At 41.9% G+C, this 144,179-nt stretch overlaps 3 protein-coding genes and 2 long non-coding RNA genes across 5 annotated transcripts; 3 read left to right on the top strand and 2 right to left on the bottom strand.

Moving 5' to 3' along the window:
- Positions 1–8,883: 8,883 nt before the first annotated feature.
- LOC109878861 (lutropin-choriogonadotropic hormone receptor-like) lies at positions 8,884–46,043 on the top strand. The gene is made up of 13 exons (XM_020471060.2): positions 8,884–9,330; positions 10,334–10,405; positions 21,400–21,474; positions 21,907–21,981; positions 22,167–22,247; positions 28,389–28,466; positions 28,836–28,904; positions 31,344–31,418; positions 37,466–37,654; positions 40,871–41,095; positions 41,391–41,502; positions 43,256–43,513; positions 45,449–46,043. Exons 1-13 carry the CDS (start codon positions 9,125–9,127, stop codon positions 46,010–46,012), a joined length of 2,079 nt encoding a protein of 692 aa, XP_020326649.1. The 5' UTR covers positions 8,884–9,124; the 3' UTR covers positions 46,013–46,043.
- Positions 46,044–84,414: 38,371 nt separating this feature from the next.
- On the top strand, positions 84,415–90,503 carry LOC116357469 (uncharacterized). Its single transcript, XR_004205460.1, has 3 exons — positions 84,415–84,704; positions 89,667–90,187; positions 90,389–90,503. It is a non-coding gene; the product is annotated as an uncharacterized LOC116357469 (long non-coding RNA).
- Positions 86,719–105,092, bottom strand: ston1 (stonin 1). Its single transcript, XM_020471059.2, has 7 exons — positions 104,850–105,092; positions 92,241–93,546; positions 91,888–92,085; positions 90,375–90,515; positions 89,652–90,171; positions 89,070–89,272; positions 86,719–88,763 (listed from the first exon to the last, which is right to left on the bottom strand). Exons 2-7 carry the CDS (start codon positions 93,444–93,446, stop codon positions 88,698–88,700), a joined length of 2,334 nt encoding a protein of 777 aa, XP_020326648.1. The 5' UTR covers positions 93,447–93,546; positions 104,850–105,092; the 3' UTR covers positions 86,719–88,697.
- A 2,153-nt stretch (positions 105,093–107,245) lies between these two features.
- LOC109878857 (protein phosphatase 1 regulatory subunit 21) lies at positions 107,246–133,681 on the bottom strand. Its single transcript, XM_020471057.2, has 21 exons — positions 133,371–133,681; positions 131,736–131,804; positions 131,413–131,559; positions 130,935–131,039; positions 125,818–125,982; positions 125,528–125,586; positions 124,052–124,146; positions 123,425–123,477; positions 121,577–121,726; positions 120,705–120,895; positions 120,247–120,383; positions 116,820–116,912; positions 116,436–116,563; positions 114,495–114,647; positions 114,138–114,230; positions 113,640–113,906; positions 112,399–112,434; positions 112,177–112,293; positions 110,791–110,889; positions 110,232–110,360; positions 107,246–109,414 (listed from the first exon to the last, which is right to left on the bottom strand). The coding sequence occupies exons 1-21, from the start codon at positions 133,422–133,424 to the stop codon at positions 109,382–109,384; spliced, it is 2,373 nt and encodes a 790-aa protein (XP_020326646.1). The 5' UTR covers positions 133,425–133,681; the 3' UTR covers positions 107,246–109,381.
- Positions 133,682–140,254: 6,573 nt separating this feature from the next.
- LOC116357470 (uncharacterized) lies at positions 140,255–142,167 on the top strand. Its single transcript, XR_004205466.1, has 2 exons — positions 140,255–140,381; positions 140,579–142,167. It is a non-coding gene; the product is annotated as an uncharacterized LOC116357470 (long non-coding RNA).
- Positions 142,168–144,179: the final 2,012 nt, after the last annotated feature.

Genomic DNA, 144,179 nt, shown 5'->3' with positions numbered 1-144,179 from the left:
CGGCTAGTAACAGTGACTAAGGTTAAGAGCAGGGTACTGGGCCGGTTAGTAACAGTGACTAAGGTTAAGAGCAGGGTACTGGGCCAGTTAGTAACAGTGACTAAGGTTCAGGGCAGGGTACTGGGCCGGCTAGTAACAGTGACTAAGGTTAAGAACAGGGTACTGGGCCGGTTAGTAACAGTGACTAAGGTTCAGGGCAGGGTACTGGGCTGGCTAGTGGTGACTATTTAACAGTCTGATGGCCTGGAGATAGATGTTTTTCAGTCTCTCGGTCCCAGCTTGATGCACCTGTACTGTCTCCACCTTGTAGATGGTAATAGGGTGAACAGACCATTGCTCGGGTGGCTGAGGTCCTTGATGATCTTTTTTGGCCTTCCTGTGACACCGGGTGCTGTAGATGTGACTGCACCACCCTCTGGAGAGCCCTGCTGTTGCGGACGGTGCAATTGCCGTACCAGGCGGTGATACAGTCCAACAGGATGCTCTCAATGGTACATCTGTAGAAGTTCGTAAGGGTCTTAGGGGCCAAGCCTAATTTCTTCAGCCTCCTGAGGTTTCTGTTGCACCTTCTTCACCACACTGTCTGTGTGGGTGGACTATTTTAGGTTGTCAGTGATGTGCACGCCGAGGAACTTGAAACTTTTCACCCTCTCCACTGCGGTCCGTTGATGTGGATGGGGGGCGTGCTCTCTCTGCTGTCTCCTGAAGTCCATGATCAGCTCCTTCACTTTGTTGACATTAAGGGATAAGTTATTTTCCTGGCACCACCTCCTCCCTGGGGGTTGTCTCATCGATATTGGTAATCAGGACTAACACTCTTGTGTTGTAAGCTAACTTGATGATTTAGTTGGAGACATGTGTGGCCATGCAGTCATGGGTGAACAGGGTGTACAGGAAGGGGCTGAGCACGCACCCTTGTGGAGCCCCCGTGTTGAGGAAGATTTCGAATAGTATTTGAACCCAGGTCTTTATGTGAGAGAGCCCCAGTCAGAGACCCAGCCTGTGGAACATAATGAAGACGGCTGCTAACGATCTCGGTCTGCTTGGGGATGTCATGACGTCTACTGAGGCATTGCAACAACAGAATCACAATCACACACTGAATGACACTAACAAGAGAGAGAGAGAGCAGCTGGGTAAGCAGGAGAGGAGGGAGGAAATGCACAATCAACAATCTAGACAGGACAGGCAGAACAGCAGCAGGAGAGCTCCTCCTAAAGTCATGTTCTCTCTAGCTCTCTTTGTATGAGATACAGATTCAATCTACAGTGCAAAATGAACATGATCTTAAAAAGTACTGGCAAGCTGATTTAGCACAGATTCAAAATGTACAGTTGAAGTTTGAAGTATACATACACCTTAGCCAAATACATTTAAACTCAGTTTTTCACAATTCCTGACATTTAATCCGAGTAAAAATTCCCTGTATCAGGTTAGTTAGGATCACCACTATTTTAAGAATGTGAAATGTCAGAATGAGTAGAAAAAAATATTTATTTCAGCTTTTATTTCTTTCATCACATTCCCAGTGGGTCAGAAGTTTACATATACTCAAATAGTATTTGGTAGCATTGCCTTTAAATAGTTTAACTTGGGTCAAACATTTCGGGTAGCCTTCCACAAGCTTCCCAAAATAAGTTTGGTGAATTGTCCCATTCCTCCTGACAGAGATTGTGTAACTGAAACAGGTTTGTAGGCCTCCTTGCTCGCACACACTTTTTCAGTTCTGCCAACAAATTTTCAATAGGATTGAGGTCAGGTCTTTGTGATATCCATTCCAATACCTTGACTTTGTTGTTCTTTAGCCATTTTGCCACAACTTCAGAAGTATGCTTGGGGTCATTGTCCATTTGGAAGACCCATTTGCGACCAAGCTTTAACTTCCTGACTGATGTCTTGAGATGTTGCTTCAATATATCCACATAATTTTCTTGCCTCATGATGCCATCTATTTTGTGAAGTGCATCACTCCCTCCTGCAGCAAAGCACCCCCTTTTTCCTCCAAACATAAGGTTGGTCATTATGGCCAAACAGTTCTATTCTTTTTTCATCAGACCAGAGGACATTTCTCCAAAAACTAAGATCTTTGTCCCCATGTGCAGTTGCAAACTGTAGTCTGACTTTTTTATGGCGGTTTTGGAGCAGTGGCTTCTTCCTTGCTGAGCAGCCTTTCAGGTTATGTCGATATAAGACTCGTTTTACTGTGGATATGGATACTTTTGTACCTGTTTCCTCCAGCATCTTCACAAGGGCCTTTGCTGTTGTTCTGGGATTGACTTGCACTTTTCACACCAAAGTATGTTCATCTCTAGGAGACAGAACGCGTTTCCTTCCTGAGCGGTATGACGGCTGCGTTGTCCCATGGTGTTTATCCCATGGCGTACTATTGTTTGTACAGATGAACGTGGTACCTCCAGGCATTTGGAAATTGGGGTTAGAAACATGTTTATTTTGACTTTAGAAAGAAAGCCTTTTATAAACAACGGCAACACTGCCATGTTGATCCCAGCCTTGCTGTTGGAAAACCACTTCTGTCCTACTTCTGGATGCACCTACCTCTACTTTACTCCTTGACTTTCATCTACAGTCAGTTGCATTAGCCTTACCACTCAAATGTGACCAATATCTGCAGTGATGCTCGTGGCAACGTCATCTCGCTGTGTAACGCTTGTCAGTGGTGGAAGAAGAGGAGGACCAATGTGCAGCGTGGTAAGTGTCCATATTGATAATTTATTATCATGAACACAAAAACAAGAACGAACGAAACGAAACAGTCCTGTACGGTGAATACACAAAACAGAAAACAATCACCCACACCACACAGGTGGGAAAAAGCTACCTAAGTATGATTTTCAATCAGAGACAACGACACCTGCCTCTGATTGAGAACCATACCAGGCCAAACACAAAAACACCACATAGAAAAAGGAACATAGACAACCCACCCAACTCACGCCCTGACCATACTAAAACAAAGACATAACAAAATAACTAAGGTCAGAACGTGACACGCTGAGCCTACCTTTAAATTATGAAGTAAATCTCAATTTGTTTTAGAGTGAAAAATAATAGTTTCAGTATAGTTTTAGTTTTTCAAATAGTTTGATTAGTTATTTGATTTAAGTTCACTAAATTGTTTTCTTATGATTAGTTTTAGTTTACAATAACAACCTTGGTGTGTAGCGACTCAAGGCACTATAACTGCATAATGAGAACTGGCATGCATTATTGGTCAGTAATTTTAGATGAACCTCTCAGAAGAACTAGGTGAACCTGCTCAGGTGAAGGCTGCAACTCCCTCTCTCTCTGTCATTCCATCACTTTCTCTCTCCATCTCTCTCTCTCATCCACTCCACCTCTCAGATCCTCTCTCTCTCTCTCTCTCTCTCTCTTTCTCCATCCGTCTCTCTTTCTCTGTCCCTCTCTCTCCCCCTTCTTCTCTGTTTCTCTCTTTCCCTGCACCTCTCTCCTCCCTCCCCTCCCTCTCCACCTCCATCCCTCTCACTCTCTCCCTTCTTCTCTGTCTCTCTCCATTCCTCTCTCTTTCCCTCCACCCCTCTCCTCCCTCCCTTCCCTCTCCACTCCCTCTCTTAAATGTATTTGTATTTTTATTTCATCTAATGGACATACACAAAATAGTCCAAATTAGTGAAGTGAAATGAAAAAAAATATATTGTTTCATAAAATTCAAAACAATAAAAAACAGGAAAGTGGTGCGTGCATATGTATTCACAGCCTTTGCTGTTAAGCCCCTAAATAAGATCTGGTGCAACCAATTACCTTCAGAAGTCACATAATTAGTTAAATAAAGTCCACCTGTTTGCAATCTAAGTGTCACATGATCTGTCACATGATCTCAGTAGAAATACACCTGTTCTGAAAGGCCCCAGAGTCTGCAACACCACTAAGCAAGGGGCACCACCAAGCAAGCAGCACCATGAAGACCAAGGAGCTCTCCTTACAGGTCAGGGACAAAGTTGTGGAGGAGTACAGATCAAATCAAATCTAAGTTTATTTGTCACATGCGCTTACTTACAGGCTCTAACCAATAGTGCAAAAAATGGTATTAGGTGAACAATAAAAATAACAGTAAAAATACTAAAAAACAGTAGGGAGGCTATAAAAGTAGTGAGGCTACATACAGACACCGGTTAGTCAGGCTGATTGAGGTAGTATGTACATGTAGATATGGTTAAAGTGACTATGCATATATGATGAACAGAGAGTAGCACTAGCGTAAAGAGGGGTTGGCGGATGGTGGGTGGCGGGACACAATGCAGATAGCATGTATGTATAGTTAAAGTGACTGTGCATATATGATAAACAGAGAGTAGCAGCAACGTAAAAGAGGGGTTGGGGGAGGCACACAATGCTAATCGTCTGGGTAGCCATTTGATTACCTGTTCAGGACTCTTATGGCTTGGGGGTAAAAACTGTTGAGAAGCGTTTTTGTCCTAGACTTGGCACTCAGCTACCGCTTGCCATGCGGTAGTAGAGAGAATAGTCTATGACAGGGGTGGCTGGGATCTTTGAAAATTTTTAGGGCCTTCCTCTGACACCGCCTGGTGTAGAGGTCCTGGATGGCAGGCAGCTTAGCCCCAGTGATGTACTGGGCCGTACGCACTACCCTCTGTAGTGCCTTGCTGTCGGAGGCCGAGCAATTGCCGTACCAGGCAGTGATGCAACCAGTTAGGATGCTCTCGATGTTGCAGCTGTAGAACCTTTGAGGATCTTTTAGTTTCCTGAGGAGGATTAGACTTTGTCGTGCCCTCTTCACAACTATCTTGGTGTGTTTGGACCATTCTAGTTTGTTGTTGATGTGGACACCAAGGAACTTTAAGCTCTCAACCTGCTCCACCGAAGCCCTGTCAATGAGGATGGGGGCGTACTCTGTCCTCCTTTTCCTGTAGTCCACAATAATATCCTTAGTCTTGGTTACATTGAGGGATAGGTTGTTATTCTGGCACCACCCGCCCAGGTCTCTGACCTCCTCCCTATAGGCTGTCTCGTTGATGTCGGTGATCAGACCTACCACTGTTGTATCATCTGCAAACTTAATGATGGTGTTGGAGTCGTGCCTGGCCATGCAGTTGTGGGTGAACAGGGAGTACAAGAGGGGACTGAGCACGCACCCCTTGGGGGCTCCAGTGTTGTGGATCAGCGTGGCAGATGTGTTGCTACCTACCCTTACCACCTGGGGACGCCCGTCAGGTAGTCCAGGATCCAGTTGAAGAGGGAGGTGTTTAGTCCCAGGAACCTTAGCTTAGTGATGAGCTTTAAGGGCACTATGGTGTTGAATGCTGAGCTGTAGTCAATGAATAGCGTTCTCACATAAGTGTTCCTTTTGTCCAGGTGGGAAAGGGCGGTGTGGAGTGCAATAGAGATTGCATCATCTGCGGATCTGTTAGGGGTGGTATGCAAATTGGAGTGGGTCTAGGGTTTCTGGGATAATGGTGTGGGTTGTGAGCCATTACCAGCCTTTCAAAGCACTTCATGGCTACGGATGTGACTGCTACAGGTCTGTAGTCATTTAGGCAGGTTGCCTTTGTGTTCTTGTGCACAGGGACTATGGTGGTCTGCTTGAAACATGTTGGTATTACAGACTCAATCAGGGACATGTTGAAAATGTCAGTGAAGACACCTGCCAGTTGGTCAGCACATGCCCGAAGCACACGTCCTGGTAATCCGTCTGGCCCCTCAGCCTTGTGTATGTTGACCTGTTTAAAGGTCTTACTCACCTCGGCTACGGAGAGCGTGATCACACAGTCGTCCGGAACAGCTGATGCTCTCACGCATGCCTCAGTGTTGCTTGCCTCAAAGCGAGCATAGACGTGATTTAGCTCGTCTGGTAGACTCGTGTCACTGGGCAGCTCGTGGCTGTCCCTTTGTAGTCTGTAATAGTTTAGAAGCCCTGCCACATAAGATGAGCGTCAGAGCAGGTGTAGTATGATTCAGCCTTAGCCCCGTATTGATGCTTTGCCTGTTTGATGGTTCGTCGCAGGGCATAGCAGTATTTCTTGTAAGCTTCTGGGTTATAAAAAAAATATTTTAAACTTTTATCATGCCACAGAGCACAATTAAATTCATTATAAAAAAAAAATGGAATGGCACCACAACAAACCTGCCAAGAGAGGGCCGCCCACCAAAACTCACGGACCAGGCAAGGAGGGCATTAATCAGAGAGGCAACAAAGAGAACAAAGATAACCCCGAAGGAGCTGCAAAGCTCCATAGCGGAGATTGGAGTATCTGTCCATAGGACCACTTTAAGCCGTACACTCCACAGAGCTGGGCTTTATGGAAGAGTGGCCAGAAAAAAAGCCATTGCTTAAAGAAAAAAATAAGCAAACACGTTTGGTGTTCGCTAAAAGGCATGTGGGAGACTCCCCAAACATATGGAAGAAGGTACAAATTTGAGCTTTTTGGCCATCAAGGAAAACGCTATGTCTGGCACAAACCCAACACCTCTCATCACCCTGAGAACACCATCCTCACAGTGAAGCATGGTGGTGGCAGCATCATGCTGTGGGGATGTTTTTCATCAGCAGGAACTGGGAAACTGTTCAAAATAGAAGGAATTATGGATGGTGCTAAATACTGGGAAATTCTTGAGGGAAACCTGTTTCAGTCTTCCAGAGATTTGAGACTGGGATGGAGGTTCACATTCCAGCAGGACAATGACCCTAAGCATACTGCTTAGGCTCAAAGCAAAACTTGAGTGGTTTAAGGGGAAACATTTAAATGTCTTGGAATGGCCTAGTCAAAGCCCAGACCTCAATCCAATTAAGAATCTGTGGTATGACTTAAATATTGCTGTACACCAGCGGAACCCATCCAACTTGAAGGAGCTGGAGCAGTTTTGCCTTGAAGACTGGGCAAAAATCCCAGTGGCTAGATGTGCCAAGCTTATAGAGACATACCCCAAGAGACTTGCAGCTGTAATTGCTGCAAAGGGTGGCTCTACAGTATTGACTTTAGGGGTGTGTTGACTTTGGAGATGTGAATAGTTATGCACGCACAGTTTTTTGTCCTATTTCTTGTTTATTTCACAAAACATATATATATATATATATATATATATATTGCATCTTCAAAGTGGTAGGCATGTTCTGTAAATCTGTAAATCAAAGGATACAATCCCCCAAAAAATCAATTTTAATTCCAGGTTGTACGGCAAAATAGGAAAAATGCCAAAGGACTTTCACAAGCCACTAAAGATGCTCACGATGGCACCATCCCTCTTTCCTGCAGCTCATTCTGTTTATTCTCTCATTTCTATTTCTCATTACTTCCTTATTTTTCCTTCTGTAAAAAAAGTGATTGTTTAAGTTAATATGGTAATGTGTGTGAAGATAAATAAGATAATATACATGTTATTTATATATACTATTATTTATATAACAAGTGCCCTTAAGCTTGGTTTAACCTGTGAATGTTTGCCTTATTAAATCTTTGTTTTGTCATTTATATATCTGGCTTACACATTTGTTCCAAACCAGTAAACTGTTGTATTGCACAATAAAACTGCTCTCTTAATTATCAGTGTAAATTAAGAATAATATTTTTTTTACTAAATGTATGATCGCATGTGTCTCTTCCCGCCACTCCATATCAAGTCAAGTGTATTTGCCATATGCACAGGATACACATGGTGTACACAGTACAATGAAATGCTTAAAACATGCTAGGACTGGATAGTCAATGCTCAACAATCCACTCACTATTGCAGAGAAGCAGAGGAGGTGACCAGAGATGACCAATTAAGGAAGAAGTCCACTGCTTGACAGGACTGAAGGCTAAATCCATTCACCAGTGAGGGTTATATAGCCGCACAGCTGCCTCTCCAAGGTTTCCTGCACCCCTCGTAAAATGACATTCATGTTCACATTCTTTTATTTATTGTAGGCCAGTGCCATGTATTGGGATTGGGGGGATACACCATGTCGAATAGGCTTACAATGCATACTTTTGAAGAATAAATTAACTAACTTAATGTGTATTACAAAGTAGTAGCTAAGGAAACAACTCAAAACTGCACAAAGCAGTGGCCTATAGGAACCACTAAATGGCATTTAACCAGGCTATTACAACATAAACTGAGTGATGTGCAGCCTAACCGACATTGCTGCCTACACAAAAGAAATACTGCTTTTAAAACAACCCAGTGCGGTAAATAGTGGACATAACACACGTTTGGTTATTTTTGACCGAGCCAGTTGGGTCCTTACTTGGGTTATTGAGCCATGATCCACTGGGTCAGATCAGAAGACTGGAGGCGTGGCTCAGTAGGGGCCTGACTTTCAGCTCTTTTTTGGCCACCCATGAGAGTAAATGTCACTCATGTTCATCATTTTAAGTGTGTACTCTGCAAATTTCAATTTTCATTCAATATTTTTGAAATGACATATTTTAATATAAAATGTATATTTAAATATTATTTAAAAAATAGTAACTATCCCTACATTGGGATGTGCATAGGCTCTTAAGGAACTCATACTATTGTGAAGCCCTATTTAAACTACAAAAGTGTCAGTGCTCAACCATAACATGCATTGACAATGCAACAGAACAGATTAACCGGAATTACATTTACTCTCAAAAGTGACCCGAAAAAATATTATCTAAAAGCCACGCCCCTACTAAGCCACGCCTCCAGTCTTCTGCTCTGACCCAGTGGATCATAGCTCAATAACCCAGCATCAACAACCCAATTTAAGGAAAACAATATGTTTGTGAACTAGCTGGGTCAAAATAACCCAAATAACCAAACATTTACCCAAATTGAGTTGTTTTTAACCCAGCATTTTTGTCTTGTATAATTTGTCTTTTTAATGTGGAGAGAGTAGAGCGGTTATGTTGTGATCCTGTCAGGGCTGGGCTCTAGCTGTAACCTTGTTGAATGCTTACTTACTGAGTGACGCACCCCAGGAAAATACAGGACTTTGCATTAGCGCAGGGCAGGTGGAAATGATAATGGTTCTCTCTTCTCCTCCGCTTCAATTTACTTTGTTATGTTGGCTACCTAGGTTCGTCTATCTGAGGTCGGTTTTATTTGAGTTCTCTTTAGAAAGTGACGATTGGGGAGAAAGGGGAAGCGGTTGATCAATGCCCAGGTAGCCTACAGGATGGCACCAGCAAGGCGGACGGTGTGGGTTCTTCTCGCGCTGTCGGGTGTTCTGAATTTGCGCTCCTGCTGGACTTTCACTTGTCCGTCGATTTGCAAATGTTCATTGAAGAGCGATACATGTTACAAAGACACGGGAGATAAACTCAGTTGCACGAGGGAAACGCAACTGAGGTCCCAAGCCGCTCCATCGTTTATTCGAAACTTGTAAGTACCCTAAAATGTCATTCCGTTTTGGTGGAGGGATTGTGCATATATTACATTATAGCGTCAATATCTACCCATGTTTTTATTTTATTTGCCGGACACTTTTGTCGTTGATTATTTAGTATTTGATGATTTATTATTTGATTGTTTATTTAACCTTTGAATTCAACCAGTCAATTAGGAAACACAATCCAATTTACAGTAGATACAATGATGGCCTTTTATCAGGACAGTACTGTCTGTAGTACAGTGCCTAGCTACTGATTGTGCTTTACCCTCTTCACTTCAGTTGATTAAAATTCAGGCCACCATAGTAGCCTAATACTCAGCCTGGTCTCATAGACTAGACATAACATAGTAAATGTAAATCCAATCGAATTGGTATGATATGTTATCTTTGGTATGGTTACATAGTACAGATGCTTACATAAGGCAAAAATGTATGTCTAACACGAACATCTAGCAACCCATAGGTTGCGAGTTTAAATCTCATTACGGACAACTTTTGTATTTTAGCTTATTATCTACTTTTGAACTACTTACACATTTTTAATTGCTTTTCAACTACTTAGCATGTTAGCTAAACTTTCCTCCGAACCCTAACCTTAACCCTTTTAGGTAACCCTTCCCCTAACCCTAACTATAACCTTAAACTTTTAACGTAACTCCTAAACTTAACCCTAACCCTTAGTCTAGCTCATTTTAGCCAGCTAGCTAATGTTAGCCACCTAGCCACCTAGAATTCATAACATATCACGTCTTACAAATTTGTAACATATTGCCCGCTTTGCAAATTAATTTTCCGCTTTGTAATGTAAAACATATCATACAAAATGGGTGATGGATATATACAAATCAATACATACCATACGAAACATAACATATCATACTAAATGGACTGTCACAGATTTACATCCAGAATAATAAGAAATGCTCTGTGATCTGGTTGCCAGCAGCCAGCATTACCTTAGACTACATGTTTTTCCTTGTGTGTAATCTTTAGAAGACTAACTCATCTGCCGTTGAATGAAGTTCCAAGCAATGCCTTCAGAGGACTGATCAACGTGTCCAGAATGTAAGTTTCAATTAAATGTATTTATTACGCCCTTTTCACCTGTGACATATAGCATTGTCAATATTCCTTTAGCCCTATTACACATTTTCAGTTTAACTCTGGGTTTACCTTTTCAATGTCATAGATCTGCAAAGCTTCATGAGGATGTTTAAAACTGGACTAGTGCCCAGTTATAAACGCATTTTTTTTTTTGTGGAAGACATAAAAAAGCTGGTAGCTTTTATGAAAGGTGTGATAATCTAACATTATATTGTATGAAACATTTATCTAAATGGATGTTAAAGTGGCAGTACAGTCGTCATTTTTATAATATTTCCACATTATGAGGTCAAAGTAACACTCAGATAATGGCCTTTTAGTGTAAGAGGTGGTGTTTTGTGTGAGGAGGCGCCCTGGAATTTCAGCCTGTTCAGGAGGGATGGTGTTTTTGGCCCAAAGCATGACATCGCAATCAGACCTAATTAGTCTGACCAATGACTTTTGGAAGCGAGTAGGCTCTAGAGTCTAGAGATGATTTTATCCACCAGGGCTGTGTATTTAAATATTTCCATTTTTATCAACACACCCACACTGTCAGACTGAGCATTTCAATGGCAAAAGGAGGCTCAGGGAAATATAAAAAATATGTTTGCAGTTATTTCAATTAAATAAACACGCACTGTGATTCAATAGACATGCTCCAGTTCATTTCCTTGTATTCAGAGTCTTTCTTATTATATAAATAAGTAATAAGAGCTAAGACACTACAGATGAGTTGCCTACATACACACATCCTTTTAGAGGAAGTAGTTTGACCTACATTTATTTATGATATATTACCTTTCACCCACTATTTAGGAGATCAAAAGCATGTCAATTCATATGAACAAATTGTTGGTTACTATTTGTGAAACAATGATAAGCGTGGTTGATGAACCAACTCACTGGCCTTATGGTTAGAGTGTCCACTGTGTTGTGTCTGTGACTACCATTAAATGTGAAGACTTATTTTATCAAATCAATTCTCTATGTACAATTATTATTACATGATTAAACTAATCATGTTAACTTTAATTAACTAGGAAGTCGGGGCACCACGGGAAAAAGTTTATATAGTCTCTATTTCCCTAATCACCTCTTCAGATATTTTAATATATCAAAACAGTCGCTTATTAATGAATTGTACCTCATCAGTTCTCATTACTGAACATCGCAAACCCTTGGATATCTGCATGAACCCTAGCATAAATTATGAATCAGTGATGTACAAATTGGCTTATTTATTTACTAGCTACATAATCAAATCACAGAAATACATGAAAACACACACGATTAGTTCATACATGATACAAAGAAAGTCCCTAGAGGACGAAACCGTTATGATGGCTTGGTAGACAAAGGAAATGGGGTAGGGACCGCTCAATAGCGGGAAACTCATAGCTGATAACTACACTCATAGAAAGTGCTAATACTTTACATGAACGACCGCTTATTTGAAAAGAAATGGCAATTGACATATTTACGAGTGTATGTCTTGCGGTCTCTCTCTGTGGTCGCCGGTCCATCTGCTGGAGAGAGTCGACAGAAAAGTCTCTGGTTGCGTTCCCCGGAAGTCACAGTCTGTCGTAGTTGTTATAATGGACACTTCAGAGAACCATTCGGAAATCTTATTAGAATAGGATGCGTTTACCAGACTAAAGTATTTAAACAGCTGCAGTCTGAATAATTATTCTTACTTTTCTAGATTTCTTCACCATTTCAACATGGGGATGATCTCCACGTCCTCTGGTCTTGTCCTTTGGTAGAGTTGTAGTTTAAACTGCTTCACACACCAGCATCCAGCATCACCCAGCACATTTTGGTCTTGTAAATCCAACCATTTGCGACCTTAGCTTACACCGTGGTTTGCGTGGTCTATAGCGTTGTAGTTCTTAACCATTTCAACATTTAGCGTTGTTCCATATTTTCTGGTCTAATGTACATTTCATAGGAACTAGGTTCTATACTCTGTGGAAGAAGGGTTGGTTCTATGACACCTAATGTGATGTCTGGGCTCACGGGGGTGTGGCCACTGACTAGTTACAACTTTATGAAAATCCATATTCTCATTTAGAAGGTTAACATCACATTACATCTTTTCACAAATAGTTTAATGTTTAATCACATACGTTTCACAATATTTAGATGTAAACCTGACAGAGATACAGTTATGTATGTTTCCTGTCCTTCATGAGATCACCAAATGAAACACACTCGACATGACTGTCCTTTAAGTGTCCATGGATCATTCTCATTCAAAATAGAAACATTGTTTAATTGTTCAAACGTTTGATGTCCAAGGGTGTCTCTGTGTTCCACAGTTTACATTCCAATCTCGAACACTACAGAGCATAGGGGCATTTTATGACCGACCATAAAACAGTCTACTTCCCGCTCTCCCCCTCTGAGAGAGGGCACGCTGCAGAGCGGACCCCCCTGTAACCTGATCCTTCAGATCGTTACAGGAGAGTTATGACAGCCGGATGGTTGGGAGTTTGTTCCCCGGCCGAGTCATAACAAAGACTGAAAATGGGACCCGATGCGTCTCTGCTTGACACTCAGCATTTAGGAGATGGAGTGGGGGTAAGGCCCTGTGATAGACTAGGAACCTGTTCTGAGGGATTACTTGTACATCAAGCTGCCTCATGCTACAGAAACAGGAAATAGTCTCCTGCTCCTATGAGTATTCTTATCTTGTATTATTTCTTATTGTTGGTGTATTGTCGATAAGGAACCTGCAAGTAAGCATTTCATTGGGCGGTGTATACCATGTCTATCCCCACATACGACTAATAAAACTTGAAACTATGAGCCAAGGCTCGTGCAAGGCTATACTTAGGTCTACTCATGGCTGATGTTCTTCCACGGTCTATTTCTGAAGACAAAAAAACTGTAGATAGTGGGGGTTGCTGTTTAAAATAATCTGATACTGCATACATTTTCAAAGATAAGGCACCACACTATCTCACGATGGCAACACCCATCCGTAGCACGCGCTCCAGCAGGTGTATCTCACTCATCATCCCTAAAGCCAACACCTCATTTGGCCGCCTTTCGTTCCAGTTCTCTGCTGCCTGTGACTGGAACGAATTGCAAAAATCGCTGAAGTTGGAGACTTTTATCTCCCTCACCAACTTCAAACATCTGCTATCTGAGCAGCTAACTGATTGCTGCAGCTGTACATAGTCTATCGGTAAGCCCACCCATTTTTACCTACCTCATCCCCATACTGTTTTTATTTATTTACTTTTCTGCTCTTTTGCACACCAATATCTCTACCTGTACATGGCCATCTGATCATTTATCACTCCAGTGTTAATCTGCAAAATTGTAATCATTCGCCTACCTCCTCATGCCTTTTGCACACAATGTATATAGACTCCCCTTTTTTTCTCTACTGTGTTATTGACTTGTTAATTGTTTACTCCATGTGTAACTCTGTGTTGTCTGTTCACACTGCTATGCTTTATCTTGGTCAGGTCGCAGTTGCAAATGAGAACTTGTTCTCAACTAGCCTACCTGGTTAAATAAAATAAAAATCTCCATATAAAATGTGTCTGTTTTATCTATACTGAACAAAAATATAAGCGCAACGTAAAGTGTTGGTCCCATGTTTCATGACAGGTGTGGCATATCAAGAAGCTGATTAAACAACATGATCATTACACAGCTGTACCTTGAGCTGGGGACTATAAAAGGCCACTCAAATGTTTTGTCACACAACACAATTAAACAGATGTTTCAAGTTTTGAGGGAGTGTGCAGTTGGTATGCTGACTGCAGGAATGTCCACCATAGCTGTTGCCAGAATATTGAATGTTAATTTCTCTACCATAAGCCACCTCCAACATTGTTTTAGAGAATTTGGCAGTACGTCCAACCGGCCTCACAACCTCAGATCACGTGTAACCACGCCAGCCCAGGACCATCACATCCGGCTTCTTTACCTCCGTAATGTGCAGGAATAAGCTACGGATAATGAACACAAATGTGTTTTATAGAAGGCCATTTGAATGCACAGAGATACCGTGATGACATCCTGAGGCCTATTGTCATGCCATTCATTCGCCGCCATCACCTCATGTTTCCGCATGATAATACACGGCCTCATGTCGCAAGGATCTGTACACAATTCCAGGAAGCTGAAACTTTCCCAGTTCTTCCATGGCCTGCATACTCACCAGACATGTCACCCATTGAGTATGTTTGGGATGCTCTGGATCGACGTGTACAACAGCTTGTTCCAGTTCCCGCAACTTCGCACAGCCATTGAAGTGGAGTGGGACAACATTTCACAGGCCACAATCAACAGCCTGATCAACTCTATGCGAAGAAGATGTGTCGCGCCACATAAGGCAAATGGTGGTCACACCAGATACTGACTGGTTTTCTGATTCAAGCCCCTACCTTTAAGGTATCTGTGACCAACAGATGCATATCTGTATTCCCAGTCATGTGAAATCCATAGGTTAGGGCCTAATTCCTTTATTTCAATTGACTGATTTCCTTATATGAACTGAATCTCAGTAAAATCTTTGAAATTGTTGCATGTTGCATTTATATTTATGTTCAGTGTAGTTAGATAACGTAGACTTCGCTGATCATAGTTAGGGAATAGAGCGCCACTTGGGACGCACACAATGCAGCCCAAAGATACTGTTTGTGCATACAAACACACACAGTGAACAGCATAGAGGGTCTTGGTCTGAATATAAGTGTCACGATCGTCTGAAGAAGTGGACCAAAGCGCAGCGTGGTGAGCGTACATTTGCTTTTATTTATATAAATGTCGCCAACAAAACAAGAAACAAAGAAACGACCGTGATGCTTACAAGGGCTATAGTGCCACTAACAAAGATAACTTCCCACAATAACAAAAGGGAAAAAGGCTGCCTAAGTATGATTCCCAATCAGAGACAACGATAGGCAGCTGTCCCTGATTGAGAACCATACCCGGCCAAAAAATAGAAAAACAAAACATAGAAATCTGAACATAGAATGCCCACTCAAATCACACCCTGACCAAACCAAATAGAGACATAAAAAGGCTCTCTACGGTCAGGGCGTGACAATTAGGCATTGTGTGGATAGAAATAGCATCACAGTTTTCATTTTGAATTTCATTAATCACTTTTGTTTTTCAGTCTCATAGACACATAATAAAGTCTCAATGTGACTGATTGGGTATCAAACCCTGGTTTCTTGTGAGACACAAGACTGTGTTAGCACACTGAACAAAAGCCGAAAACATGTTTTACTAAGCCATCTTTCTTACACAAGGTGGGTGGAACCAGATGGGAAAAGTGGGTGCATATTGTTTAGTTGGGAGTTGATGGTGTAGCAGGGAGCTGATGGTTTAGTAGGGAGTCGATGGTTTAGTAGGGAGTCGATGGTTTAGTAGGGAGTCGATGGTTTAGTAGGGAGTCGATGGTTTAGTAGGGAGTCGATGGTTTAGTAGGGAGTCGATGGTTTAGTAGGGAGTCGATGGTTTAGTAGGGAGTCGATGGTGTAATAGGGAGTCGATGGTGTAATAGGGAGTCGATGGTGTAATAGGGAGTCGATGGTGTAATAGGGAGTCGATGGTGTAATAGGGAGTCGATGGTGTAATAGGGAGTTGATGGTGTAATAGGGAGTTGATGGTTTAGTAGGGAGTTGATGGTTTAGTAGGGAGTTGATGGTTTAATAGTGTAATAGGTAGTTGATGGTGTAATAGGGAGCTGATGGTTTAATAGGGAGCTGATGGTTTAGTAGGGAGCTGATGGTTTAGTAGGGAGTTGATGGTGTAATAGGGAGTTGATCATGTAGTAAGGAGTTGATGGTTTAGTAGGGAGTTGATGGTTTAGTAGGGAGTTGATGGTTTAGTAGGGAAATAATCTGACCTTGATTACTGTAAATTTAGATAGCTGGATGCTACACTAATTTACCAATCTAAAACATTTTAGCTGATGTGGGATAATTGAGTGACTATTAGTGACTGACATAACAAGAGAAACTGTTGGTGCACAACCACATGTCGATATTGCACCTTGTGTATTCGACAATTCTACCTTGCAAAAGTTGAGACCCAGACTGAGTTCCCAAAAAAAACTATGTATTTAAAGTGCTGCCTGCTATCCAAATGTAGAATTTGAAAAATCATTCTATTTCTACCATTCCAACAGTTCACCAAATAATTAGGCCTAGATTGTTGGTTCATATCATGCAGCCCTACGTGACAAAGTGCAGAAATTGTAACATGAGTGCAGGAAATGCAGGATATTTTTGAAATTGCTGAAACATTTTTGGGGTTGAAGTTGGATTTGAACAGTATAAAACAATCAGAATGTAGAATGCCCCATTGAAATCACTTATAATTTATGTGTTGCCACTCTAGGGTCATGAACTACTCATAAAGCATATTTAGAACTTTAATTATTCCAAAACATCAAATACCATCAAAAACTTGAAAAATATTGTGATATGATATTCTGGCCATATCGCCCAGCCTAGTTCATGCTTATTTTATTTTAATTTATGGTCAGCTTGCTGCAAGTAGTTATTGTAAAATACACAGTAACTTACTTTGGCTCATCTCTGTCACTCTTACTGACCTGATGGTGTGGCAGGAAGGTCAGTTTGCTGTCAACCAAGAGGTTGAGGCCAGGTGAGGTTGAATCCCAAGTATCCTCACCACAAAGAACACTTAGTACTTGTCAACTCATGTTAAGCTGCAGTTGAAGTCGGAAGTCTACATCTTAGCCAAATACATTTAAACTTTTCACAATTCCTGACATTTAATCAGAGTAAAAATCCCCTGTTTTAGGCCAGTTAGGATCACCACATTATTTTAACAATGTGAAATGTCAGAAGAATAGTAGAGAGAATGGTTTATTTCAGCTTTTATTTCTTTCATCACATTCCCAGTGGGTCAGAAGTTTACATACACTAAATTAGTATTTGGTAGCATTGTCTTTAAATAGTTTAACTTGGGTCAAACGTTTCGGGTAGCCTTCCACAAGCTTCCCACAAAAAGTTGGGTGAATTTTGGCCCATCCCTCCTGACAGAGATGGTGTAACTGAGTCAGGTTTGTAGGCCTCCTTGCTCGCACATGCTTTTTCAGTTCTGCCCACAAATTTTCTATAGGATTGAGGACAGGGCTTTGTGATGGCCACTCCATTACCTTGACTTTGCTGTCCATAAGCCATTTTGCCACAACTTTGGAAGTATGCTTGGTGTCAAGCTTTAACTTCCTGACTGATGTCTTGAGATGTTGCTTCAATATATCCACATCATTTCCTCCCTCATGATGCCATCTATTTTGTGAAATGCACCAGTCCCACCTGCAGCAAAGCACCCCCACAACACAGTTGGGATGGTGTTCTTCGGCTTGCAAGCCTCCCCCTTTTTCCTCCAAACATATCAATGGTCATTATGGCCAAACAGTTCTATTTTTGTTTCATCAGACCAGAGGACATTTCTCCAAAAAGTACGATCTTTGTCCTCATGTGCAGTTGCAAACTGTAGTCTGGCTTTTTTATGGCGGTTTTGGAGCAGTGGCTTATTCCTTTCTGAGCAGCCTTTCAGGTTATGTCGATATAGGACTTGTTTTACTGTGGATATAGATACTTTTGTACCTGCTTCCTCCAGCATCTTCACAAGGGCCTTTGCTATTGTTCTGGGATTGATTTACACTTTTCACACCAAAGTAGGTTCATCTCTAGGAGACAGAACGCGTTTCCTTCCTGAGCGGTATGACGGCTGCGAGGTCCCATGGTGGTTATACTTGCGTACTATTGTTTGTACAGATGAACGCGGTACCTTCAGGCATTTGGAAATTGCTCCCAAGGATGAACCAGAATTGTGGAGGTCTACAATTTGTTGGTGGTGAAAAACAATGTATTTTCCAGCATGATAGAGCACCTTGCCATAAGGCAAAGGTGATAACTAAGTGGCTCGGGGAACAAAACAACGATATTTTGGGTCCATGGCCAGGAAACTCCCCAGACCTTAATCCCATTGAGAATTTGTGGTCAATCCTCGAGGCGGGTGGACAAACGAAAACCCACAAATTCTGACAAACTCCAAGCATTGATTATGCAATGGACTGCCATCAGTCAGGATGTGGCCCAGAAGTTAATTGACAGCATGCCAGGGCAGATTGCAGAGGTCTTGAAAAAGAAGGGTCAACACTACAAATATTGAATCTTTGCATCAACTTCATGTAATTGTCAATAAAAGCCTTTGACACTTGAAATGCTTGTAATTATACTTCAGTATTCCATATTAACATCTGACAAAAATTCCTAAAGACACTGAAGCAGCAAACTTTGTGGAAATTAATATTTGTGTAATTCTCAAACTTTTGGCCACAACTGTACATCCAGATCCCATCTAACTAATGCATTGCAAGAATAGCTGGGTGAATCCCTCATCTGGGCTGACAGCTTTACCCCAGCTTGGCCTTTGAGTCAAGGACCCCTCACCACTCACCACTCAATTGGCAAGACCCATGTTATGGTATTCCATCAGGGGGAATGGCTTACTGTAGCCTGGTTCCAGATCTGTTTGTGCTGACTTGCCAACTCCTATGGCCAGGGGAACAAGCTTCCCCTGATCTGATCAGGATGCAGCTGTCTTCTTACTGATAACTCAATTAGTGTCCGATTGAGATTTTGGTTGAGGTTTATTGCAGCCCCCTTAGCTATCATTATCTCTTTATATGAGTTTAAGGACCAGCAATTGAAATGGGTTTAGAATATTTATTGCAGAAATGGAATGGATGTAAGAATAAGGATTCAGGAGGGGAATGAGAATAGACCAGATGAAGCCATGGACTGCAGATGAAGGATTCTTAGGGATTTACTCTGTAGGTTTTGGCCAGGAGTTTCAGGTAGACATCACCGTCAGGCTGTGGTAGTTGGGCTTCTGTAAGCATGGCAATCCCCTAAGGAGATCCTTGAAGGAATGTAAGTCATATGAGATAGAGGTGGCAATGATTTGGAGGCTGGTAACTCAGTGTCTTGAAATGCAGCAGAGAGCATGCAACACAAAACGAAGAGGAGGAATGACTGTTTGGTCAGGTTTAAACAGGGTGGTATCGGTGATTAAGAAGAGTGAGAACAGGTGGAGACTGGTTATCAGTTAGTAGCAGCTAGAGCTTGTTTGAGGTGCTACGTTCAAGGCACCTTGTTAAGTGTTGCCAAAAGTAGTGGAGGCTGATTGTCAATGGTTAGCAGCTGGTGCTTGTTAAATTGGCAACTAGCTAAGTGTTACATTCAAGTGTGGTCCTCTCTCCTGAATGTTTGTTAATTCTTAACACCATTAATCAGTTAAGCATTGAACCAAATATTGTGTGTTATAGCTAGCTAACAGTATCATAATACACTGATCCAAGAGAGGTTCACCCCATAATTATGAGGTCAGAAAGTTAAGGACAGTCCAGACACCACATGTATCCACCACATCTGCAAGGTTACCCTTTACTATGTAGCCCAGTTACCAGTTGGAATTGCGGTCCAGAAGTGGGCCAGGTCTGGTTCTCATCATGTTATGATCATTTTTTAAATCCAAGCAGTAGTGCATCGATGGAGGCTTTGTTTTTTGTTTCCATTATGATGTGACGTCTCTGTCACTTCAATCTCCTCCTAACAAATAGCATACATGACCCCTGTGTAACTCATGTCTTCAAGTTTGTGGTGACCCCATTCATGTTTCAGTGTTTATGCACATTGTTCCACATTTACACTTGAGTGGGACAATGTTATCTGATGCAGTGTTAAATCAACTCCTGAATCAAGACTTTGCAACTCTAGAAATGTTACACTGAAAAATCAACACTAGGACATAGATTCAAACAGATCGAGTGTTAATCAGTGTTAACCAGCTTTGGCCAACACCTCAGATGTTGTGACGGTGTTCGAGGTGTTACCATGGTTAAAACTGATATATCGGTAAGCTGCTGCTCTTCTGTCACAAACCACTCACTTTCTTATTATCCCTACTGTGTTAGAAGTTCAAAACGATGCTCGAAAGTGTAGGCTGCATCTATGTGAGAAATAATGACTCTCAAATGTCAAACCATTGATGTTAGGCCATTGCATGTTTTCATGTTAATTTGGATGTGGGATTTATAGCCTACCAGTCTAATTTGAGTGTTTGAACTTGTAACACAGCTGCATGAATTTGTAACACAGCTGCATGGGATTTGTCGGATCATAGTAGGTTGCAACGAGCCGCTTGTGGATATGACAGCTCGAACGCAGTTCCACCTCCGACACCACCAAAACAACCAATATGCTGATGTCAATCTGATTTAATCCAGTCCTAGGTCACACTGGCTAATTTGCTGTGGTGGAGTTCAGATGATATTGTCTTGTCACGGATGACTCACATTGGCTGGAAATCATGGCCCAGCCTCTCCTCCATGTGTGAGGATGCTCTGAAATGAAATGGCTTTTTAATCGTTTCACAAAAGTAACAGTAATTAAGATGTTATGCAACAACTTAAGAAGAGAGGTACACACACACACAAACACATACACTCACACGGGGCTGAGGGAAAATATAAGCAGAGTGGGTCGCTAGGTTTAATTATCTGGTTTAAGATGGAATCTAAAAGGCTATCTAAAGAAAAGTGTTGGTTAATTACATATCAGTGGGTGGTACGGTGGACTGGAAGGGTAAAACATATTGAGGTCTATAAAAAAAGTATAATTAACAATAGAAGAAAGGGGTTGAGAGGGTGTGGAAGGTTGGTTTGGGATGGGGGATGGGTTGGAGGGTAGCAAGGGCATCATCAGGAAGACAGGAAACTGTCAAGGGCATGTCACTAGAGCCTCTCTGATCCTATCCCCTTTGGCCTTATCAGAATACTTCTCATTTCACTTTGCGATCCATTTGCAGTTTACTCTCTGCATATTCTGTCTCTATTTTATTATTAAGGAGAATATTCCTTTAGAATGTGAATTTACATTATGCTGTCTTTTTTTCTGCTACAGTGAGATATCTCAGAGTGACTGCACCAGGTACATAAGAAACCATGCATTCCTCTCTCTCCACAGCCTGACTGAGATGTAAGTGTCACACACACACCATATTACAGAATTTTCCTCTCCCAGTTCTGAAGGTTTTAATTGGTGAGATAACGTTTTGTTCCATTGAAGGTTTTGTATTTGACTGTGTTTACATTTTCTTAGTTTGTGTCTTCTACCCTATTAAGTTACTGTAATAGACTGTGGTTTATTTGAGGATTTTGTTGTGGGTCTTTGAACTTTTTTCTAAATACATTTGTCTGGATTGAACACAACAATTCATGCAGAATATTACTTATTTACTTAATCCTCTTCATTCCTGGACAGAATATTACTGTAACAAAAAAATGTACACGTATGATTCACAAGTGCACTTATCATGAGTAAAAATATGTTACTTGATTGGGATGTTGGAAATCAGTGTTAAAGTTTTCTAAATAAATGTTTATTGTGATGCTTTCTTTTATTCCTTAGACAGATACAGAACATCAGAAATCTGATCAGTATAGAGAAGGGGGCCTTCACTGATCTGCCCAAGCTGAGATACCTGTAAGCTTTTATGGCAATATTATTGTTAGTTACCATACTACTCTAAATCCAGCTACAACAACTCAGTTTGTCAATATTCCATTTTGGCATTTTGTTTACTTGATGAAATGCTGCCACAGTTTTGTAACACACACATTTCATCCACTTTTTTTTAAACCTCTTTCCCCCTCTTCTCTCTCTTCCAGGAGTATCTGTAACACAGGAATAATACACTTTCCAGACTTCTCAACCATCTCCTCCCTGGTCATACTGGAGTACTTCTTCCTGTACGTATCCAGAACCTAAAACTCAATGACATAATATTATAAACGGTGTGGTTCAAATCAAATCAAATTTTATTTGTCAAATGCCCCGAATACAATTACAGTGAAATACTTACTTACCAACAACGCAGTTGTAAGAAAAACAAGAAAAAGAAGTTGTATGAAAAACAAATCACTAAAGAGCAGTAGTAAATTACAATAGCGGGTGCTAATATACAGGGGGTACCGGTACAGAGTTAATGTGTCAATGTGCGGGGGCGCCTGTGTCGAGGTAGTTGAGGTAATTATGTAAATGCAGGTAGGGTTATTAAAGTGGCTATCCATAGATGATAACAGAGAGTAGCAGCAGTGTATCGGGGGTGCAAATAGTCTGGTTTAGCCATTTGATTAGCTGTTCAGGAGTCTTATGGCTTGTTTAAAAGCCTCTTGGGCCTAGACTTGACGCTCCAGTATTGCTTGCCGTGCGGTAGCAGAGAGAACAGTCTATGACTAGAGAGAACAGTCTATGACTAGGGTGGCTGGAGTCTTTGACCATTTTTAGGGCCTTCATTTGACACCGCCTGGTATAGAGGTCCTGGATGGCAGGGAGCTTGGCCCCGGTGATGTACTGGGCCGTAAGCACTACCCTTTTTTTTTTTTACACCTTTATTTTACTAGGCAAGTCAGTTAAGAACAAAGTCTTATTTTCAATGACGGCCTAGGAACAGTGGGTTAACTGCCTGTTCAGGGGCAGAACGACAGATTTGTACCTTGTCAGCTCGGGGATTCGAACTTGCAACCTTTCGGTTACTAGTCCAACGCTCTAACCACCCTCTATAGAGCCTTGCGGTCGGAGGCCGAGCAGTTGCCATACCAGGCAGTGATGCAACCCGTCAGGATGCTGTCGATGGTGCAGCTGTAAGGATCTGAGGACACATGTCAAATCTTTTCAGTCTCCTGAAGGGGAATAGGTTTTGTCGTGCGCTCTTGACAACCAACTGTCTTGGTGTGCTTAGACTATGTTAGTTTGTTCATGATGTGGATGCCAAGGAACTTGAAGCTCAACCTGCTCCACTACTGTCCCGTCGATGAGAATGGGGGCGTGCTCGGTCCTCCTTTTCCTGTGGTCCACAATCATATCCTTTGTCTTGATCACTTTGAGGGAGAGGTTGTTGTCCTTGCATCACACGGCCAGGTCTCTGATGTCCTCCCTATAGGCTGTCTCATCGTTGTCAGTGATCAGGCCTACCACTGTTGTGTCATCAGCAAATTTAATGATGGTGTTTGAGTTGTGGCTGGCCGTGCAGTCATGAGTGAACAGGGAGTACAGGAGGGAACTGAGCAGGCAACCTTGAGGGGCCCCCGTGTTGAGGACCAGCATGGCAGATGTGTTGTTACCTACCCTTACCACCTGGGTGCGGCCTGTCAGGAAGTCCAGGATCCAGTTGCAGAGGGAGGTGTTTAGTCCCAGGGTCCTTAGCTTAGTGATGAGCTTTGAGGGAAATATGGTGTTGAACGCTGAGCTGTAGTCAATGAATAGCATTCTCACACAGGTGTTCCTTTTGTCCAGGTGGGAAAAGGCACGTCTGTGCTAGATTAACAGTCCTGTAGTTTAGCATCTGCTTCATCTGACCACTTTTTTTATAGACCGAGTCACTGGTGCTTCCTGCTTTAATTTTTGCTTGTAATCAGGAGGATAGCATTATGGTCAGATTTGCCAAATGGAGGGCGAGGGAGAGCTTTGTACGCGTCTCAGTGTGTGGAGTAAAAGTGTCTAGATTTTTTCCCCTCAGGTTGCACATTTAACATGCTGATGGTAATTCGGTAACACTGATTTAAATTTCCCTGCATTGAAGTCACCGGCCACTAGGAGTGCCGCCTCTGGATGAGCGTTTTCCTGTTTGCTTATGGCGGAATACAGAGCATTGAGTGTGAGAAAAACTTTGAGACTTACTTAGATATCGTGCACCAGCTGTTGTTTACATAAATGCATAGGCCCCCGCCCCATGTCTTACCAGAGGCTGCTGTTCTGTCTTACTGATAGTGTATAACCCGCCAGCTGTATGTTCTTAATGTTCGAGCCCTGAATGCTGATTGGCTGACAGCCATGGTATATCAGGCCATATACCACGCCATATACCACACCTCCTCGGGCCTTATTGCTTAAATATACAATGATAATATAGCTATACCCATTTTAAGATCATATACACTCAACCCCAGTTGTATGTGACTCTACTATTCTAATTATTTTCACTGAAAAGGAACTGACCCTGGTCTTTGTGATGACATCCTGTGACCAGGGAATGATATTTAGTATCTCTTCTCTTCTCTTTGCTTCTTTCCGCTCTTCTTGTCACTCTTCTCTCTTCTCCTCTCCTTTCCTCTTCTCTTCTCTCCTATCCCTGCTCTCCTATCCTTTTTCTCTTCTCTTTATGACATGTCTCCTTATAATGCTGTTCACCACTGTAGAACCTCAAGAGTGGGAGGAGTGTCCATTTTTGTTCATGAACATTTTCATTTATTTGTACTGTTGACCTCGCACTTGCATCTGATGACATTGATGTTGAATCTCTTTTCATAGAAATTCCCTTCTGTTCATTTTTTGGTTGATAAAAATGTGGTATTGGATGCATCTATCGACCACACGATTCTGACATTGGTAGTTTCATTAATATCTTTGGATCAACCTTAGATTTGATTATTCATGGAGATACAAATGTGTTTTCTATTGGGTGATTACAACATAAATGTATTTAAAAGTGAGAACCACTCACTAACATTTGACGTTTTAAATACTTTATACTCCAGCTATCTGACCAGATCATCTGCCACCCTTATTGATAATATTTTAACAAATTCTTTAAATAATGTGGCTAATGCAGGTATGCTTTAAACTGACATTTCTGACCACTTTTAAAATGTCCACTTCTCATTGGTAGCTGGAAATTAACAGATGTGAATGATTAGTAGCATTTAATGTGGAATATGTTTGAGGATGCCAGGCAGCCCTGTATCACGCACTCCTATCATTACACACACCAACCTTCCCTCGTCACGCGCATCAGCGATATTGGACTCACCTGGACTCACTAATCACCTGTTCATTACCTCCCCTATATTTGTCAGCTCTGTTCCCCTGCTCTGTTCCCCTGCTCTGTTCCCCAGCTCTGTTCCCCTGCTCTGTTCCCCTGCTCTGTTCCCCTGCTCTGATCCCCTGCTCTGTTCCCTGCTCCGTTCCCTGCTCCGTTCCCCGCTGCTGCATGGATTGTCTTTTGTTTGTGTTATTAGTTTGCTGACGCTGTTCCTGTCTCGGTCCATGTCCGTCATTTATTAAATGTGATAGTCCACGTACCTGCTTCTTCTCTCCAGTGTCAACTCATGTGACAGAATGCAGCAGCCAACACACAAAGCATCGGGGAGTGCTGGCATTCCATTTGGTATCGGCTCTGGGTCGCCACCGATGGAACCGGGGGTGCCTAGCCAGCTCGTTGGGCTTCCATGCCCTAGCTGGCTCGAGATGTTTCCTTGCCCCAGTTGTCTCGGATGGTGCCCATCCCACGTCGGGCCTCAGCCGGATCGTCAGTTCTTGTTCGCCCAACCGTCCAGGAGTTTTGTTGTTTGTTTTTTGTTTTGTTGGTGATGTCGGGGCGGATTCTGCCGCCGATGAAACTGGGGGTGCCTAAGCCAGCCCATCGGGCTTTCACTCCCTGCCTGGCTTGAGAGGTGTCCTTGCCTCGGTTGGCTCGGTGGCTTCCCATCCCACGTCACACTCCACCGGATCTTTGGGCTCCCTCTGCAGCGGGATCGACAGGCGTCTTGCCTCAGCCGGATCGACAGGTGTCTTGCCTCAGCCGGCTCGCATGGCTCTCACACTCCTGCCGGGTTCGTTGGGCTCCCACACCCCAAACGGCTTGCCCAGCGCCCATGTCTCGGCAGGTCCCCCCCCCCCCCGGCGCTTGAGGATGCCAGGCTGCCCTGCATCACGCACTCCTATCATCCATTATGCACACCAACCTTCCCTCGTCACGCGCATCAGCAATATTGAACTCACCTGGACTCACTAATCACCTGTTTATTACCTCCCCTCTATTTGTCAGTTCCCCAGCTCTATTCCCCGCTTCTGCATTAATTGTCTTTTGTTTGTGTTATTAGTGTGTTATTAGTTTGCTGATGCTGTTCCTGTCTCTTAAGGGACATTTCCCTTCTCTGCTTCAGTTTGATCCTCCTGATGTAATGGAGGTAATTGGTAACTTAAAGATATCAGCAGCAGGTCATGATGAGACATGGTGCCTCTTTGGTGAAATCAGTGTCTTCACTAAGCCTCTAACGTATATCTTCACCAAATCTATGCAAGCTGGTATTGTTTCTAAAGATAAAACAATTGCCAAAGTTATCTCCCACTATAAATCTGGGGATCCAAGATCATTTACAAATTATCGCCCGATATCTGTACTATGTTTTTCTGAAATCCTGGAAAAATGGGTGTATAATTTAAATCAGCACTGTATTCTATATGAACACCAATATTGTTTTCGTAAAAACTACTCCACAGATATGGCTTTTTGCAACTGGTAGATAAAATATTTACAGCCCTTAAAAACAATGAATACACTCTTGGCATCTTTTTAGATTTATCCAGAGCGTTTGACACGGTTGACCATGAAATATTACTTTCTAAACTGCATTAATACAGTTTTCATGATTATACATATAATTGGTTATATAGTTCATGATAGAGAACGATTTGCTTTGCATCTACAAGGGCCAAGAGATCCTGTGGCGTTTCGCAGGGTTTGATAATTGGACCTTTGTTATTCCTAATCTACAGTATATCAATGACCTTGTCGCTGTGTCTTCTACCCATTCTCTTTGCTGATGATAGCAATTAGATTTTATCACACAAGCATTTTGATTCACCAATTAATGAAGCCAACTCAGGCATGGACACATTTTCTGAGCGGTTCCAGATAAACAAATTTATATTTAAATGTTAAAAAGTCCAACTTTATTGTATTCACTGGTAAGAATATGAAATATTGTGACCTCCCAGGTGGCGCAGTGGTTAAGGGCGCTGTACTGCAGCGCCAGCTGTGCCACCAGAGACTCTGGGTTCGCGCCGTGGGGCGACACACAATTGGCCTAGCGTCGTCTGGGTTAGGGAGGGTTTGGCCGGTAGGGATATCCTTGTCTCATCGCGCACCAGCGACTCCTGTGGCGGGCCGGGCGCAGTGCGCGCTAGCCAAGGTTGAAAAAAATGCACAGTGTTTCCTCTGACACATTGGTGCGGCTGGCTTCCGGGTTGGATGCGCGCTGTGTTAAGAAGCAGTGGGAGGAGGCAGTGGTTGGGTTGTCTATCGGAGGACGCCTGACTTTCAACCTTCGTCTCTCCCGAGCCCGTACGGGAGTTGTAGCGATGAGACAAGATAGTAGCTACTAACAATTGGATACCACAAAATCGGGGAGAAAAAGGGGTAAAAAATTAAATATAGAAAAAAATTTAAAAATAAATAGGAGCCTGAATCTCGTTTGGTGGGAATGAAATGGAACAAGTCTGCAAAGTGATGAAATCTGCTGGTATCATCAAAGATTAGTTGTTTGGTTCATCAGGCTTGCTTCCTAACTCTTTATTTTAGCTTTATTTACCAATTTACCAATAGCTCATTCACTGTAATTTTTTTGTGATTGCCGATTGGTTCTGTTTTAACAAAGCTTAATTTTTTTACTTATGTATTGTGTATTGTTTTTTTGTGGTGTGGTTTTTATGTAGTCCCTTGGGCTTCCAACCTGCACATTGTTTATCTTTATTTATTTGTTTTCATCTGTATTGTTGTTTATCACTTATTTTCTTTGGTGCAAATAAATTAAACCTTAAACCTAAACCTTCTCTTCTTTTCTCTCCTATCCACTTCTCTTATTTTCTCTCCCCTTCTCTTCTCCCCTATCCTCTTCTCTTATTTTCTCTCCCCTTCTCTTCTCTTCTCTCCTCTTCTGATTTTCTCTCCCCTCCTCTTTTCTCCTATCCTCTTCTCTCCTTTCCTCTCTTCTGTCCTATCCTCTTCTGTCCTATCCTCTTCTCTCCTATCCTCTGCTCTCTTCTATACTATCCTCTGTTCTCCTCTTCTCCCCTATCCTCTGCTCTCCTCTTCTCTCTTCTGTGTGCAGTGAGCTGGGAGACAACATGCAGCTCCACAGTATACCTGCCAATGCCTTTCAAGGGATCACAGAGGAGAGTGTGTACATGTGAGTATGAGTCCAATACTATTACTTATTTGGAGCCATACTCCAAACAGCCATACTGTAGGATATCCAATTTTCGTGAGAAAATGAATACATTTCTTAGATTTCATTTTGTCTCACCACGTGTTCAGATCAGTGATGAGAAAAAGATCTCATCTGCTTGTTTAATGTAAGAATTGTTTCACTGCTTGATTTAATTAAATCTCATCTAATTGATTGCGGTAACCATGATAATTTTCATCAAATCCAGGGTTTAGGACAGCACTTGTGAATTATGTTTTTCAATCCATTACTGCTGTATGTAAGCAATAGTAAATTGGTCAAGCTGATAACAACCAATTGAAATTAAATGTGTGAAAATGTTTCTTTCAGGAAAATTATAAAAAATGGATTCAAGGAAATCAAGTCGCACGCTTTCAACGGAACAAAGCTGGATAAATTGTACGAAATTCCTCTCAAACAATTAACCTTTTCTTCCGCTTCCTGCTTAGTTTCAGTTTTTACAATGAAGTGCCTGAACACACAAACACGTGCAAGCACTCACATAACATCTAAACAGGAGCTGCTCTTGTGATTTTTGCTAAGCCTTGGTTGCTGTTACTTCAGAGATGTGTCAAAGGCTTGGTTAATCAAAGAAACCCGATGTACCAGTAAAATAACATCTTGGAAGACACAACATTGAGTGGGTGCCATGTTGTTTACTTTACCATGTGCCACGCTGTGGCGGCGGGATGCAACATCTTGATCTCGCCAGAATCGCTTTCAATGAGTCTAAACATTCATATACTGAAGACACATAGAAACGCAACATGGAACAATTTAGAAGATTTTACTGAGTTACAGTTCATATAAGGAAAACGGTCAATTGAAATAAATTCATTAGGCCCTAATCTATGGATTTCGGTCATCAGCCCACCCACTGGGAGACAGGGATTGTCTCTAAATTACATTCTCTGAAAATTTGTCATAAACCAAACCCTACCCATGCATCGTGGAAGAAAGACCTCTCTGTGTGTAGTACTGTGACTAATTGGAAAATGGTTTTGTCCAACATATATTTTTCCTCAAGAAACCCCAACCACCAAATGATACATTACAATTTTGCCCATAGAACTTGCACAACATGCAAACTATGAAAGCCAGACAATCCCCAAATTGCTCACTGTACCCTCAGGGGACTCCTGGCAATTTTTTCATATGGTCTGTGAGTTGCCCAGGGGTTTTACGTTTCTGGAGTTGTGTTTCATCTGGTCTCATTGACATAATGGTGAGGACATGACTCTCTCTGTCAAACAGCAACGTATTTGGCTGGCTGGATTAACAACAGCCAAAAAGATGATAGCTTCACGTTGGCAGGCTCCTCATTCTTTAAGCAGACAGCAGTGGCTGTTATCATTCATGGACATTATAAACATGGAAATATCTGTAGGACGCATGCATGGGGTGAGTGAAAGAAACATATTTTCTCTTTCATCAACTTATGACTCTGTAAAAACACTGCTGTTGTAAACCACTACCGTAATTGCTGGACTATTAAGCGTACCTGAATATAAACCGCACCCACTGAATTATAAAAAAATATGTATTTTGTACATAAATAAGCCGCACATGTCTATAAGCTGCAGGTGCCTACCGGTACATTGAAACAAATTAACTTTACACAGCCTTTAAACGAAACACGGCTTGTAGCAAAAATTAAAACAGTAGCCTACCAAGAAAGTCATTGGTCACTATCTTCCTCCTCCTGTGCACTGAAACCACTTTAGTCATCTCCTTCGGTGTCGGAGTTGAATAGCCTCAGAATTGCTTCATCCGATGTTGGATCGCTTTCATTGTCGCTCTCGTCACTTTCATCCGGTTGCAAATTCCCCGCTGAGCTCATGCTGCCCCTTCAACACGCAGCAGTCCAGCCTTTCGAAACCCGTTGATGATAGTGGATTTTTTGACAATGCTCCACGCTGTCAGGACCCACTGGCAGACTTGACCATAAGATGCTCTTCGCCTGCGGCCCGTTTTAGTGAAGGATTTCTCCCCACTTGTCATCCAAGACTCCCACTGAACAAGGAGCGCCACCTTAAATGCACGATTTACACTGATGTTGAGTGGCTGCAAATACTTTGGGCCATCTGCTTTTCTTCCCTCTGAAAGCTTTTGTTGTCTTTCTGCACTGAGTCAGTTCCTCACGCTGCTGTTTCCAACGTCTTATAATCGACTCATTAAGGCCAAGCTCCTGTGCAGCAGCTCTATTTCCTTTTCCAACAGCCAGATTTATCGCCTTCAACTTGAAAGCTGCATCATAATCATTTCTCCGTGTCTTTGCCATGATGAGGGTGACAAAATTACTACCGAAATCAGAATGATGGGAAGTTTGAGCGCGCTCGATTTACGTCACATTATGTGACGGTGCTCAGTTTTGTGGCTGCATGAATCTTGTGAAAGCGGGAAAAATCCATAAATTAGCGCGTCATTGTATAAACCGCAAGGTTCAAAGTGTGGGAATAAAGTAGCGGCTTATAGTCCGGAAATTACGGTAATCTAACTTTGGGTTGAGGAAATCCTGTGGGGTGGGATGGGAACTGTTTGTCTTGTTCGGTCTTGTCATTTGTTTCCTTGTCCAATCTGTCTTGTGTACCTAATTGAAAATAATAAAAACGTGATCACAAAAACAAACAAAGCTTAGTTAGTAGAGCTGAGGATCTGTCGGGCATCCCTAGAAAAACTACTAGGTTTTAGAGAAAAGAAATCAAAAGGGTCAAACATCAGAATACAAAAGTAAAACACCCATATTCCGCTCATTTATTGCAAGTATATAACTTCCATTGTGATAAAGACAAACATGATTTAATACGATGTGTATCATGTGATGGTTTTCTCGTGTAGGATTCTGAAAGACAACAGGTATCTGAGGAACATTCATGAAGATGCCTTTGAGGGAGCATCAGGGCCAACTGTGCTGTAAGTGAATACTTCCTTAGAGAACTCTTAGGTAACATTCACCTTCAATACAGTCCATTCCTATAATATAATCATCCCACTGTGCACAGATGTCAATTCAACGTCTATTCCCACGTTGGTTCCACATCATTTCATTGAAATGACGTGGAAACAACGTGATTCAACCAGGAGCTGATCATGGACTACAGGAAACGGAGGGCCGAGCACGGCCCCATTCACATCAACGGGGCTGTAGTGGAGCGGGTCAAGAGCTTCAAATACCTCAATGTCCACATCACTAAGGATCTATCATGGTCCACACACACCAACACAGTCATGAAGAGGGCATGACACTGCCTCTTCCCCCTAAAGATGCTGAAAAGATTTGTCATGTGTCATCAGATCCACGAAAAGTTTTGAAGCTGCACCGTTGAGAGCATCTTGACTGGCTGTATCACCGCTTGGTATGGCAACTACTTGGCATCAAACTGCAAGGCGCTAGAGGGTAGTGTGTACATTGTAGTACATCACTGGGGCCGAGCTCCCTGCAATTCAGGACCTCGATACCAGGAGGTGTCAGAGGAAGGCCCTAAAAATTGTCAGACTCCAGCCACCCAAGTCATAGACTGTTCTCTCTGCTACCGCACAGCAAGCGGTACCGATGCACCTAGTCTGGAACCAACAGGACCCTGAACAGCTTCTACCCCCAAGCCATAAGACTGCTAAATAGTTAGTTAAATAGTTCAAACCAAATAACCTACCTGGACTTTCTGCATTGACCCTTTTTGAGCAAACCTTTTTTGACTCACTGGTACCCTTTGTACTGGTACCCTTTGCATATAGCCAAGTTATCGTATAGCCAACTCATTGTGTATCTACAGTATTATTACTTTTATTATTATTATGTGTTATTTTTTCTATCTTCTTTCACTCTGCATTGTTGGGAAGGGCACGTAAGTAAGCATTTCACTGTTAGTCCACACCTGTTGTTTACGAAGCATGTGACAAATAAACATGTATTTTATTTGTGTGCCCGGTGGGATTCTTCCTGCCACACTGACCTCTATGGAGTCCCAGTATTTCCTATTTCCCTATCTATAACTGGAAATGTCAAAGATGCATATTAGTTATACAGTACATGTAAAGATTACATGGACACTAAATGTGACTACTGAGACCTGTTATCATAGAGACCTTGTGGTTTATGCTGTGTTATACAACGGGTGGGTTTAATCCTGATTGGAGAGGTTTCTTCATTATTATTCATTAAAAAGTTAAATAAAACAAGTTTGATGCTTGTTGACAAAGGCATGCTGTAATCTATACTTGAACAAAAATATAAACGCAACATGTAAAATGTTGTTCCCATGTTTCATGAAATAAAAGATCCCAGAAAAGGCCAATCTGCAGTTCGCAAAATTACACCGGAAGAAATGTCAGCAGTTTTACGGGTGCCCAACCAATTGTGCTATTAGGTGTTTTTTCACACGTTATTTGTAACTTATTTTGTACATAATATTTCTGCAACCGTATCTTACGGCAAAAAAAGAGCTTCTGATATCAGGACAGCGATCACTCACCTCGGATTAGACAAAGATTTTTTTCTTCAACAAGCAAGACGCACAGTACACTCTCCAAACACCCGACAGGGCCAACATCCCCGTTATTTGCAAGAGGAAGCGACACAGGTACAGAGGACAAAGAGCCGGATGCCTGGTCAGGACCCGGGAAAGGCGAGTGGGAAAGCCTCCGTTACTGTTGATACTACTCGCTAACGTGCAATCATTGGACAATAAACAAGACTGGGTACGATCACGAATGTCCTACCAACGGGACATCAAAAACTGTAATATCCTATGTTTCACGGAGTCGTGGCTGAATGACGACATGGATATTCAGCTAGCGGGATACATGCTGCACCGGCAGGATAGAACAGCACACTCCGGTAAGACGTCTGTGCATATTTGTAAACAACAGCTGGTGCACGAAATCTAAGGAACTCTCTAGATTTTGCTCCCCTGAAGTAGAGTATATTGTGATTGCAGGCCAAACTACTTACCTAGAGAGTTTTCATTTATACTTTTCGTGGCAGTTTATTTACCACCATAGACAGACGTTGGCATTAAGCCCGCACTCAGTCAGCTGTATAAGGAAATAAGCAAACAGGAAACCACTCACCCAGAGGCGGTGCTCCTAGTGGCTGGAGACTTTAATGCAGGGAAACGTAAATCAGTTCTACCAAATTTCTATCAACATGTGCAACCAGAGGGAAAAAATCTCCTGTACTCCACACACTGGCTTTATCAATAAGTGCATCGATAAGTGCATCGAGGACATCGTCCCCACAGTGACTGCACGTACATACCCCAACCAGAAACCATGAATTGCAGGAAACATTCGCACTGAGCTAAAGGGTAGAGCTGCCTCTTTCAAGGTGTGGGACTCTAACCCGGAAGCTTACAAGAAATCCTGCTATGCCCTGCGACGAACCATCAAACAGGGAAAGGATCAATACAGGGCTAAGATTGAATCATACCACACCAGCTCCGACACTCGTCTTACGTGGCAGGGCTTGCAAACTATTACAGACTACAAAGGGTAGCACAGCCGCAAGCTGCCCAGTGACACGAGCCTACCAGACGAGCTAAATCACTTCTATGCTCGCTTCGAGGCAAGCAACACTGAGGCTTGCATGAGAGCATCAGCTGTTCTGGATGACTGTGTGATCACGTTCTCCGTAGCCGACGAGTAAGACCTTTAAACAGGTCAACATACACAAGGCTGTGGGGCCAGACGGATTACCAGGACGTGTGCTCCGGGCATGTGCTGACCAACTGGCAGGTGTCGTCACTGACATTTTCAATGTGTCCCTGATTGAGTCTGTAATACCAACATGTTTCAAGCAGACCCCCATAGTCCCTGTGCCCAAGAGCAGAAAGGCAACCTGCCTAAATGACTACAGACCCGTAGCACTCCTGTCCGTAGCCATGAAGTGCTTTGAAAGTGCTTTGGTAATGGCTCACATCAACACTATTATCCCAGAAACCCTATACCCACTCCAATTTGCATACCGCCCAAACAGATCCACAGATGATGCAATTTCTATTGCACTCCACACTACTCTTTCCCACCTGGACAAAAGGAACACTTATGTGAGAATGCTATTCATTGTATACAGCTCAGCGTTCAACACCATAGTACCCTCAAAGCTCATCACTAAGCTAAGGATGGGACTAAACACCTCCCTCTGCAACTGGATCCTGGACTTCCTGACGGGTCACCCCCAGGTGGTGAGGGTAGGTAGCAACACATCTGCCACGCTGATCCTCAAACTGGAGCCCCCCAGGGGTGCGTGCTCAGTCCCCTATTGTACTTGCTGTTCACCCACGACTGCATGGCCAGGCACGACTCCAACACCATCATTTAAGTTTGCAGACGACACAGCAGTGGTAGGCCTGATCACCGACAACAACGAGACAGCCTATAGGGAGGAGGTCAGAGACCTGGCCGGGTGATGCCAGAATAACAACCTATCCCTCAACGTAACCAAGACTAAGGAGATGATTGTGGACTACAGGACAAGGAGGACTGAGCACACCCCCATTCTCATCGATGGGGCTGTAATGGAGCAGGTTGAGGGCTTCAAGTTCCTTGGTGTCCACATCAACAACAAACTAGAATGGTCCAAACACACCAAGACAGTCGTGAAAAGGGCACGACAAAGCCTATTCCCCCTCAGGAAACTAAAAATATTTGGCATGGGTCCTAAGATCCTCAAAAGGTTCTACAGCTGGAACATCAAGAGCATCCTGGTTGCATCACTGCCTGGTACGGCAATTGCTCGGCCTCTGACCGCAAGGCACTACAGAGGGTAGTGCGTACGGCCCAGTACATCACTGGGGCTAAGCTGCTTGCCGTCCAGGACCTCTACACCAGGCGGTGTCAGAGGAATGCCCTACAAATTGTCAAAGACCCCAGCCACAGACTGTTCTCTCTACTACCGCATGGCAAGCCGTACCGGAGTGCCAAGTCTAGGACAAAAAGGCTTCTCAACAGTTTTACCCCCAAGCCATAAGATGCCTGAACAGGTAATCAAATGGCTACCTGGACTATTTGCATTGTGTGCCCCACCCAACCCCTCTTTATACGTTGCGCTACTCTCTGTTTATCATATATGCATAGTCACTTTAACTATACATTCATGTACATACTACCTCAATTGGGCCGACCAACTAGTGCTCCCGCACATTGGCTAACCGGGCTGTCTGCATTGTGTCCCACCCACCACCCGCCAACCCCTCTTTTACGCTACTGCTACTTTCTGTTCATCATATTTGCATAGTCACTTTAACCATATCTACATGTACATACTACCTCAATCAGCCTGACTGACCGCTGTCTGTATGTAGCCTCGCTACTTTTATAGCCTCGCTACTGTATATAGCCTGTCTTTTTACTGTTGTTTTATTTTTTTACCTACCTATTGTTCACCTAATACCTTTTTTTGCACTATTGGTTAGAGCCTGTAAGTAAGCATTTCACTGTAAGGTCTACACCGATTGTATTCGGCGCACGTGACAAATAAACTTTGATTTGATTTGAATGAAAACAAAGGGAACACAGCTGAGGGATGGCCCTGGGGTAATGTAACCACTCAAACTCCTGAACAGATCAGCTTTAATATTGAAGATATACTGAACACAAATATAAATGCAACATGTAAAGTGTTGGTCCCATGTTTCATGAGCTGAAATAAATGACCCCTGAATATTTTCCATATGCACAAAAAACTTTGACACAAATTTGTTTACATCCCTGCTAGTGAGCATTTCTTCTTTGACAAGATAATCCATCTACCTGACAGGTGTGGCATATCAAGAAGCTGATTCAACAGCATGATCAATACACAGGTGCACTTTGTGATGGGGTCACTAAAAGGCCACTAAAATGTGCAGTTTTGGCACACAACACAATGCCACAGATGTCTCAAGTTGAGGGAGTGTGCAATTGGCATACTGACTGCAGGAATGTCCGCCAGAGCTGTTGCCAGAGAATTGAATGTTCATTTCTCTACCATAAGCCGCCTCTAACATCATTTGGCAGTACGTCCAACCGGCCTCACAACTGCAGACCAAGTGTAACCACGCCAGCCCAGGACCTCCACATCCTGCTTCTTCTCCTGTGGGGATCGTCTGAGACCAGCCATCCGGACAGCTGATGAAACTGTGGTTTGCAGAACCAAAGAATGTCTGCACAAACAATCAGAAACCATCTCAGGGATGCTCATCATCCTCACCGGGATCTTGACCTGACTGCAGTTCTGCGTCGTAACCGAATTCAGTGGGCAAATGCTCACTGTGACCAACAGATGCATATCTGTATTCCCAGTGTATTCCCAGTGTGAAATTCATAGGTTTGGGCCTAATGAATTTATTTCAATTGACAGATTTTCTTATATGAACTGTAACTCTTTGAAATTGTTGCATGTTGCGTTTATATTTTTGTTCAGTGTATATACACAATTTGGCAGCCAGGTCTCCTTCTGTATTTGTTAGATTGTAATGGTATGTTGTCTTGTCTTGTTGAATTGTTTGTTTGCACCCTGCTTGACATTGTTAAAAACAAAAGAGTGTAAAAATTTGTTACGGTGAAAGTTTAGGGTTAGGTCTTGGGGTAGGTAGCCCGAGTGGCTAAGGAGTTGGGCCTGTAGCCGAAAGGTCGCCTTCTGGATTCCCGGGCTAGGCGCTTGGAAAAAAAGGGAGAAATTGATCTGGAGAGCTGCTGGGTTCATATCCTAATAATAATCCCCGACCATTGGGCTCTTGAGCAAGGCCTTTAACCACACAACATGCTCTCCATCCAGGGGTGCTGCACTGCAGCTTTACCCTGTGCTACTCTCAACTGTGTGTCTGTGTGCTGTGTGGGAGGGGTTGAGAAATGAAGAGGGCAGAAGATAGTTTTTCATTGTTCGCTGTAACTATGGACAATAAAGTTGTATTGTAATGGGTAGGAAAAAATGTGTCAACATTTGACTTGGGTGTTTCCTGTATCTTGTGTGTGTTGCCCAGTGACGTCTCCTCCACAGCTCTCGACACATTCCCCCGTCGAGGCTTGGAACATTTAAAGGTCCTGATTGCCCGTTCTACCCCCTACCTGAAGACTCTACCTCCTCTAGAAAGCCTCCTAGAGCTGGAGGTGGCAGAGATTACTTACCCCAGCCACTGCTGTGCCTTTCACACCTGGCGACGCAAAGACAAGTAGGTACACATCCATAAATATTTCTAAAAGCATTGTATTTGGGACAAATCATTCACTAAACCTCAACTAAATATTGTAATAAATAATGTGAAGATTTAGCAAGTTGGGGTGACCAAACTGCTTGGAGTGTAAACTGTCATGGTCAAAACATGTTGATACACCAGTAGCTAAGATGGGGAGAAGTCTGTCCATAATAAAGCCTTTTTAACAACACCATCAACAAGGCAGGTCCTACAGGCCCTAGTTTTTTCGCACCTGCACTACTCTTCAGTCGTGTGGTCAGGTGCCACAAAGAGAGACCTCGAAAAAATTACAATTGGTTCAGAACTGGGCAGCACGGCTTGCCATTAAATGTACACGGAGAGCTAGCATGAATAATAAACATGTAAATATCTCATGGCTCAAAGTGGAGGATGGATTGAGTTTATCACTACCAGTTGTAGCGATCACACCGATGATTGAGTTAAATACTTTATAAACTACACACGCTGTAAACAAAACTTCTGCAGCACAGCACACACAATCAAACTGTCGCGCCAAAGAGCTGAACGAGCTGCCTTTATTTCCTCCTTCCTTACTGCTGATGCGCTCTTAAAGTGGCAACGCACGGTGAAGGCTCCGTGCAGGATTTCGCCACACAGTTATTGTAAGAAGTGTTGACATGCTGAATGCACCGAGGTGTCTGTCTAAACTACTAGCACACAGCTCAGACACCCATGCATACCCCACAAGACATGCCACCAAAGGCCTCTACACAATCCCCAAGTCAAGAACAGACTATGGGAGGTGCATAGTACTACATAGAGCCATGGTTACATGGAACTCTGTTCCACATCAGATTTTTTTTTAAACATCTTATGGAACAGCAGGGACTGAAGAGACACACACAGGCTCAGACACACATACACATGATAAGACACGCACGTACACATGATAAGACACGCACGTACACATGGATGTTGTAATGTATTTACAGGGAAGTCGGAAGTTTACGTACACCTTAGCCAAATATATTTAAACTCAGTTTTTCACTATGTCTTAGGTCAGTTAGGATCACCACTTTATTTTCCACTTTATTTTAAGAATGTGAAATGTCAGAATAATAGTAGAAAGAATGATTTATTTCAGCTTTTATTTATTTTGTCACATTCCCAGTGGGTCAGAAGTTTACATACACTCAATTAGTATTTGGTAGCATTGCCTTTAAATAGTTTAACTTGGATAAAACGTTTTGGGTAGCCTTCCACAAGCTTCCCAAAATAAGTTGGGTGAATTTTGGCCCATTCTTCCTGGCAGAGCTGGTGTAACAGTCAGGTTTGTAGGCCTCCTCGCTCGCACACGCTTTTTCAGTTGTGCCAACAAATTTTCTATAGGATTGAGGTCAGGGCTTTGTAATGGCCACTCCAATACCTTCACGTTGTTGTCACAACTTTGGAAGTATGCATGGGGTCATTGTCCATTTGGAAGACCCATTTGCGACCAAGCTTTTGCGACCAAGCTTTAACTTCCTGACTGATGTCTTGAGATGTTGCTTCAATATATCCACATAATTTTCTTGCCTCGTGATGCCATCTATTTGGTGAAGTGCACCAGTCCCTCCTGCAGCAAAGCACCCCCACAACATGATGCTGCCACCCCTGTGCTTCACGGTTGGGATCGTGTTCTTCGGCTTGCAAGCCTCCCCCTTTTTCCTCCAAACAACGATGGTCATTATGGCCAAACAGTTCTATTTTTGTTTCATCAGACCAGCGGTCATTTCTCCAAAAAATACGATCTTTGTCCCCATGTGCAGTTGCAAACCGTAGTCTGGCTTTTTTTGGGGCAGTTTTGGAGCAGTGGCTTCTTCCTTTCTGAGCAGCCTTTCAGCTTATGTCGATATAGGACTCGTTTTACTGTGGATATAGATACTTTTGTACCAGTTTCCTCCAGTATCTTCACATGGTCCTTTGCTGTTGTTGTAGGATTTGATTTGCACTTTTCGCACCAAAGTATGTTAATCTCTAGGAGACAACGCATCTCCTACCTGAGCGGTATGACGGCTGCGTGGTCCCATGGTGTTTATACTTGCGTACTATTGTTTGTACAGATTAATGTGGTACCTTCAGGCATTTGGAAATTGCTCCCAAGGATGAACCAGACTTGTGGAGGTCTACAATTTTTTTTCTGGGGTCTTGGCTGATTTCTTTAGATTTTCCCATGATGTCAAGCAAAGAGGCACTGAGTTTGAAGGTAGGCCTTGAAATACCTCCACAGGTACACCTTCAATTGACTCAAATGATGTCAATTAGCCTGTCAGAAGCTTCTAAAGCCATGTCATCATTTTCTGGAATTTCCCAAGCTGTTTAAAGCCACAGTTAACTTAGTGTATGTAAACTTCTGACCCACTGAAATTGTGATACAGTGAATGATAAGTGAAATAATCTGTCTGTTAACAATTGTTGGAAAAAGTACCTGTGTCATGCACAAAGTAGATGTCCTAACCGACTTGCCAAAACTATAGTTTGTTAACAAGAAATGTGTGAAGTGGTTGAAAAATGAGTTTTAATGACTCCAACCTAAGTGTATGTAAACTTCCGATTTCAACTGTATGTGATAGTTGTCGTGGCAATTTCCTGTATTACCAAATGAGGAGAGTTACAAACCACACACCAGTCAGAGTTATACTTAAACTTCATCTTTAATAATATGAGCTTTACAATAGCCCTTTGACTTTCAACAACTCACTATCTATAATGAATTGTTGAGAGTCCCAACATAATGGCAACTGAGATCTTTTATAGCAAAGATACACCCCTCTCAATTTACAGTGAGGGAAAAAAGTATTTGATCACCTGCTGACTTTGTACATTTGCCCACTGTCAAAGAAATGCTCAGTCTATAATTTTAATGGTAGGTTTATTTGAACAATAAATACAAATACACATAGGTGCTCATCACAGGTACACAAAAAGGTAGACACTCAAGGGTCTACTCTAACCTTTTCTCTTTATCCATCCAAAGGGAAAAAGTTGTCCTTGCACTCTCTCCGAACCTCAGAAGGCTGTGCGATGACGATGATGAAATCATGTAAGACAATATTTCCACCATGTATCAGGGGAAAGTTTCAGGCTTTCGAAATGTTTTTCCCTTGATTGCCATTTTCTTTTTTGGGGGGCGGTCTCTACCTCCTACACCTAACGTTGAGCAAATCCATGTTGTCTTCCCCTTTTCTACAGGGACCACTCGGCAGACAATGTGACAGACCTGTACGACATCAACCTCCAATACCCAGACCTGCAGCTGAGCCTGTGTCCTGGACCCTTCCAGTGCACCCCGGAGTCCGACGCCTTCAACCCCTGTGAGGATCTGCTGGGATACTCCTTCCTCCGTTCAGTCACCTGGCTCATCACTGTATTCGCTGTGGCCGGGAACATGGCCGTGCTGGTCGTACTGATCATCAGGTAAAGGGAGAGAAAAGAGATTTAGGATTAACTAGAGTGGTCAATGTCATAGACCTGCATGTCTCTGGACAAGTGTGCTGATAATGCCAACCATCTTTGTCAGGGATAGATTCCAAACCAATTGAATTGGAATGAATGTGCTCAACTCTTATCCTCTTGCGTAAACTGACCATGTGTGGTCTACTAAGAAATGTTGCTTGAATAAGAAAAATATAATCAAAACAATGCTTTAATTGCAACTTATATTCAAGTAATTGATTATATTTTTTACATTTTCTATCATTCTACTCACCAGCCACCAGAAGCTCAATGTCTCTCGGTTCCTGATGTGTAACCTGGCCTTCGCAGACCTCTGCATGGGGGTCTACCTCCTCCTCATTGCAGCCATGGACTACCACTCACGCAAGGTACATAGCCCAAAGGCTTAGAGAGGTATATCAGAAGGTCACTGGTTCAAGTCTCAAGTTGGGCTATAAAAAGGTGGGGACTGAACTGGCTTCTGTAGGGCTGCTCTTTTCAGTTCAGTACATTACTACCAACCACCTACCATTGAACCCTTGAGCAAGGCAGAACTTAACTCCTAAACTTCTCCAGGGGGGCTGCACTGCGGCTGACCCTGTAATGCTTGCTTTCCAATGTTTATATTTCTGTAATGACTCTTTCCTATTTGGACGCTAAAGTTGTATTGTATTTTATTGTAGGAGTTCTCGTCTACATCCAATAATAAAGTTGCATTTTATTGTAGGAGTTCTAGTCCACATCCAATAATAAAGTTGCATTTTATTGTAGGAGTTCTAGTCTACATCCAATAATAAAGTTGTGAAGTTGGAGTTCTCGTCTACATCCAATAATAAAGTTGTATTTTATTGTAGGAGTTCTAGTCTACATCCAATAATAAAGTTGTGAAGTTGGAGTTCTAGTCTATATCCAATAATAAAGTTGTATTTTATTGTAGGAGTTCTAGTCTACATCCAATAATAAAGTTGTGAAGTTGGAGTTCTAGTCTATATCCAATAATAAAGTTGTGAAGTTGGAGTTCTAGTCTACATCCAATAATAAAGTTGTGAAGTTGGAGTTCTAGTCTACATCCAGTAATAAAGTTGTGAAGTTGGAGTTCTAGTCTACATCCAATAATAAAGTTGTGAAGTTGGAGTTCTAGTCTACATCCAATAATAAAGTTGTATTGTAGGAGTTCTAGTCCATATCCAATAATAAAGTTGTATTGTAGGAGTTCTAGTCTACATCCAATAATAAAGTTGTATTGTAGGAGTTCTAGTCTACATCCAATAATAAAGTTGTATTGTAGGAGTTCTAGTCTATATCCAATAATAAAGTTGCATTTTATTGTAGGAGTTCTAGTCTACATCCAATAATAAAGTTGTATTGTAGGAGTTCTAGTCTATATCCAATAATAAAGTTGTATTGTAGGAGTTCTAGTCTACATCCAATAATAAAGTTGTGAAGTTGGAGTTCTAGTCTATATCCAATAATAAAGTTGTATTGTAGGAGTTCTAGTCTACATCCAATAATAAAGTTGTGAAGTTGGAGTTCTAGTCTATATCCAATAATAAAGTTGCATTTTATTGTAGGAGTTCTAGTCTATATCCAATAATAAAGTTGTATTGTAGGAGTTCTAGTCTATATCCAATAATAAAGTTGTGAAGTTGGAGTTCTAGTCTATATCCAATAATAAAGTTGCATTTTATTGTAGGAGTTCTAGTCTACATCCAATAATAAAGTTGTATTGTAGGAGTTCTAGTCTATATCCAATAATAAAGTTGTATTTTATTGTAGGAGTTCTAGTCTATATCCAATAATAAAGTTGTATTGTAGGAGTTCTAGTCCATATCCAATAATAAAGTTGTATTGTAGGAGTTCTAGTCTATATCCAATAATAAAGTTGCATTTTATTGTAGGAGTTCTAGTCTATATCCAATAATAAAGTTGTGAAGTTGGAGTTCTAGTCTACATCCAATAATAAAGTTGCATTTTATTGTAGGAGTTCTAGTCTACATCCAATAATAAAGTTGTATTGTAGCAGTTCTAGTCCATATCCAATAATAAAGTTGTATTGTAGCAGTTCTAGTCCATATCCAATAATAAAGTTGTGTTGTAGGAGTTCTAGTCCATATCCAATAATAAAGTTGTTTTTTATTGTAGGAATACTACAACCACGCCACATTCTGGCAGACGGGTGCGGGCTGTGGTGTGGCGGGGTTCCTGACGGTGTTCGCCAGTGAGCTGTCGGTCTACACGCTGACCATTATAACGTTAGAGCGGTGGCACACCATCACCAACGCCATGCACAAGAACAAAAGGCTGCGGCTGAGGCATGTGGTAGCCATGATGGCTGGAGGGTGGGGCTTCTCCCTATTAGCCGCTCTGCTTCCTGTCCTCGGAGTCAGCAGCTACACTAAGGTCAGCAGAATTTGAAAATACAGTGGGGCAAAAAAGTATTTAGTCAGCCATCAATTGTGCAAGTTCTCCCACTTAAAAATATGAGAGGCCTGTAATTTTCATCATAGGTACACTTCAACTAAGACAGACAAAATGAGAAAAAAAAACCAGAAAATCACATTGTAGGATTTTTTATGAATTTATTCGCAAATTATGGTGGAAAATAAGTATTTGGTCACCTACAAACAAGCAAGATTTCTGTCTCTCACAGACCTGTAACTTCTTCTTTAAGAGGCTCCTCTGTCCTCCACTCGTTACCTGTATTAATGGCACCTGTTTGAACTTGTTATAAGTATAAAAGACACCTGTCCACAACCTCAAAAAGTCACACTCCAAACTCCACTATGGCCAAGACCAAAGAGCTGTCAAAGGACACCAGAAACAAAATTGTAGACCTGCACCAGGCTGGGAAGACTGAATCTGCAATAGATAAGCAGCTTGGTTTGAAGAAATCAACTGTGGGAGCAATTATTAGGAAATGGAAGACATACAAGACCACTGATAATCTCCCTCGGTCTGGGGCTCCACGCAAGATCTCACCCCGTGGGGTCAAAATGATTACAAGAACGGTGAGCAAAAATCCCAGAACCACACGGGGGGACCTAGTGAATGACCTGCAGAGAGCTGGGATCAAAGTAACAAAGCCTACCATCAGTAACACACTACGCCGCCAGGGACTCAAATCCTGCAGTGCCAGACGTGTCCCCCTGCTTAAGCCAGTACATGTCCAGGCCCGTCTGAAGTTTGCTAGAGAGCATTTGGATGATCCAGAATGGGAGAATGTCATATGGTCAGATGAAACAAAAATAGAACTTTTTGGTAAAAACTCAACTCGTCGTGTTTGGAGGACAAGGAATGCTGAGTTGCATCCAAATAACACCATACCTACTGTGAAGCATGGGGGTGGAAACATCATGCTTTGGGGCTGTTTTTCTGCAAAGGGACCAGGACGACTGATCCGTGTAAAGGAAAGAATGAATGGGCCATGTATCGTGAGATTGAGTGAAAACCTCCTATCAGCAAGGGCATTGAAGATGAAACGTGTCTGGGTCTTTCAGCATGACAATGATCCCAAACACACCGCCCGGGCAACGAAGGAGTGGCTTCGTAAGATGCATTTCAAGGTCCTGGAGTGGCCTAGCCAGTCTCCAGATCTCAACCCCATAGAAAATCTTTGGAGGGAGTTGAAAGTCCGTGTTGCCCAACAACAGCCCCAAAACATCACTGCTCTAGAGGAGATCTGCATGGAGGAATGGGCCAAAATACCAGCAACAGTGTGTGAAAACTTACAGAAAACGTTTGACCTCTGTCATTGCCAACAAAGGGTATATAACAAAGTATTGAGATAAACTTTTGTTATTGACCAAATACTTATTTTCCACCATAATTTCCAAATAAATTCATTAAAAATCCTACAATGTGATTTTCTGGATTTTTATTTCTCATTTTGTCTGTCATAGTTGAAGTGTACCTATGATGACAATTACAGGCCTCTCATCTTTTTAAGTGGGAGAACATGCACAATTGGTGGCTGACTAAATACTTTTTTCCCCCACTGTATATATATGTATTTTTTATTTATTTTTAAGTTTAGGGCATGTATTAACAAAGGGCCGGTTTACCAGAAACAGATTAAGCCTAGTCCTAGACTATAAAGCACTTTCAATCTCCATTGAACTTGCTTTTTAGACCAGGACTAGGCTTAATCTGTGATGCTTTCTGTAAACCTGGGCCCGTATTCAAACATTCACTTTACACAGAACATATACTATGGTAGGTGAACATTCACAGCCTTTTTATTTCTGCTGTAAAATAACTTCATGACAATTGTTGATGTAAAACGGGCTTTACACATTTACCTGATTGATTGGCTTTCTTTGATATTTTATCCTCCAGGTGTCAATCTGCCTGCCCATGGACATCGAGTCCCTAGCCTCCCAGGTGTATGTTGTAGCCCTCCTCCTCCTCAACGTCACTGCCTTTTTCATCATCTGCTGCTGCTACGTACGCATCTACCTGTCCATCCACAACCCCGACCTAGCAATCCGCCACGGTGACTCCAAGATCGCCAAGCGCATGGCCGTTCTAATCTTCACCGACTTCATCTGCATGGCACCCATCTCCTTCTTCGGCATCTCGGCGGCTCTCCGCATGCCCCTCATCACAGTCTCCCACTCCAAGATCCTGCTCGTCCTCTTCTACCCAATCAACTCCCTCTGTAACCCCTTCCTCTATACCATCTTTACTCGATCGTTTCAGAAGGATATACGTTTGTTGTTGAGTCGCTGTAGTTTTTGCCATGCCAGAGCTGAGTTCTACAGGGCACAGAACCTGGAAGCACACACTATACCGCCTAAGGATAGTACTACGTCGCCCAGAAAACATCACTCTTTCAGGTTCTACACCTACCACATCAAGATGCAAGGATGCTTTCTCTGCGAGGGAGGTGGAGTAACATGACTAGTCTCAGTAAATCAGAACTGTGGGTAAAATCACATTTTAAGCCAATGGTTGAATGACAACGAAAAAAATTGTAAAAAAATATATATCCAGAACCAGTCAAAAGTTTGGACAAACCTACTCATTCAAGGGTTTTTCTTTATTTTTTTATATTTTCCACATTGTAGAATAATAGTGAAGACATCAAAACAATGAAATAACACTTGGTAACCTAATTTGTTTTTCTTCTTCAAAGTAGCCGCCCTTTGCCTTGATGACAGCTTTGCACACTCTTGGCATTCTCTTAACCAGCTTCATGAGGTAGTAACCTGGAATGCTTTTCCAACAGTCTTGAAGGAGTTCCCATATATGCTGAGCACTTGTTGGCTACTTTTCCTTTTGCGGTCCAACTTATCCCCAACCATCTCAATTGGTTGGGGATAAAATAGCCCTTACACAGCCTGGAGGTGTGTTTTGGATCATTGTCCTGTTGAAAACAAATGATAGTCCCACTAAGCGCAAACCAGATGGGATGGCGTATCGCTGCAGAATGCTGTGGTAACTATGCTGGTTAAGTGTGCCTTGAATTCTAAATAAATCACTGACAGTGTCAGCAGCAAAGCACCTCCACACCATCACACCCCCTCCGCACTGCTTCACGGTGGGAACCACACATGCAGAGATAATCCTTTCACCTACCCTGCGTCTCACAAAGACACGGTGGTTGGAACTAAAAATCTCAAATTTGGACTGATCAGATCAAAGGACAGATTTCCACTGGTCTAATGTCTATTGCTCATGTTTCTTGGCCCAAGCAAGTCTCTTCTTCTTATTGGTGTCCTTTAGTAGTGGTTTCTTTTCAGCAATTCGACCATGAAGGCCTGGTTCACACAGTCTCCTCTGAACAGTTGATGTATGTTGTAGCCCTCCTCCTCATATGTCTGTTACTTGAACTCTGAAGCATTTAATTGGGCTGTAATTTCTGAGGCTGGTAACTCTAATGAACTTATCCTCTGCAGCAGAGATAACTCTGGGTCTTCCTTTCCTATAGCAGTCCTCATGAGAACAAATTTCATCATAGCGCTTGATGGTTTTTGCGACTGCACTTGAAGAAACTTTCAAAGTTCTTGAAATGTTCTGTATTGACTGACCTTCATGTCTTAAAGTAATGATGGACTGTCATTTCTTTGCTTATTTGAGCTGTTCTTGCCATAATATAGACTCTAGTCTTACCAAATAGGGTTATATTCTGTGTACCAACCTTACATTGTCACAACACAACTGATTGGCTCAAACGCAATTAAGGAAAGAAATTCTACAAATGAACTTTTAACAAGGCACACCTGTTAATTGAAATGCATTCCAAGTGATACCTCATGAAGCTGGTTGAGAGAATGCCAAGCGTGTGCAAAGCTGTCATCAAGGCAAAGGGTGGCTACTATGAAGAATCTAAAATATATTTTGATTTGTTTAACACTTTTTTGGTCACTACATGATTCCATATGTGTTATTTCATAGTTGAGGTATTCACTATTATTCTACAATGTAGAAAATAGTAAAAAATAAAGAAAACCCCTACTTTTGACTGGTACTGGAAAGTATTCAGACCCCTTGACCTTTTCCAAATTTTGTCAGGTTATAGCCTTATTGCGAAATAGATTAAATTAAATACAAATCCGCAATCTATACACAATACCCCATAATGACAAAGTGAAAACATGTTAAGACATTTTTGCAAATTTGTAAAACAGAAACAGAAATACCTTATTTCCATAAGAATTCAGACCCTTTGCTATGAGACTCGAAATTGAGCTCAGGTGCATCCTGTTTCCATTGATCATCCTTGAGATGTTTCTACAAGTTGATTGGAGTCTACCTGTGGTAAATTCTATTGATTGGATATGTTTTGGAAAGGGACACGACTGTCCTTTAAAGGTCCCACAGTTGACAGTGAATGTCACAGCAAAAACCAAGCCATGAGGACGAAGGAATTGTCCTTAGATCTCCAAGACAGGATTGTGTTGAGGCACAGATCTGAGGAAGGGTACCAAAAAATGTCTGCAGCATTGAAGGTCCCCTAAGAACACAGTGGCCTCCATCATTCTTAAATGGAATAAGTTTGGAACCACCAAGTCTCTTCCTAGAGCTGGCCGCCTGGCCAAGCTGAGCAATCGAGGGAGAAGGAACTTGGTCGGGGAGGTGACCAAGGACCCCATGGTCACTCTGACAGAGCTCCTCTGTGGAGATGGGAGAACATTCCAGAAGGACAACCATTGCTGCAGCACTCCACCAAATCAGGCCTTTATGGTGGCCAGTTGGAAGCCACTCCTCAGTAAAAGGCACATGACAGCCTGCTTGGAGTTTGCCAAAAGGCACCTAGTGAGTCTCAGACCATGAGAAACAAGATTCTCTGGTCTGATAAAACCAAGATTGCACTCTTTGGCCTGAATGCCAAGTGTCACGTCTGGAGGAAACCTGGCACCATCACTTTGGTGAAGCATGGTGGTGGCAGCATCATGCTGTGGGGATGTTTTTCAGCGGCAAGGACTAGGAGACTAGTCAGGATCGAGGCAAAGATGACCGGAGCAAAGTACTGAGAGATCCTTGATGAAAACCTGCTCCAGAGCGCTCAGGACCTCAGACTGAGGGGAAGGTTCACCTTCCAACAGGACAACGATGCTAACCACACAGACAAGACAACACGGGAGTGGCTCTGAGCCGTCTGAATGTTCTTGAGTGGCCCAGCCAGAGCCCGGACTTGAACATTTCTGGAGAGACATGAAAATAGCTGTGCAGCAACACTCCCCATCCAACCTGACATAGCTTGAGAGGATCTGCAGAGAAGAATGGGAGAATCTCCAAATACAGGTGTGCCAAGCTTGTAGTGTCATACCCCCAAGAGGTAAACTTGTACATCAAGCTGCCTCATGCTACAGAACCAGGAGATCGGAGCAGGAGCCTATGAGCTGTTCCGGCTCACACAAGCCATGGCTCGTGCAAGGCTACTGACTAAAGGCACCCGCATACTAGGATCTAGGGATTTGCATCTCTCTCAAAAATATAGAATAACCATCTTTAAATGAATGACTCGGGATTAGTTGTAAGATAAAAGCTTGTTTTTAGTAATAACTCTTGTTCACTTTACATTTTACCACTTTAGATTATACAAAACAATAAAAGAATGATGCTAGCGAAAGCCAAGATAATCACTTGTACAGTTGAAGTCGGAAGATTACATACACCACATTTAAACTCAGTTTTTCACAATTCCTGACATTTAATCCTCGTAAAAATTCCCTGTCTTAGGTAGGTTAGGATCACCACTTTATTTTAAGAATGTGAAATGTCAGAATAATAGTAAAGAGTGATTAATTTCAGCTTTTATTTCATCACATTCCCAGTGGGTCAGAAGTTTACATACTGTACACCCAATTAGTATTTGGTAGCATTGCCTTTAAATTGTTTAACTTGGGTCAAACGGTTCGGGTAGCCTTCCACAAGCTTCCCACAATAAGTTGGGTGAATTTTGGCCCATTCCTCCTGACAGAGCTGGTGTAACTGAGTCAGGTTTGTAGGCCTCCTTGCTCACACACGCTTTTTCAGTTCTGCCCACACATTTTCTATAGGGTTGAGGTCAGGCCTTTGTGATGGCCACTCCAATACCTTGACTTTGTTTTCCTTAAGCCCTTTTGCCACAACTTTGGAAGTATGCTTGGGGTCATTGTCCATTTGGAAAACCCATTTGCGACCAAGCTTTAACTTCCTGATTGATGTCTTGAGATGTTGCTTCAATATATCCACATCATTTTCTTACCTCAGGATGCCATCTATTTTGTGAAGTGCACCAGTCCCTCCTGCAGCAAAGAACCCCCACAACATGATGCTGTCATCCTCGTGCTTCACGGTTGGGATGGTGTTCTTCGGCCTGCAAGCCCCTCCCTTTTTCCTCCAAACATAATGATGGTCATTATGGCCAAACAGTTCCATTGTTGTTTCATCAAACTAGAGTACATTTCTCCATTTATCTTTCTTTGTCCCCATGTGCAGTTGAAAACCGTAGTCTGTATTTTCTATGGCGGATTTGGAGCAGTGGCTTCTTCCTTGCTGAGCGGCCTTTCAGGTTATGTCGATATAGGACTCGTTTTACTGTGGATATAGATACTTTTGTACCCGTTTCCTCGAGCATCTTCACAAGGTCCTTTGCTGTTGTTCTGGGATTGATTTGCACTTTTCGCGCCAAAGTAGGTTCATCTCTAGGAGACAGAACGTGTCTCTTTCCTGAGCCGTATGATGGCTGCGTCCCATGGTGTTTATACTTGCATACAATTGTTTGTACAGATGAACGTGGTATCTTCAGGGGTTTGGAAATTGCTCCCAAGGATGAACCAGACTACATTTTTTTCTGAGGTCTTGTTCCAGATTTATTTTTGATTTTCCCATGATGTCAAGCAAAGAGGCACTGAGTTTGAAGGTAGTCCTTGAAAAACCTCCACAAGTACACCTCCGATTGGCACAGTCAACTTAGTGTATGTAAATGTCTGACTCACTGGGAATTGTGAAACAGTGAATTATAATTTCAATAATCTGTCTTAAAACAATTGTCGGAAAAATTACTTGTGCAAATTTACATTACATTACTTGTGCAAATTTACATTTGCACGAAGTAGATGTCCTAACCAACTTGCCAAAATACATTGCCTTGCGAAAGTATTCGGCGCCCTTGAACTTTGCGACCTTTTGCCACATTTCAGGCTTCAAACATAAAGATATAAAACTGTATTTTTTTGTGAAGAATCAACAACAAGTGGGACACAATCATGAAGTGGAACGACATTTATTGGATATTTCAAACTTTTTTAACAAATCAAAAACTGAAAAATTGGGCATGCAAAATTATTCAGCCCCCTTAAGTTAAGACTTTGTAGTGCCACCTTTTGCTGCGATTACAGCTGTAAGTCGCTTGGGGTATGTCTCTATCAGTTTTGCACATCGAGAGACTGAAATGTTTTCCCATTCCTCCTTGCAAAACAGCTCGAGCTCAGTGAGTTTGGATGGAGAGCATTTGTGAACAGCAGTTTTCAGTTCTTTCCACAGATTCTCGATTGGATTCAGGTCTGGACTTTGACTTGGCCATTCTAACACCTGGATATGTTTATTTTTGAACCATTCCATTGTAGATTTTTCTTTATGTTTTGGATCATTGTCTTGTTGGAAGACAAATCTCCGTCCCAGTCTCAGGTCTTTTGCAGACTCCATCAGGTTTTCTTCCAGAATGGTCCTGTATTTGGCTCCATCCATCTTCCCATCAATTTTAACCATCTTCCCTGTCCCTGCTGAAGAAAAGCAGGCCCAAACCATGATGCTGCCACCACCATGTTTGACAGTGGGGATGTGGGTTCAGGGTGATGAGCTGTGTTGCTTTTACGCCAAACATAACGTTTTGCATTGTTGCCAAAAAGTTCAATTTTGGTTTCATCTGACCAGAGCACCTTCTTCCACATGTTTGGTGTGTCTCCCAGGTGGCTTGTGGCAATCTTTAAACAACACTTTTTATGGATATCTTTAAGAAATGGCTTTCTTCTTGCCACTCTTCCATAAAGGCCAGATTTGTGCAATATACGACTGATTGTTGTCCTATGGACAGAGTCTCCCACCTCAGCTGTAGATCTCTGCAGTTCATCCAGAGTGATCATGGGCCTCTTGGCTGCATCTCTGATCAGTCTTCTCCTTGTATGAGCTGAAAGTTTAGAGGGACGGCCAGGTCTTGGTAGATTTGCAGTGGTCTGATACTCCTTCCATTTCAATATTATCGCTTGCACAGTGCTCCTTGGGATGTTTAAAGCTTGGGAAATCTTTTTGTATCCAAATCTGGCTTTAAACTTCTTCACAACAGTATCTCGGACCTGCCTGGTGTGTTCCTTGTTCTTCATGATGCTCTCTGCGCTTTTAACGGACCTCTGAGACTATCACAGTGCAGGTGCATTTATACGGAGACTTGATTACACACAGGTGGATTGTATTTATCATCATTAGTCATTTAGGTCAACATTGGATCATTCAGAGATCCTCACTGAACTTCTGGAGAGAGTTTGCTGCACTGAAAGTAAAGGGGCTGAATAATTTTGCACGCCCAATTTTTCAGCCCCTTTACTTTCAGTGCAGCAAACTCTCCAATTTTTCATATCCAATAAATGTCGTTCCACTTCATGATTGTGTCCCACTTGTTGTTGATTCTTCACAAAAAAATACAGTTTTATATCTTTATGTTTGAAGCCTGAAATGTGGCAAAAGGTCGCAAAGTTCAAGGGGGCCGAATACTTTCGCAAGGCACTGTATATATTTTGTTAACAAGAAATTTGTGGAGTGGTTGAAAAACGAGTTTTAATGACTCCAACATAAATGTATGTAAACTTCCGACTTCAACTGTACATAACTGGAATGTTCTCGTTTGTTTTTTCTTACGTCCTGTCGCAAGGCATGCTGGTACTTGCAGTCAATAGTGTAATCCAATACAACAGAAATATGTACATTGTAGAGAACTATCTCCATTACATGAATTATAATACAATTACTCCTGTACATATGTAAATAACTGTAAAATAAATCTTTAGATACAGCTCAATTAATTAACTGTAAACATTAACTCTGTAAACATTAACTCCGAGGAATGAAATGGGCGGCTTTGGAAAACTGATCCACTACTATCAGGAACTAGACAATAATTTGTGCCAGGTGTGATATCCCTCCTAAATAGCTCGGGCTAATGTTCCTATCGATTCAGTAAGGCCAGCAGGCTAGTCTTTTTATTGGTATGCAACCGTTATGAAAGTTGTATTGTAATTTTGTTTACTATTTAAAACGCCACTTTAAACGTGTATATGACACTGCAACAAAATTTCCCCATGGGGACAATAAAGTCAGTAAGTAAGTGTTGCCATCAGACGGAGGAAGCCCAGTGACAAAATCCAGGGAAATATGTGACCAGGGGCGATGAGGAACAGGCTGTGGCTGAAGGAGGCCCGGCGGAGCTTGCCACGCAGTCTTATTCTGGGCACATACCGCGCATGTGGTGATGAAGGCAGAGGCATCAGGAACCATAGTGGGCCACCAGAAGCATTGTCAGAGGAAGGCCAGGGTTCGACGGGAACGAGGATGACAGGTAAGCCTGGAGGAATGAGCCCATTCCAGGACCTCGGACCGGGCTGAATATCTGGTTAGCTGGGAACCCTCCAGGGTCCGTTGTGCCTTATGGACCAGGGTCTCAATACCCCAGACAACTGAAGCCGCAAGGCATGAGATAGGTAAGATGGTTTCAGAGTCAGAGGGTAAGGCGGTGGAACTGTACAGGCAAGCTAGAGCATCTGGCTTCACATTCTTAGACCCTGGACGGTAGTAGATGGTGAAGTTGAACCTGGTGAATAACAGAGCCCAACGGGACTGCCTGGAGTTGAGGTGCTTGTCTGTGCGGAGATATTCCAAATTCTTATGGTCGGTCCGAACCAAAAATGGATGTTATGCTCCTTCCAGCGAGTGTCTCCACTCGTCCAGCATCATCTTGACCGCCAGAAGTTCCCGGTTACCTACGTCGTAGTTTCTCTCAGCGGAATTGAGACAATGAGACATGAAGGCACAAGGATGGAGCTTTTGGTCCTGGAAAGATCGCGCTCTAACGTCAGAAGCATTGACCTCAACCAAAAACTGACGGCGACGGGTCGGGATAGACGCAGTAGTGAATCGAAGATCTACAAAAGCCCTGTCAACAGCTGGGGACCATGTGAATGGTACCTTGGAAGTGAGTGCAGAGAGGGGAGCCACCAGGGTTCTGTAGCCCAAGATGAAGCGGCGGTAGAAGTTGGCAAACTGCAGGAAATGTTGCAATTGCACTCTGGACGTCGGTTGGGGCCAATCCACCACCGCTCTCACTTTTTCAGGATCCATCTGGACATTGCTTTCAGAGATGATGTATCCCAGAAGGAAGATTGTAGAGTGGTCAAACACGCACTTCTCAACTTTCACAAACTGGTTCCCCAGAAAGTGGGGATGTTGAAGGCGTAGAACTCCACAAGTCTGGTTCATCCTTGGGAGCAATTTCCAAATGCCTGGATGTACCAAGTTCATCTGTACAAACAATAGTATGCAAGTATAAACACCATGGGACCACGCAGCCGTCATACCTCTCAGGAAGGAGACACGTTCTGTCTCCTAGAGATGAACATACTTTTGTGCAAAAAGTGCAAATCAATTCCAGAACAACAGTAAAGGACCTTGTGAAGATGCTGGAGGAAATGGGTACAAAAGTATCTATAACCACAGTAAAACAAGTCCTATATCGACATAACCTGAAAGCCCGCTCGGCAAAGAAGAAGCCACTGATCCAAAACCACCGAACAACAGATTTGTACTTTGTCAGCTTGTACCTTCCGGTTACTAGTCCAACACTCTAACCACTAGGCTATCCTGCCACCCCAATGACAATAACCCCAAGCATACTTCCAAAGTTGTAGCAAAATGGCTTAATGACAACAAAGTATTGGAGTGGCCATCACAAAGCCCTGACCTCAATCCCATAAATATGTGGGCAGAACTGAAAACGAGTGTGCGAACAAGGAGGCCTACAAACCAGACTCAGGTACACCAGCTCTGTCATGAGGAATGGGCCAAAATTCACCCAACTTATTGTGGGAAGCTTGTGGAAGCCTACCTGAAACGTTTGACCCAAGTTAAACAATTTAAAGGCAATGCTACCAAATACTAATTGAGTGTATGTAAACTTCTGACCCACTGGGAATGTGATGAAATAAATAATAGCTGAAATAAATCTACTATTATTCTGACATTTCACATTCTTAAAATAAAGTGGTGATCCTAACTGACCTAAAACAGGGAATTTCTACTAGGATTAAATGTCAGGAATTGTGAAGAACTGAGTTTAAATGCATTTGGCTAAGGTGTATGTAAACTTCTGACTTCAACTGTATATAGCCATTGGGCAGACTGAGCATCTAACGTTATCAGATTAGGGGGGGGATTTTAATTTTTTGTCCCCAATGTTGTCACTTGTCATATAGCAGACGGGAAAAAAATTGAGCTAGTAATATGTCAATATGTATCTTTAGAAATGAGCTATGACATACATAGCCAATTAATATAAGATACTGTGGATTGAACTTTACTGAGGAGAGCTGATCTTCTCCTGTTCAGACCAGTGCGGCTCATAAAACTTGTCCTTGTTATGAAATTACAGATTTACACTATTTATTTAAAAATGACTGACTGCACTGACCTTTTAAAGCAGAACTATCAAGAATAGTTGAACCAGGGAACCCTATCGGTGAATCGAAACATCCCTACTAGGTTCGGTTTTCTCCTAGCAGAACTCAGCTAGGCAAAGTGAATGTCTATGCTTCACATATCTGCTCCCTTAAAAGACTTGAAACATTTGAAAAAAAGCCGCAATATTACGGTTTGTCCCTCTTGGGACGCCGTAGCAACAGCCATTATACACTTCCCCAAAATAGTCTGAATTAAGATAAATCAAGAAATCTAATATATTTTAAAGGTTTTTTTGCTTAGGACTTAGTTGTGCAACTTTATTTCTAAATAAGATGTTTGGTGTAGTATTTCTCAAGTGAAAGTGGTTAGGGTGTTGGGCCAGTAACTGAAAGATTGCTGGATCAAATCCCTGAGCTGACAAGGTAAAAAATAATAATATGTTGTTCTGCCTCTGACCAAGGCGGTTAATCCACTGTTCCCCAGTAGGCGGTCATTGTAAATAATAATTTGTTCCTAACTGACTTGCCTAGTTAAATACAAGAGAAGCACATGGAGTTATCTTGGCATACAAACCAGATCAAGGTGAGGTAGCTGCTGCCACACTGGTTTTTGCCAAAGTGTTTTAAAGTATTGTTGTTGAGTGTATTGGTGAGTTGATTAAAGTGCATTGTTTGTATTGTATTTTTGCTTGTGTACATTTTAAAAGGGGAACGCCATTTTGTATTTGCCTTTAGCCTGATTCATTGGTAGCTAATAGCTTGTGTGGCTCAAGTGTGCTGTGCTTCACCATCACCTAACCTGAGTGCTGTGATTTATACCTCTAATTTGAACATTTGGTGTGATATTCTATTTAGAAAACATTGTGATAAGTTAACTGTTACATTAACCAATAAAACCTTTGTTATCCCCTTTGTTTCATTGAAACTAGTAATAAACTATATATTTGTAATTGTGTGATGTTTCCTTGACTTTGTACCCAGTTGAAGTCTCCATCTCCAGTATCCCAAGAGTCTGTTACATACAGTATTTAACCAGAATTAACTCAATTCCAATTATTTACTTTATTGGGAGTCATACAATACTGTACATAATGGAAATTGACTTCCTGCCATTAGCTACATTTTCTGACTGTTTGAGCACACAATCAAGCTAATGCATTTTTGAGCACATGAACCTGTTTGCGAAGAGCACATGGCAACCATTTAAGGCTCTGGTAATAGTGCACTATATAGTGCCATTTGGGAGACAACCATGGTCGTATACACCAGGGTTTCCCAACCCTCTCCTTGCTAACCGGATTTAATTAGTTAAAGGCTTGATTAGTCGACTAATTTAATCTGGTGTGCCAGTTTAGGGTTAAAACTAAAATGTGAAATGTCTGGGGGGGCCTGAGGAGAGGGTTGGGAAACCCTGCTGTAAAGCATCCATTTGCCCTGACTACATAACATGTCCTTATCCATTTAGATTTTGTGTTCTGTATGTACATTCTTAATTTATGACAAAATAACAGCAGGGTTCATATTAATGCTTATATTTTATTGGCAGTGAAAACAGAAGAGGTATTTGAATTCACATTTCAGTCACTACCAAGAACTCAAAAGCCCACCATGGCAGAAAAAAACTAACATTTTGTGGCATACTGTATACATTGTTTTGTAACATTGCTCAGAACAGAAAACCAAATGATGTATCTCTTAACATGAATGAATTTGATACATAAACAAACAGAGCATCATTAAAAATTATTAAGCTCTGTTTGGGCCTACTTTGCAAATGTGCTCATTAATGGCATTACATAACATAAATAAGAGAAATATTTTAAATAGTTAAATGAAGGATGAAATCAACAATTCAGAAAGACCTTACTGCACTGTGGTGGTTGAATTAGATATTGTGAGCATCCCAAATGGAACCCTATGCACCATATAGTGCACTACTTTTTGGGACATACACATTACTTCTCATCCAGACATTTCCTTCACAGAGGTCTGTATAGATTCCAAATGTTTTTTTTCTAGCTCACTGAACAACTACACTGCTCAAAAAAATAAAGGGAACACTAAAATAACACATCCTAGATCTGAATAAATGAAATATTCTTATTAAATACTTTTTTCTTTACCTAGTTGAATGTGCTGACAACAAAAATCACGCAAAAATTATCAATGAAAATCAAATTTATCAACCCATGGAGGTCTGGATTTGGAGTCACACTCAAAATTAAAGTGGGAAACCACACTACAGGCTGATCCAACTTTGATGTAATGTCCTTAAAACAAGTCAAAATGAGGCTCAGTAGTGTGTGTGGCCTCCACGTGCCTGTATGACCTCCCTACAACGCCTGGGCATGCTCCTAATGAGGTGGAGGATGGTCTCCTGAGGGATCTCCTCCCAGACCTGGACTAAAGCATCCGCCAACTCCTGGACAGTCTGTGGTGCAACGTGGCTTTGGTGGATGGAGCGAGACATGATGTCCCAGATGTGCTCAATTGGATTCAGGTCTGGAGAACGGGCGGGCCAGTCCATAGCATCAATGCCTTCCTCTTGCAGGATCTGCCTGACACACTCCAGCCACATGAGGTCTAGCATTGTCTTGCATTAGGAGGAACCCAGGGCCAACCAGCATATGGTCTCACAAGGGGTCTGAGGATCTCATCTCGGTACCTAATGGCAGTCAGGCTACCTCTGGCGAGCACATGGAGGGCTGTGCGGCCCCCCAAAGAAATGACACCCCACACCATGACGGACCCACCGCCAAACCGGTCATGCTGGAGGATGGTGCAGGCAGCAGAACGTTCTCCACAGCGTCTCCAGACTGTCACGTCTGTCACATGTGCTCAGTATGAACCTGCTTTCATCTGTGAAGGGCACAGGGTGCCAGTGGCGAATTTGCCAATCTTGGTGTTCTCTGGCAAATGCCAAACGTCCTGCACGGTGTCGGGCTGTAAGCACAACCCCCACCTGTGGACGTTGGGCCCTCATACCACCCTCATGGAGTCTGTTTCTGACCGTTTGAGCAGACACATGCACATTTGTGGCCTGCTGCAGGGCTCTGGCAGTGCTCCTCCTGCTCCTCCTTGGACAAAGGCGGAGGTAGCGCTCCTGCTGCTGGGTTGTTGCCCTCCTACGGCCTCCTCCACGTCTCCTGATGTACTGGCCTGTCTCCTGATGTACTGGCCTGTCTCCTGGTAGCGCCTCCATGCTCTGGACACTATGCTGACAGACACAGCAAACCTTCTTGCCACAGCTCGCATTGATGTGCCATGCTGGATGAGCTGCACTACCTGAGCCACTTGTGTGGGTTGTAGTCTCCATCTCATGCTACCACTAGAGTGAAAGCACAGCCAGCATTCAAAAGTAACCAAAACATCAGCCAGGAAGTATAGGAACTGAGAAGTGGTCTGTGGTCACCATCTGCAGAACCACTCCTTTATTGGGGGTGTCTTGCTAATTGCCTATCATTTCCACCTGTTTTCTCTTCCATTTGCACAACAGCATGTGAAATTTATTGTCAATCTGTGTTGCTTCCTAAGTGAACAGTTTGATTTCACAGAAGTGTGATTGACTTGGAGTTACATTGTATTGTTTAAGTGTTCCCTTTATTTTTTTTGAGCAGTGTAGTTTTCCCCAATAACTTCAAAATGATAATATTGTTTTAGACACTTGTATTATACACCTCGTTGGACACATTTAAGACGAAGTCAAGGCTGTAGCCACATGAGTGAAATACAGACCAAGGTTCTGTTCTGATATTCACACTGGTATGCTACTTAGGATCTGTATTGGCATTGCAGTGGAACATAACATGAATCCAGTCACCACTCTGCCTCCTCAACAGCTTTCGAGAAAACAGTCCTCCCCTCCGTAACACATCACCCCATCCTTCAGATAGAACTTCCACTGGTTCTTAATGTGGTGAATCTGAAGTAATATGTTTGGAACATCAAATCACAATAAAAATCACAGTATTGAATCGCAATACATATTGTATTGGCACCGAACACCATACCCAAACCGGACGAGTGCGTGCGCCATCGTGTGCAAATAGATTTTGTCCTCCCACACCAAACAGGTTGAAATATCAAAACAAACTCTAAACCAATTATATTAATTTTGGGACAGGTCAAAAAGCATTAAACATGTATGTCCTCTAAATGGTCAACCGAATCGTTTCTAGTCATCTCTTCTCCTTCCAGGCTTTTTCTTCTTTGAACTTTATATGGCAATTGGCTTTTTTTAACACCTTTATTTAATCTTTATTTAACTAGGAAAGTCAGTTAAGAACACTTATTTTCAATGATGGCCTAGGAACGGTGGGTTAACTGCCTTGTTCAAGGGCAGAATGACAGATTTTCACCTTGTCAGCTCAGGGGATTCAATCTTGCAAAATTACAGTTAACTTGTCCAACGCTCTAACAACCTGCCTCTCATTGCACTCCACGCTGGAGCCTGCCTGTTATGCGAATGCAGTAGAAGCCAAGGTAAGTTGCTAGCTAGCATTAAACTTATCTTATAAAAAACAATCAATCATAATCACTAGTTAGAACTACACATGGTTGATGATATTACTAGTTTATCTAGCGTCCTGCATTGCATATAATCGATGCAACGCTGGGGGATGATTTAACAAAAGCGCATTTGCGAAAAAAGCACAATCGTTGGACGACTGTACCTACCCATAAACACCAATGCCTTTCTTAAAATCAATACACAGAAGTATATATTTTTAAACCTGCATATTTAGCTAAATGAAATTCAGGTTAGCAGGCAATATTAACCAGGTGAAATTGTGTCGCGCTCATTGTCCGCAGAGTCAGGGCTACAACAGTTTGGGCTGCCTGGCTCGTTGCGAACTAATTTGCCAGAATTTTACGTAATAATGACATATCATTGAAGGTTGTGCAATGTAACAAGAATATTTAGACTTAGGGATGCCACCCGTTAGATAAAATACCGAACGGTTCCATATTTCACTGAAATTATAGTTTCCGGATTCGACCATATTAATGACCAAAGGCTCGTATTTCTGTGTGTTATGTTATAATTAAGTCTATGATTTGATTGAGCAGTCTGAGCGATGGTAGGCAGCAGCAGGCTCGTAAGCATTCATTCAAACAGCACTTTCGTGCGTTTTGCCAGCAGCTCTTCGCAAGCACAGCGCTGTTGATGACTTCAAGCCTATCAGCCTAATGGCTGGTGTGACCGATGTGAAATGGCTAGCTAGTTAGCGGGATGCGCGCCGACAGAGATGGCCGCCTCGCTTCGCGTTCCTAGGAAACTATGCAGTTTTTTGTTTTTTTACGTGTTATTTCTTACACTAGTACCCCAGGTCATCTTAGGTTTCATCACATACAGCCGAGAAGAACTACTGAATATAAGATCAGCGTCAACTCACCACCAGTACGACCAAGAATATGTTTTTCGCGATGCGGATCCTGTGTTCTGCCTTACAACCAGCGCCACGGGATGGTTCCCATGCAGCGACCCAAAAAAACGACTCAGAAAAAGAGGGAAACGAAGCGGTCTTCTGGTCAGACTCCGGAGACGGGCACATCGTGCACCACTCCCTAGCATTCTTCTTGCCAATGTCCAGTCTCTTGACAACAAGGTTGATGAAATCCGAGCAAGGGTAGCATTCCAGAGGGACATCAGAGACTGTAACGTTCTCTGTTTCACGGAAACGTGGCTCACTGGAGAGACGCAATCCGAAGCGGTGCAGCCAGCGGGTTTCTCCACGCATCGCGCGGACAGAAACGAACATCTTTCTGGTAAGAAGAGGGGCGGGGGCGTATGCCTTATGGCCAACGTGACATGGTGTGATGAAAGAAACATACAGGAACTCAAATCCTTCTGTTCACCTGATTTAGAATTCCTCACAATCAAATGTAGACCGCATTATCTACCAAGAGAATTCTCTTCGATTATAATCACAGCCGTATATATCCCCCCCCCAAGCAGACACATCGATGGCTCTGAACGAACTTTATTTAACTCTCTGCAAACTGGAAACGATTTATCCGGAGGCTGCATTCATTGTAGCTGGGGATTTTAACAAGGCTAATCTGAAAACAAGACTCCCTAAATTTTATCAGCATATCGATTGCGCAACCAGGGGTGGAAAGACCCTGGATCATTGTTACTCTAACTTCCGCGACACATATAAGGCCCTGCCCCGCCCCCCTTTCGGAAAAGCTGACCACGACTCCATTTTGTTGATCCCTGCCTACAGACAGAAACTAAAACAAGAAGCTCCCACGCTGAGGTCTGTCCAACGCTGGTCCGACCAAGCTGACTCCACACTCCAAGACTGCTTCCATCACGTGGACTGGGAGATGTTTCGTATTGCGTCAGCCAACAACATTGACGAATACGCTGATTCGGTGTGCGAGTTCATTAGAACGTGCGTTGAAGATGTCGTTCCCATAGCAACGATTAAAACATTCCCCAACCAGAAACCGTGGATTGATGGCAGCATTCGTGTGGAACTGAAGGCGCGAACCACTGCTTTTAATCAGGGCAAGGTGTCTGGTAACATGACTGAATACAAACAGTTACCAACAACGACGAGATGGCCTACAGGGAGGAGGTGAGGGCCCTCGGAGTGTGGTGTCAGGAAAATAACCTCACACTCAACGTCAACAAAACTAAGGAGATGATTGTGGACTTCAGGAAACAGCAGAGGGAACACCCCCCCATCCACATCGATGGAACAGTAGTGGAGAGGGTAGCAAGTTAAGTTCCTCGGCATACACATCACAGACAAACTGAATTGGTCCACTCACACAGACAGCATCGTGAAGAAGGCGCAGCAGCGCCTCTTCAACCTCAGGAGGCTGAAGAAATTCGGCTTGTCACCAAAAGCACTCACAAACTTCTACAGATGCACAATCGAGAGCATCCTGGCGGGCTGTATCACCGCCTGGTATGGCAACTGCACCGCCCTCAACCGTAAGGCTCTCCAGAGGGTAGTGAGGTCTGCACAACGCATCACCGGGGGCAAACTACCTGCCCTCCAGGACACCTACACCACCCGATGCTACAGGAAGGCCATAAAGATCATCAAGGACATCAACCACCCGAGCCACTGCCTGTTCACCCCGCTGTCATCCAGAAGGCGAGGTCAGTACAGGTGCATCAAAGCTGGGACCGAGACACTGAAAAACAGCTTCTATCTCAAGGCCATCAGACTGTTAAACAGCCACCACTAACATTGAGTGGCTACTGCCAACACACTGTCAATGCCACTGACTCTACTCCAGCCACTTTAATCATGGGAATTGACGGGAAATGATGTAAATATATCGCTAGCCACTTTAAACAATGCTACCTTATATAATGTTACTTACCCTACATTATTCATCTCATATGCATACGTAGATACTGTACTCTATATCATCGACTGCATCCTTATGTAATACATGTATCACTAGCCACTTTAACTATGCCACTTGGTTTACATACTCATCTCATATGTATATACTGTACTCGATATCATCTACTGTATCTTGCCTATGCTGCTCTGTACCATCACTCATTCATATATCCTTATGTACATATTCTTTATCCCCTTACACTCTGTATAAGACAGTAGTTTTTTTTTGGAATTGTTAGTTAGATTACTTGTTCGTTATTACTGCATTGTCGGAACTAGAAGCACAAGCATTTCGCTACACTCGCAATAACATCTGCTAACCATGTGTATGTGACAAATAAATTTGATTTGATTTGATTTTTTAAATAGCGTTTCAAACGTCACTCGCTCTAAGACTTGGAGTAGTTATTCCCTTTGCTCTGCAAGGGCCGCGGCTTTTGTGGAGCGATGGGTAACGCTGCTTCGAGTGTGGCTGTTGTCGATGTGTTCCTGGTTCGAGCCCAGGTAGGAGCGAGGAGAGGGACGGAAGCTATACTGTTACACTGGCAATACTAAAGTGCCTATAAAAACATCCAATAGACAAAGGTATATGAAATACAAATGGTAGAGAAAAATAGTCCTATAAATACTATAATAACTACACCCTATAACCTCTTACCTTGGAATATTGAAGTCTCATGTTAAAAGGAACCACCAACTTTCATATGTTCTCATGTTCTGAGCAAAGAACTTAAACGTTAGCTTTTTTTACATTGCACATATTGCACTTTTACTTGCACTTTTTGCATTATTTAAACCAAATTGAACATGTTTCATTATTTATTTGAGGCTAAATGGATTTTTATTGATGTATTATATTAAGTTAAAATAAGTGTTCATTCAGTATTGTTGTAATTGTCATTATTACAACAACAAAACAAAAAAAATAACAAAAAAACAGCCGATTAATCGGTATCTGCTTTTTTTGGTCCTCCAATAAAGCGGTATCGGTATCAGCGTTGAAAAATCATGATCGGTCGACCTCTACCGTTTAAAAGTTTCTTACCCAAACGGGCAGTAAGGTATATAGTTACAGTGAGCGTTGTTTCCAAATGTACAATAAATGTCCCTTTCTCACTCTCTTTTCCCCACCTCCGGTAACAAGCCGTCATGGGGCGGCAGGGTAGCCTAGTGGTTAGCGTGTTGGACTAGTAACCGGAAGGTTGCAAGTTCAAACCCTCATGCTGACAAGGTACAAATCTGTTGTTCTGCCCCTGAACAGGCAGTTAACCCACTGTTCCTAGGCCGTCATTGAAAATAAGAATTTGTTCTTAACTGACTCGCCAAGTTAGATAAAAGGTTTAAAAAAAAATACATATATGTCCACTAGGGACTTATGTCTCTCGTGTGTGTATTCTGTGTTATTATTTAGTTGGTTAGTAAATACATGTGTGTAGTACTGAATAATCAGAAAAGGCTGGGGTTCTTGCACATTCAAGAAGTCTACAAAGTTCAGAATGAGACTGATGAGGTAATGATTAATAAGTGACTTACCGATATAACACACACAGTGGCAAGAAAAAGTATGGGAACCCTTGAAAATACTTGGATTTCTACATAAATTGGTCATACAATTTGATCTTCATCTAAGTCACAACAATAGACAAGCAGTCCGCTTAAACCTATAACTCAAACAATTATACGTTTTCATGTCTTTATTGCACACACCGTGTAAACATTCACAGTGCAGGGTGGGAAAAGTATGTGAACACTTGGATTTAATAACAGGTTGACCCTCCTTTGGCAGCAATAACCTCAACCAAACGTTTTCTGTAGTCAAGGATCAGACCTGCACAATGGTCAGGAGGAATTTTGGACCATTCTTCTTTACAAAACAGTTTCAGTTCAGCAATATTCTTATGATGTCTGGGTGAACTGCTCTCGAGGTCATGCCACAGCATCTCAATCGGGTTGAGGTCAGGACTATGACTGGGCCACTCCAGAAGCGTATTTTCTTCTGTTGAAGCCATTCTATTGTTGATTTACTTCGGTGTTTTGGGTCGTTGTCCTGTTGCATCACCCAACTTCTGTTGAGCTTCAATTGGCGGACAGATAGCCTAACATTCTCCTGCAAAATGTCTTGATAAACTTGGGAAAAAATGTTTCTCTCCAAATCGATGATAGCAAGCCGTCCAGGCCCTGGGGCAGAAAAGTAGCCCCAAACCATGATGCGTTACAGTTGGGATGAGGTTTTGATGTTGGTGTGCTGTAAATTTTTTATCCACACATAGTATTGTGTGTTCCTTCCAAACAACTCAACTGTAGTTTAAACTGACCACAGACTATTTTGCCAGTAGCGCTGTGGAACATCCAGGTGCACTTTGGCAAACTTCATACTTGCAGCAATGTTTTTTTTGGACAGCAGTGGCTACTTCCGTGGTGTCATCTCATGAACACCATTCTAGTTTAGTGTTTTACATATCGTAGACTGACACTCTAGGACTCTTCTTAACCTCATTGAGCATTCTGCGCTGTGCTCTTGCAGTCATCTTTGCAGGATGGCCACTCCTAGGGAGAGTAGCAACAATGCGGAACTTTCTCAATTTATAGACAATTTGTCTTACCGTGGACTGATGAACATCAAGGCTTTCAGAGATACTTTTGTAACCCTTTCCAGTTTTATGCAAGTCAACAATTCTTAGGTCTTCGGAGATCTCTTTTGTTCGAGGCATGGTTCACATCAGGCAATGCTTCTTGTGAATAGCAAACTCAAATTTTGTAAGTGTTTTTATAGGGCAAGGCAGCTCTAACCAACATCTCTAATCTCATCTCATTGATTGGATTTAGCTGACTCCTGACTCCAATTAGCTTTTGGAAAAGTCATTAGCCTAGGGGTTCACAAACTTTTTCCAACCTACACTGTGAATGTTTAAATGATGTATTCAACATAAATACAATCATTTGTGTTAGGGTTAAACGCTCTGGTTTTGCGTTAAATGCTCTGGTTTTGTTCATGCCAATAAGGCATACTAGGACCCAAATACTGTTAGGTGATTACTGTCAAACAATGAAATAGCAATATCTACTGATTTTTGTACAGTTTCATCAGCATGGGGACTTGTCAAGGAGATTCCCCATCGTTTGTCCCAGACTAGGCTTGATCTGTGTCCGGCAAACCAGACCCAAATATTTATTTTGAAAGACAAAGAGGACAGGACGCCCTTCTTTTCCTCAATGGAAATGAGTTTCTTACCTCTTCCACTGGGATTTCATCCATCCAGACACCATCACCACTGGAGCTGGAGTTGCCATCATCACTGCTGCCCTCTGCCTCCTGTAGGGCCTGCAGAGCCTCCGCAGTGATCATACCTACAAACTCATTCTCTCCCATTGCACCTGTGAACACAGACGGAAGAGGAAGCGAGACATCCCACACCCTCATCTTTTCTGGTTCATATACAGTTGATGAACTAAGCAGACCAGACCCAGCTACTAATGCATTGTTGCCTAAGTGAGCGCCACCCTGTTCAGACCAGAATTGACCATTTTCAATGGTAAATGGCCTGAGTGGGACATCTTCATTTATCCACCATCTTTGCTGTAACCACACTCGTTAGCTTGTGCATGCATCAGCAAGCTCCTCTATGAGAATGACGCAGCGACCGTTAGCTATCAAGGCAAACACTTCCTTTGGCTAGCATAACTATTGTTGACACAATGCTACACACCTCCATCCATCTCCTCCTCCAACTCCTCCACATCAGAACTGCTGTTCAGGTGGATGATGTCTGCTAGAGCATCGTTGAAGTTGTAGTCTTTCAACAGGGTCATCTCCAGCTGGAGAAGGAGGAACAGGAAGTGTTATGAACTACAAATTGAGACCAGATGCCCGATATGTTTGTGGAGATCTGAGAGAATTTGACTGGTGTTCTTGTAATTCTGTGAGTTAGGTCTTCATCTTGTAGAAGCTGACAATGCGCCATCAGTGCCAGACTGCACTTTAATGATGAGACAGAATGCATAACTTATCAGGGGATAATATAAATAAATAATAAGGGGAGGGGGAATGGGACCCCTCCACTGAGTAGGCTACATTATAGCCACTCTGCCTGATCCCCACCCAGCAGCCCCTTGCTAAAGTACAGAAGCCAATTAGAGTACAGGTGGATGTTATCAGAATAAAATTCCTTCAACACATATGGCACATCTTATTCCCTTCCCACATTAGCAATATGACAAAAGCTCCACCTTGCCCTCTGAAAGGTTAAGTGGAAGTTTCACCATATTGCTTAAACTGTACCTACAGTATGAAATCCTTTCAGATCTCCAAAGTGCATAGGGTCTAGGGGTAGATTTGGGATTGCTATCTCCTGTCTTACCTTGGTACCTTGGTAGCATACACAGGTAGACCCTCCAGGTGTGTTGTCATATCCTGCTCAGGTGTGTTGTCCTTCTGTTCACCATCTCCTCCACCCCCACCTCACTGGCCCCCAAATCCACCCCCAACCATGACCCTTCAGAAATGCTCATCTTCATCTTGACCTGGGTAAAATAGACATGATTATGTAAGCTGTATGTTGAACCTTGGCTCGGGTCTCTTGTTGTCCAATGGCACCCTATTCTCAATAAAAGTGCACTACTTTTGACTAGAGCCCTATGGTCCCTGGTCAGGATGTGTACACTATAGGGAATAGGGTGTCATTTGGGAGGAAGCCTCTGTCTTATTAATTATAGCAGTACCCTGCCTTGCCATTGTAATTCAATTACATGAGATTGTTGACTATTTGATGAAGATATGGCTGAGTTGTCGTTGAAAAAAAACATATAATACTTTACCTAAAGGCTTGACATCTGGGCGGAGCCAGAGGAAAGGGATGAGGACAGGCTCATGTCTAGCTGCTGTGGACTGTCGAAGTCAATCCCATCCAGATTGAAATCACCACTGTCGAAAGGGCTCTCTGGGGGGTGAGATGGCGGTTGGGACGAAAATAAAAGGACACTGGAGTCTGCACAGAAAAGCGTGCCTGAGCTAAAGGAACCTTTGGCTGCTGAAGGAGATGGTTCTCCTGAACTGGGGGCTGGACCACGGGTTTGTGTAGCACAGGCTTCTCATCAGGTGGCTGGGGAATAATAATAATACATTTTATTTGTAAAACATATTTCAAAAACATTTCAAAGTGCTACAAAAACATCAAGATGGTGGTTCACCTGGACCGGAGGCATCACCTGGACTGGACGTATCAGGGTCTGCTCTGGTGTCTGAGGTACAGCTGTGGGAGGGGCCACAGGTCGTGGGGAGAACAGATCTGTCTTCGGAGTGGTCATGGTCTTGAGGACAGTAGAAGGGACCACTATAGCTGACTGCTGGGAAGATGAGCTGGGATCTTTCCACTCCACTACAGGTACCCCCTTCTGGAGCTGGGAGAGGGCTGTGGCCGGCTGGAACCTGGGACACCATCACTATAAAGTTGACCATGTAAAGCTGGCCTTATGGAGGTAAAAGAGTGGAGAAATAGATACAAAAGTCCCATTGTAAATGTTGGAGAAAAAAATCTAAATAGTCTGAAGAAGCTATTTCTTTTTTCTATATCGTGACATTTCATGTATCATAAACATGCATCATAGAGATTTTGGTAAATGTTTCTATGAAATAGCATTGGACCATTCAATTAAGTTAATCAAGGGCTAATGCATGTTTTTCCCCTTCTTACCAGAGGATGTCTGCGTTGTGAACCCTGCAGGGATCTGGACTGGGTAGGTCATCCGTGGAGGAAGAGAGAAGGTGGCCAGAGTCCCGCTGTTGTTCTGCAACACAATTAGACAGTTTACACATATTTGCTCCACTCAATGAAAGAACGTTCAACTGTATTTGTTGTATAGACAGGGAAATTGCTTGTGCAACAAGAGCACACATAAAATAAAATGCAACAGTTAGTAGGCTTACAAGTCTTCTTGACCTCTGCTCTCACACAAATAACGGGGTCGCTGAGTTGACTTGTCAGTTACACTTACCACTGTTTTCCAGTGAGTCCTGGGTTCAGGCTCAAGTCCTGGGAAATTAGAGGCTGTCTAACAAGCATAAGAAAACATTCTACATTTTAACCTCATCAGTTGCACAGAGATATAGATATGCCATTCTAAAAACTCACTAACAATTAGACTACATCACTGTCTGTAATTTCATAAAAGGAGTTACTGTAGTAGGTCATCATACAGTTAGTGTAGAAAAAAGATGATCCTGTTCAGCTTGACATGACTCATACAGTATAGGAGGAGTGATCATTGACATCATGACTCATGCCACTACAGTATAACCAAACACATAAGACTGTTTTAAGGTACTGAGACGTGCTAAAGGTAGCTACTTAAAGGCCCAATGCAGCCATTTTTATATAAATATCAAATCACTTCTGGATAAAAATTAAGTACATTACTGTAATAGATTTCCATGAAAAAGTGCCAAAGATTGCTGTTATTGGCAGAGGGGTTTAGAACTATCTGTGTTACTGATCAATTAACCAATTTACCACATGGTGATGTCACAATGGAAAGCAGAAACTCCCGTCCATGCAAACCTGCTCATTAAAAGCTCCTGTGTAGATTGAATTTTAAACCAGCAACTATCAGGAAATAACACTGATCACACTGTTACAGTGTTCGTTTCATCGTCTACTGTACAATGCACTGGGCCTTTAACATCAAATTGAGAGAGAGGGGAGAGAAGAAAAACCCTAGCTGCCCACAAACAGGATGCTCTAAAGACTGATTTCCTTTTTACCTTTCTTTGCTCTGCACACATCTAGGCCTAAATTAAAATGTGCCCCACCATCCCCATCCTTTGTATGGTTAATATAGTGTCATCTTGACCTGTCCTCCTGTTACCAGACACAACATAAGGCCCTTTCCCAGACAAATTTGTTACCAACCCTGGTGTGTACAGAATCACATAAGAACGTGGGGTTTAATAGGCTGCTGCTGCTTTTCCCCAGTCACTCTCAGGGTGTGTCCCAATAATCTTTCCTTCTTCCCAAAGTGTGCATTCACTTTTAAAAGCATTGGATTGATGTAGGCATGTACTAGAGCAGTGTTTCCCCAACTCCAGTACCCCCAACAGCACACATTTTTGTTGTAGCCCCAGACAAACTCACCTGATTCTTCTCATCCAGGGTTTGATGATTAGTTAACAAGTTGAATCAATAGTTTGTTCGGGGCTACAACAGAAATGTGTACTGTTGGGGGTACTGGAGGACCGGAGTTGGGAAACACTGTGCTAGAGGAAGTTTCCATACATCAGTGATTTCCTTTCAGATCCATGAAGGGAAATGAACAAGTGCATACTTTGTGAGAAAGGAGAGATTATTGGAACGCAATCCCAGTGAGATGTAAAAGGTTGCCCCAAAACAACAAGGTGGTGAGGTCTCTCTGTTACCTTTTTCACACCATCGTGCTGACCCTAACCTTACAGTGCTGCTAGCCTGGCTCTGATATTTGGTGCTGCCCTGGCTCTGATCAAGCAGCTGAACACCTTATTGACAACTTGGCATGTCAATCAGGGTGTGGCTCCAAAATTAAACATATTGACGGAAGTTTTACTTACTATGACATGTGGTTGTCGTACCTTGAGTTGAATGAACTAACTATAAGTCGCTCTGGATAAAAGTCTCTGCTAAATGACTAAAATGTCATGTAAATCTACACCTGTCAACCAAATTATTTAATCAACGTTCGACAGGTTAGCAGTAAGCTCTTTTCCCAAACAGCGGTTTGCAGACATGCACTGCACAACAACAAAAAGTTATCATTCAAATGTATGACGGTTTCGTGTAATTTGACCTTCGCTGTGAAACTCTGGACATGTTGGCCTGTACGGATCACAACAGAAGCTGGGGATGGAAGAAGGAAGAGGAATGATTAGGCTATTCAATTAAATAAGTAAATGTAGCGATCTGTATTCACTTGACCTGATTAACTCGCACTGTAGAATATGCAACCATTGGGCATCCCTATATGGTGGATCAACTCAATGATTTGTGACATAGATAGTAATGGGTGCGGTGTAGAGCCTTTGGGTGCGTCCCAATAATATCTCCTTTCTCCTGAAGTTTACACTTGTTCACTACTTTCCACAATTCTAAAAGCATTAGATCGGTGGAGTCATTGTGAGGGAGTTCCACCATATTTCCTTTACCAGTCATTTCCCTTCAAATCAGTGAAGGGAAGTGAACAAGTGCACACTTTTGGAGGAAAGAGAGAATAGAGAAGTACCCTTGGACTGTAAAACCTCTACATACTTACTTACATGTATGTTTTGTAAACGTCTGTCCATAGTTTGGAGGGAGCTGCAGCACAAAGTCTGATGAGTTGGTGTTCTTCATGAGGGCCAAGCCATCCACTGCTTTGGACTGCAGAATCTTTGACTCCCAGAGCTACAGATGAAGGAAAACTCATTTGGTTTGCTAGTTAGTTAGTTGATTTGACATAACATAAGCTGTGTTTAATATGATTGCAGTTCTAGTTCCATATGGCCTCTGCTCTTTTCTTGATTTCAACATGTAGCTTCAAAACACCACACTTCAATGTGATATATTCTGAAATACTTATTAACTCCCTTTATGACATAAAATAAGTAGTCAAGTCCACTGTGCGTTACAAAGCGAAGTCAATAGTCCATTGGTCAGGGAGGACTAACATTAGCTAGAAGATCGTGCTCACTGGTGAGGTATCGCCTTATTCCAATGGATCGAGTTAAGAGCACTTATTTCAGTGTGCTCTGTAAGCCACGCCCCAGTGGGCAGAGCTAGCTAGGCAAGTTGGATTGAGACACGTTTTAATACAATAAAAAGCCTCTAATTTGACATTGATTCCACCATTGTAAAAGACCAGTGTATTGCAGATCATTTCATATTTGACTTAATAAGTAAAATATCTTTGATTAGTAAACACGGAAAACAACTCGCAAGAGAGTCCCAAACAACTCGCAATAGAACATGCCAAAAGCTGACCAGAGGGGGGCATCATTTACTCAGCTACCTAAATTATTGGGATCATCTGGTTACCACCAGTGTTGTGAATACATTGAGTTCATTGAAAAAACAAACCATTGGACGTCTTTTCACACTGAGATGTGTGTGTCAAAGGTCCGCGTTGGGTCTGTGTAAACTATGCGATTATATTGGAGACAGGTTTATAGCAGTGAATATCATGTTTACTCAGCTAGAGATTGAAATAAGTGGTGTTTCTTTGAAAAGATGGGCCTGGCTGACATGAAAAATACATTAAGAGGAAAATATCCACAGACTCTAGAGGCTGATTATCTTTCTGCACACCTGTGTATTTACAATGCTGGCTGCCATGGTTAATACAAAACGCAGGACATTGAACGGTATTTTATTAGGATCCCCATTAGCTGTTGCAAAAGCAACTGCTACTCTTCCTGGGGTCCCAACAAAACATAATACGGAATATCAATAGACAAGAACAGCATAAAAAAAATGTAAGGTACACGTAACCTACATATCAATGCATTCACAAACTATCTAGGTCAAATAGGGGAGAGGCGTCGTGCCATGAGGTGTTGCTGTATCTGTTTTTTTAACCAAGTTTACTGTTTATTTGAGTAATAGGAGATGGAATGAAGTTCCATGCAATAAGGGCTCTATATAATACTACGCTTTCTTGAATTTGTTCTGGATTTGGGGACTGTGAAAAGACCCCTAGTGGCATAAGTGTGTGTAAATTGACGATGCAAACCAAGAAGCGATGCAGTCAGTCTCTCCTCAACTCTTAGCCAAGAGAGACTGGCATACATATAAATACTATCAGCCCTCTGATTACAATGAAGAGCAAAACATGCCACTATGTTCTGGGCCAGCTGCACCTTAAATACCTTAGGTATTTCCATGCAGCACTGAACCACACGACTGGACAATAATCAAGATTAGACAAAACTAAAGCCTGCAGAACTTGCTTTTTGGAATGGGGTGTCCAAAAAAAATCTGTACATCTCTTTATTACAGCCAGACCTCTCCCCATCTTTACAACCATTGAATCTATATGTCTAGACCGTGACAGTTTACAATCTAAGGTAACGCCAAGTAATTTAGTCTCAACTTGTTCAACAGCCACACCTTTCATTACCAGATTACGCTAAGGACTAGAACGTACGGAATGATTTGTACCAAATACAATACTCTTAGTTTTAGAGATGTCCAGGACAAGTTTATTACTGGCCACCCATTCCAAAACAGACTGCAACTCTAAGTGTTTCAGTAACTTCAATAACTGTGGTTGCTTATGCGTATATGGATGAATCATCAGCATACATGGACACACATGCTTTGTTTAACGCCAGTGCAGGTCATTGGTGTAAAAAAAAAAAGGGCCTAGAGAGCTGCCCTGCGGGAAACTACATTTCACATGTTTGACATTAGAGAGGATTATTTTAAAGAAAACCCTTTTGAGTTCTATTAGATAGATACAGTTGAAGTCGGGAGTTTACATACACCTTAGCCAAATACATTTTAACTCAGTTTTTCACAATTCCTGACATTTAATCCTAATAAAAATTCCCTGTCTTAGGTCAGTTAGGATCACAACTTCCAGTGAAATGTCAGAATAATAGTAGAGAGAATGATTTATTTCAGCTTTTATTTCTTTCATCACATTCCCAGTGGGTCAGAAGTTTACATACACTCAATTAGTATTTGGTAGCATGCCTTTAAATTGTTTAACTTGGGTCAAACGTTTCAGGTAGCCTTCCACGAGCTTTGAAGGCCTCCTTGCTTGCGCACACTTTTTCAGTTCTGCCAACAAATGTTCTATAGGGTTGAGGTCAGGGCTTTGTGATGGCCACTCCAATACCTTGACTTTGTTCTCCTTAAGCCATTTTGCAATAACTTTGGAAGTATGCTTGGGGTCATTGTACATTTGGAAGACCCATTTGCGACCAAGCTTTAACTTGAACTTTTAGCTTTAACTGATGTCTTGAGATGTTGCTTCAATATATCCATAATTTTCCTCCCTCGTGATGCCATCTATTTTGTGAAGTGCACCAGTCCCTCCTGCAGCAAAGCACCCTCACAACATGATGCTACCACCCCCGTGCTTCACGGTTGGGATGGGGGTCTTCGGCTTGCAAGCATCTCCCTTTATCCTCCAAACATAACGATGGTCATTATGGCCAAACAGTTGTATTTTTGTTTCATCTGACATTTCTCCAAAAAGTACAATCTTTGTCCCCATGTGCAGTTGCAAACCGTAGACTGGGTTTTTTATGGCGGTTTTGGAGCAGTGGCATCTTCTTTACTGAGCAGCCTTTCAGGTTATGTCGATATAGGACTCGTTTTACTGTGGATATAGATACATTTGTACCTGTTTCCTCCAGCATCTTCAAAAAGGGCCTTTGCTGTTGTTCTAGGATTGATTTGCACTTTTCGCATCAAAGTACATTCATCTCTAGGAGACAGAGCGCATCTTCTTCCTGAGCGGTATGACAGCTGCGTGGTCCCATGGTGTTTATACTTGCGTATTATTGTTTGTACAGATGAATGTGGTACCTTCAGGCGTTTGGAAATTGCTCCCAAGGATGAACCAGACTTGTGGAGGTGCTGGCTGATTTCTTGTGATTTTCCCATGATGTCAAGCAAAGAGGCACCGAGTTTGACAGTAGACCTTGAAATACATCCACAGGTACACCTCCAATGAACTCAAATGATGTCAATTAGCCTATCAGAAGCTTCTAAAGCCATGGCATAATTTTCTGGAATTTCCCAAGCTGTTTAAAAGGCACTGCCAACTTAGTGTATGTAAACTTCTGACCCACTGGAATTGTGATACAATTAATTATAAGTGAAATAATCTGTCTGTAAACAATTGTTTGAAAAAGTACCTGTGTCATACACAAAGTAGATGTCCTAACCAACTTCCCAAAACTAAAGTTTGTGGAGTGGTTGAAAAACGATTTCTAATGACTCCAACCTAAGTGTATGTAAACTTCCAACTTCAACTGCTCTGAATCCACGATATAGGAGGTTGAAAAGCCATAACTAGGGTTGCAAAGAGTCAGAAACTGTCAGGTAAATTTCTGGAAATTTTCCATGGGAATTTGGGGAATTTTGCTAAATTCATCAAAAAAAGTTAGCTTATAAACAGTCAACTTTTTTTGTGGGATACACAACGCAATTCTAGGTCTTGCGGCATATTTTGGTTTAACTTTCCCCAATTCAATGGAATTGCAACCCTCTGCATTAGAGGTTGACCGATTATGATTTTTCAACGCCGATACCGATTATTGGAGGACCAAAAAAGCCGATACCGCTTAATCGGCCACATTTTTTATTAATTAATTAATTTGTAATAATGACAATTACAACAATACTGAATAAACACTTATTTTAACTGAATATAATACATCAATAAAATCAATTTAGTCTCAAATAAATAATGAAACATGTTCAATTTGGTTTAAATAATGCAAAAACAAAGTGTTGGAGAAGAAAGTAAAAGTGCAATATGTGCCATGTAAGAAAGCTAACGTTTAAGTTCCTTGCTCAGAACACGAGAACATATGAAAGCGGGTGGTTCCTTTTAACATGAGTCTTCAATATTCCCAGGTAAGAGGTTATACAGTGCCTTGCGAAAGTATTCGGCTCCCTTGAACTTTGCGACCTTTTGCCACATTTCAGGCTTCAAACATAAAGATATAAAACTGTATTTTTTTGTTAAGAATCAACAACAAGTGGGACACAATCATGAAGTGGAACGACATTTATTGGATATTTCAAACTTTTTTAACAAATCAAAAACTGAAAAATTGGGCGTGCAAAATTATTCAGCCTGTTTACTTTCAGTGCAGCAAACTCTCTCCAGAAGTTCAGTGAGGATCTCTGAATGATCCAATGTTGACCTAAATGACTAATGATGATAAATACAATCCACCTGTGTGTAATCAAGTCTCTGTATAAATACACCTGCACTGTGATAGTCTCAGAGGTCCGTTAAAAGCGCAGAGAGCATCATGAAGAACAAGGAACACACCAGGCAGGTCCGAGATACTGTTGTGAAGAAGTTTAAAGCCGGATTTGGATACAAAAAGATTTCCCAAGCTTTAAACATCCCAAGGAGCACTGTGCAAGCGATAATATTGAAATGGAAGGAGTATCAGACCACTGCAAATCTACCAAGACCTGGCCGTCCCTCTAAACTTTCAGCTCATACAAGGAGAAGACTGATCAGAGATGCAGCCAAGAGGCCCATGATCACTCTGGATGAACTGCAGAGATCTACAGCTGAGGTGGGAGACTCTGTCCATAGGACAACAATCAGTCGTATATTGCACAAATCTGGCCTTTATGGAAGAGTGGCAAGAAGAAAGCCATTTCTTAAAGATATCCATAAAAGGTGTTGTTTAAAGTTTGCCACAAGCCACCTGGGAGACACACCAAACATGTGGAAGAAGGTGCTCTGGTCAGATGAAACCAAAATTGAACTTTTTGGCAACAATGCAAAATGTTATGTTTGGCGTAAAAGCAACACAGCTCATCACCCTGAACACACCATCCCCACTGTCAAACATGGTGGTGGCAGCATCATGGTTTGGGACTGCTTTTCTTCAGCAGGGACAGGGAAGATGGTTAAAATTGATGGGAAGATGGATGGAGCCAAATACAGGACCTTTCTGGAAGAAAACCAAATGGAGTCTGCAAAAGACCTGAGACTGGGACGGAGATTTGCCTTCCAACAAGACAATGATCCAAAACATAAAGCAAAATCTACAATGGAATGGTTCAAAAATAAACATATCCAGGTGTTAGAATGGCCAAGTCAAAGTCCAGACCTGAATCCAATCGAGAATCTGTGGAAAGAACTGAAAACTGCTGTTCACAAATGCTCTCCATCCAACCTCACTGAGCTCGAGCTGTTTTGCAATGAGGAATGGGAAAAAATTTCAGTCTCTCGATGTGCAAAATTGATAGAGACATACCCCAAGCGACTTACAGCTGTAATCGCAGCAAAAGGTGGCGCTACAAAGTATTAACTTAAGGGGGCTGAATAATTTTGCACGCCCAATTTTTCAGTTTTTGATTTGTTAAAAAAGTTTGAAATATCCAATAAATGTCGTTCCACTTCATGATTGTGCCCCACTTGTTGTTGATTCTTAACAAAAAAATACAGTTTTATATCTTTATGTTTGAGGCACTGTAGGTTGTAGTTATTATAGGAATTATATAGGACTATTTCCCTCTACACCATTTGTATTTCATTAACCTTTGACTATTGGATGTTCTTATAGGAACTTTAGTATTGCCAGTGTAACAGTACAGCTTCCGTCCCTCTCCTCGCTGCTACCTGGGCTCGAACCAGGAACCCAACAGTCACCCTCGAAGTAGCATTACCCATGCAGAGCAAGGGAAACAACCACAGGCTCAGAGCGAGTGAAGTTTGAAACGCTATTAGCGCGCGCTAACTAGCTAGCCATTTCACTTCAGTTACACCCGCCTCATCTTGGGAGTTGATAGGCTTGAAGTCATAAACAGCGCAATGCTTGACGCACAACTAAGAGCTGCTGGCAAAATGCACGTAAGTGCTGTTTGAATGAATGCTTACAGCCTGCTTCTGCCTACCACCGCTCAGTCAGATACTTGTATGTTCAGTCAGATTATATGCAACGCAGGACACGCTTGATAATATCTAGTAATATCACCAACCATGTGTAGTTAACTAGTGATTATGATTGATTGTTTTTTACAAGATAAGTTTAACTAGCTAGCAACTTACCTTGGCTTACTGCATTCGCAGTAACAGGTTGAGAGTAACAGGCTCCTTGTGGAGTGCAACGGTCGTTATTGCGTTGGACTAGTTAACTGTAAGGTTGCAAGAATGGATCCCCTGAGCTGACAAGGTGAAAATCTATCGTTCTGCCCCTGAACGAGGCAGTTAACCCACCGTTCCTAGGCCGCCATTGAAAATAAGGATGTGTTCTTACCTGACTTGCCTAGTTAAATAAAGATTAAATAAACGTGTAGTAAAATAAAAATCTGCAAAATTGGTGTCCAAAAATACCGATTTCCGATTGTTATGAAAACTTGAAAATCGGCCCTAATTAATCGGCCATTCCAATTAATCAAGTGTCTTCCATCACTTGTACAGCTGATTCTCAAGATCTTGCACACTAATGAGATGCTATGGAGCCCAAACTACTACACTGTCTGAGCAAAGGACTACATGCTTTCTGGTAAGTTTGATTACGATACTGGGTGGGGTGAATATATTTTGACATACATCATTGTTTTTGTTAACTAGTAAATAGTAGCCTACAGCAAAGTGTGTTTAAATCATTTCTAACTTGTTAACAATTTCTGCTAGTTAGTGTTTGCTAACATGTGGGTTTTAGCTTGCTTGAGCCTGCTAACTGAGGAGCGTTTATTCAGCTGTTTCCATACATTTTTCATTTTAAAACATTAATCTTACAAAAGGAGTTGTTTAATCTAACTGCTTAACTTTTTATCATTGAATTGTATTTTTCTTATTCATTTTTTCCCTAATCTTCACAGGAAAATTCCACGGGCAATATCTGATGTGTGGAGACATTTCTCTGCAGCTAATGTAGAAGGAAAAGCTGTGTACATTTGCAAATACTGTGCCAAATCATATGTGAAGACTGCAACAAAGATGCAGAATCATCTGGCCAAGTGCATAAAGTTCCCTCAGTGCTCACAACAAGCAACCTCTGACAAAACTCCCTCTACTTCTATTCGACGTGAATATAATGAATCAGACATCTTATCGACAGCAACAGCTCATGGTCCTCCTCGAATCAGAAGGTTTTTTGACTCAATGGAGGAATGTGGTCACAGAAATGCTGATGAATGTCTTGCTCGAGCTGTGTATGCAACTGGTTCACCTCTGATGCTCACAGGCACTGTGTATTGAAGAGATTTCTGAATGTTCTACACCTAGCATACACCCCTCCTACTCAATTGCTGGATGCAGAGTTCAACAGAGTTCAAATGAAGGTCAAGCAAATCATTGAGAAAGCAGACTGTATTGCAATCATCTCTGACGGTTGGTCGAATGTTCGTGGGCAAGGAATAATTAACTACATCATCTCCACCTCTCAACCAGTATTCTACAAGAGCATAGACACAAGGGACAACAGACACACCGGTCTCTACATTGCAGATGAGCTGAAGGCAGTCATCAATGAACTTGGACCACAGAAGGTATTTGCTGTGGTGTTGTCATCATGTTTGATAGACTCCTGGAGGGGAAGGGTCTCTCCAAGAAACAACCATATCACAGTCTGCCGATATGGACAGCCCCAGCAAGAGAATCCTCCTGGATGATGTATTTTGGGAGAGAGTGGTAAGCAGCCTGACTCCTGAAACCTATAGCAGTAGCCATTGCACAGATTGAGGGAGACAATGCCATCCAGTCTGATGTTCAGACTCTGCTTGCAGAAGTATGAGAAGAAATCCGTACTGCCCTGCCTACTTCACTGCAGCTCTGAAATTCATCAAAAAGCGAAGACTTCTGCCTGAAGCCCATACACACCGCAGCATACATGTTGGACACCAAATATGCTGGCAAGAGCATTCTGTCTGGTGTAGAGATCAACAAGGCCTACGGTGTCATCACTACCGTGTCTCGCCACCTTGGCCGGGATGAGGGCAATGTTCGTGGCAGTCTGGTGAAGTACACTTCCAAGCAAGGGCTTTGGGATGGAAATGCAATATGGCAGTCGTGCCAACATATCTCATCAGCCACCTGGTGGAAGGGACTTCGTGGATCGGAGGCTCTTTCCGCTGTTGCCTCCATCATCCTCTAAATCCCACCAACATCAGCCACCTCAGAGCAAAACTTGTCCTTGTTTGGGAACACAAACACCAAAGCACGCAACAGGCTGACCAATAAAAGGGTTGAAAGATTGGTGGCCATCAGGGCAAATTTGAGGCTTTTTGAGCCTGACAACAAGCCATCCTCAACAAGGTTGGAAAGTGAAGGTGAAGATGAGGCCTCAGAGTCTGATGTTCAAGAGATGGACATTGAGGTCCAGGGAGAAGACATGGAAGCCTGAGAGGAAGACAACCAAAGCTTGAGTTTCTAGACTGTCATTTTACAGATGTCAAATATTTTTGTTAGATGCGATGGATCATTGGGGATCATTCAATATTCCCTTTCTTTTGTTGTTCAATGAAATCATCCCATGTGAAGAGTCAACTCAATTAATTAAAGTTGAATTTTTAACTAAATAGTTTATTTTGTTTCTATTGGAAGAATTAAGGTAAAAGGTTTATGTTTCTGTCTCCATATGATAAATATATCCAACGCAAAAAACATATACATTTAAATGGTATTAATATTCATTTGCATATAATTTCCATTAATTCCCATATATTCCCGTTAATTACATGGAAAGTTTCCACCTCTGAATATTTCCCAAAATGTGCAACCCAAGTTTTTTCACAAACAGGTTACGGTCAATAATATGAAAAGGCTGCACTGAAATCCAACAGTACAGAGCCCACAATCTTCTTATTATCAATTTCTTTCAACCAGTCAGTCATTTGTGTCAGTGCAGTACATGTGGAGTGCCCTTCTCTATAAGCATGCTGAAAATCTGTTAATTTGTTTACAGAGAAATTGTATTTGGTCAAACACTATTTTCTTCCCAACAGTTTGCTAAGAGCTGGCAGCAAGCTTATAGGTCTGCTGTTAGAACCAGCGAAGGCCACTTTACCACTCTTGGGTAGCGGAATGACTTTGGCTTCCCTCCAGGCCTGAGGACAAAGACTTTCCTCTAGGCTCAGATTAAAAATATGACAGATAATATGGTAGCTGACTCTGTAGCCACTCCTCAGTAGCTTTCCATCTAAATTGTCAATGCCAGGTTTGTCATTATTTATCGATTTTTCCACCTCTCCCACACCAACTTTACACAATTCAAATATGCAATGCTTTTCTTTCATTCTTATTTTTTTTATGCATGAATACAATTGCTCACTGTTCGTTGTTGGCATTTCATGCCTAAGTTTGCCCACTTTGCCAATTAAATAATCGTTAGAATAATTGGCAACATCAAATGGTTTTGTGATGAATAATCTGATTCCATGAAAGATGGAGTTGAATGTCTTTCTGCCCATAATTTCATTTAAAGTACACCAAAGTGTTTTCCCCTAATTCTTTATATAATTGATCTTGGCTTCATAATACAGTTTATTCATCTTTTTGTTGAGTTTAGTCACATACTTACTGAAAATTGAGAAATTAATCCAGTCAGATGTGCAGCCAGACTTATTAGCCACTCCTTTTGCCCCATCTCTTTCAACCATACAGTTTTTAAATTCCTCATCAATCCATGGAGCCTTAACAGTGCTGTCAGTTTCTTAACAGGTGCACGTTTATCAATAAATTGGAAGAAGCAATTTCATAAATTCAAGTGCAGCGTCTGGATGCTCCTCATTAAATCACATCAGACCAACAAATATGTTTAACATCATCCACATAAGCGTCACAGCAAAATATTTTGTATGATCTCTTATACACTATTTTAGGCCCAGCTGTTGGAACTTTGGCTTTCCTGAATATAGCCGGATACAGCTTTAGAATAAAGTTCTACAGTATTAGTAAAAATGTGATCGATACATGTGGTCTTGTTCCTGTAGTGTTCGTAAACACCCTGGTAGGTTGATTAATAACCTGAACCAGGTTACAGGCACTGGTTACAGTAATAAGCTTCCTCTTGAACGGACAGCTTGATGAAAACCTGTCAATATTCAGGTCCCCAAGAAAGTATACCTCTGTTTACATCACATACACTATCAAGCATTTCACACATATTATTTAGATAGACTGTTAGCACTTAGTGGCCTATAGCAACACGCCAAAAGAAAAGGCGTTAGATGTGCCAAGTGAACCTGCAATCACAACACTTCAATAACACTTGACATAAGATCTTCTCTAAGCATTACATGCATATGGCTCTGAATATACACAGCAACACCTCCCCAGAGGCATTTATGTCTCTTCTAAAGAGGTTATATCCTTGTATTGCTACTGCTGGATCATCAAATGAATTATCTAAGCGAGTCTCAGAAATTGAACCTATTTGAATGTTATTGGATGATAGCAAGTTATTGATTTCATGAACCTTACAAGGCTACATATATTCATATGGGCTATTTTCAGCCCTTTCCTGGGAGGCTTATCAGAGAGACATAATACTGAAAAGAGCAAACAACGCAAGAGAAAAAAAATACAAATCAGCAGTCCATTAATCAATTGGTGTGTTTGTGCAGCGGGGTTGAAGCACAGAACCCATAGGCTCGGCTCTCTCATCCCTTCGTGGATTCTGGGAGGGAGGGTGGACAATGAGCCTGTCATAGCGGATGTAAGCAATGTCCCCACACACTCTGGCAGCTTTCATGGCTGGGATCAGTTCTTTCCTCTTCTGGCGCACAGCTTCAAGATAGTCCTTGTTGAGGAAGATATACGTTCCTCTCAAGTTCTTGGCTCTTTCCAGAAGAGCTACCTTGTTCTTGAACCTCAGGAACTTGACCACCATCGTCCTGGGCCGGTGGTGGGTTTTCCAGTCCTCCGGGTACGCTCCACCACAATCTTCCTGTGGTCCATCTTCAATTTCTTAGAGAAAATGTCCCTGTTTCAACTAATCGAGCTGACCCTGGGAGAACTGCAAACTGTTCTTCAGGTCCTGGACCTCTCTGGTCAGGTCGTCCATTCTTTTATTAGTAGAATCTAAGAGTATTTGGACAAAACACTTGAAGCCATTTCCTTGTTGTAACAAGGTCTCTTTTTGTTAATTAAAAAATATCCTTCATGTGTGATAGAGAGACACCACTGTCCTCAACGGTACTCCCGCTGGCTTTGGTCTTTGTCATGGTAGCTAGCAACGTAGTTTACGCTGTCACTCTTCGCAGTTCCAGACAGGGCAGGTCACAGGGAAGACTGAACACAACAAACAGCCGGGATCTAGACAGCCACAAACCCGGGACTATCCGCGGTCCCAGCCACAATGGCTAACTGCGTCGTGGGCTGCGTTCATGAAGACCCTGCTAGCTTAGGACAATATGCTGCTAGCTAACTGATGCCAACTGAGTGGCGGGATCCAAACTAAGAAGCTAGCTATTTGCCATGAACTTTCCAATACACTTTCAAACAACAAACTTAAAAATAAAATACAAATACAGAGTTCTTCCATGGTGTCTTTATGACATCTGACCATAATATATGGTCTGTATCTCTGTCTTACAGAAAGTCAAATAAATATTTGTGCAAACTGGAAGTGTGACTTCTTTCCCCAATGATTTCCTAAGGCTGAGGTATTTTGTCAGTTATTCCATGACAAGATGAGGCTGAATGCCAAGACCACAAACAAACATACACACAAAATACAACTAAATCTCATTGGTACATGACTGTTCAGTCTGTTGAATATTCCATCAATGAAAATATGGATTTATTGTCTGGACAAAGGTTTTATTTAAAAGGGACACACACAATAAAGGAAGTTTAGAAAATAAAGTTATTAACAGAGCATTGGGCCAGTCACCAAAAGGTTACTGGTTTGAATCCCTTAGGTGACAAATCTGTTGAATGTGCTCTTGAACAAGGCACTTAACCCTAATTGCTCTGGATAAGAGTGTCTGCTAAATGACTAAAAAGTCCACACTTCAGAAGAAGGACAATGGATATGCAGCCAATGTTAATGGTCACATACCTTCCAGTCATTAGTATAACAAAAAAGGAGGTTTCTATAAAAGGGCAAATAATTGACAAGTTGTTGCAGTAGTAAGGCAATGGATTCAGAGCTGTATATGTTAATTATGGACATTAAGGTAACGGGCAGGTAGAGGCGGTCAAATCGCCTCAGGTCCTTCGGAAGGGGAGAATATTAGGGTTAGTCAAATTAAATTTGCTTAATTACAAGCCCTTAACCAACAATACAGTTCTAAGAAAAATAAGTGTTAAGTAAAAGTGAGGGCATCACTAAGAGCATAGTACACCACATGCACTGGGAGTAGAGAATAATTAGTGTTGCTGTGGACACTGGATAATCTGACTAACACACACACACACACACACACACCTGTTTGACATTGCTGAGTCAATTCAGGTAGCATTCAATGTCATGCGTGTGTGTTAACCATAGCAGCCAACATTGTAATAAAGAGATGTGCAGAAAGATTAGCAACCTCTGGTGTCTGTGGATCCTTTCCCCTTAATGTATTTTTCATGTCAGCCAGTCACACATTTGAAAATAAACACCATTTAATTACATCTTTAGTTGAGTAAAATTAGTTTTGTTCAGGTCACAAAATAATCCAGACAATAGCGGTAAACAGCGCCACACTCAGGCAGAAAACTGAATGTTCTATTCCCAGCCAGGCCCATCTTTTCAAAGAAAACACAATTGAATTATATCTATAATTTAGCAAAATATGATTTTTTTTTGTGATTAAAAGAATACCTGAATTGTTAGGGTTAAGAGCCACAGTAAAGCAGAAAATATAGGAATGTTCTATCATAAATTGAGAGAAAGAAAATCCCTGGTTGACATGGCTGCTAGTACTTAGAAATACTATAACAGTAAATGAATAGATGCCATTCACTGCTATAAACCTGTCTCGAATATAATCGTCTAGTTTACACAGACCCACCACGGTCCCATGTGAAAAGGAGTCCCATGAGAAAAGGAGTCCCATGACATGGTCTGTTTTGTCAATTTACTCAATGTATCTCACCACTCCGGTATACAAATCATTAGTCCAGGTGAAGTCCCACTCACCTGTGTCAGGTCTTAATTAAAGGACATGGTCCTCCAGTCCTAGATAGCTTCGATTAGAGGGTTTTTAAAGGAGGATACAAGGAAAGAAGGAGACATTTTGCAATTAAGAAGAGTAACGTTAGTGACGTGGCTATGTTGTTGTGACAAATGATAACGTTACTAACTAACCCAAACAACAATATACATATCCGTTTACAGGCTACTTCCATTTTACCACATGACTTGAATTTGACAACATGTTGAGGGACCAGACGATCGGCTCCCTTGGTCTTGCTAGCAGGCGCGAGGTAAGCAAAATAGCTAACTAGCTGGGCAGCTAAATAGCTCGCGCATTTGACAGACACATATTTCATTATTGACACATCATCGGTTGGTCTTTCTTTCCTAGGTGGACATTGATACTGAAGTTTATATCTTGGTTTCATTAGATAGAAACGGCTGAAATAGTAGGCTAGTCTGGAGGGGCTGTTCATTCCAACACAGGTATGACATTTTATTCTTGACATCTGGTTGCAGCCTGGTCTCAGACTAGAAGTAACATAGTAAATGTAAATCTGGAACATCAAATTAGTATATGTTACGTTTGGTATAGCTACATAAAACAGAAGATTACTTAAGGTAAAAATGAAAGAAGGTTGGGCGTGTAATGCGAAAGTCTATCAACCCAAGGGGTGCGTGTTCAAATCTCATCACGGACAACTTTAGCTAATTAGCAACTACTTACTACTTTTTGGCTACTTTGCAACTATTTAGCATGTTAGCTAACCCTTCCCCTAGCCTTAACCCTGAACCTAACTCCAAACCCTAGCCTAGCTAAGGTTAGCCACAACAAATTGAAATTCATAACATATCATACGAACTGTAATTCTTAACATATTGTACCAGGGTATGTTAAGAATTACAGTTGAGGTGCTTAAAGTACATGAATTTGGCACTCTGAAATTCAAGTACCGGAATACCTTAAATCAGATATTTTATCAAGTTGGTACTTGAAAAGTACTTCAATTAAAATGAGAGAACAGAAAATGATAAAATATGAAAAATATTAGATAAACGTATTGGTCATGCAAATACATTTTTGCGCTCTGGTTGCCAGATGAGCTCGCTCATTCCACCCACACTTCCACTCAGCCAGACAGGTACTGAACTGAATGCTTCAAACATCACATCGATAGCTAAAATGCCTGGCAAATGTAGATTAAAACTTGCCTGGCAGGATATTGATGTTTAGAAATCGGTTTTGCCAGACCCAACCAGGGATGTAGTGGAGGGTAAACGCAGTTTACGCACCTTTTTATATAGTGTTCACTCACCTTTTTTATTTTGTTAATTAACATTTACCCATTATTGTGTTCCTAGCGTTGAAAATGCTCAGAAGGCTTCTTGATCGGAGTTCTAATTGTGCCTACCTTTGCTAACGAGTTGAATCATGAATGATTCATGTATGCTCGTTATGTTCACCAGCTGCCTTGGATTTGCCTTGTTAGCAGCACATTCATTCACCACTCTGTCCAACGAGAGACTCTGCCCGTGACAGGCCGAGAGATAAAACAAACTTCCTCAGCCCAGACCTACAGTGGTAAATGGCAGAGTGGGATTTTTTTTTTAATCCCTTGACTCCTTCCGTGTCAACAGACATTCCCCAAATAAAAATAAAAACTGACTCTCGGAGAATGAGTTTACAACTGGTAAATAGTCGCTGATATTTCAGTCAGATGTCTAGCTAGATAGTTAGGTCAAGGGCTCTAGCTATAGCTTGCTGGCTAGAAGGATGAAGTTAGCTTCTAACGTTGAACAGAGCATGACCTCAGCAGGAGCAGTTGACTAAAATTAAGCTAGCTATAATCAAAGGATGGGCTATTATAAGTTCTCATAACAAAATACATTTTCTTTACCGAGAGTAGTGATAGACAGTGATGAGTCAGGCTGCAATGATGGAGGCAAAGGAGATGCACAGAGAGAGGAAGCATTGAAGCAAGCAGGGAGAGAGGTTACTAGTACAGTGGTTCCCAAACTTGGGGTCCTTGACCCATGTGGGGTCCCCTAAAATGTAAATAGGGTCTCATGAGATAATCTTTAATGTTATCAAACACAATAACTTGTTTCTCTTCAAATGGGTATAGGATACAACATTTTAGAGTCAACTAAGGGCCTTTTACACTGTTAAAATTCACTTTCATGTCATTGTGTTGGGAGAGCCTACGGGACCTAACATTTAGTGAAATATATAGAGAATTTTAATATAAAGACAATTTAATATTATTATAATGTGCACTGAACAAAAATATAAACAAAACATGCAACAATTTCAAAGATTTTACTGACTTAAGTCAACATCATCAGTACAGACATATCACTCATGTATGTAGTAAATAAGTAGTGAAACACGTATTATTGAGTAGAACTTGTAAGGTAGTGATGAATAGTACGTTTTTCGTTTTTTTTACAAGATTGTGGCAATATACTGCTATCTGGTGGTGACTAGAACAATTGCATAATAGGAACTATTACAAATGGATGGTCCTTGAAAATAAATACTAGTGCTTGAAAAAGTACTTGAAAGTCCTTGAATTTGACTTGCCATTGTCTGTACGAACCCCGTAAATGTATGATGGACATCCGCAAATGAATGCATATCACATGAAACATAACGTATCATGCTAAATGGTTTGTCCTGGATTTACTATCAAAATAATACAAAATGCTCTGAGACCAGGTTGCAACTTTTGATCTACACCTCTACCATTTCACAAACACAGGCATAAAATGCAGATATCTTTAATTTGTTTTGTTAATAACTACCACTTAATTCATATACACATACAACACATTTAATAAATGTAGTTATATAGTTTCTTTAGTGAACGCAGACCATTGCTGCATCTCTAGAGCCCCCTCTGAAATATTGTAATTAGTAATACATTTTAGTCATTTAGCAGACACTCGTATCCAGAATGACTTACAGTAGTGAGTGCATACATTTTCGTGCTGGTCCCCCCCGTGGGAATCGAACCCACAACCCTGGCGTGGCAAGTACATGGGACCATAATGTATGAGGGCTACTTCATATAACCATAAGTCAATGAGATTGACTTATAGAATAATAGATGAGTGCACATGCTTAGCTGTGCAAAAGGACCATGGTCAGCTAGCTAGTCAACAAATGACAGGACATTTATATAATTAGCCTAATTGTCTTAATTGGAAATTCATTCCAGATAGTTTTTGGAAACACTATGGGTTGTTTCCCAGAGACAGATCGAGCCTTGTCCTGGACCGAAAAGCAAGCTCAATTGAGAATCTACATTGAAGGTGCTTTTTATATAATAATAATATATGCCATTTAGCAGATGCTTTTATCCAAAGCGACTTAGTCATGCATGCATGCATACAGTATATTTTATGTATGGGTGGTCCCGGGAATCAAACTCACTATCCTGGCGTTGCAACTGCCAACTGAGCTACAGTGGATTAGATTTAGCCTAATCTCACATGAGGTTGGTGGCACCTTAATTGGGGAGGACGGGCTTGTGGTAATGGCAGTAGCAGAATAGGTGGAATGGTATCAAACACATATTTTCCATGTGTTTGATGCCATTCCTTTTGCTCCATTCCTGGCCATTATTATGAGCTGTCCTCCCCTCAGCAGCCTCCTGTGCCTAATCTGTGTCTGGAAAACCAGTCCTTTTGAGTGTGTTAAATACAAGCCTACAAGATTATATGTGGTATTTACTCTTTTATAAAGAGAGCTTCTTCAACCGCCTGTCATTTCACAATGAATAATCTTTTGAGAGAAATGTAAAGTGCATTGTGATGGTAGGGCTGTGTGTTCGGTTGTTTGTTCTTCCAATCATAATATATTTGTTTGTTGTAGCCTAATTCTATTCTACCGTGCAGGTTAGAACTAGCCTGGCTGCCAGTCTGTTTCTGCTCTCTTGTCATGTCTGGCACCCAGGATATACAACATGTTAATATCCATACATACAGGAGTACAATAGGACCAAACAATATTATGACAGACTTAAAGGTGATAAAGTATACACCACGAACACAAAATATAAAAGCACAATTGTTCATCAGCCACATGTAGATTATGTCCCTTTCAAACATTTGTCCTTGTATTGAAACAGCGAGGATGAGTTTGGTTGGCAAAAATGTCTTGGACCAAGGAAATAGGCATCTAGTGTATAGCCTCAATTCCAGGCTTCCTTACGACTAACGAGACTTGGGAGTATGGTAATGTGAGACTTGATCCTTTAAGACTTCCTTGATCATAATCATTACTGTGTTGTGCAGCCTGATTGCCCTTGTGCTTCTGTCTCAATCCACTTCTTCTCAATTTCTACCTATAAAAAGGACAGACCGATACGGTTCAGTTTCATTAGATATGGAATAATCACTATGGCATGACAACGATAGAAGATTTTGCTACACTACAGCACATGCCTAGGCTGGTCCTATAGTGTAAGGTCAGCTGGTGTCACAGTAATAAGTACAGTATAAAAAATACCCTGCACCCTTAATCACAAAGCATGATTCTGCTTGGGAAATAGATTGAAATAGAGTCTACAACAGCATTATAGGTATTAAACAGCAAAAAAATACTAAACATTATAGATATTAAACTTAGCTAATAATATCTCAGGCCTTACCTGACAATGATAGTGGGTCCTACTGGTGACATGTTTCTGAGGCTGAATGTCACTCTCTGTGCCCAGTGACGTCACTCTGGTCTGTGAAACCACGGCCCCCACCATGTCACACTCCATTGTGACAAACGGGTACCAGTCACTGGGGATCTCCTGGTCTGAACCAAGCTCTAATTTACAGGAGAAGGTATGGGGATGGTCCACTGCTGTGAGGTAAAAAGGAGAATGTGTAGTTAGCAATCTATACCACTTGGGGGAGCACTATGAGCAGAATCTGAAAGATACATGTTTCCATCCTCTGGCACAATGCAAACAAATCACTAACATCAGTCAATTGGAATTTAATATTTAGCCAAGCAATAGTATAACAAATCATAATACTATAAATAATATGTATTGTAGCTAAACTGATTAGGGAACATAAGTTACAATTCACATAGACTATTTGGAAACCTATTTCGGTAAGTTGTAATTATAACATGTAAAATAAAGCCAATATTGTCAGAATAAACCAGCATTCCATATGAAAATAGATCAATAGACCGCCATCATCAATAGACAGCAAAACTCTTCCTTAGTCCTTACCCATGTTCTTAGCAGGCAGTCTGTCGATCCTCCACACGATGGCTGAGTACACATTCTCATACTTCACCGTCCCCACGGTAACCTGCATGACTGGCTGTGACTCTGAAGCGCTGACTGACCCCAGACACGCGTTCCGGTTCATCCTGGCCGTCAGTGACTTACGTCGTAGCAACGTCACTGTACGCGACAACTTCACCCAGTCCCCCGGTACCGGCACACGGATCAGGACATTCTCGCAGAGTGGCTGAGTCTCCGACACGCTGATAAATGACGGGAAGATGGCTGACATGTTGAGAAAGGCTTGGAGTTCCACGTAGGCCCCTTGGACAGTCACCACAGCTTTGACGGAGAAGGGCAACTCGGTACTTCCCAGGGCTAATGTCTTGTAGCGCATCAGTTCTACTCTACAGGCATCCGGAGGAGAGAACTTGAGCAGCCGAGACCTGTGGAACTCCAAGTCGTTGATGCACTTGTGGAAGTGGCAGTCACTGATCTCCATCCAGCCCTCCAGGAGGTCATCCTGAAAGACCACAATGGTAATAGACATATCTAGATTTTTTTGGGTCATCCTGGATGATTTTACTTATGTTAAAATTGTATGTTTGTGTTGATGGGTGTTAAAATTGTGCATTGATGGGTGTGTTCAAATTGTATGTTTAGTTGTTATGCATGTTAAAATGTTGTTTGTGTGTTGATATGCATGTTAAGAAACTAATACTAAACCTCCTCTGAGCCAGAGCCGTAGCTGGCGTCGAAGCGGAGAAGCCCCAAGTCGTTGAGAGCCAGGAAGCACTCCACTGGCCCATTGAGGAACGCCAGGCAGTGGATCCTCGTCATGGCCGCCCGGTCCATCAATACACCGTCCTTGAAAAATGTATCCTCTGATTTTAGCAAATGAGAGGTGGAGTGGCAAAAAGGATCCCCAAGGGGCATGCAATATATACAAAATAGGAGGTAGGGAATCATTTTCATGTGAAAGATTTTAGGAAAAGACATTAATAGAAAAGTATACCCTTATTATTTAGGCTATCAATGTGTTATATAATAAGTAACAGCAATTAATAAAATCGTTTTTAATAACGCCTGATTTTAAGAACCTGTAATGTATAGCAACCCCAGGTGTAAAATAGTAAATAACTGCTACTTCTCAGAGAGAAGTATGGCTGAAAATGCATAACATTGATCTAAAATTTACCCTAGAAATAGTACTGTTAGGAGATCTGGATAGACTGGGTCAGTCTATTACTAATATAATAATACTCTTAGTAAAAGTATTTATCTTCAACTCGCAATCTGTGGATTCTATTCGATTAGATAGATTGAAATTGTACATTCAACATCACAGCATAGTTGAAAGATATGTGGCGTAGAAATCCAAAGCGGGTGGCCAGCAGAGATGGATGGGATGTGGGAGTGGAGACAAGTGGGAGTGGAGTTGCTGGGCGGGAGATAGAATGATAGTCAAAGATAAAAGTCAAAAAATAAAGTCAAAATCAAACATAATAAAAAGAATGACACTGAGGGACAGTGTTTTTACAGCTAATGCTAGTTTGCCAGAGGCTGATGCCATGCAGGTGTTTGTACACATCCATATACACACACTCATTCAATACACACATGTAAATACTGCCAGACATGCACTCAAACAAACAGTTGGCCTTGCTGTTATGATTTTAGTTGTCCTTTGATGTCCTTTTTTTTTGCATTGTTTTCTGTTTTCCTTTTTGTATTTTTTTCTCTTTAGTTAATATTCTTGGTTGTTGGCGCATTGGGGGGCTTCTTGGGGGTGGGGAATGGAATTCATTAATTTTTGTATTATTGGGGGGTGTGGGAGGGGTCTCTGATGGTTGAGGGGCAGCTATTGGGGAACTGTGGGGGGGGGGGGGTCTTAGAGGATTCGTGTCCCTGTTTTTTGCCTTGTGAGAGATCTGTCGACATGCCCTTGTGCAGGGCATTGACCCTGGATGCTTCTGTGTGTCGCCCTGAATGGGAGTCTGTTGAATGAATGACTGGTGTGGTGTAGTTGTTGAGCGGCTTCACTGCAAGTATATTGTATGTTTTGGATATTATTATTATTATTTTATTTTTTTTAATGTAAAAAACTCAAAGAACATGTAATAATGCTGAAATACCAATGAACTACACTAGCAAAGTTACATTTCCTGACCAAAATGTGTGTGCTTGCGTCAACTGTCTTACAGTAGTTGTATGGTAGTGGAAGAAGAAGTACATGCACCTTGTCCAGCTGCACCCAGAGGTGGTCTGTGATCTGCAGTGTCATCTCCTGTTCGTCGTAGTGCCGTTTCTGCAACAGCGGCGGCGCCAGCCTGAGAAGCTCCTCCTCCATAGTTTCGAAAAGGTCCTCCATGTCGCCGTGTTCCGTGGTTCCAAACTTCAGCAGCTGCTCCACCTCTGCCTCGTGGGACACCTCCAGCTTCAAATCAAACTTTATGCATTTAAAATCACGACACACAGTAAAACAATATGATGACATCTATAACAGTAATATCATTGATTGATTAAACGCCAAGCTACAAAGGTGTGTTTTAAATGTGATTTAAAAACCTCAATTGTGCTCCCCCACATTACCTTGGGGTGGTAGCGCTTCTTCTCTGTGTAAGACACGTGCTCCACCTTAACTGTCTGGATCTTGCGAGGCTCTCCATTGCTTTCTAGCTTGAGATCTGACAACCTGCAGTGAGGCTGCAGCTGGAACTCTTTGAAGGGCTTCTCCAGTCCTTTCTCATAGTACATCTGGAGCACACCTCCAGACAGCAGACGCAGGTAAATGGGGCCCCACTGTCGGGACGACATTCGGTTTTTCTTCTCTGGGATCCTCAGCATTAAAGACCAGCCGTCTCTCTTCTCGCTACGGAACAGACCGTGAGAGACAAAGGCTGGGGATGGTCCCTCCTTGGCTGCCTCCCTGTCTCTTACTCCTCTCCTCTCCCCCCTCTCCATCCCTACTCCTTCCTCTGTGTCATTGTCTTCCTCGGCCCGCAGGCCCTCCAGCTTGTGGCAGATGTAGGAGTAGGAGCTCTGGAGGTGGTCTGGTCGAGGAGGCTCGTTGCCGTCTTTCGTCCGAATGAAGAAGCGAGGCAGACTAGAACCTCCAGCCTCGGAGTCGGAAGATGAGCTCCCAGAGTCCACGCTATGCCCACCAGCCCCCTCCCAGAATGGGTTGAAATGTCCCGGGTCCCCCTGGAAGGAGGGGAAGGTACTGGGGCCATCGGAGACAGAGACGTCACCCTGGAGATGTGTGGTGGTGCCGGTAGTGGTGGCCTGGTCTGGGCCAGGGGGAGAAGAAGAATAAGGCACAGAGGCAGAGGATGAACTGGAAAAACTACTGAAGAAATCGTGCTGATCCCAGGGCCTGCAATGGAAAGGTAACGCGCCGGTAGGAGGAACCTCCCTCACCGGAGTGCAAAGAGGAGTGTTGCAGGGCACACAGGAACTTCCATTGAGGTTAAAGTGCATTGGAGGGGAGCTGGATTCAAGGGAACTGCTGAAGATCCAGGATGGATCTCCCACTGGGGGCAGTATCAGCTTTAGTCCATTGGGACGGGGGATTGTCTTTAACCCTGTCGTTGTCACACTACCTGGGGCTGTCTTCAGGGGTGTAGAGGCAAAGGAAGGGGGTGAACTTGTCTTTGCCCCTGGTGACTTCAGGGGTGTTGCGGCCAACTTTGTCCCACTCTCTGGGATCTTCAAGGGGGTTGAGGCAAAAGAAGGAGACGTAGACGTTCTCCCCTCATCCTCGAAGGTCACCCAGTTTGGATTGTTCACGGAGCACATGGCTTTGGTTGTTTGGTGTCAAGGTTCAAGTCAGCACTTCCTGCTTCTGTTGTTGACGTTATCCTCAGACTCCGCCACAGGGGTCTTCCCTGCTGAAACACTGAACAGAACAGTCATAGATTAGAACACACAGAGTATCAGAAAATAATATTTTTCTGTAGAATCTACAGTTATTATATATTGATGCATTTGCTTTGAAAGATATCAGGCATCTCTTGTGTACACCGAGAAATGACCCTACAGTGTCCCCTTGTGAGCATTCTGGCCTAAGAGACATCTACAGTTAGTGTTGCCAGATAGGGTCATTTCATGGGCTACTTTTAGTAGATTGGAGGGGGATTTTTGCTCAGATTCGCCTGCAAAGTGTCATGAAAATCTGGCAACACAGTGCAGTTAGATGATGTCCCCTCTCAGCCACTCGGCGACATTAAATTTCCCACATGACTGTTGGTTTAATTATTTAATAGCTGGTGTGCTGGTATGTTGGCGTGTTTATTTTTTCCTTTTTATTTGTGGCAATTCAGCAACTGGCTCCATGTGGTAATATTTACAATAATGCACTTTGTGCTAGAAGTAAAATACATGAGGGGAGGAAAAAATATAGTACAACTCTTTGCTGTGTCTAAGTGTCTTGTCACCAGTCAACCACACACACTCCATGTGTTCTCTCACTGGAATTGAGTAGGATAAATATAGAAACACTGAATATGCTAGTGGACACTGCTGAGTAACATTTGGCTAAACGCTACAGCTGCAGCCTTGTTGAATGAAAATGCAGAGAGGTACAGCTCTGCTCTGTCAGCCAATACCAGAGGAATTGTGGTCAATTTCAATTTGGGTTGAACTTCAGGCGTCACCGCCCTCCTATTCAAAGGTGGTGAAATTTGGAATAAAGTGGAGTTGGAATAAAATGTAGGGTTTTGGAATTTGTAGATAAATTGTGTTGGATGAAAATACCATGCTCTGGTAGGAAATGTAGAAGACTGAACTGAATTGGGATTGGTTGGAGGGGAACCCAAAGCCTGGGTAGGATTCAGGAAACGTGTCACTGGCACTCGAGCAGAGAACCAATCATCCTCTTTATTCTGCATCAGTAAGAAGCCATCTGTGATAACTAGGCTGTGGAACACTGGAACAGCTGGTGTGAGGGTTCTGGATTATTTAACAGCTGGTGAGATATGAGGCACAGACACTACTGTGCTGTGGTGTAATGGGAATTGGAAAATCCAAGCATAATGAATGTCCTCATAGGACTTCGTTAGTTACACCTCTATATATATATCACACACACACACTACAAGACCAAAAGTATGTGGACACCTGCTTGTTGAACATCTTATTCCAAAATCATGGGCATTAATATCGAGTTGGTGCTGCCTTTGCTGCTATAACAGCCTCCATTCTTCTGGGAAGGCTTTCCATTAGATGTTGGAACTAGAGGTCGACCGATTTATGATTTTTTTTTTTTACGCCGATACCGATTTATTGGAGGACAAAAAAAGACGATATCGATTAATCTGACTATTTTTTTTAAAATGTATTTGTAATAATGACAATTACAACAATACTGAATGAACACTTATTTTAACTTAATATAATACATCAATAAAATCAATTTAGCCTCATAAATAATGGAACATGTTCAATTTGGTTTAAATAATGCAAAAACAAAGTGTTGGAGAAGAAAGTAAAAGTGCAATTATGTGCCATGTAAGAAAGCTAACGTTTAAGTTCCTTGCTCAGAACATGAGAACATATGAAAGCTGGTGGTTCCTTTTAACATGAGTCTTCAATATTCCCAGGTAAGAAGTTTTAGGTTGTAGTTATTATAGGTATTATAGGACTATTTCTCTCTATATCATTTGTATTTCATATATCTTTGACTATAGGATGTTCTTATAGGCACTTTAGTATTGCCAGTGTAACAGTATAGCTTCCGTCCCTCTCCTCGCCCCTACCTGGGCTCGAACTAGGAACACAACGACAACAGCCACCCTCGAAGCAGTGTTACTCATGCAGAGCAAGGGGAACAACTACTCCAAGTCTCAGAGCGAGTGATGTTTGAAACGCTATTAGTGCGCACCCCGCTAACTAGCTAGCCATATCACATCGCATCGTTACACCCGCCGAATCTCGGGAGTTGATAGGCTTGAAGTCAAACAGCAGAGCTGCTGGCAAAACGCACGAAAGTGCTGTTTGAATGAATGCTTACGAGCCTGCTGGTGCCTACCATCGCTCAGTCAGACTGCTCTATCAAATCATAGACTTAATTCTAACATAATAACACACAGAAATGCGAGCCTTAGGTCATTAATATGGTCGAATCCGGAAACTATCATCTCGAAAACAAGACGTTTATTCTTTCAGTGAAATACGGAACCTTTCCTTATTTTATCTAACGGATGGCATCCATCAGTCTAAATATTCCTGTTACATTGCACAACCTTCAATGTTATGTCATAATTACGTAGAATTCTGGCAAATTAGTTCGGTATGAGCCAGGCGGCACAAGCTGTTGCATATACCCTGACTCTGCGTGCAATGAATTGCTGGCAACACTGCTCTTGGGGCGACAGGGTAGCCTAGTGGTTAGAGCGTTGGACTAGTAACCGGACGCAAGAGAAGTGACACAATTTCACCTGGTTAATAAATATTGTCTCCTAACCTGGATTTCTTTTAGCTAAATATGCAGGTTTAAAAATATATCATCAACCGTATGTAGTTATAACTAGTGATTATGATTAAGTTTAATGCTAGCTAGCAACTTACCTTGGCTTCTTACTGCATTCGCGTAACAGGCGGGCTCCTCGTGAGGCAGGTGGTTAGAGCGTTGGACTAGTTAACTGTAAGGTTGCAAGATTGAATCCCTGAGCTGACAAGGTAAAAATCTGTCGTTCTGCCCAAGGCAAGGCAGTTAACCCACTGTTCCTAGGCCATCATTGAAAATAAGAATGTGTTTTTAACTGACTTGCCTAGTTAAATAAAGGTGTAAAAAAAAAACGGAACATTCAGCGTCCAAAATTACCGATATCCGATTGTTATGAAAACTTGAAATCAGCCCTAATTAATCGGCAATTCCGATTAATCGGTCGACCTCTAGTTGGAACATTGCTGCAGGGAATTGTTTCCATTCAGCCACAAGAGCATTAGTGAGGTTGGGCGCTGATGTTGAGTGATTAGGTCTCGCTCGCAGTCGGCATTCCAATTCATCCCAAAGGTGTTTGATGGGTTGGAGGTCAGGGCTCTATGCAGGCCAGTCAAGTTCTTCCAATCTCGATAAACCATTTCTGTATGGACCTCTCTTTGTGCACAGGGGCATTGTCATGCTGAAATAGGAAAGGGCCTTCTCCAGATTGTTGCCACAAAGTTGGAAGCACAGAATCGTCTAAAATTTCATTGTATGCTGCAGCATTAAGATTTCCCTTCACTGGAACTATGGGGCCTAGCCCGAAACATGAAAAACAGCCCAGTATTCCTCCTCCACCAACCTTTACAGTTGACACTATGCATTCGGGCAGGTTGTGTTTTCTTGGCATCCGCAAACCCAGATTTGTCCGTTGGACTGCCAGATGGTGAAGCGTGATTCATCAAGCCAGAAAATGTGTTTCTAATGAGTCCAATGGCGCAAGCTTTACACCATTCCAGCTGACACTTGGCATGGCGCATGATGATCTTAGGCTTGTGTGCGGCTGCTCGGCCATGGAAACCCATTCCATGAAGCTCTCGACAAACAGTTCTTGTGCTGACGTTGCTTCAATAGGCTGTTTGGAACTCGTTAGTGAGTGTTGCAACTGAGGACAGACGATTTGTACGCGCTTCAGCACTCTGCGTTCCCGTTCTGTGAGCTTGTGTGGCTTACCACTTCGTGGCTGAACCGTTGTCGCTCCTAAACGTTTTCACTTCACAATTACAGCACGTGCAGTTCTAGCAGGGCATAAATTTGACAGACTTTTTGGAAAGGTGTTATCCTATGACGGTGCCGTGCTGAAAGTCAATGAGCTCTTCAGTAAGGCCATTCTACTGCCAATGTTTGTCTATGGAGATTGCATGGCTGTGTGGTCTATTTTTAAAGACCTGTCAGCAACGGGTGTGGTTGAAATAGTCAAATACACTATTTGCACTTTTGTACATATAGTGTATTGTAAACCTCATTCCCAGACTAATTGCTAGAGAAAGAGCCGGATGGTGGAAAAATCTAATACAATGGTTACTGCATAGCCTATTATGTGGTAGCAGTTTCTTAAGAGCTGTGGAAATATAGCCTGGTCCCAGATCTGATTTGCAAGACATCACTGACAGATCTGGGACCAGGCAATTCAAAATATAGGCTAGTACATTATCCTGAGCTCTGATGTCATTCATGTCCTCCACCCTAGCCTCGACCCCAGCTGTTAAAGATTTCCAAGTTAGAGGATATGGCAGAATGGAGAGCAGTCACGCTGTAATCAACATACCATCTAGCAATTGATTCCCAGTCAACCTCAGCAGCCAATTGTGCCTTGGCTGTGACACGCTGGCAACACTGCTCTTGCCAGCAGCAGCAGCAATGACAGTAGTAACACCCAGACAGAGGCAGATCAACTAGTTTCAATCTGTATCTGTCACAGCCACCGACCTCACCACAGAGATAGAGGCCTAACTTACATTACATTTACCACAGTCAATTGGTTAAATGTAATAGGGCAAGGTTCCCTTGATGCTATAATGAAGTATGTGGATGGAGCTCAGGGGCTATAGGAACCCAAGGTAGCATCTCAGAGTAGGAATGCTGATCTAGGATCAGTTTTTCATTTTAGATCAGAATGAATCAACGGGTGTATTTATTTTACAAATAATTTCCTGCAATTCTACAGTTTGACATTACTTAAAATACCCCTCTAGAGGCATAATAAGGGGTATTTTGAAAACACAGTATAAGTGGAAAGAAAACCGCTAACTTCCTGCATTTCAACACGTTTTGCCATGGGGCAGAGAAAAAAGTTTGCTGTTTTATAGCTGATCTCATGCTATTCACCACATTTTGTCATGAGGATTAGACATAATTTTGTAGTTTTAAAGTTAATTTCCTTCTACTCTACACATTTTGCCATGAGACAGAGACAATGTTGCAGTTTTCAAGTAACTTTCCATATTTTCATATTCTCTTAACTCCTACCCAAATAATGTTGTTGACTCCTCTTATACGTGTGTTTTGTGGCCAGCGCATAAATTGGAGGGGAAAAAACACTTCAAAAGCCCCACCTCGAACGTGTATCTCAAACAGACCATTTAAAAAATGCTTGCTTTCTCCTCAGAGGATGATGTCATCCTCCTGAGCAGGATGAGCTGGCCAATCAGCGGTCTACTAATATTTTTTATGACCGCTATATACGCCCACACCATTCTGTTGTTGGGGTTCGCCCACACCATTCTGTTATTGGGGTACGCCCACACCATTCCTACACAGAAAAGCTGCTTTTGAACATACATAATTTAAAAAAAATTGTAAAGAAAACTATTTTACTCATATTGTAGTTAATTATATTTCATAGAAATCTGGAAACACTGGACAGTTACTTCAAAGGTTGAAGACAACTCCTTTTAAACTGTATAATTAATCAATGCACCATCATACCAGGTAATTTAATTATTAAATACAAAAAAAAGTTATTTTGCTACAGAAGTGTAATTTCTTACTGATTTCTACAGCTTCCGCCCAAAAACAAATCCTGTGAAATAACATCAACACATACTGGAGAAGTGGCTAGCTTAGCTTACAAACTAGCTACATCGGTCGTGGCTTTTATGAGAGCTGGGTCATTAAAATGAGGACCATCCTCTCCCTCCTTCTTATGGACTTACTGAACTGTGGTTTGATCTAGCAGTGTTTCAATAGCCTTGTAGACGACAGGCTAAGTGGGCAATGGATCCAGCAGTGCTTCAGCCTTAAAGCCACATTCTGGAATTGTCATTTAAATGAATCCCATTGATTCAGGCCTGTTGAAATGACAGAATGTGGACTTTAGGGAGGAAGAACCTTGTATCGAGGCTAACTGAACCTTGCTCCAATCCAATACTGGCAACTCCTGCAGTTCACTTCCAAACAGTACTGCCACCTCCATCAGCCTGTTCCAAAGAGATGGAGCAGAGAAATATCCTGGTCCTAGATGTATTGTCACGCTAGCAGGAGTTCTGACCAGGCTAGTAGCAGGGGGAATGAAAGTTTACTAAATCTACAAAGGCAGAAAAGAACAGACATTCTAATCATTCCAAGGGACAGAGCAGCATGCACACAGGAAATACCAGCCTACTCTACTGCTTCTGCACACACACACACACACACACACACATACACACACACACAGCAAACATCAACTCAATGTCAGTCTCTGTCAATGGGTTCACATACACTGTAAATGACAGTGATTACACTGTACACTACCGTTCAAGAGTTTGGGATCACTTAGAAATGTCCTTGTTTTTTAAACAAAAACACATTTTTCTCCATGAAAATAACATCAAATTGATCAGAAATACAGTGTAGGCATTGATCAGAAATACAGTGTAGGCATTGATCAGAAATACAGTGTAGACATTGTTAATGTTGTAAATGACTATTGTAGCTGGAAATGGCAGATTTTTTATGGAATATCTACATAGGTGTACAGAGGCCCATTATCAGCAACCATCACTCCTGTGTTCCAATGGCACGTTGTGTTAGTTAATTATTAGAAGACCTGTTTGCAATTGTTAGCACAGCTGAAATCTATTGTTCTGATTAAAAATCCAATAAAACTGGCCTTCTTTAGACTAGTTGAGTATCTGGAGCATCAACATTTGTGGGTTCGATTACAGGCTCAAAATGGCTAGAAACTCGTTAGCCTTAATTTCTCAGAACAAGAATAGACTGATGAGTTTCAGAAGAAAGTGCTTTGTTTCTGGTCATTTTGAGCCTGTAATCGAACCCACAAATGCTGATGCTCCAGATACTCAACTAGTCTAAAGAAGGCCAGTTTTATTGGATTTTTAATCAGAACAATAGATTTCAGCTGTGCTAACATAATTGCAAAAGGGTTTTCTAATGATCAATTAGCCTTTTAAAATGATAAACTTGGATTAGCTAACACAGAGTGCCATTGGAACACAGGAGTGATGGTTGCTCATATGGGCCTATGTAGATAGTCCATAAAGAATCTGCCATTTCCAGCTACAATAGTCATTTACAACATTAGCAATGTCTACACAGTATGTCTGATCAATTTGATGTTATTTTAATGGACAAAAAAATAGCTTTTCTTTCAAAAACAAGGACATTTCTAAGTGACCCCAAACTTTTGAACTGTACTGTACATGTCACTCAGGTTTGGTTGCTCATGTCAGCTGATTTACGATTTGAAGCCCAAACTTTTAGGGTTAGGGACACCAATTAAGCCTAATCTGAGACTAAAAAGCATTTTAAATGGAACTTCTCCATTGAGCTTGCTTTTAAGGCATGGTTTCCCGGACACAAAATGTAATCTGTGTCCGGAAACCATCCCTTACTGTATGAAACTCTTTTGTCGGCATGTAGCCTAGCGGTTAAGATAGTTGGGTCAGTAACCGAAAGTTCAGTGGTTGAGTCCCCGAACCGACTAGGTGAAAAATCTGTCTGTGCCCTTGAGCAAGGCACTTAACCCTAATTGATCATGTAAGTCACTCTGGATAAAAGTGTCTGCTAAATGACTCAAATATAAATGTTGTAAGGGCAAGCATGCTCAGTGGTCTAATAACTAAATAAGAAGTATATGTTCATAATGTTTGCATGATATGATCGCTCGCTTTCCAGTAATGTTTGTCTCACATGATATAAATCATCCTTTTATAATGACTTGAAGTGGGAGAAAGACAGCCCTTGTCCCCATGAATCAAGATATAGGGAGACGCCAAGTTCAAAGCACCTACAAGATAGCTATGGAACTTTTTAACTCTAGGTTATGTATTTTCTGGCAGAGCCTCTTTCCAAACAGTCACAAGACAATGACTTGATGAGTGAGAGACAAAAAAGCCGCATTTAGAAAAGAGATGTGACTTCCCTTGTTAAATAAAGAACCGTCTCGTTGTCTAGTCTTTAAAACTGTCAGACGCTTGCTGCAGAAGTGAGTTGAGTGAGTCACAGACAGATTTATTTTCTTACTTGATCCATAGCTATTCCTACTTGCATCCATAGCTTTGTCTATGAATTATTTGAGAGTGGTAACATTTCTCCAGTCCCATCATTCAGTTGTTTATCAAAACAAGTGGTCATATTCCAGATTGCCCCTTTGAAGGTTGTCATCGTGACCTTATTTAACTTGTTCAGCCAGTGGAAATGTACATGAATGCATATTAGACTACTGTCTTCTTGAGCGTTTTACAATATCGTATTTGCTTCCAAACTTTGACAGAATAATTAATAGCAGAATAAACAATGTAATCTGGAATCAAATACTCCCTGCTGTGACTAAAGAAGAGATTCATGCCCCCTACAAGTGCTGCTATGCCCTGCTATTCCCCCTGCTACTGTGCTGAATTCACGCATTTGAACAGGGAATAAAATATAGAGTCCCTACAGTACCTTTGCAAAAACGGTGTCGTTTGTGAAGTTGTGGGTATTCTTATGATGTCTCCTTCCCATCTTGATTATGACCAAATGTAAACAGAGTGTTGATGTAAACATAAGATAAACACACTATGATCTGTAGATCTTGATAATGCCTTTATAGCCATCAGTGTTGACCCTGTGCTGACACCGTGTCCTCTAGACGTCCCACTGGCAACTTAGATCAGCATGGCTTGATTAGAACAAATCAATGACTTGATAAAAGGGCCAATCTGCAGGTCGAATGATAACAAAGGGGACACAGCTGAGGGATGGCGCTGAAGAAATGTAACCACTTAAACAGATCAGCTTTAATATTGCCGATATACTGAACAAAAATACAAACCCAACATTTAAAGTGTTGGTCCCATGTTTTATGAGCTGAAATAAAAGATCCCAGAAATGTTCCATATGCACAAAAAGCTATTTCTCGCAACTTTTCTACACAAATTTGTTTACATCCCTTTTAGTGAGCCTTTGCCAAGATAATCAATCCACCAGACAGGTGTGGCATATTAAACAGGATGGTCATTACACAGGTGCACCTTGTGCTGGGGGCAATGAAAGGCCACTCTAAAATGTGCAGTTTTGTCACAATGCCACAGATAATTTTGAGGGATCGTGCAATTGGCATGCTGACTGCAGGAATGTCCACCATTTCACAAGGATCTGTACACAATTCCTGGACGTTGAAAATGTCCCAGTTCTTCCATATCCTGCATACTCACCAGACATGTCCCCTATTAAGCATGTGTGGGAGGCTCTGGATTGACGTGTACGACAGCGTGTTCCAGTTCCCGACAATATCTAGCAACTTCATTGAAGAGTGGGACAACATTCCACTGGCCACAATCAACAGCCTGATCAACTCTATGCAAAGGACATGTGTCGCGCTGCATGAGGCAAATGGTGGTCACACCAGATACTGACTGGTTTTCTGATCCAGAAGTAAACTAACGGACAAGAATACTTCTATTTACAGCTATTCTCCCTTATACTTATGGTACCTGTAGTTAAATAATTATACCTATTCCTAATTTCCTCTTCAAGTGCTTGATTTTCACCCATAACGGCCAATCCACCATCATTCTGATCTTAACCCCAACCCTCCGATGTCCACACATTAGCCCATCTTTCCCAGTACAATGCGATTTTGCAATTTCCTTTTGCAATTACATCCCTCCATTTTACTATAATGTCTTACAACGGTCCTGAACCTCCCTATTTGTAAAATGTCTACCGATATTTCTCTAAAACTAAATACTTTACGCAAGAGTATAATGATAGTTCCCATTGACTGATCGTGGTTTTTCAGATCCCCCTAACAAAACAGTTTCCAGGTCCATCTGAACCCGGTCCATCTGAACCCTGATATTATGGCATAACCATTCCTGGACCTGACTCCAAAAGCGAGCAACCGATGGACAGTACCAGAAGATGTTTTCTATTGATTCTGTTTCCTCATGGCAAAATCTACACAAGGCTGAGTTTTCAATGCCCCATATATAATATATATATATATATATATACTTTTTTTTAAATTGGAAATGTAACCTTTATCTAACTAGGCAAGTCAGTTAAGATCAAATTCTTATTTACAATGACGGCCTACCCAGGCCAAACCCGGACGATGCTGGGCCAATTGTGCGCCACCCTATTGGGACTCACAATCACGGCCGGATGTGATACAGCCTGGATTCAATCCAGGGACTGTAGTGACTCCTCTTGCACTGAGATGCAGTGTTCTGACCGCTGTGCCACTCTGGAGCAAAGGATCTTCATTTGAGACAGTTTGCTACAGCAGGAAAATAATCCAGCAGCAACAGGAAATATTATGTGGATTATAATTAATGACCATTTTTGTAGGGGTTGATGCATTTTTCAGAAGGGAACATTTCATATTGGAAATTAAACTTCAGAAGCCTTTTAAAACTTCAAATAATATGTTTCAAGTTAATACAAGTTAAAGATTTTCTGCATTTAAGGAAAGTAATCCTGCAACACTGTGATCAAATTCAGATCCTAAATTACAACTGCTATTGTTTATCAACCAATACATGTTTAGCAGGCACTATGTGTGGACACCATCCTGTTTAAAAGCGTCTCTGCTATAGCTGATGTATTGCTTTTGAGTGACATACGACAAGTCTATGTCCAGTGTACAAGAATGTATTGTTGAGTGACGTCTGACCTAGTGGTTTGAAAATGGACATATAATGAGACAACAAAATGCTGAATTTTGGTCCTACCGCATCCTTCTGTGAAACCGTGCATAGCGACAATCGTTGTTTTTCCATGTTTTGCTACAACGCAGACTGCATTGGTCTCGGTAATAATTCAACCGTGCTGTGATCGTCCATGACTCATTACCGCCGGAGGAACTCTGGTCTCAACATCAGGACAGGAACGATGTTGTTTTCAATGCAATGTCACGAAATGAGAATGAGGCTATCCTACCAGCGTATTTGTTGTATTGTCATTCGACCTATGACTTTCGTTGTAGTTTGTCAGCAAAGAATATGACAGTTTTAAAATTGTTAATTATATGCTACCGTTATCAACGCAAAGTCCACTCGTTCAAGAAATATCAATGGGCATGATAGTCAAGTTTTGCCACTAGGAATATAATACATATTTTATAGAATAAACAACTTTGCACAGTGTGTGGTAACAAGTTGTCCCCAAAATAGAAGTTAGCTATTGTTGTAGCCTTGCTTGCTTCTTCTACAGTAGGTTGTTTTGACGGAGCAATGAGATGGAAGTTGACTCTCTGGTGGAAACTTGCAAAGAAACAAAAAAATACTCACGTTCTACACAAATCCCGAAATAACAACAATCAGGTCATGATTCTTATTTTCCGTTAAAACAGCAGAAATCCCAATATGCGAGGCCGACAGGTTTCTCTCAAAATGGCAGAGGGAGAGAGAGAAAATGCAGCCGATTTGCTATCCCCTTTCAGCCCTCCCGTTAACGGGACGTCCCTGCTAGAGAAATGAAGTGGGGCGAGTGAAGGAATGAACCGAGGATGCCCATATTCTCCTCCCACATCTCATCTGGCCGAATGATGACGATGCTTTTGGTGTGACAGGGAGTTTGTTTTTGCCAATGTTATGAGTGTCCGGTGAAGTAGACAAAGCTTATGGTTTGGCTACAATAACACACACGATAAAACATCAGGCTGCATTGTTGCGAGCGCAAAGAGCCATTAGCATACATTACGAGTAGATAGCCTAGTTGGAAGCTTTATGAATATAATATTTTTTGTTGATTTCCACCAACTAAGTAAAACGGTAATGAATAAGTAGTAAAGCACATTCTAGACATTCTGACTCTTTTTTTTACGTTCCAGGTGGGACATTTAGAAGTTGGATTAGGACAAGGACTGGGTTGTCTGTCAAAGAACCTCGTTCCACCCCAGTCAACTCACTCACACACTGATTAGGACAAGGTTGTCTGTCAATTAACCTCTTCCCCAGCCCTAACCCGACATCACAGTGGGCTAGGCCTAGTTACAAGCTATGGAGACTGGAGAGACTATAAATTATGACCAAAGAGAAAAATCTGAAGTGAGAAAGAGATTTGAGCGGAGATGGATAGTTTGAGCTGAATTCTGGCAGACATGTTCATATGACTCCATTATAAAAAGGGTAGTGGTTCACACAGTGACAGAGGTCTGATGCTAGGGTGGGACAATTAGGCGTGGATGACTAGAGATTACTCACCAAGGGAGGGGTCATAATGGGAGATAATTAAAGGGTTGAAGATAACAGTCATTGAAGTGCTGTCATCTGGAGTTGGTCCAGACAAGAATCACACTCTCTCACATACACACACACACACACACACTAAATTAAATTAAACCAATATCAACACAAACTGAAGTGGTTTTCCTCTGTTCCCCGGGCGCCGAAGACGTGGATTAAGGCAGCCCCCTGCACCTCTGTTTCAGAGGGGTTGGGTTAAATGCGGAAGACATTCAGTTGTACAACTAACTAGGTATCCCCCTTTTCTTTCTGTTCTGTCTGATAATAGATGAGTGGAGGAGGGTGGATAAACGGGATAACATAGCACCTTTCATAGAGGGGAGGAGGAGGATGACTATGGGTTATGGCCAACCTTCAGCCTAACACAATACAAGGTCATTTAGCCCCTTTGGAACAGACCCAAAACAAACACAATGCAAACAGAGAGAGGTAGTATTTGGATGAGAACAGTGTCACAGAGAGAGAAGAGAGGTAGAAGTTAGATGAGGACATTCAGTCAGAGAGAAGAGAGGTAGTAGTTGGATGAGAACATTCAGTCACAGAGAGAAGGGTGGCAGGTAGCCTAGTGGTTAGAGCGTTGGGCCAGTAACCGAAAGGTTGCTGGATCGAATCCCTGAGCTGACAAGGAAAAAATATGTAGTTATGCCCCTGAGCAAGGCAGTTAACCCACTGTTCCCGGGCGCTGAAGACATGGATGTTAAGGCAGCCCCCCGCACCGCTCTGATTCAGAGGGGTTGGGTGAAATGTGGAAGTTGATTACCTTTCAGTTGAATACATTCAGTTGAATACATTCAGTTGGACAACTGACTAGGTATCCCCCTTTCCCTAGTAGTTGGATGAGAACATTCAGTAAGAGATGGAGAGGACAGAGCGAGAGGAGTATTTGGATGAGAACACCCAGTCACAGTGGGCCAATGGCATACACATATGGAATACACCCCTGGCACACTGACAACATGAATGTGATCAGGGTTTATTCTGTTCTTTGCTGAAGAAGTAACAGTGCAGCTGGCAACAGAAGTCTGTAAGGGCCATCATCCTGGAACTGCCAACTATTATTATGGGTGGTAGTGTATGAGTGGTTGCAAAAGCTCTGACAAAAAGGCCTTGAGGCCGATGGGTAAAACTTATTAAAGAACAGTGTTGAATACTAGCAAGAGCGGTGTGCAGGTTATTTCTCATATTATTCAACTGTTATTATGCACCTGCAACAAAAATAGCTCACATGTGCGAGTGGCTTATGAAATTTGCTTGTGTAGGAGTGTTTGGTTCTAGCTGCTAGTGTTGCCTGAATTATTTGAGATTGGGAACATTTTGGACATAGTTAAGTTTGTTTGCCATATAACATTGGAACTTCATAAATCTACAGTAGCTTGTCAACATATCCTGAAGTGTTCAACTCTGTGGTACATCATTAATAAGTACTAACACAAAACAAAGAATATTGAGCTCTTTATTATTTATTTCATATGTGCAATCTGTTGGTCTGTCAGATTACATTGTTTTACAAGTTTCAGTAGTATAGGGCATGTTGGCAAACCTCTTGAATTCTCATCATATAAAAGATCCAATGGCAGGTATAGAGATCTCATTATTGGTAAACCTGGTGGTTGAACTGAACACGTAAGAACCAGTCAAAACCTATCAGAAGCATCCAAACTCATCAAAACCAATTTTCGGTCTAAACCTTCCACAGGATAAGGTACAAAATGGAAGAAAATGTTCGAAACTGGCCGAAACAGCATTTAACTATGAACTTTCATTTTCCATTGCTAAAAGTTCTGATACGGTGTACCCCAATGAACACGACCCTGCTGTTAATTGTAAACAGTTTAGAGATGTCATTACACATTTCCAAACAAGGGGTTGACTAGCTTGCCAACATGCCAATAATACAATTGTAAAGTGCCGTACACAAACAGTGATACAGTCTCACTCGAGTTCCAAGAGAGTGGACCTTTGTGTGTGTGTATTGCCTTTCAATAGACATATTTCCAAAGATCTCAAACCCAATAATCAAAAAATAAATGCAGGTGAGTGATTGATTACCTTGATATTTCTTATCTTTTTCATTGATCAACCAGTCATTTCATTGGGTCATCATGGAAATTAGACATTTGAAACCGTAGAATGAATGCCTTTGTTTTTTAGTATATTACTTTTAAAAAGTACACAATACAATAAATGTACATTGAATGATTCAAAAGGAGTATTATATTCACAACCCTTTTTCATCAATACATAATAACATGGGTTTAGAGACTGTGGTGCTACACATACTATGTCCCAAATGGCACCACATTATTCCCTATATAGTGCACTACTTTTGACCAGGGTCCATAGGGCTCTGGTAAAAGTAACACACTATTTGGGAATAGGGTGCCATTCGGGACGCAGACAGTTCTCCTCAGTGCACATCCACACTACAGAAACATCACAGACAAACGGTCACCATTTTATGAACTCTACATTGGCCCGAGTTCAGATAGAAATATCATATAGAACAGTTCTGTCATGTTAGACCTGATTGGGGAATCGAGACAGATCTATTGTCACTCCATTTCTATCTGCACAGTCACATTCTTTACATTTCATCTCACGGAATACACCCCTGGACTACTTCCAAAATGGAACACTTTTCCCTATATAGTGCACTACTTTTTTACCAAAGCCAGTGCACTAAATATGGAATTAGTCTGCCATTGGGACATAGACAAGGGCTATCTCCACCTTCTGGCGAGTAAGGTCATAAATGCTACTTGAGTGTATGGATTCTTCTATCCGTTCTAGAGGATAGATGGGATATCTAGTTCAGGGAATGTGTCCGTTTCAGGCTTTCGGTTAAGCGCGAAGCCTGGACTTCAGAGGCTAGTGTGTGTCTAATTAATTGGTCACTCATTCCTTGATTTAATCTGGGGCAGCCCTTCTTCAAACAGAAGACTGTGGTAAACATAACCAACATTTGCACACATTTTCTCTCACTGAAACTAAAAACCATCTAATAAAACATGAAAAGATTCAATTATTTTCTGTCACAGTATTAGACAGACATTCCCTTACATAATGCAAACACATTCTCACTCGTTCCTATGATCTCCTCTTCCCACTTAATAGCAATTTGAGTAATACCTATGTCATTCCTACGCTTAGCACACAAAGATAGGAGAGAGAAAGACAGTAACCATGAGGGCCTGGTGGTCTTCATCCCTGACTTGTGAGCATCCATGACCTCACTAGGATTTTAATTTTTTCCTCTACTTCCCTCAAACCAAAGGTCAAAGGGTCAAGCAGTTGTCAGTCTGCCCTCCGTCACACGTTAGGAAGCACTTTACAAAAGTCATTATCTGTGTAAATCAGAAATACACATTAGATAAACTGCTTATTTATGGTTAAGCAGAGTGGTATCAGAGAGACACCCCCTAATAGCCCACCCTCTGATAGAGAAGTTAACAGGGTCCTCCATCTTGGGGTGCTAGGGAGCTGACAGGACTGTAGTGGGTGGGTTGTCCCATAGTAAAGCTCAGTCCAGGGTGCTCTGCCGATCCAAAATGTAGCATGTTTCCCAACAGACTTTCCTACCGACTCTTCTTCAGAAGTTTGGAGTTTCCCTGGAAAAGGAAGGAGGGGTTGAGTTACATATAACGCATGGTAAACCAAGACTCAATACATTTTGGAATGAACATTAAAGCGATAAAGCAAAAGCAGGAGGGCTAGTATCAACACTTCTGTTTTGGTACTGTAATCTGGAGATCGGAATGGCATTTTTTGAATAAGATTGTGGTGTTAGTACGTGACCAGTGAGCACTCATGAAAGAAACCACATGAATGAGTCTCGACTTTGAAACATTGTTAGTTCCATTCTAGAGTTTCACTCACAGCTAATCATGTAAATCGGTTTATTTCTTTACACTTGGATTGTATTCAGGTTGAATAGGCTTGTGTCAGCACTTGGCAGCCACCATTCACACACAACAGCTTGGGTTGATGAAATCCATACCCTCAGAACATATACACACACCTCATCTCAGAAGTGTTTTAAGAGAAGTGGGTTTTAACAGAAGGCCTCTTCCTTGACTTCAACAGCCCAGCCAAACAGTAATGAATTTCTCAGATGTCAGCCTCTGACTCCAGCAGGTGCTTTTCCTATCAGACCCTGCTGTGCCCCCCCCCCCCCCTTATCCCCCACTGGCACATCCCAGCTCCCCTCAGAATGGATAGTAGTTTGTTACTGGGTTATGTCTATATCAGCATAACCTGACCTAGTACTGCTTATGTTGCTGTGTGGGCCAGTGAGTGAAGTGTTTTATTGAACCTTAACTTATCAAGGTTAGTCTCAATGAGATCAAATCTGTTTTGCAAGGGAGACCTCATCAATATAGTAGCAGTCGACAGAGTAAGTGAGGAATGTGTGAGGGGACTCTATACTTTGCTGCCCAGTTTGAGTGTGTCGATCTCCTCTCTCTGTTTGCTGAGAGTCTCGTTCATGCTGCACAGGTGGTCACTCATCATACTGAGCTGTTCCTTGTAACTCCTCTTGGTCGTGGCCAGTTCATCCTGAAAGACAAGGAACATGTTGTGGCTAGGTAGAGCCAATATGTTTATTTAAAGGACTTAAAAAAAATAAAGTCCAACTTTATATTCATAATCTCCAGCGTCTTTTGTAGTAAAAAATAGAGGGAAATGAAACATTTGGTTATCATCCTCTCTTTTACTACAAAACAGAAACGCACAATTTTCAAACGAGGTGGTGCTGGAACTGAATATGAAGTTGAACATTTTTATATTTGTTTTTAAGGTCAAAGTTAATATGCCATGTTTACTGAATACATGGGAATCCTACTTTCTAAATCCTACTTAAGAAAGCAAAAGGTCAGAACAAATATACATAATAAACAACAAATATCAATGTAATAAATTATAAAGCTGATTGGATCTGGGATATGCTGGTTTCTTTCAGTCAGGCAGTTAGACAACAGATGTTTACCTGGAGACGTGTGATGTTCTGATTGGCCAGTTTGATCTCCTCCGTCAGAGTCTCCCGTGACTTCTCTGCGATAGCCAGACGCTTGGCCAGGGCTCGACACTGAGGGTGGGAAGTTACAACACAGGAGATAGAGAATAAACAAACCTAGAACATATCCACAGATGATCACTTCAACTAATGGGAAGTCACAAAATGGGATGCTCTTCACTAAAACTATTTAAATATAGGCCTACATGATGTCTGGGTTTGAACTGAACGGACCCTGCTACAGTGAAGTTTGACTGTGGGAGATTCTAAGTCACTACTTCCAGTTCCCCATCTATCAGGAGGAATCCTACTGCCGTGATGCATAGCACGGAGGGTTGACATGTGGCAGTAAGTCAATACTACATACTAACGCCACATGGCTATCTTTAGATTTGGTTAACTATAGCATAACAACTTATTTCATGCCAATATAGATACATGTATATAAACAAAAATATTTAAAAAGTAACAATTCTAAAATATATATATATCCTAGTGTAGGTCTGGAACCGGGAACACCAGTGTAAACATGTAATGATTTCCCTGTGAGCACACCTGTGTCCGTCCAGCTGGAAATACAGGATGGAATAGAAAGAGCGGATCGAGAGAACCGAAAGAGGAAGAGAAAAGTTGTCTTCTTAGGGAAACTAGGTTTGACTACAGTATGGTCAACTGTTGCCGTTTCCATTTCCTTTGGAACAAGACTGAAGTAGGTTACCAAAATAGCAGCAGGAACATATACACATGTACAGTGCCTTCGGAAAGTATTCAGACCCCTCGACTTTTTCAACATTTTGTTACATTACAGCCTTATTCTAAAATGGATTACAATTTTTGTTAAAATCCTCAGCAATCTACACACAATACTCCATAATGACAAAGCTAAAACTGTTTTTTAGAAATGTTTGCATTGGGCCGATTGTGTAAGTATTCAGACCCTTTGCTATGAGACTGATATTGAGCTCAGGTGCATCCTGTTTCCATTGATCATCCTTGATGTTTCTACAACTTGATTGGAGTCCAATCATATATATATATAAACTTGTTTTTTCATTGTCATTATGTGGTATTGTGTGTAGATTTGAGGGGGAAATTTTTCAAATAAGGCTGTAACTTAAAGTCAAGGTGTCTGAATACTTTCCGAATGCACTATGTATTAGAGGAAGGAAGACGTGAGGGGAAATGGTTAAGTGACTGTAGTCTTCTGTATAGCAGCGTCTAAATTGAGCGCACATGTGACTTTGTTCCCCATATCTCGCCCCAGTATCCACCAACAAAATAAGATCTACACATCCTTTTACATTCAATAGGAAATAATAGTTCTGTGTTTATGAATGGGAATTAGATCCAGTATCTCACCTCAGCATGGAAGTTAACCGCCTTGCTGTCAGAGACCTGTAGCTGTGTGGTGAGCTCTCCTACTCTGGCCATGTAGTGAGTCTTAATCAGCTGTTCTCTGGACTCCTCGTCTCCCACCTGTAAGCACACAGAGAGGACAACAACTTTACATGAAATTGCTCTTACACCGGTGTTGTAATTACACTAGGAATAGTTGGGTCATGAAGAACAAGACAAACTTACATCCTCGTTGGTAGGAGTTGTGGTTAACATGCCAACCTGATGAGATGAAAAACACAAACAGTTAGATACTCACTCCCTATGAGAATTGAGAAAGCTATAAAAATTGAACCAAGCCTGGTCCCACATCAGTTTTTGTCATCTTGCCAACTGCTATGGTCATTTTTGGCTATACAGCACAAACAGATCTGGGCCCAGGCTAATAAAACCCACTGAAATCCAATAAAACACTACAGGCTCCTAATGGTATCTGAAACTGGACCTGCAAGGAATTAAATTTATAAACACCTGTGAATGAAGAGTTTAGCTGGTTGTTAATGACAACCGTGTCCAGTTAGTGACTAGCATGGTGCTAGCCAGGTCCCAGATCTGTTTGTGCGATCTTGACAACGCAAATAGATCTGGGACCAGATTAAGTGGGTGTATCCTGGACCTTGAGTATGCTATTAAAATACAGGCATTATGAAACAAGGAAGCTGGTGCCTCCCAATAATATTTATTTTCTCATGAGGTGTACTCTTGTTCACTACTATAGGGCTCCAGAGTGGTGCAGCGGTCTAAGGCACTGTATCTCAATGATAGAGGCGTCACTACAGACCCTGGTTCGATTCCAGGCTGTATCACAACCAGCCATGATTGGGAGTCCCATAGTGCGGCGCACAATCGGCCCAGCGTCGTCTGGGGTAGGCCGTCATTGTAAATAATAATTTGTTCTTAACTGACTTGCCTAGTTAAATAAAGGATTAAAAAATATATATATTTAAAAATTAAAAAGCATTGAATTTGTGGAGGCATGGGCTAGAGGGAGTTTCCAACATATTCCTTATACCCATCATTTACTTTCAAATCAGAGAAGGGAAATGAACAAGTGCACACCTTGGGCCAAAGGAGAGATAATTGGAACTTAACCAGACACTGATAACACAACCGCCTCCACTGAAGCCAAAACACTCAAATGCATGTTACGGCTGCTCCCACGAGGATGTGTCCGACTCATTTTGTGGGAAAGGGGAGGGTTGTAAAGGGAGGAATGATGTCCCTAGATGTAATCTCACGTCATGCCAGTCTCACACAACTGCAAAGTAGTATTGTTAAGCATGAGGATGAAGACAAATGCAATCACTGTTGAAGAAAAATAAGGTCGCAAAATTCCGGAAAGTTTCCAAAAGTTACCAGTTTTCCTGAAATCCCTTTGAGGATTCTTGCAGCCGTAAAGAAAAAAACAAGAGTGAAGATGTATCTACCAGACTGTTGCTTAGCATAGCCTCCTTCCCTGCTCCTCTCTCCTCCACCTCGCCGTCCTCCAGGCTGGTGAGGGCTGGGCTACCCGGGGCCTGGCCCAGAGAGTGGGCTGGGCTGCCTCCTCCTCCCAGGGCAGAGGAGAGCTGTGTCTCCAGGTCATGTATGCGTTGGCTCTCCTTCTCCAGCCTCACCCTGCCCAGCTGGGCCTCCAGCAGCCAGTGCTCCTTCTCCTGCTCCAGACGAGCAATCTTCTCCTGGCTCGCCACCACCTGGGGTGATAAAGGAGAGGACACAGAGGAAAATGGAGATGTGGAGGAAATGACACAGTGAGGAGAGGTGGAAAGAAGAGGAGCGAGTTGGTAAGAGGACTATACTTCTCTAACACACTTGCCTAGTCGGTAACCAAATGGGTTACCTTGAGCATTATAAAGAGTCAGACGTGTGTACTGACAGACTGAAGGGTAGAAGGGAAGAGAGGAGCGTGGAAATACAAACAATACCTGTTGTGTGAGTCCCTCTCTGCTCTCTGTAGAGCTAGTTAGAACACGGCGGTGCAACAGGGCCTCTCTGTATGGAACAGTCTCTGGTCTGGGCTGGATACACAACAGACAGGACAGGAGTCAAATACACACTGTTATACTGAACCACAGCATCGTTGTTAAGGGGATGTTCCACTGTTTGCTTCAGGCAGCCTGGATTGGCGTGCCAGATGGGGCAAGATCTACACTTAAGACCATTTTATTGGTTCTATTTTGCTAGGCAAGCTTAATTGAACACAGCTGAATGATGTTTAAATAGTATTTTAACCCAGGTCTGTGAAGGTGACATGACCAGCAAAGCGAGGGAAAGCTACTGACCTTTCTGATGGCATGCATGTAGTCAGAGGCCTTCTTCTTGTTACCCAGCATGCTCTCTGCCTGCAGGGGGTTGAGTGCCCCGGCCCCCCCTCTTGGACTGTAGCCTGTCGAAGACGTGAAGAAATCTAGGTTGTTGCTGAAGAACGTCGCAATCTGTAGAAAAACAGTACAGAATCAATATTACGGTAAGACTTATCATCCAGATATAGACACCAATTATTTATCATTTGTTTTAAGGAAGTATAAGCTTTATGAAGGTCTTCTTATAAACAGTATTGGTGAGCCATATACATGGTCTTCTAGGCCTATATGTTGTAGTCCACACCGCTATTTCAATATCACGGTGCAACAATGTCATAGAACATACGTTTTCTATCTGTCAATATTGTATACGCTTCAATATGAGGGTGAAACAGGTGCAATTAAACATACTAATGTGAAAGGAGTTTATAAAATCTTTTGTCATGATTACTTCACTATACACACACTTAAAACAAACCCACAACACCAAGTCAAACTTTCCTATACACACTTATCCAACACAACTACGTCTCTGTTCCTTTAAGTAGGTCAGTGGAAGGGATTGACAGAAGACATATTTCTAATACACACTCCCACTACAACTTTTAATTATATGACGAGTGCCTTGCTCCTCTTTTTTTACACTCCCACTACTGTTAACCAAGTTCGTATTACTTTATTTAACATGGCCAGGTGGCCTGGGTGGGCGGAGTTTGCACATTTTAGACCACCTAGGGCACCAGGCCATTCAAAACAACTCGCCCACTCAGATCACCTCATAGTAAACATCCTTCCTTCAGAACTCTGCAACCAGCCAGCCCAGAGCATTCCATCCCTGTTCTTCCACAACAACATAGAACAGTAGTCCATCTCTCATACCTCAAACAGTCGGTCTGTGTCTGGTGCATTCATCAGCAGTAGAGACTAAAAACATGCCTTTTACTATTAGAACTATAATACCAAAAAATTATCCGTATGGTTATTACAGTTATAACAGTAACATATCTACTTCCTCTACATACAATCAGTTGGTACGGTCGTGGTTTCAATTCCCGCAAGGCTCTCATACGTATAGTACAAACGTATCCACTCACTGTACCGTCTCTGTTTCAAAGCCCCCATCCCCCACCCCTTTTATCTGGGGTACACAGCTGTAATGCTCTGATATGCTGCGGATCTGTGAAAAAAATCCCTCCTTCCCCAACTAAGCCCTCCCTTCTTATTGGTGGTCATGTATTGTAAACGACCAATCCTCACGGTCGATGAGCCAGATACCAAGGCAGTTGCTACTATTGCTTAAACTCATCATATGTAAAGAAAACAGCAAAAATAGGGACCACAATGGAAATAAGTCCAATGTCATTGACTATTCCCGGGAAGTAAAAAATACAAATAAATCTTGTTTTTTTACTGACAAAAATCTATCAATATTTTTTCATGTTACCCAACCTATGAAACTGTGATAATGTGAGAATGCCAACCAAAACAACAGCGGCTCTGTCAGTGTGCTTGTTTGCTGGGGCCAGTTGTGTCCATTTAGACACAGATGTTGTGATAACAGATAGGGCCAGGAATTGCCAGGGAACTCACAATACGATATTATCACCATACTTCGGTGCAGATACAATATATATTGCGATTTGATGTTCCAAACATATTGCTCATTATAGATCTGCTGCAGAGACAAGAGAACATGTGTTTTGATCAGTCATGGAAATAATAAGTGCTGAAAACATGTTGGCTCACTATTTAAAAAATAAGATCGAAAACAAGGATGATTAAAAAAATATATATTATAAATGGACAGCCGAATTGATAGAATATCATCCCAAAATAATATTGCGATATGTAACTGCATCTATTTTTTCCCCACAATCACTAATACATACCCAGTGTTTCTATAGCGGTAAATGGTCTTACCTTGCCGGTGCTACTGGTGAGGGAGCCCAGGGAAGCCAGCAGACACTCATTAGTAGTGCGGAGCTTCTGAGTGATTGTAGACAACTCCTGTTCCAGACCGGCCTTCTGGCTGTAATGAGTAGACATCTCTGTAGAGACAGAGGGATTTAGCTTATACATACAAAATCATCTCCACACACACAGGAAGGAGACCAACAGTTAAAGGATGGCACAGGGGGCTTACACTGTTATTGGTTCCATTTTATTTGAAGCCTGCAGGTATATTGCTTTATAACAGTTAAGCTTAAACATCTCTACAGAACACAGAGGAAGGACAGAGTGGCTTGAACATTAGTCTATAAAAACAGACAAAAAACCATTTCTAGTAAAAAAAAAAGGTTTCACCTTTGACCGCATCGTGAAGGCTGTGTAGACAGGCCGCTAGCTGGGTGAAGACAGCAGAGGAACTGCTCTGGGGCATGGAGTCCTGTCGAACACCTGGAAAACAATTGCACACATGATTTTCCTCAAGTCCCACAATACTCACTATTAAGGCCAGTAAGCTGACATTTTTTATTACATTTTTATTTAACTAGGAAAGTCAGTCTTCCGAGTGGCGCAGTGCCACTAGAGATCCTGGTTCGACTCCAGGCTCTGTCGCAGCCGGCCCAATTAGCCCTGCGTCGTCCGGGTTAGGGGATGGTTTGGCCGCTAGGGATATTCCTATCCCAATGTGCACTAGCGACTCCTGTGGCGGGCCGGGCGCAATGCACACTGACACGGTCGCCAGGTGTACAGTGTTTCCTCCAACACATTGGTGCGGCTGGCTTCCGGGTTAAGTGGGCATCGTGTCAAGAAGCAGTAAGGCTTGGCTGGGTTGTGTTGTTTCGGCGGAAGCTTGGCTCTCGACCTTCACCTCTCCCGAGTCCGTAAGAGAGTTGCAGCAATGGGATAGGACTAACTACCAAATTGGATAACACGAAATTTGGAAGAAAAAGGGGTAAAAAAAACAACTTTATAAAGTAAAAAATAAACTAGTCAAGTTAAGCAGTTAATAAGAACAAATTCTTAGTTACAATGACGGCCAAACCCTCCCCTAACCAGGACGACCCCGGGCCAATTGCGTGCCACCCTATGGGACTCCCGATCACAGACGGTTGTGATACAGCCCAGGATCTATAGTGATGCCTCAGATATAAAATTCCCGAGTAGCACAGCAGTCCCTCTCTCTCCCCTTACTAGGTAAAGCCAGTAGGATTATATACACTGAGTGTACAAAACATTACTCTTTCCATATCATAGACTGACCAGGTGAAAGCTATGATCCTTATTGATGTCTCTTGTTCAATCCACTTCAAAATCAGTGTAGATGAAGGGGAGGAGGTTAAGAGGATTTTTAAGGCTTGAGACAATTGAGACTTGAATTGTGTACAGTATGTGTGCCATTCAGAGGGTGAATGGGGAAGACAACAGATTGAAGTGCCTTTGAACGGGTTATGGTAGTAGGTGCCAGGCCCACCGGTTTCAGTGTCTCAAGAACTGGAACACTGCTTGGTTTTTCACACAACAGTTTCTCATATGTATCAAGAGTGGTCCACCACCCAAAGGATATCCAGCTAACTTGACACAACTGTGAAAATCATTGGAGTCAACATGGGCCAGCATCCCTGTGGAATGCTTTGGACACCTTGTAGATTCCATGCCTCGACAAATTAAGGCTGTTCTGAGGGCAAAAAGGGGTGCAACTTTTACACTTTTTTTTGTTACTCACTAGGCAAGGCCAGTAGGCTGATGGTAATCAAAGATTATCTACAAGGCCTTCAAAAAGTATTCCTAACCCTAGACTTTCAACATATTGTTGTGTTACAGCCTGAATTTAAAATTTAAATTAATAAATTATCAATACACCCAGTCACTAGAAAGATACAGGTGTCCTTGCTAACTCAGTTGCCGGAAAATAAGAAAACCACTCAGGGATTTCATCATGAGGCCAAAGGTGACTCTAAAACAGTTATAGAATATAATGGCTTTGATAGGAGAAAACTGAGTATGGATCAACATTGAAGTTACTCCACAATACTAAACTAATTGACAGTGTAAAGCCTGTACAGAATAAAAGTATTCCAAAAACATTAACCCTGTTTGCAACAAGGCACTAAAGTAATACTGCAAAAAATGTTGCAAAGCAATTCACTTTTTTCCTGAACACACCACTCTCCATATTTGTAAGCATTGTGGTGGCTGCATCATATGGGTAATTGGGTATGCTTCTAATCATTAAGGACTGAGGAATGGAATGAAACAAAGCACAAGCAAAATCCTAGAGGAAAACCTGATTCCGTCTACTTTCAACAAGACACTGATTCATTCACCTTTCAGAAGGACAATAACCTAAAACATAAGGCCAAATATACACTGCAGTTGCTTACCAAGAAGACAGTGAATGTTCTTGAGTTACAGGTTTGACTTAAATCTGCTTGAAAATCTATGGCAAGACTTGCAAATGGTTGTCTAGCAATGATCAACAACCAATTTGACAGCTTGAAGAATTTTGAAAATAATACAATTGGTAAATATTGGACAAACCAGGTGTTCAAAGCTCTTAAGAGACTTATAGAGAAAGATTATAACATGTATTGACTCAGTGGTGTGAATACTTACAGAAAACATTCTGAATTTCATTTTTCAATAAATTTGAAAAAAACATGTCTTCACTTTAATTATGGTGTAGTGTGTAGATGGGTGAGGAAAGAACATCTATCTAATCCATGTTGAATTCAGGCTGTAACAACAAAATGTGGAATAAATCAAGGGGTATGAATACTTTCTGAAGGCACGACCTTGACAAGATATTTGACCGTCTGCTCTACCAATGGGAATAAATGTCCGCAAAGGACAAAGGCAGGCGGGAGGAGACGGGAACATCCTAGACAATGAGAGGGCAGATATGCATGTGAACATGCACAACCCCGATATAAAATATTTTTCTCAAAGCTGCTGGGATGCCACGTGCATCCTCTTATATCAGTACATTCGTAACAACTTCTATTCTACCAAATAAGCCTCGCTTAACAAAATTGGACACACTTCTAGGCTTTAGTGGTATACCGGGGTATTTTCGAAAACCGACTGTATGATGTTCAATACCATCCCCCAAATAATTGTGTTTCTTTTTCATTCACAAAAATCCTATTGAGCCAGTCACATATGTTTGCTTACAAAGATCACATGGAGCAAACTGGTGTTTTAAACTTACGTTTTGTGATACGATGTCCACTGTTGAGCAGCACAAGTGGTGATCAAGTTCCACTTGAAATTCCCTACTAAATATCTTAAACATAAGTTATCTAAATGCCAAATACATTTTCTCCATCTCAGGGCTCCAGCTATGCATTTGGTTTGCTAACTTGCTAGCTGGTTAGTGTGTGATGGTTAGTGTGCAAGTTGAAGCTTCTTGGCTACAGCAGTGTGAGTTGCCTTTTGAGACATTTGTAAAACTTTATGAGTTGGGTTGTCTGTACTTGCATTTAGTTTATGTTCGCTTGTGCTTGTAAGCATTTAGTTAGCATCCAATATAGGAATTCACTAGTACTTTGTTAGCATGATATATTTTTTTTTATACTCTGAAAGAAATAGCGCCCCTTATATGCACTGCTGATAATACCGTATACCCCGGTATGGTACAGGAACTGTATGAAGGTATGGAAATCCACCCAACCCTAACACCCTCCATACTAAAAAAATCCCACTTGGTCTGCTTCATGCTTTATTCTTGCGCTGACTGATTTTGGCGCAGTCAGTCCTCTCACTTCTATTATTTGTGTTAACTCACTAGGTAAGGCCAGTAGGCTGATGTAGCTGTGTAGTTTGTCGAACAAAGAAGTGATTCTCTTCATGTCACTCTGCAGCTCCTGGTTCTTCGAGGTGAGAGAGGAGGTACACAGAGGAGTCCAGCACTCTTCCTCCAGACTGGTGAGGAGAAGAGAGGAGGAGAGGGTGAGACACATCAGCTGCAGTTACACAGGCAGCCCAATTCTGATATTTTCTTTTGACCAATTATCTGGTGTGATTGGTCAAAAGACCAATTAGTAGGAAAAAAAATATCAGAATTGGGCAACCTGTGTAAACGCAGCCATAGAGAAACACACACTCAGAGGTGAGGGCTCAGGTACAGAGAGGGGCCGTACTCTTCCTCCAGGTTGGGGAGGGGGAAAAGAAGAGGGGGATAGGGAGGAACACACACACACGCATGCGTACAGTACACATTACCTAATGTAAATGAGTACTGACCTTTTGAGCTGGTATGGTAGAATCTTCTGCAGAAAGTGGGTGTATGAGGTGAAGTGATCAGCAAAGTCCTTGAGTTTCCCCACAGTCTCCAGCACGGTTACTGTGTCCTCTGTGATGCTCTGGTGTAGTTGCACTAGCCCTTCCTCCAGGGGGCGCACATAGGCTGCATTCTCATGTAGATACTGGGAGAACTGGGGAAAAGATTGCGGAGGAGAGTTCATCTTACCTACTTCAGCCAAAATCACTTATTGTATGTCACTATGGATAAGAGCAGGGGTGTCAAACTCATTCCACGGAGGGCCGAGCATCTGCGGGTTTTTGGTTTTGCTTTCAATTAAGCCCAAGACAACCCAATGAGGTGAGTGCCTTACTAATTATCAAATCAAATTGTATTTGTCACATGCTGAATACAACAGACCTTACCATGAACTGCTTACTTACAAGCCTTTAACCAACAATGCAGTTCAATGAAGAGTTAAGAAAATATATACTAAATAAACTAAAGTTAAAAACGAATAAAAACAAAATAACAATAGCGAGGCAGTTGATTAATTGTTCATGGCTTGGGGGGGGGGACATGGCGCTCTGGTACCGCTTGACGTGCGGTTGCAGAGAGAATAGTCTGACTTGGTTGACTGGAGTCTGACATTTTTTGGGGCCTTCCTCTGACACCAACTAGTATATAGGACTAATTAGTGACCTTTAAATTCATCAATCAAGTACAAGGGAGGAGCGAAAACCCAAAGACACTCAGCCCTCTGGAATGAGTGACACGTATGGATTAGAGCATCTGCTAAATGACAAAAACATGTCAGGGCATAGACTGTGTGTGTGTGTGTGTGTGTGTGTGTGTGTGTGTGTGTATCCCTGACCTTCTGGTTGAGTGGTGAGATGGGTTCGATAGAGGAGTCCAGAGGGTAGATGTGTACCCTCTGCTCTGTGTAGGAGTGGAAGTTTAACAGAGCAGCCACTATGTCCTGGACGAAGCCTAAGGCCTGACCAGCCACGTCTCGGGCCTTCAACTAGAGGACAGGAAAATGAGAAATTAGTACCAAAACTCTAGACCACATATCTAGAATGACAACGTATGATGGAGCCCTAACTGTTCTATAATATATGAGGAAAGAAACAATAATACAGGATCATGCTATAGTTCAGGGTTCCCCAACGATTGGCCTGTGATTTTTTTTTGCCCCCCCCAAGTTCTCTTAGCAAAAACCTTTTGGGACACAAGTCTAAAAACACCAGCAAATCAGTTCCAAGTTATTTTAATTTGGGAAATCAGTTCCAAAGTATTCCTACACACAATAGAGATATGTCGTCTGGGCCTTAAACCAACCTTCTGGTCCACCAGCCACTGTGGCAGGCAAAAACATTTTTACAAATTAAAAACATACTGTGTATATACAGTGCCTTCGGAAAGTATTCAGAGCTCCACTGTGGAGATGGGAGAACCTTCCAGAAGGACAACCACCTCTGCAGCACTCCACCAATTAGCCCTTTATGGTAGAGTGGCCAGACGGAAGCCACTCCTCAGTAAAAGGCACATAACAGCCTGCTATGAGACACCTAAAGACTCTCAGACCATGAGAAAGAAGAATCTCTGGTCTGATGAAACCAAGATTGAACTATTTGGCCTGAATGCCAAGTGTCACGCCTGGAAGAAACCTGGCACCATTCCTACAGTGAAGCATGGTGGTGGCAGCATCATGGGGATATTTTCTGCGGCAGGGACTGGGAAACTAGTCAGGATCGAGACGAAGATGAACAAAACAAAGTACAGAGAGACACTTGACAAAATCCTGGTCCAGAGTGCTCAGGACCTAAGACTGGGGTGAAGGTTCACCTTCCAACAGGACAACGACCCTAAGCACACAGCCAAGACAATGCAGGAATGGCTTTGGGACAAGTGTCTGAATGTCCTTGAAAGGCCCAGCCAGAGCCCAGACTTGAACCTGATCGAACATCTCTGGAGACCTGAAAATATGCCCATCCTGACAGAGCTTGAGAGGGTCTACAGAGAAGAATGGGAAAATCTACCTTGTAGCGTCATACCCATGAAGACTTGATGCTGTAATCACTGCCAAAGGGGCTTCTAACCACTATGGAATGAGCATGCTTTGTAATGTTTCTAAAACAACTGAAGTGATGTGGTATATTGCTCAATATTAGAAACATTTTTGTGACTCGAATATTTAACCTTAATATCACAGATGAGACATTTTCTCAACTGCTTAGTGACAGTGTGCCTGTGTGAGCTAGAGAATGTCTTCGCTAGAAGTTGAAGCAAACTCCAACATTGAAAACCATCTAGCTTGTAAACAAAACAATGTAAATTGTCAAGAAACAAGGACAAAGTCTCACTAGTTGACTTTAGTCATTTAGACCAACTTGTATGCCTGTGCGCAGTGCTCCTAAAAATGTATCTTCAGCACTTAAAATCACACTGCTCACAGCTCCCCAGCCAGGCATCGTCGCTGCTCATTGGGCGATGTGGGATATATATTGTAGGATTCATAGTTCAACCCGAATTTAGCGGGTGTTCATATCAAACCTTGTAAGCAAGGTTAAAAAAAAAATATTTTTCCAATATCAGTTTCGGCTTCTTGTGATCAATTTGCAGTCTACAAATAATTTGTAATTATTTTCTGGCCCGACCATCCAATCAAGAAAAAAAATATCATCTTGTTGATGATGCCTCCTATAGGACTTCCTCTCACCTGGTGTCTTCTGTTGTGTGGTGGAACGTTGAGACTGTTGTAGTCACTGAATTCTAGAGAAAAAGGGAGGGAAATTTAAAGGAGAGGTTGCGAGCAACGGCTCACCAAACTACCTTCAAACTGCACGCAGAGACATACAAACGGTATCCATGAGTTCATCTGACTCTGGGTGCTTAATAGCCAAAATCTTGCACTATGCCTTTAAAGCGCCGAATGGCGGCATGTCATAGGTCGGTCCTTCATTTAGCATGAAAACCATCTGAGGAAAACAGGCCTCTAGTGGCATGGCATGACACACATTACACAGTGCTTCAGTTTTCCTCTTACAGCGTCAGTGAGATAGAAACGTAATTCAATTTCATTAGTAGTTAGTACTGCATACATATACATATATATATATATATATGTGTGTGTGGGTGTCATGTCTTAGAATGGGAAGACATGCTCATAGATAAACCATCATCAGTGATGTTTCTACAAGGTTGTGTTCATTAGAGCACACACTGCAACAGAAAATGTATAATGAGCAGTTCATATTGGACAAATCCAGGTAGTTCCTTACTCTTTCAGTCTGTTTTCTTCCTAATAAACATGATCTGGGTCAGTGAAATGTTGCATAGTACTCACTGGTGTCGTTGAAGGGCACTTTCTCTTGGATGACAATGCTGCTCTTTTTCACCTGTCTGTTGAGCTCTGACTGACACTTCCTCAACTGCTGCTGACTGGAGAGAGAGGGATGATTGAGAGAGGAATCAGGAGATGGTGAATGACCACATTAAATACTTCCCTATCCACATTATTACAACCCTCATTATTCCATCATGTTAACCACAAGTCCTCTACCAGATACATACAATCATTCTCCATCTACACTGAGTGTACAAAACATTAGGATCACCTGCTCTTTCCATGACACAGCTTTCACTTGGAGGCACCTGGTCAGCCTATGGTCCCTTATTGATGTCACCCGTTAAATCCACTTCAAAACTGTGTAGATGGGGCCTCCCGAGTGGCACAGCGGTCTAAAGCACTACATCACAGCGCTAGAAGCGTCACTACAGATCTGTGTTTGATCCCGGGCTGTGTCACAGCAGGCCCCGACCGGGAGACCCATGAGGCGGCGGCGCACATTTGGCCCAGCTTTGTCCGGGTTAGGGGAGGGTTTGGCTGGCTGGGATGATAGTAGGTGCCAGGTGCTCCGGTTTGAGTGTGTCAAGAACTGCAACGGGTTTTTCACGCTCAACAGTTTCCTGTGTGTATCAAGAATGGTCCACCACACAAAGGACATCCAGCCAACTTAAACTGTGGGAAGCATTGGAGTCAACATGGGCCAGCATCCCTGTGGAATGCTTTGGACACCTTGTAGAGTCCATTCCCCAACAGATTGAGGCTGTTCTGAGGGCAAAATGCAGTGCAACTTAATATTAGGAAGATGTTGCTAATGTTTTTTAACACTCAGTGTAACTCACTAGGTAAGGCCAGTAGGCTGATCAAAGATTATCTACAGGGCCTTCAGAAGGTATTCACACCCTTGACGTTTCCACATTTTGTTGTGTTACAGCCTGAATTTAAAATGGATTACATTTTGATTGTGTGTAGGCCATAGACAATACCCCATAATGTCAAAGTGGAAATGTTCACAAATTAAATCAAAAATGAAAATCTGAAATGTATTGAGTCAATAAGTATTCAACCCCTTTGTTACGGCAAGCCTAAACTACATTCAGGAGTAAAAATGTGCTCAACAAATCACAAGTTGCATGGTCTCACTGTGTGCAATAATTATGTTAACATGATTTGTGAATGACCACCTCTCTGTACGCCACGCATACAGATAATTGTAAGGTCACTCAGTCCAGCAGTGAATTTCAAACACAGCTTTAACCACAAAGACCAGGTTTTCCAATGCCTCGCAAAGAGGTCAACATGGGCCAGCATCCCTGTGGAATGCTTTCAACACCTTGTCAAATCCATGCCCCAACAAATTGAGGCTGTTCTGATGGCAAAAGGATTGCAACTCAATATTTGGAAGGTGATCCTAATGTTTTGTACACTCAGTGTATATCTAACTGGTACATGTGTAGATTAGAACAAGTTATTTACCATTCCTCAGTCCGAGCTCTGCACTCTTTAGCTTCCCTCTCCAGAGTCTGGGATTTCACCTGTAGGAGGACACAGAAAATAGCATCATGTATTACTATTCTATCATTTACCAATAACAAAAGATTGAGTTTGCCTTTGTTCAGTCGCTTCCCACTTGCCCTCATCCTCCTTCCAGCAGTCTCTCTCGCCAGCTCACCTCTACTCAGACCTTGTCACTAACGTTTCTCAATAGTGTCCATGTAGTTGGAGTTGAGACATCCACTACTCTCTCCACCTCCCCTCCCTCTCACCTCTAGTCTGGCCTTGTCACTCTGTAGTCTCTCAATAGTGTCCATGTATTTGGAGGTGAGTCCGTCCACTATGGCCTGGTGCTGTTCGTGGTCTCTCTCCAGCTCCTCCAACTGGACCTTCAGCTGAGACTCCTGCTGCCTGTGCTGCTCATCAGCCTCATAGAACTTAGAATAGAACATAACTTTATTGTCCAACCAAGGATTAAACATTTCTTTGGGCATCACCTTATAAGAATTCTAAAAATATAATTCTCAGACACACATTCTAGAACAGACCAGCACACAAAAACAACTGATCAAATACATTATGTAGTCCACATATTCAAGCCAGTAGTCTCTTTGTAAACACTTGCCCATACATACAGTTGAAGTCGGAAGTTAACGTACACCTTAGCCAAATACATTTAAACTCAGTTTTTCACAATTCCTGACATTTAATCCCAGTATAAATTCCCCGTCTTAGGTCAGTTAGGATCACCACTTCCTTTTAAGAATGTGAAATGTCAGAATAATAGCAGAGAGAATGATTGACTTCAGCTTTTATTTCTTTCATCACATTCCCAGTGGGTCAGAAGTTTACATACACTCAATTAGTATTTGGTAGCATTGCCTTGAAATTGTTTAACTTGGGTCAAACGTTTCAGGTAGCCTTCCACAAGCTTCCCACAATAAGTTGAGGAATGGACCAAAATTCACCCCTGACAGAGCTGGTGTACCCGAGTCTGGTTTGTTGGCCTCCTTTCTCGCCCACGCTTTTTCGATTCTGCCCACAAATTTTCTATACGATTGAGGTTAGGGCTTTGTGATGGCCACTCCAATACCTTGACTTTGTTGTCCTTAAGCCATTTTCCCACAACTTTGGAAGTATGCTTGAGGTCATTGTCCATTTGGAAGACCAATTTGCAACCAAGTTTTAACTTCCTGACTGATGTCTTGAGATGTTGCCATCTATTTTGTGAAGTGCACCAGTCCCTGCTGCAGAAAAGCACCCCCACAACATGATGCTGCCACCCCCATGCTTCACAGTTGGGATGGTGTTCTTCGGCTTGCAAGCATCCCCCTTTCCCCTCCAAACACAACAATGGTCATTATGGCCAAACAGTTATATTTTTGTTTCATCAGACCAGAGGACATTTCTCCAAAAAGTATGATCTTTGTCCCCATGTGCAGTTGCAAACCGTAGTCTGGGTTTTTTATGGCGGTTTTGGAGCAGTGGCTTCTTCCTTGCTGAGCGGCCTTTCAGGTTATGTTGATATAGGACTCGTTTTACTGTGGATATAGATACTTTTGTACCCGCTTCCTCCAGCATCTTCACAAGGTCCTTTGCTGTTGTTCTGGGACAGATTTGCACTTTTCGCACCAAATACGTTCATCTCTAGGAGACAGAATGAGTCTCCTTCCTGAGCGGTATGACGGCTGCGTGGTCCCTTGGTGTTTATACTTGCGTACTATTGTTTGTACAGGTGAACGTGGTACCTTCAGGCGTTTAGAAATTGCTCCCAAGGATGAACTACACTTGTGGTGGTCTACAATTTCTGAGGTCTTGGCTGATTTCTTGTGATTTTCCCAGGATGTCAAGCAAAGAGGCACTGAGTTTGAAGGTAGACCTTGAAATACATCCACAGGTACACCCCCAATTGACTCCAATGATGTCAATTAGCCTATCAGAAGCTTCTAAAGCCATGACATCATTTTCTGGAATTTTCCAAGCTGTTTAAAGGCACAGTCTACTTAGTGTATGTAAACTTCTGACCCACTGGAATTGTGATACAGTGAAATAATCCGTCGGTAAACAATTGTTGGAAAAATGACTTGTGTCATGCACAAAGTAGATGTCCTAACTGACTTGTGTCATGCACGAAGTAGATGTCCTAACTGACTTGCCAAAACTACAGTTTGTTAACAAGAAATTTGTGGAGTGGTTAAAAAACTAGTTTTAATGACTCCAACCTAAGTGTCTGTAAAGTTCAGACTTCAACTGTATACAGTGCATTCGGAAAGTATTCAGACCCCTTGACTTTTTCCACATTTTGTTTCGTTAGCCTTTTTCTAAAATGGATTAGATTGATGAGGGGGGAAAAATATATCTACACACGATACTCCATAATGACAAAGTAAAAACATGTTTAGACATTTAGCAAATGCACATAAAAAATGTGAATAAAATATTTACATAAATATTCAGACCTTTTACTCAGTACTTTGTTGAAGCACCTTAGACAGCGATTACAGCCTCAAATCTTCTTGGGTATGACGCTACAAGCTTGGCACACCTGTATTTGGGGAGGTTCTCCCATGCAGATCCTCTCAAGCTCTTGTCAGTTTGGATGGAGTGCGTCGCTGCACAGCTATTTTCAGGTTTCTGAGATGTTTGATCGGGTTCTCCCAGTCCTTGCTGCTGAAAAATATCCCCACAGCATGATGCTGCCACCACATTTCACTGTAGGGATGGTGCCAGGTTTCTTCCAGATGTGATGCTTGGCATTCAGGCAAAAGAGTTCAATCTTGGTTTCATCAGAGCACAGAATCTTGTTTCTCATGTTCAGTGTCCTTTAAATGCCTTTGGGCAAACTCCAAGTGGGCTGTCATGTGCCTTTTACTGAGAAGTGGCTTCCATCTGGCCACTCTACCATCAAATCAAATGTTATTTGTCACATACACATGGTTAGCAGATGTTAATGCGAGTGTAGCGAAATGCTTGTGCTTCTAGTTCCGACAATGCAGTAATAACCAACGAGTAATCTAGCTAACAATTCCAAAACTACTACCTCATACACATAAGTGTAAAGGGATAAAGAATATGTACAAAAAGATATATGAATGAGTGATGGTACAGAGCGGCATAGGCAAGATGCAGTAGATGGTATCGAGTACAGTATATACATATGAGATGAGTATGTAAACAAAGTGGCATAGTTTAAAGTGGCTAGTGATGCATGTATTACATAAAGATGCAGTAGATGATAGAGTACAGTATATACGTATACATATGAGATAATATAATGTTTACATACCCTACATTATTTAAGTAGCATTGTTTAAAGTGGCTAGTGATATATTTTACATCAACTCCCATTATTAAAGTTGAGTTGAGTCAGTGTGTTGGCAGCAGCCACTCAATGTTAATGGTGGCTGTTTAACAGTCTGATGGCCTTGAGATAGAAGCTGTTTTTCAGTCTCTCGGTCCCAGCTTTGATGCACCTGCACTGACCTCGCCTTCTGGATGATAGCGGGGTGAACAGGCAGTGGCTCGGGTGGTTGTTGTCCTTGATGATCTTTATGGCCTTCCTGTGACATCGGGTGGTGTAGGTGGCCTGGAGGGCAGGTAGTTTGCCCCCGGTGATGCGTTGTTCAGACCTCACTACCCTCTGGAGAGCCTTACGTTGTGGGTGGAGCAGTTGCCGTACAAGTCGGTGATACAGCCCGACAGGATGCTCTCGATTGTGCATCTGTAGAAGTTTGTGAGTGCTTTTGGTGACAAGCCGAATTTCTTCAGCCTCCTGAGGTTGAAGAGGCGCTTCTGCGCCTTCTTCACGATGCGGTCTGTGTGGGTGGACCAATTCAGTTTGTCTGATGTGTACGCCAAGGAACTTAAAACTTACTACCCTCTCCACTACTGTTCCATCGATGTGGATAGGGGGGTGTTCCCTCTGCTGTTTCCTGAAGTCCACAATCATCTCCTTAGTTTTGTTGACATTGAGTGTGAGGTTATTTTCCTGACACCACACTCTGAGGGCCCTCACCTCCTCCCTGTAGGCCGTCTCGTTGTTGTTGGTAATCAAGCCTACCACTGTTGTGTTGTCCGCAAACTTGATGATTGAGTTGGAGGCGTGCGTGGCCACGCAGTCGTGGGTGAACAGGGAGTACAGGAGAGGGCTCAGAACACACCCTTGTGGGGCCCCAGTGTTGAGGATCAGCGGGGTGGAGATGTTGTTACCTACCCTCACTACCTGGGGGAGGCCCGTCAGGAAGTCCAGTACCCAGTTGCACAGGGCGGGGTCGAGACCCAGGGTCTCGAGCTTGATGACGAGTTTGGAGGGTACTATGGTGTTAAATGCTGAGCTGTAGTCGATGAACAGCATTCTCACATAGGTATTCCTCTTGTCCAGATGGGTTAGGGCAGTGTGCAGTGTGGTTGAGATTGCATCGTCTGTGGACCTATTTGGGCGGAAAGCAAATTGGAGTGGGTCTAGGGTGTCAGGTAGGGTGGAGGTGATATGGTCCTTGACTAGTCTCTCAAAGCACTTCATGATGACGGAGGTGAGTGCTACAGGGCAGTAGTCGTTTAGCTCAGTTACCTTCGCTTTCTTGGGAACAGGAACAATGGTGGCCCTCTTGAAGCATGTGGGAACAGCAGACTGGGATAGGGATCGATTGAATATGTCAAAGGCCTGATTGGTGGAGTGCTGCAGAGATGCTTGTCCTTCTGGAAGGTTCTCCCATCTCCAGAGAGGAACTTTAGAGCTCTGTCAGAGTGACCCTCGGGTTCGTGGTCACCTTCCTGAACAATGCCCTTGTCCCCCAATTGCTCACTTTTGTGGGCAGCCAGCTCTAGGAAGAGTCTTGGTGGTTCCAGACTTCTTCCATTTAAGAATGATGGAGGTCACTGGACCTTCAATGCTGCAGACATTTTTTGGTACCCTTCCCCAGATCTGTGCCTCGACACAATCCTGTCTTGGAGCTCTATGGACAATGCCTTTGACCTCATGGCTTGGTTTTTGCTCTGAAATGCACTGTCAACTGTGGGACCTTATATAGACCACTGTGTGCCTTCCCAAATCATGTCATATCAACTGAATTTACCACAGGTGGTCTCCAATAAAGATGTAGAAATCTCAAGGATGATCAATGGAAACAGGATGCACCTGACCTCAATTTCAAGTCTCATAGCAAAGGGTCTCAATAATTAGGTAGATAAGGTATTACTGTTTTAATTCTAAAAACCTGTATTTGCTTTGTTATGATGGGGTATTGTGTGTAGATTGATGAGGATTCTTTTTTTTTTTAAACCCATTGTAGAATAAGGCTGTAACGTAACAAAATGTGGAGAAAGGGAAGGGGTCTGAATACTTCCCAAATTCATTGTATACACTCCCATGTCTCAGACACAGACATACCTGGATGTGAAGCCTCTCGTTCTCCTGGATCTTCTTCTGCAGGTCCTCATCAAACACACTCTGGGTCTGCTGCAAGCCCTGTTGGGAGGGGGAGTCCCCTTTGTTCTGGTGAAGAGAAAGTGTCTGAGATCGACTACACCAAATCACTGACCGACAAATCACCTTGCATCCCAAATTAATACTCATTATGTGATGAGATGAGTGATTCTGCACTTCGCCTTGCTTAAACTGATCTCAAACATGATCAAAGGTAGAAGGAAAGCAAGGTAAGCCTGTCGAACTATGACATGTCTGATTGTGGGGTGCACCCGCCTCCCAGTCTAATATACTGCCATTTTAGCAGTTGCCTTTATCCAAAGCTATAGTCATGCGTGCATACATTTTACGCAGGGGTGGTCCCGGAAATCATACCAACAATCCGGTCATTGCAAGAGCCATGCTTTACCAACTGAGCTACAGAGGACCACTGTCTGTCTACCTTGCTCTTCTTGCCCTTGGCCTCGCTGGCAGCCAGCTCCTCTTGCAGCAGCTCTACTCTCTTAGCCAGCTGCTGGTTCCTGAAGGTGAGACTGTCCATCTCCTGCTCCACCTTCCTCAGGCTCTGTTCTCGCTGCTTCACCTGATCCTGTAGTGTCGGTGTGGAGGAGAAGACGCTCAGTGATTTTAAAGTATATCACCCAAAATTCCCAGGTTTTTCAGAATTACTGGTTGGAGGATTCCCTTCCTGATTATTTCCTCCAACCAGGATTGGAAATTGGAATTTTGAAACCCTATTCCAGAGGGCTCTGAATGGTTCTGTACCTTAAGAGAGGTGGAGCTGGCCTGCTCATCTACCACGCCTTTCTTCAAGACCTGGTTCTGTGCCCGGAGCTATGGAGACATGGGGAGTATAGACACTGAGCTGTAGGTCTACTGCAGACACACCACCTCTAAAGACCAAACTGGCCAAATTTACAGTATTGCCTCACCTTTGGCTTCTAAGCAAAGCAACATAGCTATTTTATGTGAGACATATTGTTAAATCATCAAATATGGATAACTCCACTGCAATGCATGACTGCACTAACATTTCTGAAGGTTGGGTGAATGTTGCTGCTTATTGGGAAACTACACCCCATATTTAATGGAAAATAGAAATAACAGGATATTGGCCAGTGGGGAGCTATGGTTTTACAACAGTCAGACAGGAAACACCATGCATTCCATTCACTGCCTGTCAACTGACAGTGTTGGTCAGGAGAATGGTTCTTATATTAACCAAAGCTAGTCAGTCTAACTGACATTTATTTTAATAATGCCTAAAAAGTTTTTTTAGGATGGGTACTATTGACATGGATACCAATCCATTTTCTACCTAACGTATGATAGGGGATTTGAAGAACATGGCTGCCCGTGTTTTACTCAGGCTATGTAACAGTGTATTGTTTAGAGAAGGGTGGCTTCTGTTCTGGCCTACCCTCCTCCCTTTGTCATAAAAGACAGACACATTGTGAGTGTCAGCTGACATATCAGGCAGTGACCTAGGCTAAATCATAGAATGAAGAAACCAACCAAAATAATGTTCACTATGAGATTGTTTTGATTGATTGACAGCAGTTAGCTACATCCCTTGCTGTACACAGTTCACGTTCATAGTAAACAGTGCAGTAAAGACACCAAATATTGCCTTCGATTATCACAAACACAAATCAACCTATTAATGGGCTGCTCTCTCTATACTTGACAATACACCCAGGAGGGTGACACACTAGTGAGTAGTGACACCCTGAAAAGGAACTTGATTGGAAACAGATCGAGCTAAGTAACTAGATACTTTGGACAGCACCTTTTATTTTTTAGGTTGGTGGAGGAGGAATAATGGTTCAGGCTATGCCCCTTAGTTCCAGTGAAGGGAAATCGTAATGCTAGAGCATACAATGAATGACATTCTAGATGATTCTGTGCTTCCAACTTTGCGGCAACAGTTTGGGGAAGGCCCTTTCTTGTTTCAGCATGACAATGCCCATGTGCACAAAGCGAGGTCCATACAGAAATATTTTTTTAGATCAGTGTGGAAGAACTTGACTGGCCTGCACAGAGCCCTGACATCAACCCCATCAAACACCTCTGGGATGAATTGATAAACCGACTACAAACCAGGCCTAATCGCCCAACATCAGTACCGACCTCACTAATGCTCGTGGCTGAATGGAAGCAAGTCCCGCAGCAATGCTCCAATATCTAGTAGAAAGCCTTCCCAGAAGAGTGGAGGCTGTTATAGCAGCGAAGGGGGGCCCAACTCCATATTAATGCCCATGATTTTGGAATGAGATTTTCGACGAGCAGGTGTCCACATACGTTTGATAGTGTACCTTACACGTTAGTTAGAATGAATCAGCAATCGGATTAAATAGCCAAGAACTGTGGCTAACGATAGAGCAACAAATAACTGCTTACCTTTGAATACTCCAGGGCCAATTTGGTGTATTTCGCTTGCAGGTCTGCAGCCATTGCTTTAGGAAAAATAAAGCTAGTTAGCTGGATAACCAATATGTAATGGAATAGCTAGCTAACGCGAGAAAATAAACTGGCTAGTTATTGTAGCGCAGGTACACTGACGAGTTAGCTTGCCGTTTCTTAATCTGAATGACAGTTGGTGCAAGTGACTGATAAACAGTTTCATGCCATGTAGGAAGGGGAGGATAGCTATTCTATAATCTGATTGAGTGGTAAAGCCGGATGTTATTCAGCTAGCTAGTAAGCTAACGATCCAGCAACAATAAATAAAAAAGCACTTCCGGGTCAGTGAATTTTCCAATTTTCCAAGTCCTTCACGTAATAGTAGAAAAGTATCAATAAACGGTATATTTTATTATATGAAAAATAATTGTGTATAACTTAACAATAACAATATTTGTTCTTATTTAAGTGACATTTGAACCACGAAAACATGTTTCAATGTCAAATAAAGAATAACACATTTCTGTATACAGTATACACATATAGCACTGCACAGGAAAACTATCGATTGTGTGTCCATAAAACCAGGGTCTAGTCTACTCCTGGAGTCCCTAGAAAATAAATCAGGTGAGTTTGAACAAAAAGATAGGTCATAGGAAGTGTTGCTGGACTTTTACTGTGGTCAAAAAGTGTAAAATGTGCTGGTCTAGTTCCAGGTCTTTCTGCAAAGTGTTCCAAGATGATGTAAAGGGAAACTATAACTACATGTAACTACAATCCTTTATAATTTATTTAACCAGAGGCCACACTGTGATTTATGCTGCAAGAAAGCAGCATAAATATACTGTAGTCAAGGATGTGCAAAACTTCCAAAATTCAATTACACAAAATACAATTACAAAATACCATAATGATCAATGTATCAAAATAAACAACAAAATGATTGTATTTTGAAATGTATTTAATGAAATACTTAAAAGGTGCACTATGCAGAAATCAATTCTTCAGGTGAATAAGTAGACGGGTTTGTGGTAGAGAAATTAACATTACATTCTCTGGCAACAGCTCTGGTAGACATTCCTGCAGTCAGCATGCCAATTGCATGCTCTCTCAAAACTTGAGACATCTACAGCATTGTGTTGTCTGACAAAACTGCACGGTTTAGAGTGGCCTTTTATTGTCCCCAGCACAAGGTGCACCTGTGTAATGATCATGCTGTTTAATCAGCTTCTTGATATGTTACACCTGTCTGGTGGATTGATTATCTTGGCAAAGGAGAAATGCTCACTAACAGGGATGTAAACTAATTTGAGCAAAATATTTGAGAGAAATAAGCTTTTTGAACATATGGAACATTTCTGGGATCTTTTATTTCACCTCATGAAACATGGGACCAACACTTTACATATTGCGTTTGTATTTTTGTTCAGTGTAGTTCATTGAGCATGCCGTCAGACTTCTGATACCAATGCAGGGTGAAAGGGGACACGAAATTGTGAACTGTTATACAAAATATAAAAAATTGCATAAAGTATTTTGAAAATACAAATTACAGCACTCAAAAGTATCTTGTTACAATTGAACAATTGGAGTGTAGTTCAGCCCAGTGTAATGTTAATGACAAAATACTCCAGTGAAATACTCCAGAAATGTTGCATTTAGTAAACGCATGAGACACAACAAACCATAAAATATAACAATGAATGCAAGTTAAAAAGGCACAAAGTGCATAAAACAGGAAGTTTTATGCAAGTTTAAATACATGTGCAATTTGTGGTCAGCAGCCCTCCAATCTGGTATTTAAAATCATCAATCAGAGTAAAATTATCTAGTTTTAGGTCCTTCTGAAAAGTGTTCCAAGATAAGGTAAATGGAAACTATAGTGGACTTGCAGTTGACGTACCACGCCTCCTGGTGGCCATGTTGGAAGACCACATTAATTAATCCGACAACAGCTGAGTGACTACCACAAACTACTTGATAATGGTGCCTTAAACTAGTTGATTCATCACCATGGTAATTTTCTGTTCAGTATTTGCCTGCTCCAACAAGACAGGAAAGACAATGAGGATCTTTTTTTTACAGATTCCCTGCAACCATTGGTGACAAGGAGATAGCACGCACAGGTATATTTCACTGGTCATCCCCAAAGCCAACACTTACTTTGGCCGCGTTTCCTTCCAGTTCTCTGCTGCCAATGACTGGAACGTATTGCAAAAATCTCTGAAGCTGGAGTCTTATATCTTCCTCTCTAACTTTAAGCATCAGCTGTCAGAGCAGCTTACCGATCACTGTACCTGTACACAGCCCATCTGTAAATAGCACACCCAACTACCTCATCCACATATTATTACTTACCCTCTTGCTCTTTTGCACCCCAGTATCTCTACATGCACATCATCATCTGCACATCTATCACTCCAGTGTTAATGCTAAATTGTAATTATTTCACCTCTATGGCCTATTTATTGCCTTTACCTCACTACTCTTCTACATTTACACACACTGTACATTGATTTTTCTATTGTGTTATTGACTGTACGTTTGTTTTAGTGTAACTATGTGTTATTGTTTTTGTCGCACTGCTTTGCTTGATCTTGGCCAGGTCGCAGTTGTAAATGAGAACTTGTTCTCAACTAGCCTACCTGGTTAAATAAAGGTGAAGAAATACAAAATACGTCTCATGAACTGTCGGAAAAATTAACCCTTTTTTACCCGTCAAGACCCGAATCCAGACAGCCGAGTTTAGCTGTTATTCTAACCAGGTGTTAACAACAACATGAAATTAGCCAGCTAGATAGACTAGTAGTGTACTAATAGTGTACTTATTAGCATGTGTCGCGTGAGTTTCACATTTTGGGAAGCAATTTTTTTCACCATAAATCTGCACCTTTATAACAAAGTATTACATGCATCTATCATTGCATTTGCAGCCTTGTGTAAAACTACTATTCCTAATGTTGTGAATAGATTGGATAGTCACAATGTAGGCTATTAATGAGCATGTAGTGGCATATGCTTGGATGTTAAATGACCAGCATTGGCTATATCAGAGAAGTTTCTTTCCTTAGCAGTGAAAAATGTGGCCTTTTGATAAACATTGCATCCACTTCTACTACACTTTATGACTCAAGACATGATTACCCCAATCATTTTAAATACACAGCCTACACTGCTGACAACAGATCAATGACATGTATGTAACCATGTAATCTAGATCTATAAAAAGGGATCCAGCTTGCGGTTGCCAAACTGCGCAATCGGGGGAGAAGAGCCTTGTTCAGGGAGGTGACCAAGAACCCAAATGGTCACTCTGACAGAGCTCCAGAGTTCCTCTGTGGAGATTGTTGTCCTTCTGGAAGGTTTTCCCATCTCTGCAGCACTCCACCAATTAAGCTTTCATGGTAGAGTGGCCAGATGGAAGCCACTTCTCAGTTAAAGGGACTTCTCAGTTAAATGACAGCCCGCTTGGAGTTTGCCAAAAGACTCTTAGACCCTGAGAAACAAGATTCTCTGATCTTATGAAACCAATATTAAACTCTTTGGCCTGAATGCCAAGCATCACATCTGGAGGAAACCTGGCATCATCCCTACGGTGAAGCATGGTGGTGGCAGCATCATGTTGTTGGGGTGCTTTGCTGCAGGAGGGACTGGTGCACTTCACAAAATGGATGGCATCATGAAGAAGTACAATTATGTGGATATATTGAAGCAACATCTCAAGACATCAGTCATGAAGTTAAAGCTTGGTCGCAGACGGGTCTTCCAAATGGACAATGACCCCAAGCATACTTCCAAAGTTGTGGCAAAATGGCTAAAGGACAGCAAAGTCAAGGTATTGGAGTGGCCATCACAAAGCCCTGACCTCAATCCCATAGAAAATTTGTTGTCAGAACTGAAAAAGTGTGTGCGAGCAAGGAGGCCTACTAACCTGACTCAGTTACACCAGCTCTGTCAGGAGGAATGGGCCAAAATTCACCCCGTTTGACCCAAGTTAAACCATTTAAAGGCAATGCTACCAAATACTAATTGAGTGTATGCAAACTTCTAACCCACTGGGAATGTGATGAAAGAAACAAAAGCTCAAATAAATCATTCTCTCTACTATTATTCTGACATTTCACATTCTTAAAATAAAGTGGTGATCCTAACTGACCTAAGACAGGGATGTTTTACTCTGATTAAATGTCAGGAATTGTGGAAAAACTGAGTTTAAATGTATTTGACTAAGGTGTATGTAAGCTTCCGACTTCAACTGTATGTCAGAGTGACCATCGGGTTCTTGGTCACCTCCCTGACCAAGGCCCTTCTCCCCAGATTGATCAGTTTGACTGGGCGGGAAGAGTCTTGGTGTTTCCAAACTTAAGAATGATGGAGGCCACTGTGTTCTTGGGGACCTTCAATGCTGCAGACATGTTTTACTACCCTTCCCCAGTTCTGTGCCTCGACACAGTCCTGTCTCGGAGCTTTACGGATGACTCCTTTGATCTCATGGCTTGGTTTTTGCTCTGACATGCACGGTCAACAATGGGACCTTTATATAGACAGGTGTGTGTCTTTCTAAATCATGTCCAATCAAATGAATTTGCCGCAGCTGAACTCCAATCAAGTTGTAGAAACATCTCAAGGATGATCAATGGAAACAGGATGCACCTGAGCTCAATATTGAGTCTCATAGCAAAGAGTCTGAATACTTATGTAAATGTTTAATTTGCAAACATTTCTAAGAACAAGTTTTTGCTTTGTCATTATGGGGTATTGTTTAAAGATTTATGAGGAACATTATTTAATGAATCCATTTTAGAATAAAGATGTAATGTAAGAGAATGTGGAAAGAGTCTGAATACTTTCCGGGTGCACTGTATATGAACGGGGAATCCGGGATCCTTGGGACGTCCCTGTATTATTAATCTACATGATATATGACAAATGTTTGTCTATAAATTAACTATGATTCATATTTGTTCATATCTGTGACATTTGAATACAATTTGGGTTTTAACATTTTTTTACAAGGTTAAATAAAGAATAACACATTTTTGTATAGATTATTGGTTGATGTGTTTAGCAACAAAACAGATGCTGTGCGCAGCTATGGGGCAAAAGGGATTGGCTTAGATTGTTAAAAACGTGTAAACTATATATTTTTTTACATAAATACATTTGCACAATGAACAATTGTTGTCTCTCAAATACATCATTATAGTTGTTGGTTAGCTAGCGAGCACATTTGAACCATATTAGCATAGACATGACATCAGTCATAACACCTCAAAACAAGACATAGTATCAATAGACTACCACAGTATCATAATACCCATAAAACCTAGTGGTCAAACACGGAAATGTTTCCAATCGGTTTTTCACCATTCATTTTATCCATTGTGGATTTTAGAAACACTTCAAATAAGGGCTGTGTTTCATGTAGTCTTACCCTGTGTTAAAGGAATTAGATTCCTATATCTTTATTAACCAATTCAATGAATCTCTCTGCCCATTCCTAAGAATTTGTAAGATACTTATTTGCATAAAATGGACAGAGGCCAGTCTCAAAATCAATCAATAGCGTTTATTCTCGAGAGTACTCATCATGGTACAATTTACAACAGGTTATTAACTAAACACTCCAATACAATGGCAGTATAGTTCACAAGCCTTCCCACATCGTCCACCACCCGTTAGATAATTTACTACCAGCCCAAGGTCTCTCCTCTCCCTGTGTAGATAAGCATTCTAGCCAGTCTGACGATAACTTCATTTGTTTCTACCAAGGAACAGACAGTCTTTGTTCTAATTCTTGATTATAATTACACACATTATATTCAGTACTATGATTATAATAAGATTCATACATCCATACAGTAACATAGTAGTATTCTGTTTAGTCATAGTTCTGATTGAAATGTATACATAATTAGTCATTATTGATAAAAATCCCTTAACACCCTGGTAGGACGTTTTGATAACCATGTAAATCTCTCTCGGACAAGGTGACTTTTTTCAATATATTCGCCGGGATTTCCCCCCACCCACACAAAAAAATGCTAATTATATGCTAATGTGGCGATCATATAGAACTATAAATGCCTGTCTCAAGATTCACATCAATCACCAGCGCCTTGATGATCTGGACGAGATTGTCGAATCAAGGCAATGTCCAAATTTGAGATTTTTGGTTCCAACCTATGTATCTTTGTGATGCAGTGTAGGTGAACGGATGATCTCCGCATGTGTGGTTCCCACCGTGAAGCATGGAGGAGGATGTGTGAGGGTGTTGGGGTGCTTTGCTGGTGACACTGTCTGTGATTTATTTAGAATTCAAGACACACTTAACCAGCTTGGCTACCACAGTATTCTGCAGCGATACGCCATCCCATCTGATTTGGGCTTAGTGGGACTATCATTTGTTTTTCAACAAGACAATGACCCATCACATATCCAGGCTGTGTAAGGGCTATTTGACCAAGAAGGAGAGTGATGGAGTGCTGCATCAGATGACCTGGCCTCCACAATCACCCTACCTCAACCCAATTGAGATGGTTTAGGATGAGTTGGACCGCAGAGTGAAGGAAAAGCCGCCAACAAGTGCTCATCATATGTAGGAAGTCCTTCAAGACTGTTGGAACAGCATTTCAAGTGAAGCTGGTTGTAGAAAATGCCAAGAGTGCAAAGCTGTCATCAATGGAAAGGGTGGCTACTTTGATGAATCTTAAAATCTAATTTGATTTAACACTTTTTTTGGTTAATACGTGATTCCATATGAGTTATTTCATAGTTTTGATGTCTTCACTATTATTCTACAATGTAAAGAAAAACACTTGAATAAGTAGTTGTGTCCAAACTTTTGACTGGTACTGTATAACACATTATAACACATGCTCCACTCTCAATTTAAAGTTGAACTTGTTGACTGATGCCGTGGCCATGGCTGCTAAGATGGAGGGAGCAGCTGCGAACCAGAAGACTCCAGCCAAGGCAGCACTGGTCCATACCTGCCCTGTCTGTCAGGTGAGTAGTACTGTTGGTACTGTATGTGCCTTTTAGGTTCCTCTCCATGTGTAGTCTATTGTACTGGCCTGTGTGGTAGTCTTTCATATGTGCAGTAGTTTGTTGCATTTTATTGCTTAGTTTATCATTTATGTCAACTTTGAAGTCAATCTAAGCCACATTGTTAACTTCCTTCATTTTGTACTTGACCTTTATAGATGCAGACCCGAAGACATTCAAGTAGTACTTTTTATTTTATTTTATTTATTTGACTTTTATTTAACTAGGCAAGTCAGTTAAGAACAAATTCTTATTTTCAATGACGGCCTAGGAACAGTGGGTTAACTGCATGTTCAGGGGCAGAGCGACAGATTTGTACCTTGTCAGCTCGGGGGTTTGAACTTGCAACCTTCCGGTTACTAGTCCCTGCCGCCCCAACTACTTTGAGAGCAAGCATCCCAAGTCTCCAGTGGTCCCAGTATTGGTTGATGTGCAGACCTAAGGGACCACACACACTCAAATGGACTTACAGCTGGGGTAAGATTCTTCCATCATTCACCCGCAGTAGATATAGTGTAAACCACCATGTTGTAAACAAAATGCTGTCCTCAATGCTTAAATTGTATTGTCTATGGCTCAATTTGTGGAAATAGTCTTTAATGTGGTGATTCCCAGACACACTATGACCACGATTTAAATGCTGCAACTGAGTTGGAATGACGTCAAGGGACACACGCTGAGACCCCAAGTATAACTAGTCATGGGCCAGATATTTGCGACTACGACCTGAAAGGCGTGCAGAAGCACACCAGCACCCTATTTTATGTTTATTCCATGGCCAACCATCTCTCTAGCTACCCCTTATTCCACACTATGCCTTTTATGCTCCATGGTCCCTCAACTTCGGACACTTTCTAACTATCCATCTTATCTCCATAAACCTACCCTACCTTCACTCATTTTTCCTATGCTGCTTCCTTCACTTGATCTTCTCCTGATTTCATATCATCTAGACTCAATAACACGTTTAAAAGAATTGTGGTGTCCTGTTCTTGCTACCTTTTTTTTCAACAAAATGGGTGTAGCTTCCTTGTTTTAGGCATAGCTTCCTTGTTTTAGGCATAGCTTCCTTGTTTTAGGCATAGCTTCCTTGTTTTAGGCATAGCTTCCTTGTTTTAGGCATAGCTTCCTTGTTTTAGGCATAGCTTCCTTGTTTTAGGCATAGTTTCCTTGTTTTAGGCATAGCTTCCTTGTTTTAGGCATAGCTTCCTTGTTTTAGGCATAGTTTCCTTGTTTTAGGCATAGCTTCCTTGTTTTAGGCATAGCTTCCTTGTTTTAGGCATAGCTTCCTTGTTTTAGGCATAGCTTCCTTGTTTTAGGCATAGGTTCCTTGTTTTGAGTCTAAGTGTTTCTCATTCAGCTGGAGTTGACCTTGTATTTTATATAAAACCTACCTTACGCATACATTTTCCATTTGTAACTCACCCACCGAAATTACAATATGCTGTTTTACATTTTGTTATTTGTTGCTGGTCTAAATCCTAAAATGGAAATGCAGAAGAATCTGTGCGTTCTTGGACAGTAATAATAGTTTATATGGTGCTCTTCGATGTTCCAGGTTTGTGGCATTGATGAATAAATAATTTTATGTTTACTTATTCAGATGTTTATATGTTATGTATAAAAGGCATATGTATGCATTGTTTACTATTTTGATTTCTTTAAAACAAGGTCATTGTTGGAGTTCATGTGATTGATGTGTGACTAGGTGTATTCTTGTTAAATAAATATGCTTATTCATTCATGATTATGGATACATTCTGCAATGAGTTCATTTGCCATGAATCTATAACAGAACGTGTCAACAAGTTAGTTCTGAATTGATTTAATACAGCACTGCATTCGGACACCATGAATTGAAATAGATTTCACCTTGTTCATATAGTTGGCAGAAAAGATAAGCGATTAAATAAAACCTCCACTGGCTGAAGGAGAAGAGGCTCTGGAAAAGTACGAGTATGTTGCCCACTATATCATCTAGGTAGGTTGCTAGCTATATAGCTTCTTTGAAAAAAAACAGGGAGAAAAAATTAAGGCAAATATTCTGCTAAAAGTTACATGGTTATGTAAACGTCACACCAGGGTAAGCCTACACGAAACATAGCCCTTGTTTGAAGTGTTTTTAAAATCCCAAATAGATCAAATGAATGGTGGAAAAATGATTGGAACTATTTCTGTGTTTGACCGCTAGGTTTTATGGGTATTATGGCGTGTCCACTGTGGGGCTCAATAATAAGATACGAGCTGAAGCGAGCCACCTACGATTCCCAACATGGCATCTTATTTTCATTGTTGCTAGCTATCTGACCATTCAGAATCATAACGACCATTTTCGTGAAGTTGTCAGCCAAACCTTCTATACTTAAACTATAAGGCACGAGGGGGTGTGGTATATTGGCTATATATCACAAACCCCTGAGGTGCCTTATTGCTATTATAAGCTGATTAAATTAGAACAGTAAAAAATATAATCTTAAATTGTGGTATATGGTCTGATATACCAGAGCTTTCAGCCAATCAGCATCCAGGAGCCAAACTACCCGGGTTATAAATACAAATATAGCAATCGATTGCGTGTCCATAAAACGAGGGTCTAGTCTACTCAATAGAGTCCCTAGAATACAAAACAGGTGAGTTAGAACAAAAAGCCAGGTCATAGCAATCTCTAAATCCTGAACCATCAGCAAACCTGTGAAAGGCCGCTGTGACTATAATGACTCTATAGTGACTCCTCCGACATCAAAGCAAAATAAATGGGGTGAAATTGGGTAATGATGACCTCTAACGGTTGGAAGAGTAGCTACACCTACGAGAAAAGCATGCTTGTCTGTGTTTTTTTAATGTCAGGGATGGTCTTTGTGATTTTTTTAAATGAATCACATTTTTAAAATCAGCTATATTTTAATGTGGAAAGGCTGTTGTCCCATCTCTAAAAAAAATTCTAAAATCTCATTTGTTGATAGATTTAAATAATCCTCTATTGCCCCGTTTCTATTCCGAGATGATAATCTCTCCCTCTGTGTGTCTCTCTATCTCTCTCTCTCTCTGTGTCTCTCTCTCTCTCTCTCTGTCTGTGTCTCTCTCTCTCTCTCTCTCTCTCACATTCTCTCACATTCTCACTCTCTCTCTCTCTCACTCTCTCTCTCTCACATTCTCACTCTCTCTCTCTCTCTCTCTCTCTCTCTCTCTCTCTCTCTCTCTCTCTCTCTCTCTCTCTCTCTCTCTCTCTCTCTCTCTCTCTCTTTCACACACACACACACATGCACACACTACACTACTGTGAAGCCAGTGGCTCCAGCTCTCTGGTTGCCTGGTAACTGTTGGCGTGGCGTGGTTGCTAGGGCCATGTAGGATAGGGGGGAGCCTAAACCGCTGCTCTGATTTCTAGTGAACTGAATTGAATCAGTCAGCGGGGAGAAGAGGAGAGGCCACTGCTTGCGGCAGACACGCACACACAGACCCTCTCTGTCTCTCACTCACACACACACGCATGAGCACACGCACGGATGCGCCTAGTACATACACACACAGGGCTGTTATGAACCATAAAGGCTGTGCCAACGGGGCCCTGGGCCAGTCAGACAAGCCCTTGTTCAGGGTCACACAGGCAGCCCTAATGGCTCTGGCCAAAAGTAGTAGACCACATAGGGGATATACTTTCATTTAGGACACACGCAGTGTGTTCATATATCAGACCTCCGTGACTAATTGACCAACAGGGAGGTGTCGTTAGTAGGATTTCTGATGGAGCATCCATCA

The sequence above is a fragment of the Oncorhynchus kisutch genome, linkage group LG25, assembly GCF_002021735.2.
Source record: "Oncorhynchus kisutch isolate 150728-3 linkage group LG25, Okis_V2, whole genome shotgun sequence".
NCBI lineage: Eukaryota > Metazoa > Chordata > Actinopteri > Salmoniformes > Salmonidae > Oncorhynchus > Oncorhynchus kisutch.
Note: the sequence above shows the minus strand (reverse complement) of the source record. Positions and strands in the feature narration are given on the sequence as shown.

What these genes read in the sequence shown, in the direction of transcription:
- LOC109878861 (XM_020471060.2), top strand. Translation starts at nt 9,125, where the DNA reads ATGGCACCAGCAAGGCGGACGGTGTGGGTTCTTCTCGCGCTGTCGGGT. An exon ending in ATACTGGAGTACTTCTTCCT is followed by an intron (nt 22,248 to 28,388) that starts GTACGTATCCAG and finishes TTCTGTGTGCAG; the next exon opens with TGAGCTGGGAGACAACATGC. An exon ending in CTGGTCGTACTGATCATCAG is followed by an intron (nt 41,096 to 41,390) that starts GTAAAGGGAGAG and finishes TCTACTCACCAG; the next exon opens with CCACCAGAAGCTCAATGTCT.
- ston1 (XM_020471059.2), bottom strand. Translation starts at nt 93,446, where the DNA reads ATGTGCTCCGTGAACAATCCAAACTGGGTGACCTTCGAGGATGAGGGG. An exon ending in ACGGCTCTGGCTCAGAGGAG is followed by an intron (nt 90,172 to 90,374) that starts GTTTAGTATTAG and finishes GTGGTCTTTCAG; the next exon opens with GATGACCTCCTGGAGGGCTG. An exon ending in ACTGCCTGCTAAGAACATGG is followed by an intron (nt 89,273 to 89,651) that starts GTAAGGACTAAG and finishes TTTACCTCACAG; the next exon opens with CAGTGGACCATCCCCATACC.
- LOC109878857 (XM_020471057.2), bottom strand. Translation starts at nt 133,424, where the DNA reads ATGGCTGCAGACCTGCAAGCGAAATACACCAAATTGGCCCTGGAGTAT. An exon ending in GTGACAAGGCCAGACTAGAG is followed by an intron (nt 125,587 to 125,817) that starts GTGAGAGGGAGG and finishes GTCCTCCTACAG; the next exon opens with GTGAAATCCCAGACTCTGGA. An exon ending in AGTGCCCTTCAACGACACCA is followed by an intron (nt 123,478 to 124,051) that starts GTGAGTACTATG and finishes CTTTTTCTCTAG; the next exon opens with AATTCAGTGACTACAACAGT.